The 144179-nt window shown below is 37.0% G+C and overlaps 1 pseudogene; it reads left to right on the top strand.

The window, feature by feature from the left end:
• The first annotated feature begins 5003 nt into the window (after positions 1–5003).
• LOC149173425 (serine/threonine-protein phosphatase 5 pseudogene) lies at positions 5004–6607 on the top strand (annotated as a pseudogene).
• The last annotated feature ends 137572 nt before the right edge of the window (positions 6608–144179 follow it).

Genomic DNA, 144179 nt, shown 5'->3' with positions numbered 1-144179 from the left:
CAGATGATCATCCTACTCAAAGGATGATAATTTCAGCAGAGAATTATCAGTCTATCATCAGACGGTCGTCTGTTATATGTACCAAAATGAATTTATAAAGCTGAGCATGGGAATGCCCGCCTCAGCTAGATCATGAAAGCAGAATGAAAAATAATGTATTGTATTGTATTTTATTGCAGGGCACCTCTCAGCCGATTGAATGAACTTCGGATCCTCCTAATAAAGCATTTCACCCGATAAACGACCTCATACTTTAGGGGGCAACTGTTATAGACATTTTTGTGCCTAACAGCATGGAGCATGAAATGTCAATAATCTGAGGGATCCAAAGTCCCTAAACATGTTGTTCTTACCCTTAGAGGAACAAGGTCTGCAAACCACAGCACTGAAAATCAGTTCTCCACCTGAAAACACTCAAAAACAGGCTATTTCTGGATCATGTGAGCTGCTCCACTGAGCATCTGCGCTGAATGTCAACTGCTCCTCCTTGTACCTGCGCTGAAGGTCAAAACTGATGAAGGCTACCTGCGCTGGGCGAGATTGGCCAAGTGGCACAGTCATTCTGCAAGGTGTCAACTGCCCAGGAAGCTTCCAAACTGACACTTGGGTCAAGGAATTCGCCTAGTGATGAGTAAGAGGGTCTTGATCTCCAAGTGGAAGAAAGATTCTCCAAGTGGACTCAAGAACTGAAGATTAACTAAAGTGGGAGAGGACACAAGTCAGCTTCAGGCCAGTCTCAAGATGACTCATCCTTTCTCCAAAAACCTATATATAGATCTCTCTCATGAGGTCTAAGGAGGCTCGAATTTTGTGCAAGTAAGGAAGTGTTGTTGGTTTGTGTATAGAGCGATTGGGTGTTTTTCTTGAAGGAGGTGAAGAGGAGATTTCTTTCAGCTGGGAGGTGTTGCTGGATTGGGTCCATTGTGGTTGTAACTCTCTCAGAACTTTACTTCTATTATCAATAAAGTATTTGAGGTTCTTCTATATGCATGTGTCTTTATGATGAATAGATGCTTGTATATTTGATTTATGCTAATCCTATAATCGATTATGGATGTATGCTTCTTGTAGTTTTCTTTTCTTGTGCTTTTACAGGATCTGTGTGTAGCTGGGCCGGTGAAAGGATAAGGAGCTAGGAGCAAGCGGCAAGGAGTGAAGACTGGATCGACTATTAGCGCAAGATAACGGTTAGTAGATCATCCTTTTCTTCCCTCTCTCATCTCGTAAAGAAGAAACTTTGAATAGCTTTGCATTCAGTTGTTGCTGGAGTACTATCACCTTCAGAGTGGGATAGAGGCATTCTGCATTAGATACTTTTCCCCCCAACAGAGTTTTAAATTGCAGCGTTGGAAAATTTGTGAAGCTGGTCATTCAAAATTGTGTATGGAGCGACATCAGTCAGGGAATTGAGGTAAGAAACCATAAGAATGAGATAAGTACAAACACAGGGGAAATGCTGAGTTGCAGTGTTAGCATGAACCTGTTTGAGAATTGAGCGCACGACTAAATGAGAAGCATTGGGGGTTGTAAATTATGAAAGCCTGGAAATTAAACAATGAAACTGATGGTTGGTTAAAGTCTTTATGAGACTTTTCATAAGGGCTTCTTAATGCTATTTGAGACCTTTGAAAAGGAGATTTTTGGGTTGTGGTTTTTGAACCATATGTTTGACAAGCTTTCGCATATGTTGAACCGTTGTGATAGTTGTGAAATTGCCAAATTGAAATCTTATTTTTTTCAGAGATTTGGAGAAACGTTTTTATATGCATGAGAAGAGTAAAGATTCTGGGTTTTGCAGGGGTTTCTCTGCATTAAGTGGTATTAGAGCTGGAATAGCTCTGTGTGGAGATTTAAGTTTTTAGTTAAATTAATTGCATGTGTTGAGATCAGATTTTGGAACTGATGAAGATTGCAGCGCAGATATGCAAGTGCAGTTGAGGAAGTGAAGCAAGATCAACAGGATCTTGAAGGTGAGTTGTCAGATGATATTTGACTCTGGTTTGAAAGTTGTTTGCAGAGTTCAGGTTGCAAGCAGATTGAAGAAAGTCTCAGCGGGAAGAAGCAGATCACAGCTGTAGAGCAGTGATAGAGGAGTCCAACAAAGGATTCTAAGTGAATGTGGCAGAACCTGAAGATTCAACAGAGGTTGAATGAAAAGGACAAGTGTGTTCTTGAAAGTTGCAGATGAGAGAAGCCTGAAGGAGCAGTGGAGAAATGCTCAAAAGGTTCCAGTAGAGGACCAGGTGATTACCAAAAGACTAGATCCGGAGGGAAGGATTGGTGAGGTAAGTGGCAGCAGGAGAGCTTGCTGTTGTAGAGGCTTGGTGCAACTCATGGGTGAGAAACTCATGGCGAAGAAGATGACTACTGAAAGTCATAAAGGAGGGAGCAGAGGTTCAGAAAGAGGCCACAGTAGAAAGAGGGAGAAAGAAGATGCCAAGGTAAGTGGCATAAGACAACAGTTGACTGATGAAGAGTATGAGAAAGAGAAAGCTGAGATAGCAGTGCATCTTGAGTTATTGATGGAGTTGTTACAGGAGAATATGAAAGACCAGAGAAATGGTTGGACCATGAGAAAGAGGATGAAGTGGCAGAAGCTACACTCAAAGAGAGGAACGCTGATAAACATACAGTTGGTAGAAGATCTAAGGAAGCTTGAGCAAATGTTGAGTTGTGGAGAACTCAGAGAGGCTGAGTTAAAAATGGATGTTTCCATTTGTGGCCCAGAACAGGGTGAAAGTATGGGTGAAGAGACCAAAGAGGAGGATCTCATGAACTATTGGGATAGTTCAAAAGCATCTGAAGATGTGTTGGCGAGAGAAGCAGATGAGGCTATGCAATCTTGCAAATTTTCTCATAGTTTATGTATGTTTGCAGGATGTGCAAAATATGGTGAGCAGTCTGATGGAACTGTCACAAAGGAAAATGAAACGTTTGAGGTAAAGCCTGGTAGGGAATTCCTTTCAGAAAAGGAAGGTAATGATTTATCACAACAGGAAGAAATCACAAATGAATTCTTGTTTGGAATAAGACATAAATTCGAAGCTATTATGGAACAGGAGAAATGTGGAAATGCCGAAGAAAAATTCCAAGGAGGTACACAAATGTATTTGTTTAATGAAATTACTGACGAAAGTTTTCGATGTAATGATGTTGAAACCATGATAACTCAGAAATATTGCCAGAGTGAAGGTAGTGATGAAGTGTTAAAAAGATTTCAGAGGGAAATTGAGTTTTTGGAACAGTGGCTAAAGGAACCTGATGGAGGAGGAAAACCTGTAGAATCTGATCTAGGAGAAATTACAGTTACTATGCATGATAGAGATGAAATATTTTTAACATTTATGGAGTTGAATGAATGTCATAAATTTTCAAATAATGATGTAACTGTAGGTTCAGAAAACGAAATTAACAGATATGATGTTGAAATCAGAGGAATCGAGCAGAAGTTATTTGGCAGTGAGATGGAAGATCAGAATCCGCAAGGAAGTTGTGTCTGTAGGGACATTAAAGAAACTGTGAATCAGCAAGATGAAGACGAAAGCAACCAACAATTCGAAGCAAGATCTATTGAAGTCCAGAAAGTAAATGATGGGAGATTGATGCCTGAAGCATCAAAAGAGACCGAAAGGTCCTATTTCTTTAAAACTAACAATTTATTGGTGAATGCAGGTATTGTTGTCGGTGCTGAGAAACATTTGACTCAGTTGAGCAGTCAAATGAAGGAAGAAGAAAAGGTCGAAGAGCCACCACAGTCTACTAAAAGTGAAGATGATGGAGGGGCCAAGACTGAAAAAAAAGGGTCAAGAGGCCACACAAAGGTGGGATTGAAGATTGGCAAAGGAGACAACTTTGTTGAGGAATCCGGCGTGGTAGTTTTGGAAGAAAACCCCTATTGCGCTGATAGCAAGCGTGGCACCAGTAAAGATAAGAAGAAGAGATTGAGAAGCGAATCCTATAGGCTGCATGGGCCCATAACCCACAGGCCTGAAGATAGTTTTATTGGGGAAACCGGATTTTGGGTTTGCCCCAGAATTCGTTTTCAAGAAGAAAATTCTATGGAGTTGGTTACTGAAAATGATGGGCTCCACATGTCAGGTAGTTCTATGTTTGAAACAAGTATGCCATTAAGCATTCCAATTGATGCCAGTGGTAATCATGGTGCTTCTGTAGTCTGCAAGAAGAAAAATAACAGAAATGTAAAAAGCAAACATAAGACTGATAAGCAGGGTATAAATGTCAGTTTTGTAGGGTCAATAGAACATGATATCAGTATGTCTACATAGACAAATAACATTGGTGGGGATTCAAAACATGGAGTAGAAAATGTAATTGGTAATTCCATCAAAGAAGTAAATAATGATGTTGATATGCAGAATGAAAAATCTAAATTTACTTCTGTAGGATTTGGTGGGAATGATGTTAATGTAGTCCATGATACTTCAGGAGGCCAAGGAAGCATTATTAGAATGGATGATGCAGAGGAAAAACTTGAAAACTATTTGGAGTTAAATCAACACACTGAAGTGTTGATAAAAGAAAAAAGTCCAGAACAACAAGTTGAAACTCTGTTGAAAAGAGACACACAGTATAGATGTGCGAGACAAAGGAAGAAGCAGCTGGACAACAACAACCAGCTAGAGCAGGAAGGGAGAATTAATGAAGACGACCAGCAAGAAGATCAACTGGAAATAGAGACTGAGAACATAAAGAAATTGAAGTTGCAATAGACCAGAAGGAAAAGGTTGGCAACATCAGGAGAGGTGAACAATCAAATATTAAAATATTTTCAGCAAGTTAAAAGAATTTTTCCAAATGGTCCTGATACCACCCAAAAGCTTGAAGAGACCGAAACAACAATAAAAAACATTAGATTTATTGAGGCCATCTTAGTGAATGATCTGGTGAATCATTCAGTTGTTGAACCCATTGATTTTCATTCAATAAAGGTGGAGCGACAGCATGGAGTAGAAGGAGAAAATGTAACATTGGAATTTATAAAGATGGATGACTTCAAGAATCAGGAAAGTATACGCAGAAGGTGTGCATTTCAAATAGTATTGCAAGTAAAGGATTTGCTGGAGGCGATTTCTCCGAATGGAAAGCAATTCACTATTTGTGATGACATCCATGGTCAGTATTATGACCTTTTTAACATCTTTGAGGTTAGTAGGCTTCCTTCAGAGGACAAACCTTATCTTTTTAATGATGATTTTGTTGACCGAGGCTTATTTTTAGTTGAAGTCGTACTTGTGCCATTTGTATTCAAGTATATGTGTCCAAGAGGAAATCATGGAAGCAGGAGTAAGAACCAGATTTATAGTTTTGAGGGCGAAGTCAAGTCCAAGTACAACGGAAGTATGGTTGAGCTTTTCGCTGAAGCGATTTGCTGCATGCCTTTGGCTCATATCCTCCATGACAAGATTTTTGTTGTCCATCAAAGTCCTTTTAGCGTTGATGGTATAAGACTGGAAGATATCAAAGAAATTGTTCGATTCCGCGAGCCCCCTGAAGAGGGTTTGATGTGTGGAATACTTTGTAGCGATCCACAACTCCATAAAGGGCATGGACTCAGCAAACAAGAGGTTGGTTTGTATTTTGGAGAAGATATGACCAAAAGATTTCTGCAAGAAAACAATCTTGCATAGGTGGTCAGGACTCATGAAGTTAAAGAGGAAGATGAAATTGAACACAACGGCAAAATTATTACGGTGTTTTTAGCTCCAAACTATTGTGACCAGGGAAGGAAGATGAAGCAAGAAGCAGCTGACATGTAGCCTAAACGGAGGAGCAGAGCATATAGATAACTCCAGGACAAAGTCTGGGATCCAGGAGGAATTTTTATCTTTCTTCTTTCCTTTTTGAAAGCACATGATCAGGAGATCATGAATGTTTTCAACCGTGTGAGTCTGATGTAGGAGCATCTAGACCGGGCCAGCAATGTGACGGGGTGGTCACATGTTGTGGCTAAATGCAAGACTTGAGGAAGGCTTAGTTGTTAAATTTGTGTTAATTTCAATAAGGGTAGGTAGTTAAAAGTGGTCTAGTTTAGTTAAATAATGATAAAGATGAGTTATAACTGAATAACTAATTCTTCATGTGTGGGAAGTAGTTAGGTATGATTGATGTATAACTTATTTTTGGAAAAAAAGGAAGAGGTAGAATAGGATAGAGATAGGATAGGTGAGGCTTTGACAGCCAAAAAGTTTGTAAGCGTCTAGGCATTTGTAAAGGGCCATCGATTTGAAAATCTGGCCATGAACCAAGAGAGTTTTATAATTGATTACATTTGACTATATTGATGAAGAATTTTGGTTTTAGAATTCCTGTGTGAATTTTATATTGTGTGTTTGAAAAATTAGTCTTGAGCTTGATTGAATCGATGCCATTAAAAAAATCAATAAGAGATTTCTTCATTTCAAACCTTCCCATCTTATCATTGATATAGTTTTTATATCACATATACTGAATCTTGTTGCAGTCCATTGGCATTGTTGGATGGGATGGGTTGGCTAGCCTACCAATTGGATACTCTGTAAGAGCGAAACTAATGGTTAAAGCCTATGTCCGTAATTCAGGGGATGCTAACTTGGTTTTGCTGAACTAGCGGTTTGCAAGCTTCGATTTGAGCCAATTTGACTTGAAAATTTGAGTTGGGTTCCCAAATTTTTATGATTATTTCAAACCCATATGAAGGATATGTTCTAATCCTGTGAAAGGCGAATTGGGTATTGGGTTTTTCCACATAATTCAGGGCTTCAGCCCTTATTAGGCTGAAAGAAGCCTAGTAGTGTTGTGTTGTTATAGCGCTTGTTGCAGCCTATGACCTTGGGCCTGTACTTGTATAATTTTTAGAGTTCCTGTGTAGTTTTCTTTCAATTTTCAACATGCAAAATGGAGGAGGATATTACGAAACAAAGAAGAATGATGACATATGTGAGGATGTCTGTGGACAGAGTTAAAGGTTAATGTGTTAAGGACGCAGAGGGAGCGGTGTTGCATCAAACGCAGAGCAGGAGTGTTAAATTGCAGTGTTGGAAAATTTGTGAACCTGGTCATTCACAACTGTGTATGGAGCGACATCAGTCAAGGAATTGAGGTAAGAAACATAAGAATGAGATAAGTACAAACACAGGGGAAATGCTGAGTTGCAGCGTTAGCATGAACCTATTTGAGAATTGAGCGCACGACTAAATGAGAAGCATTGGGGGTTTTAAATTATGAAAGCCTGGAAATTAAACAATGAAACTGATGGTTGGTTAAAGTCTTTATGAGACTTTTCATAAGGGGTTTTTAATGCTATTTGAAACCTTTGAAAAGGAGATTGTTGGGTTGTGGTTTTTGAACCATATGTTTGACAAGCTTCCGCATATGTTGAACCGTTGTGATAGTTGTGAAATTGCCAGATTGAAATCTTAATTTTTTTTTTAGAGATTTGGAGAAATGTTTTTATATGCATGAGAAGAGTAAATATTCTGGGTTTTGTAGTGGTTTCTCTGCATTACTTTTCATCATGCTGGGGGCATGTAAACCAATTCAAGCATAATTTTTCATTTTAAGCTTGTGTAAAAATGAAACTGAATCCAAGCATAGTTTTTCGTTACAAGCTTGTGTAAACATGAAATTGAATCCAAGCATAGTTCCCTATGCTTCAAGCTTATGTAAAAATGAACCCATTTCCATTTTAACCTTTGTGATTGCCATTTTATCAGCCTCTTTCGTCATATGAGCTTTGGTTGTTTCATTCCATCACCACCATCTCTTTGGCCGATCATACACTTTCACTTGGTTGTTTTACCCTTTTTTGAGGAACAGTTGCAATGAGTGGTCTTATTAGCCAGCCTCTTCACATAAATGAACATGTTTTGAGAAAGTTCCAACATCACCGGAACCAGTTGCTACCCTAGACACCAATCGTTCCTCAAAATGGAGTCCTCTTTAAGCTCTTTTCAAACTCTCTAAACATGAAGAGATCATCGAGTGCTTGTCCATTCTAGCTCGTTAAAGGATTGGAAACAACATCCCTCTTGTATCATTTTATCCTTTTTCGGAACTGAGGGATTACTTTACGAAAAAGAACTTATGGACTTTTCTTTTCGTCACTTTTCAAACTCTCTAAACATGAAAAGGATCGAGTTATTCTTGTCGTTAAACTCATTAAAATAATAACGACAAACTTTTCCATCTAGACGAGACCTAGTTTCACTATCACTAGACTTGTTAAAACATCAAATAGTGACGGGTTTGCCCGAAGGGCGAATTATAGAACAAGCATATGTTATCCTCCTCAAGCTTGACAAGAATAAAGAGGTACTGGTCAGCAATGACTGGGGAAAAAGGGGAAAAATCTTGAAGAATTTATGGTAGCAAGTCGCTCTTGAACATGACACTTTCACTTCATCTCCATGATTGAGTTGGGTTGGGTTATCCCGTTCACTAGTCATCATACCATTGGTACTTCATACCATCCATCTTTTGGGGTTAACGCTACCAAATCATCTTAGTGTCACCGACATGTTCAAGAGAATTCATCTAGTTGAGAAACCATCCAGTTAAGAAGTCATCTAGTTAATGTCTTATACACTGCAATATCTCCAACTTTCACTTTTCATGATCGCCATTCCTGGACCTTGTGTCGTTAGTTCATTTTGACCTCTAGAAATCATTTTCTTCGTTTCGTGTCGTAGATGTGGGATACATCAAGGCCCTCCTACGACGAGTCACTTCTTGTTGACATCAGCTCATTATCCAAGAAGTTGACTTAGAAACACCCTTCCAGTGCTTTGAAGTTTGTTTACATCAATGGCAAGTTTCTCTCTTCTGGCGACAGGTTGACATCAATGGCCTTCTACTAAAATATTTTGTGTGGTGTTTGACATCGGATCATGTATTCACACCATGTGAAATGTACTATAGTACCTTGAGAATCATTATCATTATCAATGATCCCTCTCGCGTCCGTTAACAATTCACATTATTGGTTGGTAATCAGGCGATGTCTTTCCATGTTCGACCTCAGAACATATCTTCACATGGTTTGACTTGTACATCCAGCGAAGATTGAACGAGTTTGAAGACTCCAGATCTAGTTTCATCCATCCGAGCTGCGACATATTCATGGATACAAAAACATCAAATGTACAAAGGCTCTACACAGATGGTCATCCTAATCATGGATTATGACTCTATATCTGTAGAATCACAAGTCTGTATCTGCAGACGACTATCTGATCTATGTACATGAAATGAAAATTTATAAAGCTAAGCATGGGAATGCCTCCCTCAGCTAATTCATGAAAAATTATATTATCATGATGTATTGTATTGTAATTTATGCAGGTCACCTTCCAGTTTGAAACTTCTGATCCTCATGATAAAGCATTTCACCCGACATGAACATTTACGACCTCATGCTTTAGGGGGCAACTGTTATAGACATATTTGGGCACATCAACCCCAAACTCGTATGTCGATGATATTAGGGTTCATCAACTCCTACAAGAGTTGTTTTATACCTTAAAGAAGATTAGTCATTTGAATGCCTCATTCCCCAAAAATTCCATTTCAGAAATCATCCGGAAAGTGCCTAAACTGAACCATATATGAAAGCCTTGTGTTAGGGTGAGATGAATCTCACCTGCTACACTGTTTAAGTGAGATACATCGCAGTTTGGCCCTTTAGTAAGTGCAATGGGCGAGGTTGGACAAAATTCTGGGACAATTTGTTAGTTGGTTGCTCATGGAATCTTCTAGAAACTTCTCTTGTGCCACTTGCCTCTCTGAATTCGCCCAAGGATGAAAAATGGAACTAGGAAGCCATCTCCAATTCCCCTCTCTTGTGGAACTAATTTCAACAAATGGAATGGAATTCATCATCCCCATTGATGACTTACCCTCTTGCAATCATCTATAAAAGGATCTCCCATCTAAGAGATCAGAAGGCTGAATTATTCTAAGTTGTAAGGAAGTGCTGCTAGTTTCAGTATTGAGGTGAGAGCATTGTGATATTGTTGGTGTGTTCTTGTTGATTCATGAGGTGAAGAAGGCTTGAAGCTAGGAGGATGGTGCTGGATCAGACTTCTTATGGGTTGTAATTCTCCTTGATATCAATAAAGTTCTTCAAGTTTTTCCCCAATTGATTGTGTTCACTATAAATACATTCATTTGTTTATCATATTTCTGATTCTATGATGTTTGTGCTGTGATGGATCATTATGCTTTGACAGATCTTTGTTTCTGTAGCTGTGTAGGTACTCTCCAAGCGTGTTAAGTAAGGGGAGGAGTTATGAGTTTGGCCAAAGTAGAGGGAGATCAAGCGAGGATTCAAGCGAAATTTACAGGTTGGTATTTCATAATCTCTTTCTTATCTGTCACTCAAAGGAAAGATATTGAATTGCTTTAACCTGTTATTTCTAGGTTAGCTACCAAACCTAGAGGGTTATTCGTTCGAAAAGACATTAATTTTCCTAGAAACACCTAGTATTCTAGTCCCGCCTTTTTTCTGTAAGAGATTTGATCATATTAAAATCCCTCCCAAAATCTAGGGCATAACATGATGTCTCTCTCTCAACTCCTCCACTGAGATGAGAAGCCTGAGTTTGTCTTCAAGTTTTTGAGGACCATAGACATTTGTGATCATATATATTTCCTTATCGCCCAAAGGTTCGATCACCATTGAAAGGTAGTTCTTGGATGCTTCAGCATCTAGGATTCCAAGTTTTTCGGGATTCCAGAGTGTGAGCATCCCTCCTGCCGTGTTGTCTTCTTTAACTTCTAGATACTCATACTTAATGAGCCATTTGCTATGTATCTCTCTGATTTTATCTATTGAACATTTTGTTTCCTGGATAAACATGATATCTAGTTTTTCTTCTTTTATTCTATTGATAATATTTCTTTGTTTCCTTTTACTTCCTAGACCCCTAATGTTCTAGGTCGTGAGCTTCATTATGAAATATTTGTAAATGAGTAACTAGTAAGATCTTTAATCTTACCTGAGTTAATCATGAATTTCCCACACTCTGTCAGCAACTCATTCTGTCTTTTCCTTCCTCTTTTCCTACCTAGGTTCTTAGAAGAGTGTCCTGATGTTGACTCCATCGTTTTAACCCCTCTATTTTCCTGGATGTCATGGTTTCTTTTAACTCTAGAACCCTTTGCTTGAGATCTACAAAGGAAGAGCTATTGTACTCTATCAAACTCCTCTTGTGGTAGAGAATCAACCTCTTTGGTGGTTCCTTGCTCCAAGAAATTTTCTCGATCAAGATTCTCCTTGTTAAGAATCTCCTGTAGTTTGTGGTCCTTTGTTCCAACTTCACTTGGGGTCATCTCATGGTTCTTGCCAAGTTCTATGATGCTTGGCAGATCTTCCTTTAGTTTGTTATTCTCAAGTACATCCTCCATGCTAGCATCTTTTTCCTTCTCTGTAGGATTATCCTCCGATTCTTGGTTCATCACATGTTCCCACCTTCTTCTAAAATCTTGAACCTGTTATGACTTGGGTGTTTATCCGCTTTAGTTTTCCTTTGGTAATTTTTTCCTCCTTTCCCTTTGCCTCCCATCTTGGTAAAGCTTTCAAGGTCTTTGCCTGTGTTGGTTTTCATATTGTCCTTTAGTTTGTTTAAAGAGCAATCTCTGATGAGGTGCCCATGCTCATGACATTTACGGCATCTGAATGTGACATGTTCATAGTCCACCGCCTACACCCATTCTTCATCATATACTTCTAGAATGATTTCATCCAGAAGCGCTCCTGATAGGTCCATTTCTACACATATGCGAGCAAAGGATGTGTATTTTCCTCGCAAAGTTGCCTATGATATTTTTAAAAAATGACCTAATTTATTGCCTATGGCTTTCAAGGATTCAGGCAGCCAGTAATCTAAAGGTAGGGAGTAGATTCGTATCCATATCAGTACTAATGTGAATGTTTCTCGTTACGAGACGAAATTCATCACCCATGGTTGCATGTAGAGGCCAGTCACAACATAAACGTATGGTCCTCCTTCGAACACTCTGTCTTTGTCCTCTAGGTTTGTGAACACCATTGTGAAGAAACCCTTGGACCCAAGGTGGAGGGTTATTTCCCCCTTAGGTTTCTATTGGTTTCTTATCCAAACCTGCAAAGCCTTCTCCATTGGCCATATCCCCATAAATTTACATATGACTACGTATGTTGCCATGTGATCTCTGTGCTCCTGTAGCGCTGGATTATTTAGAACAACCCGGGGTTTAATGGCTGACCTGGGTTTGCAGAGTCGTGTTACATTCTGTACTCATCTCTCTGACTGCTGCCACCTGTTCTCTTATCTCTTCTAACTTCCTCATGATTCTCTTCCTGCTCATGAGAAGTGATGTTTTCTGGCTTTTCTATGCTGATCCTCTCTGTTTCTGCCTCCATTGGTTTTTTGAAGCGATTTGAACCCACTTCCTTGCTTCTGTTTGCCACTACATGACTCCACTCCCTCCTCCTTGCCCTTCCATGGCTACTAACAATAGTCCCCTATTGGCTCAAACCCTCGTTCTATGCTTTCCCCTTGTTGAAACGATCTAGTCTCCTAAAAAATTCATTTTTCTAAAATTTAATTCTTTTCATTTACAAGATAATTATAAATAAATAAATAAATATTAAATATTTTTAAATAATATATATTAAAGTCATCGTAAAAATAAAATTGATTTAAAAAGAAAAATAGGTTAATATAATAATAAAGGATAAAAAATGATTTATAAGAAAAAAAAGAGGAATCCACACAAAAGCAATATTAACAAGTAACGTGTAAATCTATAAATTAAATAATTTAATAAACTAATTTTAAAAAATTAATCCAACGTCGAGTATTCCAAACCACACAACCCTTCGCCGTGATCAAATAACAGAACGGATGCGCATATATATTCCATTTTTGTAGAGGGACGTTTGTTAGAAAAATTTAGGAAATTTAATTTTTTGTGGAGGGGCAGAAAGCTATGATTGTCGCGAAGTTATTTTCGTGCAGCTAGCTTCATGCACCTTAGAGCTGATTTGGTGGAGTTATCCAATTTTGATTTCAGTTATTTCAAAGACTTAATGAATAATATTCACTCACCACAAAAATAATTAAAGTAGTTTTGGAGCAACACACTAAAGCTTAGTATTGAGTTTTTAAACATGAAAATACATTTACATGACACTGCTATTCATTCACTAAGTAGAACAAAGGTTTTACAGTGATTTACACTTATGCAAAATAACATGTTTTCACGCGCCCACCAAAATTTGCTCCATGATTTTCTCCCCAGCCACTTGCACTCTCTTTTTCTCTAACTCTCTTACTCTCTAACCTATTACAAAATTACTTTTACATTCATATTTAACTCAACATACGATTTTACATTTAATTCATGATAGAGCAAAGTAATTAATATGATGTTGTTCTTGAGTGTAATTAGAGTTTTGTGGAGTGTGGACAATAGTTGCTGAATGAATGCTTGCCCATATCTATTTACCAAAATACATTAGATGCTTTAAATTCTTTGGTGCATTTTAGAATGATTCACGTTTGGCTTCAATCCTTCCATCTTCAAATAGAGACCCAACCTACAAAAATACGTCTGACAAGTATGGCTGTTGTCAGGCTATTTATTGCGGTGGTTGGGATTTGTTGACACCTAATCATCAGGATTGGGTGAATATAATGTAAATAAATAATAAGTAATATGAATAGTCATCGGGAGATGAAGTGAACAGTTTCTCCTTCATGTATATAATAAAGACCAACCTAAAGGAATATGATATACGAATCAATTTGTTTTGAGGAGTCACTGCCTGGCCTAACATGGTATCAGAGCCGACGTCATTTTTGGCTTTCCTCTACTTTGTAACTCCCTATTTTGCCTATGTTCTACCTTGCATACAAAACTTTTCTCCTCTGCTCTCCATTTAAAAGTATTGCTCCATATAAAAGCGCTACTCCATACAATACTCTACCCATTCAAAAGCGTTGTCCATATAATACGCTGGCCATTTAAAAGCGCAGCTCCATATAATACACTGCCCATATAAACGTTGTGGTGTCAGTTGCTTGACATTTTCTCTCAAGCCTACCTGTATGCTTGTCTGCTACGCTGCTCGATACCTGCACCATTGACTGCTACGCTGCTTGATACCTGCCTTCAACAACAACCTCCTGTAAATCCCCATGAACACTGTTGCTACTCTCCAAAACAAACCTAAACCCTCTCAGAACCTCTGGTAACAGCGCAGCGGAAATGTGGTGATATCCTCTGGCCTTCGTGGCATCGACAACAGGATACTTTGATTGATTGAGTCGTTCTGTCTCGTTGGAGAGATCCTTTGTAAATACGCTGTGTTTGGCTCCCAATATGCTGCTACATTTGGCATCCATATCATATCACCCCTCCTACGCGTTTTAGAAATCAGAGCGTCGCAGTAGGAAGGACTGTTCCTTAGTGAAGGACTGGTATTTTCCTACTATTGTCCACATTTTGAGTTGGCTCCTGTAAAATCTGGAAATTGTGTGTTATTTCTTTGAAAATCGATTGCTGTTCTAAGTAATGCATTGAAGCAGTGTTAAATAGTCTTGAAGAATGCATTGAACTCCTGGTGCATTGGGTTGGTTGAATGATGGACCGTGTATGCCTCTTGTGAAGTTGTTGCAGCAACTTTAAGAAATTGCATCAGAATAAAATGATAAAGAACGGATGTAAATTATGAAGCGTTGGCATATATATTAAGGAGGGATCGCACCACTATAGTTGTAGGTACATGAAATACAAAGTTTCGAATTTTCCTTAAGAAACGTAAAGAGGGGAAATAATCCCAGCTTGTTGAGAATCATAAAGAAAAGTGTGGAGACTTAGAAATTTTGAAATTGTTCAAATATTGTTGTTGTTTGGTATGTTCTTTTTAATAGTGGAAATCCATTAATAGCACATACGTTGAAGAAAAAAAGGCAGATTTTCACTGCATACGCTGCAAAAGAAATGGATCACATGATGCCTCTACATGTAAGTTACCATGGGACAAAATTAAGCAGAAAAGAAACCAACAAAAAGGTAAAACTGATGATACAAACAAAGGTAAAGCACCTGAATCCGCTCACTATGTTGTGGCACAATGTAATATTGGAGTAATGAAGATTTATTTAATGCTTCACTTGTTTCTTGGAAAAATGATTGGTTCCTTGATTCAGGAGCAACCTGCCACATGACTCATAGAATATATTTTTTTGAAGAATTTACTGAAAATGTTGATGGAGCAGTATACTTTGCAGACCAATCAAAAATCAAGCCACCAGGGCTTGATACAATTAGGCTTAAACTACCTAGTCTTCCAGACTTTCTTCTGCATCATGTTCTATATCTCCCACAGCTCAAGAGAAACTTGTTGTCCTTGGTCCACATCCGCTAGCAACGTCACTCCATTCATATGTTTGATGTCAAGCTTGAGGTAAGAAAAGCATCTGACCACTCACTTGTCATGAGGGAATAGAAGAAGAAAGGCTTCTTAAGATGCAAGGAACCTCTGCTCGTGCACAACATTTCTCATACAATTATCATTGTGAAGAAGGTACACTTCCATCAATCTTATTATGGCATGCTAGATTTGGACATTTCAACTATGATAGCCTCCGCTTGTTGAAGAAAAATGATGTTGCTAGTTTTCCTACAATTCCTAGAAACTTAAGCAATGTGATGTTTGCATTCTAGGAAAGCATAGCAAATAGTCTTTTCATGATTCACATTCAAGAGCACATAGAAAACTTGAACTCATTCATTCAGATTTATGTGGTCCAATGCCCGTTCCTTCTACAAATGGAATCAAATATATAATGACATTTATTGATGACTACACTAGAATGTGTTGGGTTTCTTTATTGAAGAACAAATCTGATGCTTTTCAAACATTCAAGAACTTTCATAAATGGATTGAAAATGATGCACAATCTCATATTGGGTCTATTCGCACTGATAATGGAAAAGAATTGGGAGACTCAACTTTGATTCAGTCCCAACTCAATCAGCGGAGCAGTCTGGACCATCTAAGAAAGGTCCCCCAAAGCGGCTGACAAAGACACTTAAAAGTGTTCATCCTGATGAGGTTGGAAAGACAGGAACTAGAAATTCAAACCAACAAAATGGAGGTGATGTAGATGACTCTAATTCACTTGTTGATATGGATGTTTCTTATGATTGTGAATTGAACTTGTCTACAGATTTTGAACCAACTTCCTTCAAAGAAGTTGCTTCTCACGATGAATGGAAAGAAGCAATGCAAAATGAGTATGATGTCCTCATAAAGAATGGCACTTGGAAGTTGGTTGATCCTCCATTAGGAACCAAACTAATTGGATGCAGGTGGGTCTACAAGAACAAGTATAAAGCCGATGGCTCACTTGACAAGCACAAAGCTAAGCTTGTGGAAAAAGGTTTTGCATAGAAGGAAGGGGTCGATCCCCCACAGAAAAATGGGCTACCATCCAGACACTCTTTTCCCTAGCACCTTAGAACGGTTGGAAAGTCCATCAAATGGATGTAAAAACTGCCTTCTTGAATGGAGATCTAAAAGAGAATGTTTTTATGTCCCAGCCTGAAGGATTTGCTGTGAAAGGACATGAACATAAAGTATGCAAACTTGTGAAGTCCTTGTATGGCCTCAAACAAGCACCACGAACCTAGTATGAAAAACTAACTAAGCATCTTCTGAAACTCAATTTCAAACATTATGATCTTGATGATGCAACTTTATTTGTCAAGAAAGTTGGCAAAACAGTTGTATATCTTGTGGTATATGTAGATGATATTTTGATGACAGAGAACAATGAAAGCTACATTTCATCCATAAAGAAGGAATTGGGGAAAAATTTTGAAATGACCGATTTGGGCTATGTTCATTACTATCTTGGTATTGAAGTAACCCAACATCCGAAGTCCATATTTCTTTCTCAAAAGAAATACATTGGAGATTTGTTGAACAGGTTTGGTATGACAGAATGCAATCCTCTTACTACTCCAATGGGACAAAACTTAAAGCTCACATCTATTGAAGGAAAAGAATTTGAGAATGCAACAAAGTATAGACAGCTTGTAGGAAGTCTCAACTACCTAACTACTACCAGACCAGACATTTCATTTGCTATTGGAATCCTCTCCAGGTTTATGCAAAAGCCATGTGAGGGACATTGGTCTGCTGCAAAAAGAGTTCTAAAGTACTTGAAGGGAACTCAAGACTTTGGAATCAAGTATACACAGGTGGACGACTTCAGCTTGATTGGATACTCTGATTCAGACTTTGATGGAGACAAAGAAACTGGGGTATCTACTTCAGGATATGTTGAGTCTTGGATCAGGAGCTGTCTCCTAGAGATCACACAAACAATCAATTCCAGCAGATTCCATAACAGAAGCAGAATACGTGGCAGCAGCTGAAGCAACAAAAGAAATTGTGTGGCTCAGGAAAATTCTTAAATATTTGTAGGTAAAACAAGTACAATCAACTCCACTCATGATTGACAATACCTCTGCAATAAATTTGGCTAAGAACCCAAAGTTCCATGATGGAACGAAGTACAACAATACCAAATATCATCTAATTCAACATCATGTTGAGGCCAAAATAATCCATCTTTGTCATTGTTCCACTAATGAGCAAATTGCCGACATCTTCACCAAAGCACTTGGAAGAGAAAAGCTTGAACAATTCAGAATGATGCTTGGGCTCACCAACATTCCTTCAGATTAAGGGGTGGAATGTTGACACCTAATCATCAGGATTGGGTGAATATAATGTAAATAAATAATAAGTAATATGAATAGTCAGAGATGAAGTGAATAGTCTCTCCCTCATGTATATAATAAATACCAACCTAAAGGAATATGATATACGAATCAATTTGTTTTGAGGAGTTACTGTCTGGCTTGACAGGATTATTATTTCTAACAACATTATCAACTATGAGTTTGTTGATGTTCTAGTCTGATTACCGCTTGACCAAGATCCCACTCAGTCTTTGTAATAAAAAAACTTTAGAGAACATCTGGGAAACCAAATGTCACTCACGCAACCCATTTACTAAACAATGGTTCAATGTGAAAAGTGCCATTCTCCAAACAGATTTGAGGCAAGAAATGGAAGACTACATTAAACTTCAAAAAATTTCTCCTTTGTAGAGATGTAGAGGAAGTAATCAAAGGTATACAAAGTTTTTGGAAGAGTGAGTTATAAGAAATTTTTGGATATATTGGATAAATCTCTTCCAAGTAAAGTGACCACCCAAACTGCGTGCTTAACGATATGGAAAAATATAAACCTACTGCGCTTGTATTGCCAGATTCATCGTAAGGACATAGAAATATTTTGATTCTTGCATGTCTTTATATATTTAAATGGATTAATTATTCAAAGGACGATGCTTCTTAGGAGCACTACAATATATAGGAAAAGACATTAAATAAATTGCATGGGATGTGTGTAAGGAAATAAGCAGGGCGATTGACATTATAGGGATGAGACCGGAGGATATCGATCATGTAGAAAGGAAATCAAAGCAAATTTTCCTGCTGGGAGGTGATAACAAAATGATGGAACAATCTTATATCTATAACGAAGGTTATGCGAAAATAGAACCCCTTATGTTGTGAATGTTTTGTAAAATTTTTTTACAGATGAATTCTCAAGCTGAACAAATCCTTAGACCAAACACATACAAAATTATTGTAGCACATACGAGTCCTTCAATTGCTTCAAAGACATTGTCTCGAACAAATTCCAATGATATCTATAGTAAAAACTTATATCACGAGATTTCTATTCTGCACAGATCCTGGACCATGACGTCATTTTACATTATCCACATCTCTTAGAAACACTGGTAATTGCTATAATTATCTGCTTTACTAGAGAAATAAATAGTTTGGAAGAGATGGCAGGTCTTAGTGAGGGGCAACTCTTGGAACCGAAAGAGAGGCGTGACATAATTCTGAAGCCCTTGAAAAGGGCCTTTCTCTTGGAACCGAAAGAGAGGCGTGACATAATTCTGAAGCCCTTGAAAAGGGCCTTTCTCTTGTAAAATATAAAATGCGAAGAAAAGACCCATCAACTACAGTTATTATTGCGCAAGGAAGTTTTTATACGCTAAAAGAGATCGTTTACATGTTTGAACATTTTAGTTGAGAAGGTGAAGAGAAGAGGGTGGATGAAAACAACACTCCACTGTTTATTTTTTTTTGAAGAAAGGATGCAAAATATTTGAGTGCACTCATTCTAGAATTGCGCAACTTGGATTGAATATTAGAACAAAAATATCAACCAAAGTGGAAGGACCTCCTCTTGAAACTGAATTCTCCTTTAAATTTGTAAAATTTAGAACTATTGTTTAGGTTTGAACGTGAAAGGTGGTGGGGAAATAGGTGAAGAGATTCTAGTGACTCCATTCATGTATCTGACACGAATTGTGTTGATAATGCATAATAATATCTTACACAAATTATATAAACCCTTAAAAATAGTAATTATTTTAGGTAGCAGCTCACCTCCAAACCATGGTCCCTTGCAACTAAAAGGAGAACTAATCAACTTTAGTTATTAAAATTTAAAAATTAATAACCCTAATAACTCGAGTCTGGAAGCACTAATGAACAAATAAACCAATCCCTACAAATGGAAGCACTAATGAACAAATAAACCAATCACTACAAAAGAAAACCCTTTCTGTAAAACCGAGAGGGGAATAAACCTCCACTTTAACCCATCAAGAAATCGTTCAATAAGAAGCAGTGATAAGACATCAATAGATCCTTTAGCAAGAAGCAGTCATTTGATTACTTTTTAAATGTTCCCATTACATGCCGTAGCTAATAGTTTTCTCTTAATTATTAATACCAGTGTTGCGGGGGAGCGCCCCCCCCCCCCCCTCGCTCCCGCTCTCGATCCGCGCTCCGGGCGGGAGCGACTCGGGAGCGGGTCGGGAGCGCGCTCCCGAAATTTCTCCCGAAAAGGGAGCGATTTCGGGAGCGCGCTCCCTAAAAAAAAATTCACTCCCTGCCTTTTCGGGAGCGTTTTCGCGAGCGTTTTGCCTTTTTTGCATTTTCTTTTTGTAGTAATGTTCGAAATGCAATTTGTTTTGAAAGAAACAAATAGTTTTTGAGTGGGGCAACTTAATGATCAAGTCTAGGCCCTAGTATTGATATGCTATTCATGGTAATGTTAAATTCTTAAAGTAAAAGTGACATTTTCTTTAATTTTCATTTTCATCCTTTTACTTAAATTTTTAACATTACCATGAAATGAATCAGGATGTTTGAGAGTGGTTTCGTCCTCATTGGATTTCATATGAAGAAAGTAGAATTTTAGATTTCATTCAAAATCCAGCAGACTTATCAGTTTTTCAGGATTTCACGATTGGGGGATTGCAATGTTTCCATTGAATTTTGTCATGTATTAGGGTATGGAACTCATATTTAATCAAGAGTACCAATCCCTCTATGTACCTTGATGTTAGTGACATTGGTTGTCGAACTCCTCTATCATGACCCTTCTAAAAATGTACGCATCACTCAAACAAAATCTTGACTTGACATGCTATGCTTTTTCTATCTTATGTTAATGCTTAGAGGGTGATATTAATGACAAAGATCCCTATACAGATACAAAGGTAATGACAAATATACCTCTGGATATTAATGCTTGGAGGGTGATATTAATGACAAAGATCCTGATTTTGCAACAAGACTAAAAAATTAGACATTTCTCGTGGTGGCAAGAGGCCCAAGCATAAGAAATAGATAATAGATTTACTTCTCTTTTCTAGTTTCTAGTAGCTTTTATAACTATTGACTCTTTCATATTTATTATGATATTTTTTTAAACAATATATGACAATTTAAGTTTGAAGTTGGCAATTATAACTCATTAGTAATGAATTATGAATATGATGCTTCATGAAAGTTGAAAGTTGTTTCATTTCATTTCATGTTAGATATTATTTGTTGTAATGGTTACACTTAGCTTACAAGTACAACTTTGGTGATCAATGACGATAAATGTTATATATTGAATTTTGAAAGCTTGAAACTTTAAGATTGATGAATCATGAGACTCAATATGTTGTATGTTACTATGTTACTAACTTGCGGACGTGGTTGATGAAGATTATAACTTCTAGATGATTGTTGTTATATGGTTCAATATATGCTTTTTTATGTTTTTTATATCTAATTCATCATTCTACATGTTTTTTTTTACATATATGTATCAAAAATTAAAATATATATATATATTTTATTTTTTTTTTTTTAAATCGCTCCGGGATTCGCTCCCAAACCGGGAGCTTCTGAAAATGGTCGCTCCCGCTCCCGTTTTCGCTCCCGCTCCCCGCTCCCGCTCCCAAGTAACATTGATTAATACTACAGCCTAAAAATCTTCAACCCTCTAATATCTAATGGTGCAAACTGGTAGTTGGGGGAGTTTTTCTCAAAGGGGAACACCCCAATTTTAGTAAAAGAAAAATCTTGATGTTGCGGCCATTGAGTAAACTTTTATAATTGGGATCTCTATCTTTCCTTTATCATGTGAATATTTAAATGAAGAATTGAAAATTTTAGATATCTGAATGATGGGAAATTGGAAGTGCAAATGTTAACTTATGTTATTATTAAATTAATCTCTAGACTTGAATTAAAAAAAATTTCTTATGTTAATTTACAAACACAACTCTACTTTCAAAAATATAAGGACAAATCATCAACAATTTATTCCTTCCCTCATGTTTATGGAACTACTTCGGCAAGTAGGAGTTACATTGTCACTTAGAAAGGATCGATAATATGATCCATATACATTTTATAAATCTATAAAGTTCAAAAAAATCCTAGCACTTCTAGGTGTTGAGTAAGTCGCCAATGTATAAGAAATATTTTTAAAACACTTTTCGTACCACATGAAACCATGCTTCTTGGAACTATACAACTATCATGTCATTATTATACACATTTGACATTAAAACAATTTTAAAAAATACATATTAATTAAAATTAATGATTTTGAATTAAAATTTTAGAAACTATGATAACACCATATCATATAAAGTGTGTTATCTTATTATATGTGTCCATGAATAATGATGCTCACAAGATGTTCATAGAATTTTCATGTGGATGATAGGGCCTTAGTGTATGAACATCTCTTTTGATAGCCCCTCATGAAGGTCCAACCCTACAACTATTATGCTACATTTCATAAACCCCTTCTCCTCATAGCTCATATTCACTTCCATAAAGGAGCCAATGGAATTATGAATTTATTGAAGTATGTTTGTTGGTTGCAACAATGACCTAGCAACTTAACCCAATCTGACATGAGATAAGATTTCTCTAACTTCACATCATAGACGAGAGTCCATTTGTAAAGGATTAGAAGAGTTTTCCTATATTTAGTTTTGCATTAGTAGCTTCTCCATATGCATTTAAGATCGAAGAACAAAGGTCATCCACCCTTAGGCTAATATATGAAAATGTGGGCAATAGTCGATGCATGGCAACCAATTTAGTGTCAATGACTCCTTTGTGGTTTTTGCACTCATTTTTCGGTTCCCTCCACACCAAACTTCCTTTTTATTCATGCGCATGCATGTTTCTTAAACACATCTTGCAACCCCAACAAGCTTCATAAAAAAGATCATTGACCTAACCAAGAGATTTTTCCCTTCCCTAATTTCTAGATGTGCATTTGAGAATTTGTGCTCAATTGTATTAAAAAAAACTTATCATGACTAGGATATTGATGTGAGCCACCATTATTGAGGCCATGTCATTGATCATTCCTTACCATTCAATTTGGACTATGATTATGGAATAGAGGATATCAATTGCCTCACTTGATAGATAGGTCCATTAGGAAAGATTTGGGCCTCTATTATTGGGTCCTTAAATAATCAAGAGAATCATCACTGCCACAAAACTTCATGTCTCAAATGAGGTGTAAACCTACCAAATGAGATCATGGGGGGATGAATTCAAGCTTTTTGTAAAACTATCTAACCCGAATTGAATTCCTAAGAGTATGTGCTAGGAATCAGTGTTTTGTATCTTGTACTAGAACTTCAATGTTTACAGCCTTAAAATTCCTAAATAAAGGTCAATGCTCTATATGAATCAGTGCCCGTATACAAAAGCATGTGATCTTTGCTACCAAAAAATAACTTGGGAATATGTTAGGCATTATGCATTTTATGTCTGATAGTACTTTTGGTTCCTAGCTTTTTGTGTACTTAAATATTCTTTTGGTTGCTTCTTGGTGAAAAACAATCCATTGACTTAAGTTTGAACTACAAAGGTTTCACTTAGACATTGCTTGTGCTGCTAGTTGTAGTAGTCAAAATTATAGTCAAAATTAAATAAGAAGTGTTAGATAGTGAAATTTGTTCCACCACTTATTATTCTTTAGAGAAATATAAAGGAGCCTTAATTATTAAAGTTTACTATGCCAAATTAGTTACATCTAGATAATTTTGATAACTCAGTTCTAAATATTTCAAGAAAATCATGAAATTACATATACAAATATTTGTTTTATGAATTAATGCAACATCAATTTTCAAGTTAAGGATTTTCTAGATTAATCATTACATTGATTTCTAGAAACACACTCTTTATTCGATGCCCCCTAGAAAGTAGGAAAGTAGAATGAATTTGATTGTCTGAGTGATTAAAATATATAGATCAATTTGTCCAACCAATAGGAATATGAGGAGCTATCATTCAGCCTCTATTGAAAGTTTCTAAATCATTACCTCGTTTTCATCATTACATGAATTTACATCCTCGAAGATGAAATACTTAGTGTAATTGTAATTATAATACTAGATTTTCTAAAAGAATGAGATTCAACAATTAAAGAATTGAAGTTTCTTTCATAATTCGGTAAAAACTAAAGAACATATATAATACTACTAATAAAGTTATTGCATGAGATTTCCACAAAACTGCATAGATAGATTAATAATCCACAATGTCTCATTATTCTTCTTAATTTTATTTATAATTTTCTAAACTAACCAATGATAATTTTATATGAAATTGGGAAATAATAAGCATCTATATACTTTCATAGAACCACAACATATTTGAAAAATTAAAATATTTCATTTTCTCATGAGAGATCAAAATAGTTGAGAAAAAGTGGCTTTACATTGGTTGAAAGTATAATAGAACATAATTTACTGGATAAAAAGGATAACAATAAAATTATTTAATAAAAAACAAAACAAAGTTCTACAAAATTATTATCAAATTTAATAAATAAATAAATAATTTACTATATAATTAGGTTAATGGTAAATTTTCTATCAAAGAAGCTTTAGAGAATCCAATATTGAGTACTAATCGGGAAAATCAATGTACCAACTAATAAATATAGGACAGAATCAACAAAAGCCCCCTCACATGAAATTGAAATGACTATAAAACTGAGTTGCTGATTCTCTTCAACTATTTTCCAATCCACGAGGTACAACACAAATGTTATCAAGGTAAAAAATTATGAATGTACAATTATTTGAGAAAACTGAATTAATTAATTGGCTATCCCACTAAATTCAATAGTGATTTAGTGGACACAAGGATCATCTTGCCATGAGTTAGTCGATTGACTTTTCTTAGAAGCTTTGCCATTAAAGTCGTTTTAGCATACTTTGGATGGCCCAAATGATTCAGAAACAAAACTCAGTTAGTCAGTTATTCTTCACCAATATTATCTCACAGGCAAATATAAAATTAGGGCATAGTGAAATGAAATCTTGAAGATCCTTTGTTATGGACCTAGTCAGTATATCAGGGAATATTATGAATGAATGGTAGCAGGTAAGTTGCCAACCCACTCCGAGGGCTTATAACATTGGCTTCAACATGGAGTTGCCGGTGTCAACTCTGAATCCTTCATAGTTTGAGGGAATTTGGCCACTATGGCTATGCAACAAAGATCGTCAATGGCGGAAGAATTTACAGAAGAACAATTGTCACTACCAGGGTGCAAGAGTCAAAGCCTGAAGTTTTTGTTGTCGATGGTAAGTACTTTGTTAGATTGATGTGCTATGTTCATTTAGTAAATAAATAACTCTTGCATGTTATAAAAGAACCACATTTAGTGAATCAACTAAAACTCATACTTTATTTTTGTAGACAAACAAGCACATTCTACAGAAGTAGTAGCTCAGACATTAAAACCTTGAAATAAAAAGCAACAGGTTCATATTTTGTTTAATATTTACTTGCATCTCAGTTCTATGGTTACAAATCTTAATCAAAATCTATCTAGTGTGACTAAAGCTATCCATCTAGCAAGGAAACCTTAAACCAACAAATAAAACTTCAAGTCAAGCCCAACTAACTGCCTGCCTACTAGCTTAACTGCATTTTATTTACTGAACACAATCAGAAGATGTTGATATTTTTTCAAGAAACACATTACATTCAAGCGGCACCACCAAGAAAATGGAGTTCAACAAAAAAAAAAAGACACGCATTGGATTCCAGCAACTCCTACAAGTAAATGAATTTCAACATAAAAATAAACACATCGCATTCAAGAGGCTCAACAGGTAGGCAGATATTCGTAAAAGTTTTGCATGACGTTGGGGTAACAACGTAGCTGCAAGATTATCACAGATAATACATTATAGATTCCACACACAACTTGTTCCTTTACATCGTTCGGATCTACAACACCTTTTTTTAGCATTTCTTCGACTAAACTGAAAGGGTATAGAGAAAAAACTGAAAAACTATGAGTCATTTTATTCCTTTATGTCGTTTGGATCTACAACACCTTTCTTAACATTTTTATGACTAAACTAAAAGTGCACAGAAAAAAACTGAAACACTACGGGTCGTCTTATTCCTTTACATCATTCGGATCTACAGCACCTTTCTTAGCATTTTTCCAAATAAACTGAAAGGGTACAGAAAAAAAAATTGAAACACTATGGGTCATCTTGTAAGCCTAGTTTCAAACAGAAGTATTTACATGGAGCAATGAGCGTAATAACAAACTGAAAATGAGAACCGGGAATCACTGCAGAGCGTATTAAACGGAAGTGTACCAAACTGCCCATTAAAACATTAAAACGGTGGAAGCTTCATTTAAAACTCAACTACGAGTTAAAAGAACTCACCATATCATTCTATACGAGTTAAAACAACTCACCGTAGCATTCTACACTCACCAGCCAACAAATTTCCCGCATCTTGATTCTTTCTCCAACTTTTCAATGAAACGACATTTTATAGAATCTTTCACCATTTGCGGTTAAAATGGGTTTCCGTTTGAGTGAAATTCTATTTTTTTGGTTTATTAACAGTTAACTGATTATTAAACTAACTATTAACTGATTATTAATCATATGACTGATTTTTGTTCCATGGTCTAACATTAAATCTGAAGGTAGAGAGTGGTGCAAAGTGGCACATAGGCGAGTTTTTCTCAAAAAGAACACCTTACAACGTAATTACAATTAATTAGCAATATTTTAGAAAGACATAACATAAAAGTGGAAGTAATTATATGAAAATAAACTATGAAGGGCCAACCATATTAAAGATTTGCTATGAATAAGTAGACCATAAAAAATAATGGGGTTTCATCACAAGTTACAAAGATATGGAGTTTAAATTTTACAATCAAATTTCAACTTATATTTCATGGAATAAAGATACTCTCAAGAAATGAGAGTTATTATGTATTTTTAGCAAATATAAGAAGTCACTTGTATAAGTCGATAGTAGGTAAACTGAATACTATATATATATAATCATTTGGCCGTGTTATAACTATAGTTAATATTAGGGGTTATTCTCTAGTACCGATTTGTAATGGCTGTAGTGTTGGGCCCTCATTTTGAGGATAACATGTTAGTACAAGTGCCACTGTTGAGTATTTTATTTTTGGTTTAAAGACACAATGGCATATCATTAAGAGAATTATTCCATGCTAACAAAAGATGCGATGTCAAATGAATCCTATTTTGAGGATTTTGACATTGGATTGTGGGCAAGTAGAAAGAAACATCATTAGAGGAAAAGGTGATAGGCATTAAGAAGCATCATTACTCAAACTAGGGAGAGTAAATAGTGGAAAGTTAAACGCGACATTTGCATATCATATAGGAGAGGGCCAAAAAGTGTAAATTATATTATTGGAAAGTTAATAGCCAGAAAAATTAGGAATAAAGTCTATTGTTGGAATGTTAATAGTGGAAAAATTTTATTCTATGAACCACTTATAGGCCCCCCTCATCTCCTAAAGGTGGGACTCCAAACTAACTATATTAACATTTTTATGTTGAACTTAGGAATTTATTATTATTATTCTTTTTGGATAATCTTCAATAGCATCGAAAATGGATTAGTAATATCCACATCTTCTTACGTGGAAAAGAGTTTTGCAAAATTTCTAATCTTATTAAACACCTCATACATGGTTTATGTAGTACTTGAATATTAAGGTATTAGGTATCCTAATTGAGGAACTAATTCAATTTAGTGATGTGGGTGATAATGTGTTTAAAAAAAATTTGATTTGGCATATTCACAAGAAATCTTTAAGGAAAGTGGAGATAAAATGGGTTACATATATGGTAGGTTATGAATTTGAAGTTATCTACAAAAAAATAAAACAAAATGTGGTGGTGCATGGACTTTCAAGGAAAGAACAAGACAAAAAGGAATTACCTTGTGTTATTTCGATTCCACAATCTAATTGGATGGAAGAATCAAGGATAAAATGGAAGCAATGTTATAATGTATACAAAATCATTAACAATTCTAAGTGCATTAGATGGTTTTTTATGGAAGAATGATTCACTATGGTTTTAGGATCACTTATATTTATATATTAATTCCCAGCTCAAATAAAAGTTGCTTTTGTAATTACATAATTAAATTAAGGGAGGACACTTAGGTTTCCTAAAAACTTACGATGGGATTAATAAGGATATTTTTTCTTAGGAATGTTTTAAAATAGATGTTCAAACGTTTGTGGATATACTTTTGGTTTTATAATAGAATAAGGAAGAAATGATCCAGACATGGGGTCTCCTACAACCATTAAGCATACCAAGTCATTATTGGGAAGAGGCCTTAATGGATTTTGTAATAAGTCTACCAAAGTTTGAAGGAAAGAATGTCATATTGGTAGTGTTTTGGATTGGCTCACAATTCATGCCCATTTTTCATCTTTTTCTCATCCTTTAAAGAAAGAATAATATCTACAATATTCACTGAAACAATTCAAAAGTTATGTGGAATCCCCAAGATTATTGGAAGGGATAGAGATCCCAAATTTCACTAGTAATTTTTGGACATAATTATTTTATTGTTTGGGTACTCAATTGGCTCATAGCTCCAATAGTTTTCCTTCTTTGGAGTTTTGCAAATTGGTCTCTACACATTTCAGTTCAATTCATTTCTTTAAAGCATATTAAGTAGAATCTTGCTTATTGTGCATATAACATTGTCACCTCTTAAGTTTGTATGAACTCCAGATTAATAAATTAAAGCTAGTAGCCCTGGTAGTTGCAACATTCTTGTTGTAATACAAGTACTCATCACTTTTTGGCACCCTTTTTGGGGAAGTGTCGAAGTAGGTATTGTATCCTTCTTTAAGTTTATTTATTTTGCATTCCATTTGCTCAAAAAATGACAAAAAGTGAGTTTTTGCAACATATATTTCCGTTTATAAAAAAATTCAACAAAGAGAAAAAAAATTCATTTCATGCCTTGTAGAGCTAGGGACAACTCACATAATTTTTTTCTACAACCCCCACTTATACAAGTAGTCAACCTTCATGTTTTGGTGATTGCAGACCTCCTCCTCTGGCCACAGAGGATTTGGAGAACCTTTTGGGTGAGAAACCAAATATTTTTGAGGAGCCTATAAGGGAAAAAGAACCTGCATCACCCATTGAAGGAATGGCTGGAAATAGGAAACCTAAATTATTTCCTATCAAGGAGATAAATGGAGAAGCTAGAATGAAGAACATTAGCCCTACTTCCCTTCCACATTTTCATGGCTTTGCTTTTGAAAGCCCTGATAACTTACGTTTTAATTTGTTGAAGTATGCAGGACATATGATTACAACTTTGATGAGAAGAAGCTTAATTTGTTTCCTTCCACCCTCAAGGATGCAACCATGCATTAGTTCATGAGTTTGGAAGGAGGCACCATCATTACTTGGGATCCAATGCAACTAACATTCAACAAAAAATACAAAGCTTATTATAGAGAAAGGGACACAAACAAAGAAATATTCAAAATGACTCAAGGGCTAGATGTGTCCCTTGAGGACATTGAGGAAAGATTTCATCTCAGCTATAGGAAATTTAATTGCACCCTTGACCCAGAATAAATGAAGTTGGTGTTACTATGAGGCTCAGGGAAGAGTTGATGGAGATCCTCAACATGTTGTGTAAAGGAGATATTTACCAGCTCAATTATGAGGAAATTAAGACAATGTTCAAGAACCACTCTAGGGATGCAAGGAAAAGAAGTAGATATACACAAGGTTTGTTATGCTCTTCACCTTCTACCTCAACCATAAAAAATGAAGTAGGAATTATGTTAGATGATTTTAAAAGTGAAATGTTACACACCTTTTTCTTGCAGATGGTCACAATGCATATCAAGAAGAAACAAGAAGAGGAAGAAAGGGAATTAGCCATATTTCTATATGCACCAAGAGACACCTTAGAAAGGAGTGTCAATTGAATGTGATAGAAATATACTTTGTGTGTGAGTAAATTCATGTAGCTAACAAGTATCCATCTCTTCCAGGTCTGAAAGCAGTGTATCAAGGAGCAGAGGGAGGCATGGAGAAAATTTACTTTGTTAGCCAAATGAGGCCATAAGGCCCTAGGCCATATCAACAAGGAATGCAAGGTATACAATATCCTCCTTCTTCCAATGTAAGTTGTAATACACCTTTTCAATATTGGTATCCTCCAAACAACTCACCATGGTCCTATCCTCCTAAACCTGTCATTCCACCTTTCCAGCCATATCAACCTCAACCTCCTCAATGGGGTAATACCTCACAAGTATGGAGGCCTCAGGTAGTCCAACCACCTGCCTTAAAGCCTCCCCTCCTCAATCACAGCTGCCCCAAAACAATCCACCTAAAAAACCCCAAATTCCCACTTGACCTAATCCAAACCCAAACAATAAGCATGCCCAAAAAGTCTATAGTGGAGAAACTTCCTATTTTACCTATGTTGTAGAAATCAAGGAAATCAACATTAGGATCGGGAAGGTACTTCCTAATGTTCAACCACCTTCTCTAGTAGAAGATATTGAATAAGAGAAGGAAGAAAATACTCCTCAAGCTATCCCACATCCATATCTTGAAAGGTTGGTTTATCCCAAGTCACACACCCTAGAAGAGGTTGAACTTATAAGAGAACTGAAAAACCTATGTGTCAAAATCCCTCTCCTATAGGCCATCAAATATGTTCCCATATATAATAAATTCATGAGGGAAGAATGTTTTGAGATGCCAAGAAATAAAAGGAGAGGTGCCCCCACTATCAATGTTGTTGGAAAATTGGCCGATCTAATAATTGGGAAAGTCATCTCCCCAAAGAATTTGGATCTTGGCAGCTGGTAGTAGATGCACACATTAACAACATTGTAGTCCCCAACACACTCATTGATATAGGAGTTGCAATCAATGTCATGACCAGGGAAACCATGCTTAAGCTCAACATCTAGGGATCCCTAAGGAAAACCACAATTGTGTTGCAACTTGAAGACAGATCCACAATGGCATTTGAGGGTGTCATTAAGGATGTTATAGTTTCCATTGATTCTTGAGGATGTTATAGTGGGTGTTATTTTTGGTTTAATAATAGCTAAGGAAATTGGCAAAGGAATTGGAAAAGGTAAACATGCAATAATTGAGATTTAATTATGAGAAATAAATGAAAATAAGAGAAAAGGAAGGTGAAGAGACACAAATTTGTATGAAGGAAAATGAAAAAAAAAGGATACACCAATGATGAAAAGGTGTAGAAAATTTTGTAGATTCATAAGCTCATGCAATGTAATAAAGCACATGACAAGAATCTACTTCTTCTTTCAAGCAGCAGAAGCCAATATATTGATGAAAACAATATGAACAAGAAGAAGATAAATCAATGGAACATAACACAAGATGCATTTGGGGAGATCCACTTCTCAAAACCCCACTATTTGTATTGCATATATAAGAAATATGAGTGAAGATACAGAGCTTTTTCTCACTAGAACAATTCCGCACAAGTATGCTCCACTCTCTCAGCTCGCAAGCTAGCTCAAGCTAAATCATCAGCTTATTCAATATCTATCCAAGCCCTTAATCTCTTGCCTAATTCCTAGGATGAATAACCCATATTTAAAGGGAATTCATGCTTCCAAAATTGTGCAATCCAAACATAGGATCGATCTTTGATGCATGCATGGTATTTACACTCTAGTAAATAATACCATTGATAGTACACTGTCCCTGCACTCTAGTCTCAACTGGGTCTTTCTTTGAAATGAAATGCATGAGTTTCTCAAGAGGGAATCTTCAGTTAACTGGAGTAGCACTTGTGGATGCATTAGTGCACCAACTGACTGTTAGTCCTCTATTAGTTCCAAAAACAATTTAGAACTAATTTAACTCAACTTAACTCAGTAAACTAAGTGATCTAATTTCCAACTCAATTTAAACTCATATTGTACCCCTAAAACTTAGGGAGAACATATACATGACTACAAAAAGATTTCCAACTCTAAATTCCTAAGTTAATTAAGTTAATTAAACTTAATTAACTATTTACAAGTTGCTATGAGAATAGAATTCGATTTTAATTCTTAGTTTAATTCAAGGAAAAATTAAACTGAAATTTCTTGTTGCCATTTCTCAACACCCCTCTCAACATGAAAGGGATTATCAGCTACCCCAATCCTGTCTCTCTGAAACTAAAACTTATATCTTGACAATGCCTTTCTCAAAATGTCAGCATCTTTCTCCTTCATCAGAATGTACTCTAACAACATAATCTGCCTCAATACACAATCTCTTTGATGATGATATCAGATATCAATATGCTTGGACCGATCATGAAAAACTATATTTTCAGAGAGTTTGATACAACTTTGATTATCGAAATAAATCACAGTTGGATCCATCTAATGACCAAACAAACCAAACAGGATGTTCCTCATCTAGATGGTGTTGGGAATAATACTGAGAGGGGAGGTGAATCAATATTGAAAAATAAATACCTTTTTTCATTTCCATAATTAGATTTATATAGGCTACTTTAGTGAATGGAACTCGCGTGTGCACACAACTATTCTTAAGGAAACCAGCATATATCCAGTGAACTTATGATTCAGTTAATTGATCATATGTTGATATTTAATCAATGCATCAGTACTTTATTAAACATTACACAGTAACCATGTGCAGTAATAAAAGAATAAACTATCACACATAAGAAACACACATGAACACCAAGATTTAAGGTGGAAACCCAATGCGGGAGAAAAACCACCTGCTGCTATTTTCTCTGTCTTCTTTAATATAAAGAATCATCTATTTATAGTGTTGTACTAGTGCAAACTTATACTAGTACGCAGACACCCACTTGCAGAAGGCTACAACCTTCTCTTTTTCTCCAACTTCTACTGGAAGGTAGCTACAATCCCCTAGCTCTTGTACTAGGTGATATGTTTACTAGTACATAGGAACCGACCTACAAAAGGCTTCAACCTTCACTCATTCTCCAGCTGCTACTGGAAGGGAGCTCTAACCCCCTAATCTAATCACCAGCCACTACTGGTAGGAAGCTTCGACTTCCTCACTGAAAGATCCAACCCTCAGTATCCTCCAGGGACCATGTTTCATAAATTTTCATACTGAATACTCCTGGTACACAACACTACAATATGAAGGCCACATTTCATCAAATTTTCACATTGGACCCATTAGTAACATTGAAGCTCAAAATCAATCACCATTGCAATACAACCATAAAATACATTTGCATACTGAAACTCAATCATCAATCTCTGACATAACTGAAACCTAATCATCAATTTCTAAATAAACCATAACTGAATCAATCAATCACTTAAACCTTTGACATACTGAATCAATCACTAAACCTATGAAACAACTAAATCAACCATTCTTTGAAACTTAATCAAATTCAACCAATCAACTGGAACAAACAGATCACTAAAACCAGTACATAGATCTCAACCTAGAACACTGCATCAACAACTAGAACCAATTGTAACCTCAAAAGTCATGTGTCAGAATGCATACACTCCTTCAATGAAGCCAACCTGTGTGTATATGCTACTTCCTTTAGCCCAACCTGTGTATACCTTTAAAGATACTGAATCATAAAACCTATGAACCACAAATTGTACCAATCAGTGACATTCTGAAGATCTACTATCATATTACAGATTTCTAAACAAATAGCAATAAGGACCACCCTTCTTTCTCAATCAATCAATCAACCAGAGTCAATCTCCTTATACAATCAATTTTACTTTCAGATCTAGTGAAGACATCATTGACAAACAACAGTAAATCATCAATACTGATCTGATAGATCAGTCATCCCTGAACATCAAGCTTTTCTTTTGCATATGCTACTTAGAAGAGCCAAAACAATGTGTATACGCACCTTCACCAAAGCGAACGAGCGTATAGATCTGAAAATACTTATAACTTCGATGCAATTTTATACTTCAGACATACCCAGATCATCACATATAAAGGATAAAACGTGTGTTAGCAATCAAATATAGCTTATCCATTATCAAATCACATAATGATAGAGCCTATCCATTAACAAATCACATAATGATAAGTCATTATGATCTTGATCTATCATTAGATATCATCCATCATCAAACACTCAGGTGCATACTTAGTTCAGATCAAGCAAAGCATCAGAAACCCATAACATGCATATTTTATTTTGATCTAACACTTCATAAGATATTCATTACTTGTGCCCTTAGCCTTTTCATCTTCTCCTTCTTATATACTTATATCCTTTGTCAATACCTCGAACCAAAACCTTAGACCAAAACCTCGGACAAAAACCTCAGACCAATACCTCAGACCAAAAGCTCGGACCAATTCCTCAGACCAATACCTCAGACCAAAACCTTCATTTTCCATCCCATACACATTTTTCCTTCTATTAAAGTGCGTGCATACGTATATGCTTCTTCTGTGCTGTGAACCCGCATGTATACACTACTTGGACAAGGTGAACCAACGTATACTTCTTAAACCATTCTCTTTCTTCAATTTCTTGATTCTAATCTGTAGTCCTTTGTTCCTTCATCCTATTCTTTTATGCCATTACTTTGTTCCATCTGAATAGAGTTGTTATAATGTGATTTTCCATATCACTTTTGAAATGATTCCTTTGAGTTGACCTGCATTTTTTCACATCTATAAACACAACTGCCATGCATTCTGTCACATCTGATATCTTTCCTATAGATTCATCTAGTTACGTAGATTCATCTAGTTACCATATACAAGTGAGTTGTTCTGCTACAAGTGGGTTTCCATCAAGTACAACACATGCATCATAATGCCAAGAATCTGCCCCTTTGGACTTGATGACAACCATATTGATGTTGATTACTTCAAGCTGTAGAACCTGTTAGATGTATCAAGAAACACCAAGATAATCTACCCCTTTGACATCAAGGGCAAAGGGAGGACCAAGATATTCTCTCCTTTTGAGATCAAGGGAAAAGGGTTGACCAAAATGAATACTTCCATATCTGAACAAATGAATATGAACATTGATCATGCTCCCCCTAGGCACAAGCTGAATTCTCTGATTAAACTCCCCCTTTGTACACGCCGAGATGCACCAAACTGTCCATGCTCCCCCTGAGAATATGTAGAGTCTGCAAAAATATTTTCCAAAAGAATAACATGACTTTATAACTCAACTATGTGAGTATGACCTTATTATCACCAACGACTCATGCATACATCAATCTTCCAACCAAGTGGGGATATACCAAATTTGACTCATCTACCCAAGCAAGTGGGGATATACTAATTGTTTATACATGATTGAAATATAGCAATTATTACATCATCCTTCCCATGCATAGTGGGGGTACAAATTACATCATATGACCAAAAACGGACTTATTAAAGGACTATGACAAATAGAGACATATTATTACATCATGGGCCTTTATATGACCTTTACATCAAATGATATACATGACATTTATAACAAAGACCAAATATCTAAACAAGACTATGATAGTCATCAACAACTATCGTACACCATATATGATCTGCACCATAAGCTTCTATCAACAACATCCAGACCAGCAACCTGCATATGTCCATCATTAGTTCCCAAGATATGACAATGTAAATATCACACGGGGGGTTCACTAAAAAAGCAATATGATATCACATGCATTCGTATTGGGGTATAAAAAATAATAAAAACACAAAACAATATATTGACTATATAATAGGTGTTAAGAGATTTTTTATATGGTATATAATAATATATATATTATAGGGTATTTTTTATATAAAAAATTAACCAAGCAGAGGCAAAAAAAGAGGCGGGAATATTATGGTCGTGTGAGTGACAATGCACCATCTCTTTGCAAGCCAAGCACGAAGTATATTGGCCATGGGAGTAATCGACAACGAAACCTGTTCTGTTAGGCTAGATGTTTGTTCATAACCTTATTCGGAGGCCAAAAACAGGCTAGGAGTATGATGGCCCCTGTGAGTAATCCACAATGCAACCTCAGTTTTGGTGGGCAAGACCTCTGTTTGTAGGCCAAGCAAGATGTATCATGGCAGTGGGAGTAATGAACGACACAACTTGTTCTATTGGGTTAGATGTTTGTTCGCAACCTTTATTCAGAGGCCAAAAACAGGCGGGGAGTATGATGGTCACTAGGAGTAATCCACAGTGCAACCTCAGTTCTGCTTGGTGAGACCTTTTTTGGCAACAACAATCTCCTCTAGTTGGGCCTTCTCCATTGCCAGTTTAGGGTAGCTCCTCGCTAAGGGAGTGCGTTGATGCGATAATAGGGAAAGGGTCAAGGGTAAAAGCGTAAGTTCTCTTTTCTTGGGGTAATGGGACAGAGCATAAAGCATCCAGGGAAGGTTCCAAAAAAGTGGTCACATGTTTGGTCATGCATGAATGGATTCACCTCTAGCCTCAAGGCACATCAGAACCACATGAGTCTGCTGGGTAGAGCATGGTCCGCCTGATTCCATATTATTAAGGTGGGGGGAGTTGCAGGTTGATATTATTCTTCCTTCAGGCGAAGATTTTCATGGCCCATGGGATTAATTAAAAGCACAACCTATGTTCTGTTGGTAGAGAGTGAATTGAACCTTCGTTTTGTCAGGAAGCCAGAGGAAACCTTCATCTATTTGTATGGATGATGATTCTTGGCATGGAAGGAGATTGTCAGGGTTGTTTCTATTACTGAAGGAGATGAGACAGATTGTATTAGTGGGTTTGAGATGGAATGCTGAGAATGGAATGTGAAGGTTTTGTGGACAATTATTTTCTTGGACAAGAATTTCTACTGAATCTCTAGGCCAGTTACCACAATATGGGAGTTAATATGTGAGCATGTAATTTGAGTTTTGGTTCAGGGTGAATTTCACAAATTGCTACCATCATTAGGGAGAAGTTTGAAATCCATAGACTGTGATCATAGTCTTTCTCATCCATCTGGCATTATGTTTTATCTGAAGTGTTTGGAGCTACTAAAGCAGTCGAGCTGGGACTGACATATAATAGAGAATATTTTTTTTACCGGCGTCGAATGTGGACAAGCATTCCAGGTATTTTTAATTGTTTTCATTTTGTGGGCTAAAAAACAATTATTCTTTTGCTTTAGATAATGGATAGGATTTTGTTGTTTTGTGCTTTAGATAAAGATTAGGTTTTGTTGTTTTCCGCTGAACAAGGATTTGTTGATGAAAATTCTTGCATATGGTGGAGAAAGTTTTTTTATTCCTTTCCTTCATGAATGACTAGTCAAATTTTATGAATCCATCGATTGGTGTTTGACAAGAAGCAATATGGGACCTTTCATTCCCTTCCTTGGGATCACCTTCTAAAGATAGAATCCCATTTGGCATCAAGAGCTCGATTAGAGTTTGAACTACTAGATATCCATGAATCCTCTCTTTCGAGATGAACTACCACCTATGAAAGGGTTAAGCACCTCTTTCATAAGATCCAAAACTTCACCATTGTGCTAGCTCTAGCCATGGAAAATCCAGATCCACTAAGTTTCTAGTGTTAAGCATAACGCTATTTGCTATTCGAATAGATACTCATTTAATACCAGGAATTCTCACCCTAAATTAGGGGTATTCTCTGCTTCATATGAAGAAAATGATCAAATTATCACGTAAGTCACATTTGTAGAGTATGCTTAATCACCTTTAGAGAGAGTTTCTTGCCTCCCAATAGGCATGGTGACAGAAAATGGATCTCGTGATCAGGCAATCCATAGGCTCACATAAGATCTACATGGACCAGTGTAACGAACCTTTCAATTTCTCCAAACATGCAAAAGAGAATGAGTGCAAAGGAGGAAAAGCCAAGGAAAAAGACATACACTAGATGTCAGATTTTATGTACATGAAAGATGGACTCTAAATGAGTCTTGATAACAAGTTTAAGCTAACAATAACATTGTTGGGAAAAATGTTTCAATATTTTTACTTTTATTCATTTGTAATTGTCAACTAATGGAATCAACTCTAGTACCCAAGTAGCAAATTAAATGATATGGAAACATCATATGCTCCATACCATAATCTCTTGTATGAACTTAGAAGTCCTTGAAAATTCTTTAAAAAGGTAAAAACCTCAATATGCTTTTCTTGAAGGCTGAAAATGACAACATTTGTCCAATATTTGCTTCAACACAGCTCGAGAACACAATCCCACTTTTGTTTTCCATTTGATGAAAATCCTCTGATATATCAAAGCTCAATATTAGGGTAGTCATCTCGGCCATGGACTCCTTATGTGCACTCATTGGTAGCTCTCCATATGAAACTGAAACAACAAAAAACATTTTTTCCAAGGATAGAATTGATAAATCCACTGAGTTTGAATTTGAAACAACACATCGCATTTTTTCCAAGAGTGGAACTGATAAATCCATTAAGTATGAAACTGAAATGACACATTGCATTTTTTCAAGAGGGTGGAACTAATAAAGAGAGCTTGAATTTCATTCTTGATTTAATTTTTATAACAACTCTGTAAATATTTTCTCGGAGATCAAGTTGTTGAGAAAGAATCAGATAGATATGCCCTTTTTCTTCCATTACAACTTAATTGCAATCATTTTCTTGCAAGAATATAGGAGAATTACTTTTATTTCAAAGGATATCTTAAGCTTCCACAAAGCCAATAAAAATCCCATCCTGCAAGACTCACAAACATGGAATGTGTGAAAGAGTTATAAATAACATCTTCATTCAAATGACTGAATTGGGAAAAAAAGAATAGCCTAAAGATATCAAGCTAGAGACAAAAAGAATGATGAGATCAACATTTCATAAGTAGAAAAACTTTATACATTCATCATTTATTTAGAATTATAGGACACAATTTGTCTTTTACATTGATGGAGCTAGATCCAGCTTGCATTGGTTAACTAAAATGGCCTAAGTTGTATTGAAATATGGGCACTATATTCATCAAACGTTCAAAAGGATTAAGGAAGATTCATGTGGATGAACAACTTTGCCACATTTAGACACAAAAATTAGTAGTGGGAAGCTTCAATCCTAAATTGCAACTGCAAAATAACATCTTAAAATAAATAGACTGCTTGGTTGTTAGATATATACAAAGAGGTATACAAGCAGTGTTCAAGGTGACATTACTTGGTTTCCCTACATGGGCATATGATCAAAATTCTATAGTGCTGGAATATTTACTTTCTCAAGAAAATAAGATCCATTTACATCAACAAGTCCAGTTGATTGATGAGTCTCACAGTCAAAATATGAATATTCAATTATCTGCTAGCCACTGGGCAGAAGTATGCCATTTTTTCCAAGAGGGTGGAACTGATAAAGAGAGCTTGAATTTCATTCTTGATTGAATGTTTATAACAACTCTGTAAATATTATCTGGGAGATCAAGCTGTTGAGAAATAATCAGATACATATTCCCTTTTTCTTCCATTACAAATTAATTGCAATCATTTTCTTGCAAGAAGCTAGGAGAATTACTTTTATTTCAAAGGAGATCTCATGCTTCCACAAAGCTAATAAAAAGCCCATCCTGCAAGACTCACAAACATGGAATGTGTGAAAGAACTACAAATAAAATCTTCATTCAAATGACTGAATTGGGAAAAAAAGAACAACCTGAATATATCAAGCTAGAGACAAAAAGAACGATGAGATCAACACTGCCTAAGTAGTAAAACTTTATACATTCATTTATTTAGAATTAGAGCATAGAATTTGTCTTTTACATTGATGGAGCTAGATCCAACTTGCATTGGTTAACTAAAATGGCCTAAGTTGTATTGAAATATGGGCATTATATTCATCAAATGTTCAAAACTTTTCCACCCTTGGACACAAAAATCAGCAGTGGGAAGCTTCAATCCTAAATTACAACTGCAAAATAACATCCTAAAAGAAATAGACTGCTTGCTTGTTAGATATATACAAAGAGGTATACAAGCAGTGTTCAAGGTGACATTACTTAGTTTCCTTACATGGGCATATGATCAAAATTCCATATTGCTAGAATATTTACTTTCTCAAGAAAATAATTTCCAATTGATATCAACACATCCAATTGATTGATGAGTTTCACATTCAAAATCTGAAGATTGAATTATCTGCTAACCACTGGGAAAAAGTATGCCATGAATGTTTAAGATATACCTATGCTTAGGCCTCAATATAGAGTTGAAAGTGTTTCTGACCTGCTACAATCGAGGTTGCAATCAAGGCAATATTCTCTTGTATTCGTTATATAACAGTCGTTTTGGAAGTAATTGAGTGTTGTTGTTATTTTGGCTTTTGCAAAATTGTGTGTGATACCTATAGGTGGAAATCTTGTAGAAATCTGCAAACTTATCCTATACAAGAACTCTTAAATAATATGGATAGTCTGATGTCACTTGGATTACCCCCCTGCACCTAAAACCTACTTGATGTGTTGCATCTTCCTCAAAGTTATCAGCTTCCTAGAATCTCCTTTTTAGGAATGATTCCATAATTAGATTTAATATTGAGAATATTCACCTTAACAATATCAAATTTCCTTGCATGAAGATAGGGGTGTTGTCATTTCTCAGCTAGATGACTCATCATATAGAATTACTCTCTAATAAGTTCCTTAATACCATTAATCATCTCAAAATGATGCATTTTCTCACATAAAAAAATATGTGCCGATGTGCCTTGGCCAGTTATCTATAAGGGAAAATAAAATAGGAATTCATTACTTTTAATATCATCCCTACAATCCCTACAAGGAGACAAGTCTCTGAGAATAATTTAAAGACAACCTTCAACAAGGTTTATGGACCCTACAGACTTAGAAAAAATGCGGTTGATGTGGGTAATTCCTTGGACATTTTGAACAAAAGAAGATGCCATGAGATATTACACAACTCCTATTGAGAAAATAAATGAGGTAGTACAGTTGTTACTCAAATATAGGTCCCTCCCACAAATCAAGAGCACAAGCTCATACTATTGGGATCATAGGACATTTTGGAGGTGAATGTTCAAAGGTAGCGAAATTCAACTCCATCTTAATGGGAACAATATATCCTCACCCACTACATAATCAATCCAACTGTAGCTCAACTTCATTATAACTAATTGAAAAGTAATTTCTAAAATAAAACAGCTTGGATTACAAATATGATATATTGATTTTCATGTAGCCTTCTATTTCTGTTGCCTCATTAGTTGCAATAGTAGTTCCATTTTTGGTACAAAAAAATGCATCAAAAGAGAAAGTGTTACCCCATAACTATCAAAGTTTTCAAAGAGAGACTCACAAAAACCATCGATGCCTCTCACACTAGAAAGACAATGAAATCCATAAATTGACTTAACATAGATTAATTAAAAATAAAAATCCTTAGCTTTTTCTTGTGGAACTTGTGGGTCCTGTTCATCATCACTCACATCACAGAGATCTGTGACAACTCCTCTTATCTAGGTGGATTCCTTGGTGTCCATCCTCACTAACATGGCCCTAAAGAACTTGGTAATCTCATTAGAAACACCTCTTCATTATCCTCAACCCTAGACTTGGTATTCCTTTGTACAATACAATACAATATAAATATGAAATTGTACACTGTAATTCGTAAAAATCATGTGTATGTGTTATACACCACACAAGTTCTCGTCAACATGATATCTTAAACAAAAAAAGGTTAGAGTTTAATCTGGGCTTTTAAAAACTAGGTCTTAATCAATATATAACATGAAAATACCCTGCAATGAGGAAAATTATTGAATAGTTGAAGCACAGAATATAGTTTCCGAAACCAATACATGGAAAGCAACATATTTGGAAAATTTTGCTTGAAACCCTTACTGGAGGGTTTATATGCTTCCTGAGTAAAATAGAGCATATAGATAGATGTATTAAAATTAGGGTGACATCACCACTTTTGTTTTTTAATTGTTTCTCTGCTCACTAAAATATTCCAAGTCTGAATCACAGAGATGATATGATAGTTAAAGCTAAATTTATTTTCTCCATGAAAAAATAATCCAATTTTGGACATGACGCAGAGAAAAATCCAATGAAAGAAGGATATAAAGGAAACATAATGCACTCCCTGTTTCTTGTTAATATTTTTTATTGGAACAGAACATGATTTTTCATAACTGGAATGACTAAATTCATTGTTGAGATTATCTATTGTTGAGTTCTTAAAAATCCTTCTATATTAATATATAACATCCACATCATATATTTATTTAAACTATTTTCAGGTATTTTGGGCCAACTAGCAAGGCCTTTACAACCTATTTCAATCACTTTTCAATCTTTTTGCCATGAATTTGATTTTTCCAGTTGTAGCAAGACCTCATGAAAAATGATGCATTTCACGATGCATTTTGCAGGCTTCCATTGACAAGGATGGGCTGATATGTTGCTTATCATTCCTAACCATTAATTGCGTTAAAATTTAACTGATCTAGTGCTAGCCACAACCTAGGAGTTGTGCTAAACTTTCACTGATCTACTGGTAGATCACAACCCTCTTGAAAATTCTGCAGGTCTACAGCTAGACCATGTCCCATTAGAAAACATGGGAACTTAGTATGCAGGCCACTGAGTAGCTCAAGTTTGGTATAAGTAAAGAAAATTTCTCTAATGTACTTCTAGACCACAGTCTAACTGACAATTCTTCTAGTCTACAGCTAGACCACATCCCTTTGGAAAACAGGGAAATGCAGCATGCAGGCCACTAAGCAGGTTAAGCGTGGTATAAGAAACACAATTTTTTATTAACCTACTGTTGGACTATTAGCCTAAGTAATAATTCTATTGGTTTACGGATGGACCACAACCCATCGGAAAACTGGGGCAACTTAGTGTGCAGGGCACTAACCAGCTCAAGCCTGGCATAAGATATCTTTTTGGTTATTTTTAATAAATTGATGAGAACATGCACAAGTCTAACTTAACAATGTCAATTGGATTGTCCTGATTATTTCAGTGAAGAACAAAGGCCATGCACTCTTCCAATTTTTGGTATATAAGTTGAGATTTATAGGGTCATTCCAATGTGAAGTATGTATATATCCTATCTTTTATACTAATCATGGATTTTTGCAATCTCAATTGATGAAGTACAGTGAAAAAACACATCGATGAAAAAACACATGGTGCTTGACCAAGTTTTAGTTCTACTAAACTTCCACTGATCTACTGCTAGAGCACATCCTGACTGACAATTCCGTTGGATCCAAAAATAGGAACAGTCAGTGTGCAGGCCACTGAGAAACCCAATTTTGGTATAAGATATATTTTTTAACTATTTATTACTGTAAAAATAGACTGCACCTTCTTAATGAATTGATGACCAGGTCTGGGGCTCAAGGGACGACGGTCGCAGCGGAACAGTGAAGAGCGATCAGTGTCCAACGCAAACAGGAGCAGTCCGAGGGCTTTATGAAGGGCGATAGAGGAGGGGGCTTCACTCTCTCCTATAAGGAGGCCGTGGCTAGCAAAGGTAAGAAGCCTCTAGAAAATGATAGGGAAATAGGGGGGGAAGGTAAAAGAAGCACAAAAGAGGGAACATAAAAACCCATAGAACAGGGTGAACATAGCACAAAAGACATAGAGTTAGAAGATAAAAAACAGGAAACTAAAGACAAGAAAAGTAAGGGACCCTGCAAACCAAAAATAGACACAACTCCCAGGGTTATTTTAAATAATCCAGAGCTATAGACGCACAGGGAGCACATGGGGACATATGCCATCATTTGTAAGTTCATTGGACTATGGCTCACTAAAAACGCTTTACATTCGTGGATTAAATACCACTATAAACCTAAAGGGAGCATAGATCTTCATCTTGGGTCGAAGGGTTTCTTTACGGTGGTGTTCACTAACATTGAAGACAAGGAAAAAATATTTGAAGGAGGGCCTTACTTCTATGCTGTTGCGGGGCTCTACATGAGACCATGGATGATGAACTTTGTTCCAGAGAAGGAAACTTTTACAGTGCCATCTGGGTAAGGCTCTATTCTCTGCCTCTTGATTATTGGAAAAATGAATCGTTAGCAGCCATAGGCAATAAATTAGGTCGCTATGTTAAAGCCTCTGAAGCCACTAGAAGGGAAAAATATACTTCCTTTGCTAGAATATGTGTAGACATGGATCTATCAGGAGCTCTACCGGAGGAGATAATCTTGGAAGTTTTTGATGAAGAATGGGTGCAAACAGTAGATTATGAGCACATTCCATTCAGATGTCGCAAATGCCATGAACATGGACATCTTTTCAGAGACTGTCCGCTCAACAGAGAAATAAACAAAAGAGGAATCAACACAATGAAAGAATCAGATAGCTTCCAGAAAGTGGTTAACCGAGGCAAAGGAAGTAAAAGAGGACCGAAAAATCAGCAGAGCGAAGGACAACAGTTCAGGCAGAATAGTTTTCAGGTGCTCCAGGAAGAGGAAAAGATAACTATAGAAGATCAAATAATGGAAGGGAGTTCTGTAGAAAAGGAGAAGGAAAGAAACCTGGAACAAACACAAAATAATGAGTACCAAAAAGAAGCCACTATGAGCGATGCTGAACAAGAAATGGATCAGGAAATGACCCAGAATGATACGGACCCAGAGGACCATGAACTACTAGAAATTCTTGATAAAGAAAACCTAGACCTAGAAGGATTCTTGAGGCAGGGTACTACAGGGGGAGTAGATTCACTACCTCAAGAAGAACTCAGCAGAATACAACAACTGTTTCTATGGAAAACGCAAGCTGGGAAGATAGAGAGAGGGAACAACATAGATAAGCAGGACAACCGAGGGGTGAAAATGATGAAAGCTGCACCGGGACTGGCTACAAGAAACCCAGGCAAGAAAAGAGGGAGGAAAGGGCAGAATGAACTCTTTATGGAGTGTGGAAAGTTGATGATTGATTCAGGTAAGATGAAAGAACTAGCCAGTTACTCCTTTACAAATCTTTTATAATGAAGTTGACATCTTGGAATATTAGAGGTCTAGGGAGTAAGAGAAAGTAGAGAATGCTTAGAAACAAAATGAAACAAGAAATTCCAGATATAATGTTCATCCAAGAAACGAAATGTTCCATTCAAAAGGTAAGACAAATCCACAGTAAATGGCTCGGCAGCTATGAATTCCTAGAAGTAAAAGAAGAAAGTACAGCAGGGGGCATACTCACTCTATGGAATCCCCACAAAATTGGCATTCTGGAAGCCGAGGCTTCTAGAAATTACTTATTGGTTTTTATTCAACCAGTAGGAGAAAGGGACACCTTTCTGGTCACAAATGTTTATGGTCCTTAGAGAATAGATGATAAACTTAAGTTTCTGGATACCCTGGTGGATCTCAGGAATAGACATGCAGACATACCTTGGATCATGGGAGGGGATTTCAACATGATTAAATCCCTTTCAGAGAAAAAAGGAGGAACAAGATCTCTAAGTAAAGACTCCATGGCTTTCCAAACCTTTTCTGATAACATAAATCTGGTTGATACTAATTGGAATACTGGCCTCTTTACTTGGAATAACAGGAGGGGAGGAGAGGCCCTTGTTGCCTCAAAGCTAGACAGATTCTTCATCTCTGAGAATATTATGCTGGAAGGTAAAGAGGTAACGACGTGAGTTCTTCCCTTTGGAGGCTCAGACCATTGGCATATTCAATTGGAAATCAAGGGTATAGGCACTCCTAGAAACAAACCTTTCAGATTTGAAAATATCTGGCTGTCACACCCGGACTTCATAAGAAACATTGAGAAATGGTGGACAGAGGACTTGCAGATTCAGGGGACCAATATGTATCTTCTTCACAAAAGACTAAAACACATCAAATTCCGGCTTAAGGAATGGAACAAGAAGGATTTTGGTAATATTTTTGAAGAAAAGAGAGTAGTTGTAAAGAAAATGTTGGTTCTCAACCAACCTCTAATCAAGGAAGGCTTTGATAAAGATGCTAGTAAGCAAGCAAATAAACGTTATCAAGAATGGGAGAATCTATGTAAACAAGAGGAAATATTTTGGAGACAAAAGTTCAGAGTTCAATGGCTAAAAGAAGGAGAGCGCAACACTAATTTTTTCCATAGAACCACCATGGCTAAGTTTTTCCATAGAACCACCATGGCCAATAAAACTCACAACAACATCTCTTCGATCAAGAATGAAGCAGGAGATTTGCAGATCTCCCATAAAGCTATTGAAGCGGTGTTAGTCCACCACTTTCAAGGTATAACACAGGAGAGCAATTTAGATAGAGAGCAATCCATCAGGGAAATAACTACTATTGTACTGAAACTGGTATCCAGAGAGGACAACTTCAACCTTAATAGACTAGCAATGGAAGGGCAGCTAAGTGATGTCCTCAAAGACATGCAGAATAGCAAAGCACCAGGCCCAGATGGTTTCAATGTGGACTTTTTCAAAGCTTGCTAGAATATTGTTAAGCAGGACATTTTGAAGGTTGTGGAGGATTCCAGGTCAAATAAAACCATTCTGAAAGCCCTCAATACATCCTTCATCGCCCTGATCCCCAAACAAGAAATTTCTCAGACACCGGATAAATACAGACCCATAGCCCTATGCAACGTAATCTATAAGATTATATCAAATGTTGTGGCTAACAGACTCAAGCCTTTGCTTCCGGTCTTGGTATTAGGAGAGCAATCAGGTTATGTGGAAGGCAGAAAAATTCTGGATAACATCATTCAAGTGCAAGAAGTGGTGCACTCTTTAACTAGCAAGAAGTAGGTGGGTATGATCATGCAATTAGATATTGCCAAAGCTTATGACAAGGTAAATTGGGTCTACCTTAAGAAAATTCTGATTTCTTTTGGATTTGATCACAGCTGGGTAAGATGGGTAATGGCACTAGTAACCTCCTCCAGTTTTTCTATATTGGTCAATGGCTCTCCCTCAGAGATTTTCAGTCCCTCAAGAAGCCTCAAATAGGGTGACCTGCTCTCCCCTTTTCTTTTTATCATCATGATGTAAGGACTAGTGAGAGCTATAAAGCAGGCAAAATCATTAGGAAAGATCAAAGGTCTATAGCTTACTGACAATGGGAAGGCCCTGACTCACCAACAATTTGTAGATGATACCATGCTATAGGGACTCCCCATAGTGCAAGAAGCTTCAAAATACAAAAAAATTCTGAATCTTTTTGCCTCGGCTTCAGGTATGGAATTTAATCTCTCCAAATCTAAAATCTTCTTCTTCAATACCAATATTGCTGTTTAGAAAAACATCTCTAGAATTCTTGGCTTTCAAAGGGATTTCCTTCAAAATATTTAGGAGTCCCTCTAACTGCAAAACCAATGCTCAAAAGTATATGGGAACCTTTGATCAACAAGTTGTAGGACAAAGTCAGTAAATGGACCATCAGATCTTTAAACCTTGCTGGCAGGTTAGTTCTTACAAAAGCAGTGCTTCAAGCAATCCCTATTTTCATGTTATCAGCCCTCCCAGCTCCAAAAGGGGTCCTTCAGCAATTTAGAAATATTCAAAGAAACTTCCTTTGGGGCAAGGAGGAGACTAAGAGGAAATGGGCCTTGGTGTCTTGGGATAAAATTTGTAAGCCCAAGAACCATGGAGGACTTGGATTGGATGATCAGGAGATTCTCAGTAAGGCTCTAGGGGCCAAACTTTGGTGGTGCTGGGTCCAGCATCTAGAGACTCAATGGGAAAATATCTGGAAAGAAAAATATGCCAGTTCCTGGCAGAACAATGATCTTATAAGAATGTCAGGAAATATAAAGGGTTCTTATATTTGGAACAAAGCCTGGGAGAATAGAAGACTAGTACAAGAGAATAGCTTCTGGGAAATCAGAGAAGGAAATATTGCTCTTTTCTAGGAAGACAAGTGGCAGCAAGAATCAATTCTGGTAAAAGAAGACTTCCTCGATCTTAAACAAGAATCAGATTCCCAAGGTTTAATAAAGGTTAAGGATTTCTGGATACATTCTCATCCTACAGATAAGTGGAGAATCTGGAGAAACATAGAGTGCAGAAATAACAATCTCTTGAAAACTAAAGCAGAGGAGCTCAGGAAAACAGTAGAGAAAAGAAATATCTTAGTGGCAGAGGGACAAGACCAACTAAGATGGGGAAATAACAAAGAGGGCACCTTTATTCTTAATGAAGCAAAAAGCATTCTCCTTGAGCTGGATCCTCGGGTTCCGGACAAAATCTGGCAAAATCTTTGGAGGCATCAAGGGTGGATGAAAATCAAACTCTTCATGTGGGTTGTGTATCACAAAAAATTCTTGACTTGGGATAACATAAGGAAGAGAGGTGTATAGGGGCCTTCAAGATGCCTGCTCTGTGAAGCACGAGAAGAAACCTTGGAACATTTACTCAATAACCACATTTTCACATCCTGGTTTTGGGACTTATTTGCTACAATTTTTCAACAATCTGATAGAGACATAGGTAGCATCATTAGTACCCTCATCAACTGGAGGAAAAAAGAGAATTGAGTACTAGTTATGGTAGTATTATATTTGAAAAATTCATTTTCAACTTTCCCAAGAATAGTTTGGCCAATGGACATGGATAAAGTCCCAATCTAGTTGCAACTTATACACAATTTTCTTGACATGTAATTAATAAATCACCATACATTGATGTACCTATCCAATCCTCATATTTGTTTATTGTGAAAAATTGCAATATACATAACCAAAATAATCTGAGTCGGGAAAATCAAGATCTTGGTTTACAAGGCATTAATGAACAACTCAAAATATGAGTTTTGTATGATGGGTTTCTGGTAGTTTAACTCTGGTCTTTTCATCAATAACATTACAACAAGTGAAACATGCATATCAACAAACCAATAAATACAACATCTCAAAATATGATCCGCGTGGTTATCACTCTTGGTATTCTAATTTTGGGGGTCATCTTGGCTTCTATACATTGTACATGGGTGTCCAAGTGTTATTCAATTCTGCTTCTTCCACCATCTCAACCTTAAGCAATGTGAAAAAAATTAAATAGCAGTGAATCAACTTGGGTACTAAATGTTTGAATAAACTCCTCTCAATTACCCTTATAATCTGAAATATGAAAATCTAATCCCTTTACAGACTACATGCATGTAAATCCCAAAGTGTTTTGTAGTGGTTTTTGTGGAGTCCAATGAACAAGGAGTTTTCGGCATTTTGTATTCACTAAAATGTATTCAATTTGGTAGTATGATTGTCTTATTATGTTCTGTACATTCCTAATTTCAACTTTTCACATACGCTATTTGTCATGTCTCCTGTCATGAGCTTCATTATCATGATTATTTACTGCTATGTACTATTTATGAGTTTCTTAGTTGTCTACACTGACACAAGGCCAAAATATACTTCTATAAATTGAAATTTTTAATCCAAGAGTTGATATATAACTCTTCAAAAATTTGAGAAAAAAACACAAAGAACATCTACTTAAAATTGATGCAAGTAAATCCATGCAACAAACTTAAAGGTTAATACTTCCAAACCTGTGTTCTAGGATATGTGTAGGTGAGGGCCATATCCTGTATGTTTCCATACTGAAACGTGTGGTATGGTCCAGAAAAACATTTCAGGCAATATACACGTCTCCCACCTATGGGAAACACATTTCATAAAGCATGAAACACATTTCCAGGCCATACCACCATCAATACAGTGGATTTCCAAAATGGTTTAGTTGATTCTTTTACTTGGTTTTTGACTGGGTTTGACCAAAAATGCTGGCAATTGATGGTAAAGTTGAATTCTTGAAGTAAACTTTACATTTCCTTCATCTTCCTTTAAAATCCATTTACTTAAACGAAAGAGAAAGATGGAATTTCCTTTATCTTTCCTTTTCTATCTTTCTACCTAAATTTAAGTAAAAGAGTAGAAAAGGAATAAAGGAAATGTCAACTTTTACGTTAAGACATTAACATGGTGTTTGAAAGGGGTTCCAACCTCATCAGCCTCCATAAGAATTAATTGTTTCAGGTTTTTTGAAAGTGTTTCCAACCTCATCAGCCTCCATATGGAGAAAGTATAATTTCATATCCCATTCAAAATTTAGCGGACTTGACAATTTTCACGATTTTAAGATTGGTAGGTGTTAGTGTCAGCCTTTGTAGCCTTCCTCCAGTGATCAAATATGCTCTTACAAAGTGATTTTAAGGTGTCAAGGTCAAATTTTGTCATTTCAAAGAGTCTTCAAGCAAAATTTGGTCACTAGGCATTAGGTCTAGGGTTTGTTTTCACTCTTTTCAAATTTGTCCAAATGGCAGTCCATGTCATCATTCAGCTGAATGTACCATCATTCAGAGGGTTGTCATCATCATGTCAAGTTCCATTGGGTCATTTTACAGCTTATCCATGCTTCAGTTATGCCTTGGTAAGGTCCATTTCCCTCTCCTAGGGTTTTGGAGGTAATTTCTCTTGGATGGTCAAATCATTGGAAAAATTTGTATCCTGATGTTCATACACCTTCCCCTATCATTAATGTACCTTATCAAACACTTCCCATTACTGAGATTCCCCAAATTCCTCATTTTTCCACAAACCCTAGTTTCTTGCCACAACTTGGCAATTTTCTAGGCTAGGCCTGTGTTTTGCCCATTTGGACCCCTTCCCCTCACTCGATCTCTGAGATTCCACTTTCCCCTGTTTCCTAACATCCCTCCCTACTTCCCAAAATTTCCCCAAGAATTTAGAAGCCCCTTATCCCCTTCATTTCGCTTCATTTCGACAAAATCCCTTGTTTCACACATCGAGATAAGTTTCACTCAAAAGATGTTTCTAAGAAATCAAAGATGAATTTGGGAAAATTGAGAGCGATTTTTGTCCACAACATGCCAAGGAAGAAAAACCTCCTTCACTTTTTACACAGGTATAATGGTTTTTGAGAAATGTCAAAAATACAATCGCCTCGGGAGAATTGATGCACCTATGAAGTGACCTTGGGAAAATAATTTTTTCTCCTAGCTTGGTTGGTCAAATAACTTTCTTGATGAGTCAAAAGATAACTAAGAAAAAATATCTTTCCAATGAGCTATCATGAGCTCAATTTGGAGTTGAGGAAGGTATTCAAAAGTTGACTGCAACAGCACTCTGCCTTGAGGCAGCCTCATTTGCCACATTTTGACCAGTCTTGGGAGATTTGATTTTTGACAAGGAAAATGAACTCCAAATTGAAAAATTCCAATTGGGTTGTAAATTAGATTCAAAGACCTTTCCAACGCGCTATACTACGGCCAATTTGGACACCGGGAAGGCCTCCAAAAGCCTCCTGCAAAATGCGCTACGCATAAAAAGTGTGCGCTATGCATAGAGAGGTGCGCTGCGCATTGGGCCTCACTGGCCAATGTAAATTAACAAGGGCGCTGCGCATAGAGGGGTGCGCTGTGCATTGGGTTTGTGCATTGCACATTGGGTTACAGCAACAAGAAAACTCTGTCCATGCAACCAGATCATACCAAATCCACTCCAAAACTTGCAAGTAGGTATTTCCTTGCTGCTCAGTCAATGTTATAATGTTTGAAGTGTGTTTCAAGATGGGAAATTTGTTGTATTGGCTCTTGAAAACTGAAACCCTATGTTCATGTCAAAATCACTCCTTAAGGGTTTTTAAAGGACATGCGGGTGGTTTTGTGAAGATTTTCCATCCTCTATTGATGAACAACAATCCCATACTCATTTGTAAACTCTAGTCAACGTTACAAAGGGTACACATTATATTTTTGTCCATTTGTCAAACAGTGACTGTTTTATGTCAATTCATTGAAACGGAGCATTACCATTATGGCTTGGTTTTCATGATGCTTTGGTAAACATATTTGGGTTTTGAGTATGCATTGAAGTTTTGATTTCAACACACACTTATGGAGCTGCGACAAATCCGTGAAGACCGACAAGCTGCCCGAAGACATATACATGAGATGACACCCATTGAGCAGGAGATAGAAGCTGACCGGGAGACTTGGCTTGAGAGGGTCAACATCCACTTAGAGAAGTTTTTGGCAAAGGCCAATAGAGACAAAGACATGCTCCGTCACATGAAACATCATTATTGGGCTCGCATGCATGTCGGCAAAGCAAAAATGAAGATTTTGAAAAAGAGGTTGAGTCAAGCACTAAAACGGCGAAAGAGGCCGGATCCACTTCAAGTTTTGGCTGAGGCTTTACTGGCTGAGCATAACACATGATGGAGGGTCTTCACTCTGAATTTGAGCGAATTCGGAGAAAATTTTGTCATTTTGAAAATTTTGGTCCCAAAAACAGGTTTTTTGGCTATACGCGCAGCGCGCATGCGCGCTCGCTTTTGATTGGGACACTTGCTGGAGGAAAACTTTGTATTTTTGGGTTTTTCATGGTAAGTTACACATTCTCAGCTATTTCCGAAGCATTTCATCAAGTTCTGGATGGTCAAAAGGCCCAAAAACACCATGAAAACCACCTTGCTGCCACCTTTTGCCACAGCAGGAAGTACCTCTGGGAGAATGCAATTTTGAGGGGGAAAATGAGCTCCAAATTGAAAAATTCCACTTGGGTTGGAAATTAGACTCAAATAAATTTCCAACGAGCTATCGTGAGCTCAATTTGGATGCCGGGAAGTGCCTCAAAATTAGCCTGAAAAGTGCGTTGCGCATAGAGATCAGGGCGCTGCGCATAGAGATTTTTGATCCAGTTTTCATCCTCCAGCTCAGGAATTCGACCAGTTATGACCAGTTTCACCTCTTGATGTAATTTTTGGTTTGTCTTGATGTAATTTAATGTACATGATGTAAATTTGGTACTTATTTACCTATTCTAGATGATTCATTCACAAAATAGCAAAAATTTAATGAATGAATCAGTTTCCTAGCATATAGGGGTTAGTTGTTTGACTACCTAGTTTTCAGTTCCTTGTTTAGAATTGGTTGAAACAGCTCCTAGAAGGAGGAGCTCGACCCCTAGAGGCAAGGGAATGGGTTGGCTTGCCTATATTATGTATTTTCTAAGTCATTTTCAGGGTTGGACTCTTGGGAAGATTTTGGCACACTATTGTACATATTTTTCATATTTTGGCTAAGGAAAGATCAGAGATTTTGCAGCACCTGTTGGGATTCTTGTGGCTTTCAGCTCTTGATGGTGTTTTTTCTCAGTTATTGTAATTTTATTCATGTTTACATGTATGCCATTCCTTCTTATGCTTCTGAAACTAAATGAATGAGTAAATGAGGTTGAATTCATTGTTCACAGTGCTCTTCCTTTAAAATTTGTTTAGTTTTACATGTTTTCGTCAGTTTGGAGAGGATCCATGTTGTCCTTTGCCCTCTTCAGCTCCTTGTCATTCTGATCCGTCCATACACATGATCAAAGGCATCAAGACTATTTCCTACCTCGCCCCAACTTGATTTCTGCAAAGATCTGACCTCAATCCCCGCACCCAAAATTGGTTTTCCCATTTCTCCAACAAAAAACTAAAAAATCTAAAACAAAATTTCTTATCTCTTTACTAATGTGAGTCATCTCAGCCTTTTTGAAGATCTTTTGCCGAGATAGACCCAGAGAGAGCCCTCTCCTGTCCTCGTAGGGCTAGCTACGAGGCTGAGCGTGGTTTGATGTGGCCTCGAGTTTTGCCTTCCTCAGCCTGAGGCAGATTTGAGCGCTAACAATAGGAATTTAACATTTTCATTGCATTCTATCATGTATGAGGGTATCAAATTTGGCATTTAATCAAGATCACAATGCTTGTTATGTAGCCTAACCTTCACGAAAATGTACCCTTCAATCAAGACAAAATCACTGATTAGGCAAGGTGAGATTTTTCTACCATATTTGACCGATGTTCTTGTAGAATCAAGGAAGAGGAAAAATATAGAAAAGGAGGTAGAGGGTGATACTCATGATGAAACATTGCTCAACATTTAAATGTTCTTTCTCATTTTTTAATGATGCTTTCTCTCAAATTTTCAATATATATTATTTTTGTGATATCATGTTTCCCTATCTCCTAAGTTATATATTCTTATTTTGTAATGTCATGTTTCCCTATTTCCAAATGTTTGAGCGGTCACATTTCCATTTCAGGCACTCATACCCATTTCCCCATACCACAATTTAGTTCCAAACCAAACCCATAAAGCTAAATGCAAGACACAGAAAAGATATTATTACTTTGCATAAATGAAACATCAAACATGGATGAATTTTCACAAATTCTAGGCATACCCTTTACGGAGATTGCAGCTGTTATCATCTATGTATATCATTTTCAAATTGTGACATTCACCAATTCTGCCTATGCCAGAATATAAACTTGACAGTTCTCTTCATATTCAAAAGAAGTCTCTAGCCAATGTTGAGGAAAAAAACATATCATGGGAGAGACCAAGGGCCTGAAGACAGAGTAAAATGATCTAGTGTAAGAATACTGAACACTTTGACTTATTTTCAGTTAGGCACTTGCATACTACCATGTCCTATTGCAGTCTTATAAATTCATGACCACTTAATTCCAGTTTACCTGAGAATACACTTCAGTTCCTATTAATACATTTGATGCTCGTAAATGAAAACAATAACAATAATATAAAATAAAGGTTCCAACTTCGTAGTAGTTATAAACCAAATAACCTATATAACACAATGATGCATTCACATGCATCTAACATGCCTTCAATGTGCATTCTAACACTAACACTGGGGAGTAATCTCATAGCTTACCTTAGCCACAAATGAACCTTGAAAATGATTTTTTTTTATAGGATATAGAAAGGATATGGAGGGTAAAGAGATCCAAAGAATCCATATAAGAAAATATATGCACTAAATCCACCCTAGAAGTGAACTCACCCATATGAATACACATCGCTAGGTTTCTTCCCGGCAACTGCCATTGCAAATAAGGAAAAAGACAGAACACCACAACCAAAAGTTAAATGAAATACATCTTTGCAAATAAGGAAAAAGATAGAACACCACAACCAAGAGTTAAATGAAATGCATATGATACCAAACCTGCACAAATCAATACGAATAATTTTAGCTACCTCATAAAACTGGGGGGTTTGGAAAATTTTAACTTGCTTCCTATTTCTTGCTTCATATCATTCAGGTGACAAATGTCCAAGATGAAAATTCAAATAATAAAAAGAAAGAATTCAACCATGCAGTTAGATGCAGAAATCCATTGTCAAATAACCTAGAAATTGGAATCAGGAATCAAGATCCTTTGCATGTTTTCTCTATCAAAATAGACATCTTTTTTAAATTGGAATCAAAACAAACCTTCCACAAATTGAATTGATTTATTTATCCTTTTGTCCATCTAGATTCTAACTTAGCATTGGTATATGTTTATGACACTATTATTGCTTATAACTTAGTGTGTTGCATTGGATATAGAAGTAGGATTTTAAATGGTATTTTGTATTCTGAATAAGTTCTTGTGTTTATTGGCTTGAAACAGGTTTTAGGATATTTATGAGTAGTTAGATATGGAGGTGTTTGTTAAACACACATATGGCAGAGAAAAAATAGGAAAGATAAGTATGAGAGTGTATTTCTTATTCACAATGATACATATTTATAATACATAGGAGTGACCCTTGGTTTCATATTCCAAGTGGTCCTTTGGACTCCTTTTGGCTATTCAACTTCCACACCAACCCTTGGAGGATTAGGTGTCCAACATTCCCCCTCTTAATCCAAAGGGTTATGTATGAGTCCAAGAAGAGAGTTGTAATACAACATGTGCAAAAATGCATGGCAACATTAGGCTGAATGTGCTCTCTGAAATGTTGGTACAAAGGGAGGTGGTTTAAGGATGACCACCAACACTAGAATGCTTAGTGTAGTTCCCAGAACTCTTCCAAGTCTGACATGAAGCTCAGGTCTTCTGCTAGAGGAAGTGCTCCTGATGTTTTGAAGAGAGAAACCTTAAACCATGAAAGGGAGGTCTCACCCCACATAAAAGGGAGAACCTCAACCTAAAAAGGGAGGTCTCAAATTGTGATGGTTTAAGGATGACCACAAATTTGGAATGCTCAATAAAATTCCTGGAACTCTTCCAAAAATGGCAAGAATCTAAATTCTTCTGCTAGAGGAATTGTCCCCAATTATTTGAAGAGGTATCACCGATTGAAGGCATGCTTAGGGGCATCTTTGTCTCTGGCTACAACTCTGAATCTGGTGTGGCAGGTTGTGGCTCAGGCTCGATTGATGTGGCTTTGAAGCTTGTAGATGACCATCATTTCCCCCCTTGTCAGATACAAGGTGAGAAGATAAAGAAATCTCAACTGGAAGACTTTTCAATATTCGAGAACAAATCCTGTGTTATGAGAGAAATATCTTCTCGACTGTAGAAGCCCATTGCCAAGAAGCGATCCATCCAAGATGAATCTTTGTTCTTGCAGGATTTTTGTTTCGAAAGCATCTGTTTGAAGAATGGCTGGTTTTATGACAGTGCTTACATGGATGAAGATCAAAACAATGATATTTCATATCGTTAACTTGGTCACAGTGTTGGCATTTCATAATCTGTTGTTGTTGCTGTTGTTGTGGAGGAGGGGCAGAATATGGAACAGCTGAAGGTGAACTGTCATGAAGTAATCCAACACTCTGAAACTGGATGGGCTTTGAGTAATCTGGAACATGAAAGGACACGTTCTTGTCATATCCAAGACTAGTTTTGTGCTTGTTGTGGACAAGCTCTTCCCAAGGTCTGATGATGGGCTTGGGAAGTGAAAACTGAACTTCTGCATCTGCATGTAACTTTACTGCTTTATTATGCACTAGATCTGAATCAATTTCAACAATATTGACTTGCTACTTATAAGAGTTAGTTTCATTGTTCTGAACAGAAATAGGTTCAAAATGATGACTCCATTGTTGTAATTCTGCTTGCTGTAGCTGAGATTCAAGCTGCAAAAAGTCAGTTTTCTCTTGTGCATTTTGTAGGTAGACCTGAATGAATGTGAGAGAAACTTTACTTATTTGGAATGTGTTATCAGAAGTAGATTGTATCAGAGTTTTCAAGAACTCTAATACTTCACCAATTTGAGTCATTTTCTCCAATGTCAAACTCAACAAATGAAAGTGTGAACTTGTGCAGAAAATGTGCCAGCAATAAAATAATTAATGAAATAAGTGAGTAACAAATTCGAGATATTTCTTTGAAATATCTACCATTATCTTGCTTGGATAATAGATAGAAGTCATGTTTAGAAACAATATTGAATATATCAATGTTCCTCCCTTGTTCAAAGTGAAATTTTCAAAGGTTGTTGCCCATAATTTAGAAAATATAGAGAAACTTATAATTTCAAAAAGGCTTCCATGGTATTTTCTCTTGAAAGATAATCACTCATCTAGTCTCTGCGCAAACACTATCACTTTCTTGCCAGGAAATTTCATCTGTTGAAGCGTATGGTAACTACTCTAGTGGTAGTCATTCAAGTGGTTTGTATAGGAATACTGGATACAAGGTTATTGTGCATGAACTACCTAGCTCTGCATCATGGCAAGATTTGAAGGATCACATGCGTCGTGTTGTTGATGTATGCTTTCCTCAAGTTTACTGCAAAGGAAATGACATGTGCGAGTTGTAGACTACACAAGCTATGAGGATATGAAAAATTCTATAAGAAAGATTGATGATTCAGAGTTCCACTATCCATTTTCTCGATCGTGGGCATAATTATTTTCGAAGTTACTCAAGAAGTTAAAGCCATAGAAGTGCTAGAAGTTAAAGCCAGAGAAGTGCTAGAACTTACAGTTCTCGTCAGAGTCATAGTCCAAGCCGGTCTAGAAGCTCGTCTATATATTCAAGATCAATATCACGATCAAGATCACACTCAAAAATTGCATACTCTCCCAATGGTAAATATTACTCCCTTTCGAGCTCATGTTCCTTTTCCAGGTCTAGATCGAGTGCATATTCTTACAAGAAATCAATTTCTTGAAGTAGGAGCCATAGTTTGACCATACCCCATAATACTGAAAAGCAAAGCATTAGTGCATCTCCATGTCGGTCTCGATCTCCATTATTTTGAAGGACATTCGGCACATTGGTCTTGAAATCAATGGCAGTCATCGAATCTGTCCTTTAAGCAAAAGTGTCGTTTTGTGCTTCTTGCTAAATTTTTCCCCCGCATTTGCAAAGATTTAAGCTTGAAAATAATTTCCTTGCTATGCATAAACATTCATTGAATCCAAAACCCTATTCATGGTTGCTGGAGTAGTTGTACGAGCCTTTGAAAACTAGCTGAGTTCCAACTGCAAATTGAACGTGGCGAATTACATATGCAGACTTCCAACGAGAAGAATTATGTATCCATGCTTCCAATGCAACGAAATGCACTTACAGTTGTCAACAGAATGATAATATACCACTTTTTCAAACACTTTCCACATAGTTTTAAGCCACACAAAGAAAATTTAGCTTGTTTTGGTCGTTCAATAAAGTTTAACGCAACAACAGTCAATAAAATTTAACACAACAACAACCATGTCATAGCATTAATACAGGTTTTGAACTAGCAATACTCACAACATCAATGCTAATCCATATCCATCATAAATTCAACGTAGAGAGATGAATACATATATCTAATGCACCTAGAGATATTTGCTGCCAATGCAGATGTAATTCGAACCATTCAATGTAAAGCTTTGAAACAACATCCAATACTTCTCTTCAAAAACTTAACACTCCATTTCTCATCAATGACACTCCCTTTCTCACCAAGAGCTCCATTCCAACACAATCAAATATCACGACCAACGATTAATATATTCCAGTGACATGACTAGAGATTTAATGTTTTTCTTCAATGACTTTCACAGGAACTACTTCAATTCATTTCTCAGGACTTCAAATAAAATCACAGAAAATGCACCAGGAGTATGGAATTGGAATTAATGCACAACTAAAATGCAGAGGTAATTTTTGAACGAGGAATGGAGAAAGAGTGCACAACTTCCGTTGGTTTGCAGGACAAGTCTGAGTGGGAGCATGAAACTGACAGAGAGTGTTAGAGCATTGCATTGGTAGAGAGGGACAGGCCTGGCAATATTCCTCTTTGCAGTCGCAGGGGTAGGTTTGCTCACAATAGAGGAATGGCAGAGTTGATAGAGGTAACAACCTCTATTTTAAAAAATTCCCAGAAAGGCATAATCAGGAGGAGAGCATCAGTTTACAAAGGCCACAAAAATAAGTGGCTCACACTTGAGCAGTGCAGGAGATCACCTACTCGGATACCATGTTAAACACACATATAGCAAAGACAAAATAGGAAACATAAGCATGAGAGTGTATTTCTTATTCACAATGATACATAGTTATAATATAGGAGTGACCCTTGGTTTCATATTCCAAGTGGTCCCTTGGACTCCTTTTGGCTATTCAGCTTCCACACTAACCCTTGTAGGATTAGGTTTCCAACAGTGTTATTGGTCCACAACAACATTTTTTGCTAGATATGCAGTCATGCAGGTGGAAGCTTGTAAGTATTAACAAACTTCTAATTAATTCAAAACTGCAAAGCTTAGTATCAAAATCCAAAGTTAGTTTGTATGTATATACTATATTTGTGTATGACATGTGTAGTCACGCATGTTGAAGGCTGTAAACATTGACAAACATTTGATTAATTCATGACTGCAAAGCATACTTCAAAATCTAGAGTTAGTTTCTATGTATATAGTGATTCTAATGTCATTTGTTTTTATACTTGGTTCCTTTAGGGTGAATTGATGAGGCACCAAAATTCTGGTACCAATAGAAATGCCAGGGAAAATATGTTGCCTACAGCTTGTGACTATGTTTTGGCATCAAGTGATCTTTCTTTTGAATCAACAATGGATGCTCTATATACAGGGACAAACACCTATGAGCACAAGAAAGGAAATTCTCCTGGATTGAAAAACTGTTCAGCAAATCATGTTGTCATAAGACAAGTTTTTTAGGCATAAATGAATCAACTGTAAGTAAAAATAAATTGGGATTTTTTTCAATGTTTTTCCATAGCCAAGCTTCAATGATCCTTTTTTCCAACACATTGAGATGGCCTTAATGTTTTAGGAAGTTTTCTACCATAATTCCAAAACTCATGGACTGATGATAGGGTTGTTTTCAGATGCTTTAATTCTTTTTTGGACAAATATTTCTTATTTTGTTGCAATGATATGATACTCTGCCACATAATTTCTTGTAAAATGACCAATGAATGGGCATCCCCTCACAAATTGAAGGTTTTGACAAGCCCCGGTGTACATGTGCTTTCAACTTTGTAACCCACCCTACTTGGACCCTACTGCCTGGATTTTTCATATGAGCCAGCGGTTTTCTGTCCTCAGATGTTTATTTGCCTTTAAGGAGCTACATTACTTTGTTTGGGCCCAGTAGATCCCATGATATCTTTCCTCCTATTAGGAAATTTTTGGTCCATCTGTGGTTATTTAACACTTTTTCCGGTGTGGGTGGTGAAGTGGTTTGGGCTTTCCTACTCCTTCTACAACTTCCCATTGAGTGTCTTCTGACTGCAACTTCTCTTGAGGATCAACTAGAGATATTCCTTTTGGGAAACTCAATTTTCAAGCCTGTTCTTTCCTCCACATCTTATTGAAGTTGCTTTTATTGAGAGTAACCAGGTTTACTAGCATTCTCCCAACATATATTTGAGTTCGTATGAGATTAGTAGGAAACTTCACATTTAAAGTCTTGTTATCAAGACTACTTCCCCGCTACTACCCTTCTCTAATTTAATTTATGAAGGGGCCTTTAGCATTTTTATCTTGTATCTCCTTATGGATCATCTCATATTCTCCATCACCCTTGGATTTCTCCTCTTTTATTTCCGCTCCTAGGTATTTGGCTTCAGATCTGTAGCTCTCTTTCTTCTTCACTGCACACACTTCCAAGCATTCTATCATCTGCACAAAGGCTTGGCTATAGCCTTCAAATTTTTTATTTGGGAACATTATTTTTTGTATAGTCACCTTAGGACTTTTGATTCTTGTCCCAAAATTCTTCTTTTTGATATGTTATGGTCCCACAGCTAGCCAAGGGCATGCTTTGATACCACTGTAATGTACCAAAATTAATTTGTGCCAATTAATTTAAAAAATTCATTCATTTCTCTTTGACAACTTTCTTGGAACATTTGGCATGCAAATTTGTCAGAAAATTTAGGAGAATACTACAACAAACAATTCCGAACTTCATCACATATTTCTCTAAACAGTTTAGAAAAATGTCAGCGATAAATGTGAGGGGCCAATTGAATTTTATTTGAAATGGATCCTCAGTTTTTTACAATCAGATTAGGAGAAGAACTTGAACTCGCTTTACTGATGCAGGTGAGAAATTATTACAGTGTGTTGATAATACAAGCCTAGGAATTTTGTTTCCTCCTGGAATAATCTGCTATAGCCCTTAGGTTGATTGATATCCCACTAAATGAGGATATTCAACCCACTGCTATATTGAATTTGGTCTTGACAGAGGAAATGATTTCATATAAAAGAGCTTGGCCTTTGAAAGAGTGCACTTGACCACTCTGAAACTGATATGAGGATGTTTGAAATCGGCTCAGAATAATTTTGATTTCCCTCCTGGAATGTTAGCTTCAAACTTGGAACTTTCTTCTAGGAAATAGTTGTGTCTTCTAGAGGATATATTGGCTATCTTTTCTAGGTGAACTCATCCCCCTTTATTCAGCCTAAATGGTGACAACTAATGATATGAAATCAACCTTCCTTCCTTAATATTCAGAGGTCTAGAATACCCTTGTTGATCCACTGTTGATCCATGGTTGATCCAATTTTCAAGCAGAACGAATAACAAGGGAAAATTTAAACTCAGCCTCAAAAGTTTACACAATTCCTTTATACCAATCAAGCCTGGAATAATTCGACCTTCACAATAGATAGATCAGCTACAAAACACAACCATTTTGAGTGACTAACTTGGTCCCCTCAAGATATTAAATTTGGCCTTCTAATGGATCACTGATTCTTTAGGGGATACACCTCTTTTATCAAATTATCTTATAGAATCGTAAATGGAATGGCACAAGAACCCAACTCGGTCATTGCAACAAAGAAATAATTCAGCACTCTATAATTCTGTGGGGATAATACAATTTGATCTCCCTTCTTGCTAAATTATTATGAAGATGATGTTGCTTATTCCCCTTTTAATATTGCTTCAATTTAAGGAATTTGGACAGGTTGACACCTCAAGATAATAGGGAAGGGAATAATAGTATTTGAATAATTTTCACCACTTAATAAAGTGATATAGGTAGCAACTCGACCCACAATGCTTAACACAACAAGATTTTTTCCTTCTGAAAGGATATTGATCATTGAAGTATTCAACCTCCTTAAAGAAATCACCTCTTGCAAAATTAAACAACAAACCCTCCAATGTCCCTCCTACAAATATGACAAGAAAATATGGGAAATGTATGGATATCCAATAGGGTGGAAAAGTGTCCACTGAAATTGGATTAGCTAGCTAGGGTGGCAATGGAATTCCACTGAAATTACACTAAAAGTCCATTGAAAGTGGATGAGCTAGCTAGGGTGGCAATGAGAATGAAGAATTAGGACTTCCCTCGATGTATATTTCAACATAGGAACTTGCTTGAGCTCGAACCAAATTACAAAATATCACCAAGAATAGAATATGAAGAATGGACTCCTCTTCTCCTTTTATTAGACTCTGTTGTCTTTCTATAACTTCTTTTTATTATTTCATTTTTCATTTTTATTAATATTTATTTTACTTTATTATTTTTATTATTAATAATAATATTAAAATGGGGCAATTTTCCCATGGTCTTTTTGATAATTTTATCCTCTCTAACCTATAGGAGACAATTAGGGGAGAGGAAATAAGAACTCCAAACTCAAAAAATGGGGGACATTACATGATGTGGTAGGAGTTTTCTAGTGAATTTTACATGGTGATGTTGTATTAATTGTGTCACTAGGAACAAGTGTTTTACATCATCCTCTTGTGTTGGAAGTGTGGTGGGGACATACTTGATGATCAGATGAGTTAGAATTTTCTATTATCTATTTCTCTTAATATCATGTTGATGTGTGGTTGGATTATGCATGTTGTGGTAGTGCAATTTACCTTAGTGAGATTTTCTTGGGTGATATGAGTTTATGTTGTAACATTTTCTTGGTACATAGCTAGAAGTGTGTTTGATGATGTAGTACCCTTGTTGATGTACTTTTTTATATGTTTGAAGTAAATGGTGGGGAGGGAGGGTACTACATACTTCTTTGGTGATCAACCCTTTTCCTAAGATTTGATGAGGTATCATGATATAATAGTCCATTAGTGGTGCGCCCTATTTTCAAACTTAGGTGGAACTTTTATTTTGATGTTACAATGGTGGGGCTTTGTTCGGAGAACAAATTATTTTCATGGTACAAAAACCATTGGATTGCACCCCCTTATTGGCACACATTTTCATGTTGATTTAATCAATTGGTGATTATTCAAGGGTTGGGCTATAGTTTTGTTAGAACATTAACCTTTGTGGAAACATGTTGAGGTTGAATTAACCATTTAATGGTTAACTGAATCTATTTCATCTATATTAAGTTGCTTGAATTCCATACTTGGTAATTATCATACTTTAAGGGGTTTATTTGGAGGAGACTTAGGTTTTTACATGGAACACTCCTTTCTTGGTGGTCTGAAATGGAAAACAATAAATGGAGACTTAGCTTTTTATGTGAAGTCATTGATGGGATTTATTTGTAGTGAGCAGAGACATTAAGATTAAGACCAATTGGTTGGTTGAGTTTGTTGGTTGTATAGTTTTCTTCCTTCGACCTGGTGGCTTCATAACTTAGTGTGAGGGTGGCATATATCCTAAATACCTATGGATTGGTGGAAATGACTCACACAAAGTCAATTTTTTGACTTTCCCTTGGTGGGAAGACACATCTTTATCTTTGTTATTTTATGATTTTCTTCTTTATTTTGTGTCATGGTTATGAATTTGTGCATGTGAATGTGCCTAACTTTGGTTACAAGCATGTTTTCCTTAAACCTCAATAATCCTAAATGAAGTTTCCTTGCATTCTTGCACATGCATTTGAATATTATTTTGGGTCATTAATTTTTTCCCAAAGAAAACAACCTAATTATCCTAAGAGGTCACAGGTTCAAAACCAGAGGGGGTAGACTATGTATGATTTCATTGACTTAGTGGTCAAATCACTGTGTGGAGGTGGGGCCCTTGTCCCACAAGTAAGGGGTTCTCATAAACCAATGTGGGGTCTGGCTTGGTTGTGACCTTTAGAATTGTATTTCAAAGGTATGAGAGTGCAAGGAAGCCTTGTCTTTAGTGAGGTGCATGATAAGGTAATGCTTGCCTTCAACATGTAGAAAATATTGTAGACGTTTGGAGGTTTATTTTGGAATACACCATTGTTTTGAGCTAGCTAAATGGAGCAAATCACCTCTACAACCAAAATTTTGTCTTATGATCTAGTTGTAGTCCATTCATTTAATTCCTCTATGTTATATCCAATCCACTATTGCATTTTACATAGTCTATGAGTGATAGTCCATATCTCATTGGTGAGATGACAATGAATCAAAAGGTGATTTCATGCTTTCTTGCTCTTCCCTTAAGAGTGCACGTGTTGGCACTTTTCCATCCTCTTCTTATATGCATGTCTAGGTTGGGATTGCACCCTTGATTTGAGAATTGGGGCACCAACCTTGGTTGTAGATAGTTGTCTTGCATCTAAAGGGTCTAAACTTGTGCTTCAAAACCTTATTTGGTGCAAACCTATTAATAAAGATTCATCAATTGATTTTTCATCATCATGTAGATCAATTTATATGTTATTTTATATACATGCACATAATCAATATTCCTAAAACATGGTTGATATTTGTGTTCCTTAGACCATTAAATGCCACAAATCATAGTGAGATGTGCTTGAGTGTGGGTTAAGTAATTGCATTGTGGGAGAACTAATATGCATTTACAATGTCTATCAAAAGAATAAAGGTGCAACTAATATGCATTTGCAATGTATATCAAAAGGAGAAATTTGCATTGTAGAATTCATGTGGGGTCATAAGAGAGGCATCATGTCACTATACTAGGGATATAAAAATAAAAGGGTATAAAAAATGTGAATAAAAAAATGGATACATACAATATTTAGTGAAATAGGGGTTTTATACATTGGGAAGGTGTATTGGATTTATATTGGTAGGGGTTAAATAATGTGATTTTTAGAGGTATTTTCCAATATGTAGTCAAATTAAGGGTATTGTTTAGTATGCCACAAACGCACGTGCTATGTTAGAGGTTCAATTAGTGAAGCCCCCATGAAATATCACAGAACTTTGATAAAGTATGACATATCAACTCATCCTCTTGATCTCATCAAGATCAACTTGCTCCATTTCCTTAGTAGAAAGAGCCTTATCATGACCTTCCATGAATCAACTAATCATATGTTATATCCACAAAATCATTCATGTCATATCATATGTATGTGAAAACACCATAGTCATCATTTATGATCATAACATCATCATGAAGAACTGCATGATCTTTCCATAAGAAAACTCAATATATCAACCATGTATCATCACTAGGGAACATCCCACATCTGATAAGCATTAACCATGATAATCAACATATGTGAGTATCAAACCTATCATCCTAAAGTAAGAAGGAATCATCATTATGTGACTAAGTGATCCATGTCTTCAAATAGTTACGTCTTCATGAGACCCACAATAACACCATTCTCTTGGCCAACCAACAATATTTATCAATATGCAACTTAAGTAATCATCCATGTATCCAACATAATGTGTATCCATCAAAGAGATAACAATATGTATCTAGCAAACCATGAGCTTGTAGTTTTGAACCCCGTACAGAAATTACCTGCATACGAATTCTAAAACACATAAATAAATAATGCTAGAGCATAACACATAAAACACATATACATATAGATTTTCCCTTGGATCTCGAAACCGAGACTAACAACTTGATTTTTCATTATGTTCCTTTCAATGTTACAATACATATTTATACATGCTGAAGCATCCAATACCATGGACCAAAAACCATTGTGTCCAAAACCATGGACTGAAAACCATTGTGTCCAAAACCATGTGCGAAAAATCATGCACAAAACCATAGGTAGGTCCACCCAACCTAATATAGGGTCCAAAAACAAAATTTTCACCTGCACCCCTCAAACGCCATGTGACCCCCCCCCGCTACGCAATCGGTGCAATGAAGGGGGGGCTCCGCCCCGCTTTTAACCCCCTGGTTAACTACGTGGGCTAGTCGTGGAAAGAATATAACACAACCCAAATTTCTCCCACTTGTTGTTTTCTTTCCACAGGGGGCCACAAGAGAGCTTAGTCATTTTTCCAGCCCTGCAATGCCCATTGTTTCTCTACACCAAGAGAACGTCTCAGAGTTCACAGATTTTTTCAATGCATCTGTAGTATTCTTTGAAGTGTCCACCTTTACCCGCAACACCTGTTTGTCTTCTATCATATCCCTCACAACGTGATATTGAACATCAATGTGCTTTGTCTTTGAATGGTAAGTATGTTTCTTTTCCAAGAAAATTGCACTTGGCTGTCACAGTCTGTCCTTATAGCTCCCTGTACTAACCCCATACTTGAACACAATCTTCGCAACCAAACTGCTTCCTTGCTTGCTTGAGTGGTTGCCATGTATTCTGCCTTTGTAGTTGATAATGCCACAACAGATTGTTTCTTACTCATCCAACTAATTGCACCTCCAAACAGGTTAAACACATACCCACTTGTAGATCTTTTCTAATCCAAATCTCCACCCCAGTCTGCATCAACAAAGCCATGAATATCAAACACTCTGTCCAATCCTGGTCTTCCTTGGTAGCACAAACCATAATCACTAGCGCCACATAAATACCTGAAAAGCCAATTCACTATTGTCCAGTGCTCCTTCCCTGGTTTTGACATAAACCTACTCAATACTCCCACTGCATGTGCAATGTCTGGTCTAGTACAGACCATTGCATACATCAGGCTACCGACTGCACTTGCATATGGAACATGGTACATGTCCCCTTCCTCTTCTTGTGTCTTGGGACACTGTTCAGCAGATAACTTCACACCTACAGGAATAGGAACCTTCATTGGTTTACTATCCTACATATTAAACCTCTGCAGTATTGTCTCAACATACTTCCTTTAGTTTAACCAGAGCTTCCTCTTTGCCTGATCTCTTTTAATTTCCATGCCCAAAATATAGTTTGCAGCACCAATATCTTTCATGTCGAATTTGGAGGACAATTGTGTCTTCAAATCCTAGATAATTTCTTTGTCATTTCCAATCAGAAACATATCATCCACATACAACACCAAATAAATAACATGGTCACCAATTAATTTAAAATACACATAGTGATCTGCTTTGCTTCCAGTGAAGCCAAGTCCCCATATAAATGTATCAAATTTTTGATACCACATCGTTGGTGATTGTTTTAACTCATACATAGACTTCTTTAACTTGCATACCAGTTCTTTCTTACCCTTCACCGCAAAGCCTTCAGGTTGCTTCATGTAGACCTCCTCTTCTAGATCACCATGAAGAAATGTTGTCTTCATATCCATCTGTTCTACCTCAAAATCAAAAGCAACAACAACAGATAAAAGTAATCTAATGGAAGCTACCTTGGCAACATGAGAAAAAATATCATCAAAATCAATTCCCAGCACCTGGGAATAACCTTTTGCTACTAATCGAGCTTTGTATTTCTCCACCTTTCCTTCCGCATTTGTCTTCTTCTTGAACACCCATTTGCTGCCAATGGGTTTCCTTCCAGTCGGAAACTCCACCAAATCCCAAGCCTCATTTTTGTGCAAAGATGCAATTTCATCAACCATGGCCTCTTTCCAGAGTTTTCCATCTTTTGAATCCACTGCTTCCTTCACAGTTCTGGGATCATCATCAATAATAGATAAATAAAAATTTGAACAAAAAGCAGATGGACTATACCTTTCTGGTTGCCTTCTTTCTCGAACTGATCTTCTCACACCTAGATTTTGTGGCTCTTCATCTTCTAATTCCTCCTCTACTGTAGAGTCTGATTCTTCCTCCTTTACCTCGAACTCTATCTTCTTAGGTTCATTTGGTTGGACTTCATGTTTAATAACATCTTGCACCTCTCTAAACACCACATCTCGGCTGTACATGACCTTCCTTTCTACTGGGTTCCAAAGCTTATAACCCTTTAAACCATCCTTATACCCAATAAAGATGCACTTTTCAGATTTTCTATCCGACTTGGTTTGTTTCTCCTTTGGAACATGTACATATGCATCAGATCCAAATACCCTCAGATGTGAAAGAGAGGGTTTCTTACCAGTCCATACCTCTTGTGGAGTCTTATCATCCAACACTGATGAAGGTGATCTATTGACCAGGTAACATGTTGTCTCCATCGCCTCTGCCCAGAATTCCTATCCTAACCCGACACCACTGAGCATTCTTCTTGCCCTTTCCATCAATGTCTTGCTCATTCTTTCTGCAACTCCATTTTTCTGAGGTGTATATGGAGTATACTTCTGCCGTGCTATACCACACTTCTTACATAATTCTTCAAATTCCTTACTGTAAAACTCTCCACCGTTATCTATCCTCAACACCTTTATCTTCTTCTCTGTTTGGTTTTCCACCAGAGGCTTAAATTCTATAAACCTGTCAAAGAATTCAGATTTCTTCTTAAGGAAAAATATCCATGTATTCCTTGAGAAGTCATCTATAAATGATACATAGTACACAACTTACCCAGTGATGGAACCTTCACAGGTCCAAACACATCACTGTGCATAAGCTCTAATATATGTTTCGCCCTCTTACCACTAGAGGGGAAACTCACCCAGTTCTGCTTCCCATATACACAATTTTCACATAAATCAAAATCCAGAGAGCTATTACTCATAGCTTCTACCATACCTTTACCATGAAGTATTCGAAGGCCCTTCTCTCCAATATGTCCAAGCCTTTGATGCAACATCATGGTCTTCTCTTCAGAGACCACTATATTTTCTGCTCCACTTTGAGGAACCACAGAACTGTTGCACCCATCAACAACAGTGCTACTTTGCATCTTGTACAGAGTTCCAATCCGAACTCCCCACATAAATACTAGTGAATCTTGAATCATCTTGCAGGTATCCTTCTCAAACACTGTTTTTACACCTGCATCATCCATCTTGCTTACAGAAATCAGATTTCTGGCCAATGCAGGAATATCTAGAACAGTTGGAAGTGTTCTAACCCTTCCACCTTGCAACTTCAACTTTACTTTTCTGTGACCAACAATTCTAGCCTTCCTATCATCCCCTAAGAATACATCACCACCTTCGTATTTCTCATACTCACAAAACCACTCTCTATGGGGAATGAAGTGAAAGGATGCACCTGAGTCAATCAACCATGCCTCATGATCTACATGTGTACTTGAAGAAGCTAAGTACACATCCCCACCTTCATTTGAGGTGGTTTTCATCTCTGTAGAAGGAGCATCATCAGATCCCTTTCCTTTGTCAAGAGCTTTATATTTACAGTCCCTTTTGTAGTGCCCTTCCTTTCCACATTTCCAGCACACCACCTTTACAGGTTTTCCTGGAGATTTAGATCTCCCACTTGATGACTTATTTTTGTTTCTGTTCTGGAACTGTCCTCGTACAGACAAGCGATCACCATTTTGACTCTCCATATTTTTCTGTCTCATCTCCTCTGTCAGCAAGGATGAGACTATTTCATCAAATTGAAAGGCAGTTGCATTGCTACCTATTGTAATAACCAAATTATTCCACGAATTTGGTAAAGAACACAACAAACTAATGCATTTATCTTCATATGAAATTTTGATATCAACAGACGATAGCTGACTTACCACAGTATTAAACGCATTCAGATGCTCTGTCGCCGAGTCTCCATCTTTCATCCTCGGGTTATACAACTTTTTCTGTAGGAACAGTTTATTCACTAGAGACTTAGATTGGTACAAAGTCCATAACTTGTCCCACAAAGCCTTCACTATAGCTTCCCCTGATACATTCAGCAATACTGAATCTGAGACACAAAATCGTATTGTGGTCTTTTCCTTCTGATCCAATTTCTTCCATTCTTCATTAGACACTCCCGTTGGTTTAGTACTCGGATCTACCGTGATCCACTGATCTTTATCCACCAATAGATCCTCCATCTTGAGTTTCCACAACTCAAAACTCTGACCATTAAATTTCTTTATCTCTATCTTTCCACCGCTTGCCATCTTCTTTCACCACTAGAATCAATCTCGTAGATCTCCCACTAAACAGGGTCTACCATAGGCTCAAGCGAAACCCCTCAGCAACAAAGACGTCCCCTTGAAGCCAAAACAAATCTGATACCAAATGTAGGTTTTAACCCCGTATAGAAATTACCTACATACGAATTCTAAAACAAAGAAAATAAATAATGAGAGAGCATAACACATAAAACACATATACACATAGATTTTCCCATGGATCCCAAAACCAGGACTACCAGCTTGATTTTTCATTATGTTCCTTTCAATGTTACAATACATATTTATACATGCCGAAGCATCCAATACCATGGAATGAAAACCATCGCGTCCAAAACCATGGACCGAAACCATCGCGTCCAAAACCATGGACCAAAAACTATCGTGTCCAAAACCATGTGCGAAAAATCATACACAAAACCATAGGTAGGTTGGCCCAACCTAATATAGGGTCCAAAAAAAAAATTTTCCTGGATGCTGCCCTAGACCCCATAGAGTGGGGTTACCTGCACCGCTCAAACTCCCTGTGACCCTCCTCGCTACGCAATTGGCACAACGAAGGGGGGGCTTCGCCCCCTTTCTAACCCCCCGGTTAACTACGTGGCCTAGTCGTGGAAAGAATATAACACAACCCATCAGAGCTCATAGTCATTTGTCAAACTTTCTAGATACTATCAAGAGCAACAATCCTCAACCAATATATCATGTGAGAGCTAAGAACTATGGGAATCCTACACCATAATTGCACCATATGAACTTTATGCATCTTTTAAGGCATGATGACAACACCATAAAAGAAATGAGTGACTCTTATCATCATTAAGTTGTGTACTCAAGCTTTGTTCTTCTCCTTGTCCTTATGAAGATCACTATGTAAGAAACATACCATATTTACTATATGCATCATCAAAATAGTCATCCACAATCATCCATAAATATGCTCTGAATAACAATTATGTAACCCCAAGTATCATCTGAGACTTTATCATAGGAAACTCATAACCACATCATAGCATGATGTATCATTTAAATACTTCAACAACATAAGCATCCTCACCATTGTATGTACCAAATACTTCTAAACATAATGACAACAATGCATTATTAGAAGCATAACATATTCTCCCCCTGAGCCTGTGCCAATTGTTCACTGTCAGATTTGATCATTTTCATATATCAGTAAGAATCATCAAGGCATCATCATCAATCAAATATACATCAAGTCATCAACAACTTATGAGGGTCAAAAACACTACTAGGTAACATTCACTACCTGTAGTCATCAATCATCTAGACAGAAAAGATAATTGATAATTGTCTGAACCATATCATACCCCTTTTCTGAGTTTGTCCCACTGCTTCTTCATCAAACCAGCATATACGTGACTGAGAAGCTTCGAACTTGCGTATATACACGACTTGTCTTCATGATAACTGCGTATGAAAATTAGAATATTGAAATTTCATATTTTTAGTTCCCGTGAGCCTGTTATGTCTGTATACTATACTTCCTTCTTCTTCCATACCTTGGAATTTGATGATGATTTCTCCTTTTGATGTATTGGTCGAAATTTTCTCCTGCATTCTTTTTCTATATGCCAAAACTTGTTACAAGCATAACATCTTATATGTTTCATATTCCCTTTATAGCAGTTAATGGCTTTGTGACCAAACATATTGCAAGAAAAACAATGTCCCTTAAAGCACCTAGAAGTTGATGATCTTTTTGTGCGACGGTTATTAGCTTGAACCATTCTAATTCTGCATCTGGCTACAACATGTCCAAAATTATGACATATAGAACATTCAACATTATTCATCAGAGGAAAGAATTGATTAACACTTCCATAGTTAGGAGTAAACGATTTTCTTTGAAGACTCTCTTTCCTTGGTTGTTGATGGTGTTGACCTCTTATCTCGGTGTTGAGCATTTCAAATTTTGCACTAGAGTTCCTTACTTCAGTTTGTGAGCTAGATTCTCCTTTAATAGCTTCATGAAAATCAAGACCAGATTTGATGGCAGGAGACCTTTGACTACTAAGAATATCATCCAAAATCTTAGTACTATCTTGAAATCATAAAATTTTATCCTTTTCTTCTAATTTACCTTTTAGTATATTGACCTCAACCTAATATTGCTCTTCCTTTTCAAGATACTTCTTCTTCATGATTTCTTCATTTTTTCTTCCTTCTTTCACTTGTTTTCTTAATTCGAGAACTCCATTTTCTTGTTCTTCAAATGCTTAGAGTAGTTATTCATTCTTCTTATTTGAATTTTTGAGATATTCTTTTGGGGAAACGACCACAACTTCAAGACCTTCACAGTAGCTGGTTCTTTTTATAAGCTCCGTGGTTGCTGTGTCCTTTTCATTCACTTCATTTCTCAATGATGTCACTTCATTTTGCAACCTTTGACTTTGATCTTCCTTTTCCTCATACTGTTTTCTTACTTGGTTTCCTTCCTCTAACTAAGATTTTAACCTTGTAATCTCTTCTTTGTACGTACACTTCCTTTTGTCCAAGAGATCTTGTTGATCTCTAATTATGTCTATGAGCTTTTTAAATTATGCCTCTATTTGATTTCTTTCTCTTTCACCCATAAGAGCAAATTCAATTGTTGCGCTGTCACAATCATTAGCTTCAAATGAACAAAGAAATGTATCATCAGAGGACAACAAATTCATACCTGATAATTCTTTTTCTTGTTCATCTTCAATCTGAGGTGATTCTAATTTTGAAGAGTTGCTTCCACATAATGGCCAACTGTCTCTCCCACTGTCACAGTTCCTTTGAGATGTCTTCTTCTTTTGAGGTGCTTTCTTCTTTAGCTTCTTTACCATTGTTTCTACGGATCTCCTTCAAGCGATCAAGCTTTTGCCAAAGGACCTGCTCTGATACAAATTGTTGGGAATAATACTGAGAGGGGGTGAATCAGTATTTACAAATCAATACCTTTTTCATTTCCATAATCATATTTATATACGCTACTTCAGTGAAGGGAACTCTTGTGTGCACGCAACTGTTCTTAAGGCAACTATCGTATATCCAGTGAACTTAAGATTCACGTTAATTCATCATACATTGATATTTAATCCATGCATCAGTACTTTATTAAAAATTAAATAGTAACCATGTGTAGTAATAACAAAATAAACCATCACACATATGAAACACACATGAACACCAAGATTTAAGGTGGAAACCAATGCGGGAGAAAAACCACCTGCTGTTGTTGTCTTTGTCTTATTTTAATATAAATAATCATATGTTTACAATCTTGCACTAGTACAGACTTATACCAATATGCAGGTACCAACCTGCAGAAGTCTACAACCTTCTCTCATTCTCTAACTTCTAGTGGAAGGGAGCTACAACCCCCTAGCTCTTGTACCAGCTGATATGTTTACTAGTATGTAGGCGTTGGCCTACAGAAGGCTTCAACCTTCACTTGTTCTCCAGTTGCTACTGGAAGGGAGCTCCAACCTCCTAATCCAATTACCAATCACGAATGGTAAGAAGCTTTGACTTCCTCGCTGAAATCTCCAACCCTTAGTCTCCTCCAAGGACCACGTTTCATAAATTTTCATACTGGATACTCCTAGTGCACAACACTACAATATGAAGGCCATGTTTCATCAAATTTTCACACTAGACCCATTAGTAACATTGAAACTCAAAATAAATCACCGTTGCAATACAACCATCAAATACATTTGCATACTGAAACTCAATCATCAATCTCTGACATAACTGAAACCCAATCATCAATCTCTAAATCAACCATAACTAAATCAATCAATCACTAAAACCTCTGACATACCGAATCAATCACTGAACCTTTGAAACAACTGAATCAAGCATTCATTCAAACTTAATCAAATTAAACCAATCAACTGGAACAGACAGATCACTATAACCAGTACACAGATCTGAACCTAGAACACCGCATCAACAACCAGAACCAAATGTAACCTCAAAAGTCATGTGTCAGAATGTATACACTCCTTCAATGAAGTCAACCTGCATGTACACATTACTTCCTTTATCCCAACCTGCATATACCTTTAAATATACTGAATCATAAAACCTCTGAACCACAAATTGTACCAATCAATGACATTATTAAGATTTTCTTTCATATTACAGAGTTATAAACAGACAACGACAATGATCACCCTTCTTTCTCAATCAATCAATCAACTAGACTCAATCTCCTTATACATTCAATTTTACTTTCAGATCTAATGAAGACATCATTGACAACCATCAGTAAATCAACAATATTGATATGATAGATCAGTCATCCCTGAACATTGAGATTTTCTTTTGCATACACTACTTGGAAGAACCAAACCAACATGTATATGCACCTTCACCAAAGCGAACGAGCATATAGATCTTCAAATACTTACTTATAACTTCACTGCAATTCCAGACTTCAGACATACCCAGATCATCACATATAAAGGACAAAACGTGCGTTAGCAACCAAATCTAGCCTATCCATTATCAAATCACATAATGATAAGTCATTATGATCCTGATACATCATTAGATCTCATCCATCATCAAACATTCAGGTGCATACTTAGTTCAGATCAAGCAAAGCATCAGAAAACCATAACATGCATATTTTCTTTTGATCTAGCACTTCATAAGAAATTCATTACTTGTGCCCTTAGCCTTTTGATCTTATCCTTCTTATATACTTAGATCTTTTGTGAATACCTCGGACCAATACCTTGGGCCAAAACCTCGAACCAATACCTCGGACCAAAACCTCGGACCAATACCTCGGACCAAAACCTCGGACCGATACCTCGGACCAAAACCTCGGACCAAAACCTCAGGCCAATACCTCAGACCAAAACCTTTATTTTCCATCCCATACGCACTTTTCCTTCTGTGAAAGTGCATGCATATATATACACTTCTTCTATTCCATGAGGCCATGTGTATATGCTACTTGGACAAGGTTAACCATCGTATACTTCTAAACCATTCTCTTTCTTCAATTTCTTGATTATGATCTGTAGTACTTTGTTCATTCATCCTATTCTCTTGTACCACTACTTTGTTCCCTCTGAATAGACCTGTTATAATGTGATTTTCCATATTAATTTTGAAATGATTCCTTTGAATTGTCTTGCATTTTGTCACATATGTAAACACAACTGCCATGCATTTTGTCACATATGATATCTCTCCTGTAGATTCATCTAGTTACGTAGATTCATTTAGTTACCATATACAAGTGATTTTTTCTACTTCAAGTGGGCTTCCATCAAGTAAAACACATGCATCATAATGCCAACAGATGACCTCACATGTTGCCTGACTCGCAACCATGTACTCTGCCTCTGCTGAACTGAGTAGAACTGATCTCTATTTCCTATTGTACTAAGAAACTGTTGTTGACCCAATACTGAAGATCCCTCCTAATTTTCTTTTTCGGTCAGATGGACTCCCTACCTAATCTACATCAGTGAAGCCTTGAAGCTTCACTCTCTCTATCCATTTATACCATAATCCATACTGAGAATTTCCCCTGAGGTATCTCAATGCATGCTTTGTCGCCTTCCAATATAGCTTGGTAGGCCTAACCATCGCTTGACTAAGATGGTTAACTACATAACACAAATCTGGTATTGTGTTCACTAAGTACATGAGTGAACCCACAAGCTACCTTTAAACAATAACTTCCACTACTTCCCATGAAGCAGCATCGTCGTTCCTCTAGGTACCTGCTAGAGGAGTCTCCATGGGTTTGCTGATCTTAATGTGCAATATCCTTAGTATCTCATTGCCATACTTTCCCTAAGACACAAACAACTCCCCATTTCCTCGCCATACCTCCATGCTAAGAAAGTAATGCATGAGCCCCATGTCCTTCATCTCAAACTCTCTTGCAATAATTGATCAACTGATCATCACCTGTCAGTATGAGATCATCAACATAAATTACAATGATCAACAACTTACCTTCCACCACTATGTGGTATAGGCTCACATCTGCTTCTCTTTGTGAAGTCTGACCTAGTGAAGTAGCTATCTATCCTAGTGTACCAAGCATGGGGTGCTTGCTTCAGCCAATACAATTCTCTCTTGAGCTGGCACACATGCGACTCACGATCAAAGGTATCAAAACCTTTAGGCTTCTCTATGTACACATATTCCTCAATCATGCCATTAAGGAAGGGTGTCTTTACATCCATTTGATTTATATTCCAACCCATATTTGCTGATAGTTCCAATATAGATATGATCGATGAGTACCTTGCAACAGGAGCAAAGGTCTCATCATAGTCAAGCTCCTCTACCTGTGAAAAGCCACGAGCCATAAATATAGCATTATGCTTCTCCACACTACCATCTATAGCTTTTTTTACCTTGTAAACCCAATGGGAGCCCAAAAAACTTATCCTTGTTGGAAATAATACTAAGAGGGGGGGGGGGGGGTGAATTAGTATTAGCACATCATATACTTTTTCATTTTTATACTCAGATTCATATACGCTACTTCAGTTAAGGATATCCGTGTATATACTGAGCTGTGTTAAATGAAACTAGCGTACATCCAGTAAACTTATGATTCAGTTAGTTCATCTTCAGTGAATGCATCAGAACATTATTAACCATATGAACAGTAAACAGGTGCAGTAAAACAGAACAGATCATCACACACAAGAAGCACACATGAACACCATGATATAAGGTGGAAACCACCTATTGCAATTTGTCTCTATCTTCCTTTAATAAGAAACTTCTTTTTATAATAGTACTGGTGCAGTATTATACCAGTACGTAGGCTTCTACCTGCAGAAGGCTACAACCTTCTTAGCTCTTGTACTAGCCAATCCATTTACTAGTACGTACGCGTCGGCCTACTGAAGGCTCCAACCTTCACTCATTTTCCAGCTGCTACTGGAAGGGAGCTCCAACCCCCTGGCTCTTGTACTAGCTGATATGTCTACCAGTACGTAGGCGCTGGCCTACGATTTTATTTCTTCCTCCAGGGACCACGTTTCATAAATTTTCATACTGGATACTCCTGAAGCACAACATCATAATCTGAATCACCAATCTTTGAATCACCCAATACTGAAACACTGAAACCCTGTCAACAACATAGTCACCAGAACACAGAACAGACAACATAACTCTACAACAATAACCAGATCATATCTCATAATGTATACGCTACTACGATGAACCAAACTGGTGTACATACGTGCTTTTACCAAAGCCAACCCGCGTACAGATCTGCAAATATTTACTCATAACTTTGCAACTGTTCCTGACATCAGTCATACCCAGATCATAACTTCATACAATAAAACATGCGTCAATAGATCTAGTCTATCCATAATCAAACCATATAATGATAAACATTCCAAGCCTTAAGATCTCGATCCATCGTTCATCCTCCTCCACATGAGTGCATCCTTGGTTCAGATCAATCAAGGCATCACCAACCCATAACCAGCATCTGGATCTCACTCTTCATCACATCTTCATCTCTTGCAGACATGCTCCTCTTGGCCTAATGATCTTCTCCTTATATAGGTTTAGGCTTATCTCAATACCATGGTCCAAAACCATGTAGAACCAATACCTTGGACCCAATATCAGGGGTCGACACTTCGGACCAAATACCATGGACCAATACCAAAATACCATGGACCAAATACCACGAACCAAAACCATGGTTTTCGACATGTACGCGCCTTTCCTTCTATGAACCTACGTGTGTACGTGTATGCACCTTTTGCTCCGCTAACCCGCGTGTATACGCACTTTCATCACGGTCAACCTGTGTATACCTCTCTCTTGACCTGCTGCATTATGATCTGAGTTGTCATCAAGGACAACACTTGTATCATACCTCTGAGTGAGTTGCCACCAAGGACAACACTTGAATCATAATGCCAACAATCTCCCCCTTTGGACTTGATGGCAACAACCATACCAAGTCACTCTCCCTCTTTGACATCAAGTGCAAAGGGCAGACCAAGATATTCTCTTCTTTGATCTCCATCTGCTGTCCATACTCCCCCTGAGTACCTGCTGAAATCTCTGATTGAGCTCCCCCTTTGTACATGCCAAGATGTTCCAATCCATCCATGCTCCCCCTGAGCACATGCAAGGTCTGCAAAAGCATAACATGACTCTATACATACATCAGTCTCCCAATCAAGTGGGAATACACCATTTTGACTCATCCACCCAACCAAGTGGGGATATACATGACTCAAATTACATCATTCATCCCATGCATAGTGGGGTAACACAATACATCATATGACTCACAAAGCCCAAGGACCTAAACACACCTGTGATAGTTATCGGCAACTATCATACACCATATGATCTGTACTATGAGCATCCATCATTAGCATCCAGACCTGTAACCTACAATACCATTCTTTTGACCAACCAACAATAAGTAGCAAGATGTATTATTTAGCTACATAAGCATCATCACCAAAGAATTCTCATCAAAATGCCAACAATGCATTTATTTAAGTATATGCTCCTCCTGAGCCTGTGTCATGCCATCATCAAACACTGACTAAACCATATCAGACTTCTGTACTGTTTCTTTTCTTCAGAACATCATATACGCAACTGTGTAGCATCTAACTCGCGTATATACGTGACTTGTCTTCATGAAATAGGCGTATGAGATTTAGAACACAGAGGTTCCACATTTTCAGCTTCTTCTGAGTCTGTCATGTCTGTGTACTCTGCTATGCCACCTTTTTCTGGTTGTACTTCCTTTTTCCTTCATATCTTCAACTGTGATGAAGTTTTCTCCTTTTGTTATGGTGTCCAAAATATTCTTCTGCATTCCTTTGCTATGTATCCAAGCTTGTTACATGCATAACATCTTACATGTTTCATATTCCTTCTGTAGCAATCAACAACTTTGTGACCAAACATATTGCAAGAAAAACAATATCCCTTGAAGTACCTGGAACGTGATGATCTTTCTGTGTGATGGTCTTGAACCATTCTATTTCTGCATCTAGCTGCAACATGTCCATGATTATGACATACATAACATTCAACATTATTCATCGGAGGAAATAATCATCTATTACTTCCACAGTTAGGAGCAAAATATTTTCTTTGAGGAATTTCTTTCCTTGGTTGCTGATGGGATTGTCCTCTCATCTCCTTGTTGAGCATTTCAGATTTTGCATTAGAGTTCCTTGTCTTACTTTGTGAACTAGATTCACCTTCAATAGATTCATGAAAACCAAGACCAATTTTGATAGCAGGAGACCTTTGACTACTAAGAATATCATCCAAGATCTTAGTACTATCTTGAAATCGTAATAGCTTATCTTTTTCTTCTAATTTACCTTTCAAGATATTTACCTCAACCTGATGTTGTTCTTCCTTTTCCAGACATTGCTTCTTCAAAGTTTCCTCAGACTTTCTTCCTTCTTCCATTTGTTGCCTTAGTTTGAGAATCTCCTTTTCTTGTTCTTCATTCAGCTCCTGCAACATTTGACGAACTCTGAAGGCACATTCCATCTGAGCTTTTAAGCTGATAATTTCTTCTTTGAGGGCACTCTCCCTTTTGCTAGGTAGATCTTGTTGATCTATGATTCTATCTGATGCTTCATTTGCTTTTCCATCTTCAATCTGAGGTGACTCAGGATCTGAATACTTGCTTCCACTCAACGATAGACTGTCATTGTTCCTTTGAGCCGTCTTCTTCTTTTGTCGCTCTTTCTTTCCCATTGTTCTACGGATCTCCTTCAAGCGATCAAGCTTTTAACAAAGGACCTGCTCTGATTCCAATTGTTGGAAATAATACTGAGAGGGGGGGGGGGGTGTGTTACACTAAAAAATGTCACCTTGACTACTTACAGTTAGTATGGCTCAAATCAACAGTCATGCTACCCTCTTAGGCAAGTCTTATGCCTCTGTTATCCATCTCAAACTCAAAGAAGAGAGAAAGTCTTGTAAAAACTATGTTTATCTCTGGGGTCACAGGTTCTCTCTAGCCTTACCTGCGGGGACGCTGGCCATGTTCACAAAATCTGCGTCCATGGACGCTCTGTATGTTAAGGGACAGGTGCGTCCCTCTGTAAAAGGCAAAATGCGCGAGTTTTATCTTGAAAAAGTTACTTGTGGTTACTTCTAGAACATTCTAGAGGTCGGTTTGATGAAATGGATGCGCCTCCAGTTGGTTCATGTATCTCTATTAAGGGGGAACTTATCCCATCAATAAGGGAGCTATCCCACCCATAGAGGGGGATGATCCCATTGATAGTGGACCTGAATAACCTCTTTACAGCACTATAAATAAAGGCATTGAGCCAGAAGGAGAGGAGGTTGGAGCTATACATTTTCTTTGGGTAAATGCTGCAGGATTTAGGTCTTCCATTAGAGCCTTTGTGAGGAGAGATTGTCTTCACTTGATTCTACTTGGGAGAGGGTGAGCTTTGTCAAAGTAGAGGAAAACCCTTGATGGACCCTGGGAGGAACTTGCACAACACCAAGGCCAGGTTGTAAGAGTTTCTTTGTTTCGTTATTAATACAAACTGGTTTATTTTTCTCAATAGCTTGTGTTAATGAGTTATTTCATGTGTTCCTTGGTCTGCATGTTGAATATATGTTTTATTATATGAAATGCAAGTGCTTGGTAATTGTTTGATTGTTTGTGGTTGCAGGAATTGACTTGAAGGAGGAGCTCATCCGGATCGTCAAGAACGGACTTCAACAACAGCGTTTTGGAATAAGGTAAGCCTAAACACTTGTAGTTTTCATGTTGTAAAAGGTGTATTTAGAGAAAGATCACTCCATTTTTTCTTGTTTGTCATTAGAATGTCTTAGACTTCTAGGAAGGTCAGTCGTGTCCGCACCCTTGACAGATTCCGTGTGACAAACTCTTATGTCGGCTATTGGAGCTGTCGATGTTCAGGACCCGAACCTAATGATCTTTGATCTAGAAAATAGTACACCATGTCTCCCCCATCAAATGGCTTTCCAAATTCCAGTGATAGTCAAAAACAGGCCTATTCATCGGACTGTGATTGATGAGGGAGCTTCTACGTGTATTATGTCGATTCAATGTTGGAGATCGCTTGGTTCTCCTTCGTTGAACCAATCCCCCACCATCCTTAAGGCCTTTGATGGCCGTGGGTTCTGTCCGTTTGGTATTCTACAAGAATTGCCTATAGGGGTCGAAGGTAAAACTGTTAGTCTGGATGTGGAAGTGGTTGATGCCCCTCTAGACTACAACCTTCTTTTGGGTCGAAGTTGGTCATATGCTATGACAGCGATCGTGTCATCGGTCTTCAGAGTCATTAAGTTTCCACATAACGGTAAGATCGTGACTATTGATCAGCTGACATACTTTTCATCCGACCCAACCTCTTTAGAAACTATCCAGCATGTTGGCAAAACGACAATCCCTTATAGGGACATTGGTGTAGGTTTAGTTAAAGATTCCGGTTTACTGGGAACTTTTCCTCTCCCTCCACTCAATGCAGACCCTTCGTTTGCAACAATTCATATGATCACGTCAGAAAACATTATTTATGATGATCCTTGGTATGTTCCCTCTGACTCTGAGCTAGACTCACTCGGTGATGTTATGCCGTTGAGTCTGTATGAGATTGCTTATGAAGCTCTTATGTCTTTTACCGACTTTCATTCAACCGACCAAATGAATGTGGTCAGTGAAGAATCACTTTTCACCTCACCCTTAGAACGGATAACGTTTCCCGAAGAAGTGTCATCTGACGAACAACTTCGCGAAATCCTAAGTGTAGACGATCTACCATGGGAAGATCTCCATCACAGATCTTCGTTTTTACCTAAGGGTGATGCATTTGAAAACGATTTTTCATCTATCTTTACCGCTGAATATGTCAAAGACGCTCAGGATCCAACGAAACATTCTGATTCAGAGCTGAATTTAGGGAATATTTCTCGTACTATTCCCATTGATATTTCAGTGAAGCCCGGAATCGAGGAGAACATTCATATAGGTGCCGCATGTACTGAAGAAGAAATCCAAACTTACAAGGCCCTATTCCAAGAATTCCGCGACGTGTTTGCCTGGTCTTACGAGGAAATGCCGGGAATTGATCCTGCCATTGTTGTTCATGAAATCAAAACCTACCCGGATGCTAAACCCATTCGGCAACGGTTGCGTCAGATTCACCCTCGAAAAGCGGCTGCGATTAAAGCAGAAGTCGAAAAGCTGTTGAAAGCAGGTTTCATTTATCCGATCCCGTTAACGGATTGGGTATCGAATATTGTTCCCGTCAATAAAAAACAAGGAACAATAAGAATCTGTATCGACTATAGGGATATCAATCGAGCTTGTCCAAAAGACAACTATCCTACGCCTTATATCGATCAAATAATTGATGATTGTGCCGGAAGTGAGATGTTTTCCTTCATGGATGGTTTCTCAGGCTATAATCAAATCAATATTCTACCTGCCGATCAACCAAAAACGGCATTCATTTGTCCATGGGGGACATTTGCTTATTGCAAATTACCTTTTGGGCTTAAGAACGCCGGCGCTACTTTTCAACGGGCAATGTCTTATGCATTTCATGACATCAAGCACATTGTGCAACCCTATCTCGATGATTTGCCTGCTCATTCTTTACAACGAGCTGATCACCTTGTCCACCTACGAGCAATCTTTATGAGGTGTAGGCATTATCGAATTCGGTTGAATCCCCACAAGTGTGTTTTCTGTATAGAAACAGGTCGATTGCTGGGATTTGTTGTTTCAAAAGCCGGCATTCGCGTCGATCCCTCGAAAGTCGAGGCTATCATCAAATTGCCTCCTCCTTCGAGTTTGCGCCAACTCCAAAGTTTGCAAGGGAAAGCGAACTTTTTACGCCGATTCATCCCAAACTACGCCGAGGTCACTAAAGGTTTTACACGGTTGTTGAAACAGAACGCACAATTCTTTTGGGACGAGATTGCCCAACAATCTTTTGATGCACTAAAACACGCGTTGACCCATGCACCGTTATTGCATCCTCCCAACTACAACCAGGACTACTTCTTATACCTCGCAGCTTCGCATTCCACCATTGGAATGGTGTTAGTTCAAGAAGATGAATTCAAAGCAGAGCATGTGATATATTATCTTAGTAGAACCTTAAATCCCACTGAGTTAAAATATTCGCATGTGGAGAAATTGGCCCTGGCAGCCGTTCAAGCTGTCCAGCGTTTTCGTCACTACATTCTTCTCCGCAAGACTACAGTTATTTCGGATTGCAACCCTATGATTTATATTTTGACAAAACAACTGCTAGGGGGCAAGTACTCTAAATGGATTGTTATCCTGCAAGAGTTCGACTTGGAGTTCGAGAAGTCCAAGTCTAAGAAATCTTTAGTTTTTGCGGAATTGATGTGTGATTTCCCGAGTGCTGACACAGAGACTGTGGCAGAGGAGTCCATTGCGGACGAATCTTTGTTTCTTATTAGCACTTTAGATCCGTGGTATGGGGATATAATCATCTATCTCCAAACCCAAACCTTTCGGCCTGAAGCTTCCAAGGAAGACCGTCGAAAAATTCGGTTTCGATCCCAGCAATACAGAATTATTGGAGATACACTTTATCGCCGGGGGGCAGACTTAGTTTTTCGACGTTGTTTAACTCACGAAGAGGCTGAGAGAGTTTTGAATGATTGTCACTCTGGAGCATGTGGCGGTCATATGTCTGGGTATGCCACAGCTCAGAAGGTGTTGCGCGCTGGCTATTTCTGGCCGTCTATGTTTAAAGATTGTATCCTTGCTGTCAGAACATGCCACAACTGTCAAGTGTTTGATCGAAAGATGCGCGCTCCACCTGCTCCTCTCCACCCTATAATTGCCGCTGGTCCATTCGCCAAATGGGGCATTGACTTTATTACTTGTAACCCTCACTCGGCCGGGGGGCATGCGTATATCATCCTCGCGGTTGATTATTTTACAAAATGGGCCGAGGCGATGCCTACATTCGACGCAAGCGGCAAGACAGCTGCAGTTTTCGTATTCAATCATATCATAACTAGGTTTGGTGTCCCACAAGCAATCATTACTGACCATGGGAGCCATTTTCGAAACGTCATGATGACTGAGCTTACAAGCCAGCTTGGTTTGCGCCACGATAGCTCTACTCCTTATTATCCGCAAGCCAACGGTTTGGTTGAGTCAATCAACAAAGTTCTAGTCATCATGATTCGACGGATCATTGGTATCCATCGAACGAATTGGCATAACATGTTATTTTCGGCGCTATGGGCATATCGAACTTCAGTGAAAAATTCAACAGGTTTCACCCCTTTCCAGCTAGTTTATGGCTTAGAAGCTGTGTTACCTATTGAATGCGAAATCCCATCACTTCAAATGGCTGTCGAATTACTTCCAGCTACTTCCGAAGAGGAGAAACGGTTATTATACTTGGCTAAATTAGATGAGACTCGACGTGACGCTACTTTAGCTATCGAGACTCACGCGAAACGAATGAAAGCTCAGTACGATAAAAATGTAACCCCTCGAAGTTTTTCGGAAGGAGACCTAGTACTATTATATGATCAAGCTAACGATAAGCTAGGTGCCGGAAAATTCGTTCCCATGTGGCATGGGCCCTACATTGTAAAGCGAAAGCTAGCAAAAGGGGCTTATGAGTTAGTTGATTTTGATGGGGACTCTTTGGGTAAACCCAGAAATGGACTTTACCTAAAGAGGTATTATGCTTAAAATGATGGGTATGGAGAAATTTTTAGATAGGTTAGATTTCCTTTCTAGCTAGCAAGTGTGTTAGTTTAGTCAGTGTGCTTAGCTTAGCAAGTGTGGTTTTTCGTCATTATTCTGGCTTATCTTGGTTTTACTCTTGATATTGTAGATGTCGACGCCTCTCCAAACATACATTGGATTTGCTGATGGTGCTTGTCGTAGTACACGGAATATCTCTTCCGCAGCTTGGGTTATCTATTCGCCCTCTGACGAGTTAGTTTCTATGCATGGGGTAAGCCTCGGTCAAACAACGAATAACATTGCAGAATACAGTGCAGTGGTTGAATTATTATCCGAATCTATTTCATTTGGAATTCGACGTTTGATAGTGAGGTTAGATTCTGAACTTGTTGTATTACAGCTTAATAGAGTTTATGCCATTAGAAATCCTGTGTTATTAAGGTTGTTTTTGAGAGTGCGTCTCTTGGAACGTGAATTTGATTACATTGAATATCAACATATTCCAAGGTCTTTGAATACATTAGCAGATGCAATTGCTTCTCGAATGTTGGACAGACATTTACGATAATCATGCAAGTAAATTTAAAAACATTTCATCACATATGTTAAACAAGATAAGCCGGTAATAGTGATATATATAGATAGAAGTGTGTCAAAAAATATATACATCGTCTTCGATCATAGGTTTAAAACACCTTATGATCGGCAAAATGATAGTACAAAAAGTCAAAAATGTCACATGTGACTACAAAAGTGACTAGTCAATCACTGGTGGTGCTCTCTGTACGACACCACTGCGCGGGCTACCTTACGCAAAAATCTCCTAAACGGTCCAGGGACCGCGACTACGAAGCGCTGAAGCCTGATAGGAATGTCGTCCATAGTAGTCTCAGGTATATCTGCCGTGAGACGCTCTAGATCATGCTCCAACTCAGCTAGTACTTCTGCTGTCGCGTCCTGTGGGGCCGGTACCGGTGCAGCTGGATGTAGTCTATCATAAGGCCGGAGGTTGGCTGGACGCTGTGGACCAACATCTGCATTTTGAAAAAGTTTACTATTAGTTTTGAGACGATATATATAAAAAATACAAAAAATACATAACTAGAAAACTTGTGAAAATAAAAAGTACCTCTGTCATCCCATTGTTCTCCCTGTGGAAGAACCATGTCCGGATCACCTCTGAAATCCATTCCGGCATACGGAAAGTCCTGTATCACAAAAAGCTGGCCCTCTAACCAGTCAAAATAACTATCTGAGAATCGAACTACTGTCGCGCCCTCGTCAGGATGCCGGGCCATCACCGCAACCCATCGTATCAGCTTTGGCTGCTGAGGACCCAAGATATCAACAGTGAGTTGCTGAGGGATCAGCATTGGAATTCTCTCCAAGGCAAAGCTCACGACTATAGGCCCATATCCAAAAGTCTTTAGTCGTCCGTTCTTTGCCTTGGTCAGTTGGCTCTTCATATGAGCCGACACAGCTTCACACCAGTTGAAAATGGTGCCTTGGTAACAGTCAATTGCCATCCGCATTTGGGATCCGGAAGCAATGTGTAAAGCGGCCGCGCCGCAAATTCTGGTAACCGTGAACGCTATGACTTTGAGTTCCGGTAGAGTGATGTGTTTTATCTCTATGCCTTTTGAATGGTGAGCCCCAGGTGTGCACCAATTCTCGCGGAGACTATCAAGGGATTGGCCACCCGGCCTAGTCCCCGCAAGACTGAGTTGCTCACCTCTGTTTGGCAAGCCAGTGAGAAAGTATACATCCGAGGGCTCTATCTCGAGCTGGTGCCCTCCTATGTAAAAGCATTGTTCTTGTACGTTCCATCGCTCAACCAGCCATTCCAAGAATCTTACCTGGCCCCTCATGCCCGGTATGGTCCAATATTTGTATAATCCGCATGCTCTTAGGGCATCCAGGGAAGGTTGATGATTTATTGCAGCTTCATCTTCCTCTACATGCTCTCTTTCTCTCCAGTCTAACATGATTAATGCCCTGCATATCAAAAATAGCAATTAGAAATTAATTTGGGAATTTTTGGTGGTTTTTTGAGAGAGTTGGGGTTTTGAAATGCGCGTTTCTCGGAGGACGCACCCCGGCTTTGTAGCACAGGGCGCCCGGACGCAGCTGGCCTGAAGGCGGGCTGCGTCTTCCGACCATTTTCCCGTATGAGAAAAAGTCGGGGGACGCAGGTCACCCGAAGGGCACCTGCGTCCGCCGAGAGGCGCATTCCAAAACCAAAACCCCCCAAAAAATGAAACTAAAACCTAAAAATTGATTCTAAACGGATAGAAATGCAGAGTAGGATGTGTAAAATACCTGGATGAGACGGCGTTCGATTCCAACGGTCAGATTTTCCGCAGCGACCACGGGAAGTTTCTTGTCAAAAGCTCCTTTTTCAACCTCAACAGTGAAACGGTAAAAATGACATGGTAAAAGGTCTTTTTATAGGTTTTTTGGATGAATTAGTTCATTTTTTACCATGAAAAGATGTTTTTGAATGTATTTTTGCCTATTTTAAACAGGTATGAGTAATGTGTTGCTTTTGTGCAGGACAAAGGGATTTCGAGGGAAATTGTAATTTTTCACAAACAAAATATCAGAGTCATCTTTTAAGCCCTTTTCTGACTCCTAAAACATGAAAAGATCGCCGAGTGTTTCTTTTTCACTCGTTAAAACGGAATTAAAAGACGGTCCCCTTTTAGCTCTTTTCTGACCGCAAAATCAGGAAAAGATTGCCGGGTTTTTGTCGTTTCGAACTCGATAAGGAAATAAAACGACGTGTCCTTGATCGCTTTTTACTTTTCAGGTTAACGACACTATTATGAAAGTACTCCTTGGTCGCAAGATCAAGCGGTTCCCCCAGGTATTATTTTATACTTTTTCGGGCTTGAGGGACACAAATATACGAAAAAGTTCAACGTGGAGTCTCCTTTAGTTTTTTCAGACTCTCTAAAATTGAAAAACGCCGAGTTTCTCCTATACTGGGCTCGTTAAACTTTTACAGTAGAGGACCTGTTCAATTACAAACAGGAACGAACCACTCCTTCCTAGGGTTCGAATTTAAACTAGGTTGGACTCGTCCGAAGGATGAGCTTATAATCAAGCATATGTTATCCTCCTCAAGCTTGTTAAAAATAAAGAGGTACTTGCCAGAAATGGTGGGGGAAAAGAGAGAAGAATGAACCTGTTTGTCACCTTTTGTCTCAGAAGAAACTTTATTACCACTCTTGAACACGACACTTTTCATTCACCTGGGTTGGGAAATCTTTTACCTCACAGTTGACCAAATCACTTTGAAAGTCTTTAACCGGGTTCCAGGGGTTAACTTTGAGTTATTCGTCACCAAGCCATCTGTTGTGTCGTTATGTGTTCAAGAGGTCTGCAAGCAAAAACTTTCATCTGCAAAATACTTGTCATCCATTTGACCATCCCTGAGTCAGTCCTTACAGCAACATTTCTTCAACTTGAACAATGATTTCGTGTTGCGGGCTTGCCTGCAACGGGTCGCTTTCTATCGACATCGACACATTATCTAGAAAGATGACTTAGGAATCGACAGTACCTTGAAGTCTGCATGCATCAATGGCAGGTTTCTCGCCTTTGACGTCAGTTTACATCATTGACTTTCGATCAGAGGATTCCGTGAAGTGTTCGACATCAAAACATCTATTCACATTTCACGGGTTGTGCTTGGTACTTTGAGAACCATTGACATTACTGGTGGTTTCTCTCACGCTTGTTAACAGTTTACATCATTGACTGGTAATCAAGTGGTTTCTAACATGTTCGACATCGAATCATTTAATCACATGCTAGAATCGTACCAATTCGGGAAGTAGAAGTGAAGACCCTGGATCTAGTTTCTACCATCCAGGCTGCGAGGAGTTTTGTATTCATTATCTATGTAGACTAATCATAAACAGATGGCTGCGTCCATACTGTGTCTACAAAAGTCTATAAAAATGATGTACTGCAAGATCATTCCTGTATCAGAATAGTTAGTCCATTAGTTAAAGTTTTGAATCTGAGTATGGGAATGCCTACCTCAGTGATGATATAATCTTATCCATGTATTTTGTGTTGAAAATTGCAGGTTCCAACCAGGCCATCCACAAGGCAATCCTTGAAATGATAAAGCGCTTCACCCTTCCTAGAATTACAAAACCCTACTCTATTCCAGGCTTCGCACTTTAGGGGGCAATCTGTTACACTAAAAAATGTCACCTTGACTACTTACAGTTAGTATGGCTCAAATCAACAGTCATGCTACCCTCTTAGGCAAGTCTTATGCCTCTGTTATCCATCTCAAACTCAAAGAAGAGAGAAAGTCTTGTAAAACTATGTTTATCTCTGGGGTCGCAGGTTCTCTCTAGCCTTACCTGCGGGGACGCTGACCATGTTCACAAAATCTGCGTCCATGGACGCTCTGTATGTTAAGGGACAGGTGCGTCCCTCTGTAAAAGGCAAAATGCGCGAGTTTTATCTTGAAAAAGTTACTTGTGGTTACTTCTAGAACATTCTAGAGGTCGGTTTGATGAAATGGATGCGCCTCCAGTTGGTTCATGTATCTCTATTAAGGGGGAACTTATCCCATCAATAAGGGAGCTATCCCACCCATAGAGGGGGATGATCCCATTGATAGTGGACCTGAATAACCTCTTTACAGCACTATAAATAAAGGCATTGAGCCAGAAGGAGAGGAGGTTGGAGCTATACATTTTCTTTGGGTAAATGCTGCAGGATTTAGGTCTTCCATTAGAGCCTTTGTGAGGAGAGATTGTCTTCACTTGATTCTACTTGGGAGAGGGTGAGCTTTGTCAAAGTAGAGGAAAACCCTTGATGGACCCTGGGAGGAACTTGCACAACACCAAGGCCAGGTTGTAAGAGTTTCTTTGTTTCGTTATTAATACAAACTGGTTTATTTTTCTCAATAGCTTGTGTTAATGAGTTATTTCATGTGTTCCTTGGTCTGCATGTTGAATATATGTTTTATTATATGAAATGCAAGTGCTTGGTAATTGTTTGATTGTTTGTGGTTGCAGGAATTGACTTGAAGGAGGAGCTCATCCGGATCGTCAAGAACGGACTTCAACAACAGCGTTTTGGAATAAGGTAAGCCTAAACACTTGTAGTTTTCATGTTGTAAAAGGTGTATTTAGAGAAAGATCACTCCATTTTGTCTTGTTTGTCATTAGAATGTCTTAGACTTCTAGGAAGGTCAGTCGTGTCCGCACCCTTGACAGATTCGATAACAGAGGCATAAGACTTGCCTAAGAGGGTAGCATGACTGTTGATTTGAGCCATACTAACTGTAAGTAGTCAAGGTGACATTTTTTAGTGTAACAGATTGCCCCCTAAAGTGCGAAGCCTGGAATAGAGTAGGGTTTTATAATTCTAGGAAGGGTGAAGCGCTTTATCATTTCAAGGATTGCCTTGTGGATGGCCTGGTTGGAACCTGCAATTTTCAACACAAAATACATGGATAAGATTATATCATCACTGAGGTAGGCATTCCCATACTCAGATTCAAAACTTTAACTAATGGACTAACTATTCTGATACAGGAATGATCTTGCAGTACATCATTTTTATAGACTTTTGTAGACACAGTATGGATACAACCATCTGTTTATGATTAGTCTACATAGATAATGAATACAAAACTCCTTGCAGCCTGGATGGTAGAAACTAGATCCAGAGTCTTCACTTCTACTTCCCGAATTGGTACGATTCTAAGCATGTGATTAAATGATTCGATGTCGAACATGTTAGAAACCACTTGATTACCAGTCAATGATGTGAATTGTTAACAAGCGTGAGAGAAACCGCCAGTAATGTCAATGGTTATCAAAGTACCAAGCACAACCCGTGAAATGTGAATAGATGTTTTGATGTCGAACACTTCACGGAATCCTCTGATCGAAAGTCAATGATGTAAATTGACGTCAAAGGCGAGAAACCTGCCATTGATGCATGCAGACTTCAAGGTACTGTCGATTCCTAAGTCATCTTTCTAGATAATGTGTCGATGTCGATAGAAAGCGACCCGTTGCAGGCAAGCCCGCAACACGAAATCATTGTTCAAGTTGAAGAAATGTTGCTGTAAGGACTGACTCAGGGATGGTCAAATGGATGACAAGTATTTTGCAGATGAAAGTTTTTGCTTGCAGACCTCTTGAACACATAACGACACAACAGATGGCTTGGTGACGTATAACTCAAAGTTAACCCCTGGAACCCGGTTAAATACTTTCAAAGTGATTTGGTTAACTGTGAGGTAAAAGATTTCCCAACCCAGGTGAATGAAAAGTGTCGTGTTCAAGAGTGGTAATAAAGTTTCTTCTGAGACAAATGGTGACAAACAGGTTCATTATTCTCTCTTTTCCCCCACCATTTCTGGCAAGTACCTCTTTATTTTTAACAAGCTTGAGGAGGATAACATATGCTTGATTATAAGCTCATCCTTCGGACGAGTCCAACCTAGTTTAAATTCGAACCCTAGGAAGGAGTGGTTCGTTCCTGTTTGTAATTGAGCAGGTCCTCTACTGTAAAAGTTTAACGAGCCCAGTATAGGAGAAACTCGGCGTTTTTCAATTTTAGAGAGTCTGAAAAAACTAAAGGAGACTCCACGTTGAACTTTTTCGTATATTTGTGTCCCTCAAGCCCGAAAAAGTTCCCGAGTGCTGACACAGAGACTGTGGCAGAGGAGACCATTGCGGACGAATCTTTGTTTCTTATTAGCACTTTAGATCCGTGGTATGGGGATATAATCATCTATCTCCAAACCCAAACCTTTCGGCCTGAAGCTTCCAAGGAAGACCGTCGAAAAATTTGGTTCCGATCCCAGCAATACAGAATTATTGGAGATACACTTTATCGCCGGGGGGCAGACTTAGTTTTTCGATGTTGTTTAACTCACGAAGAGGCTGAGAGAGTTTTGAATGATTGTCACTCTGGAGCATGTGGCGGTCATATGTCTGGGTATGCCACAACTCAGAAGGTGTTGCGCGCTGGCTATTTCTGGCCGTCTATGTTTAAAGATTGTATCCTTGCTGTCAGAACATGCCACAACTGTCAAGTGTTTGATCGAAAGATGCGCGCTCCACCTGCTCCTCTCCACCCTATAATTGCCGCTGGTCCATTCGCCAAATGGGGCATTGACTTTGTTACTTGTAACCCTCACTCGGCCGGGGGGCATGCGTATATCATCCTCACGGTTGATTATTTTACAAAATGGGCCGAGGCGATGCCTACATTCGACGCAAGCGACAAGACAGCTGCAGTTTTCGTATTCAATCATATCATAACTAGGTTTGGTGTCCCACAAGCAATCATTACTGACCATGGGAGCCATTTTCGAAACGTCATGATGACTGAGCTTACAAGCCAGCTTGGTTTGCGCCACGATAGCTCTACTCCTTATTATCCGCAGGCCAACGGTTTGGTTGAGTCAATCAACAAAGTTCTAGTCATCATGATTCGACGGATCATTGGTATCCATCGAACGAATTGGCATAACATGTTATTTTCGGCGCTATGGGCATATCGAACTTCAGTGAAAAATTCAACAGGTTTCACCCCTTTCCAACTAGTTTATGGCTTAGAAGCTGTGTTACCTATTGAATGCGAAATCCCATCACTTCAAATGGCTGTCGAATTACTTCCAGCTACTTCCGAAGAGGAGAAACGGTTATTATACTTGGCTAAATTAGATGAGACTCGACGTGACGCTACTTTAGCTATCGAGACTCACGCGAAACGAATGAAAGCTCAGTACGATAAAAATGTAACCCCTCGAAGTTTTTCGGAAGGAGACCTAGTACTATTATATGATCAAGCTAACGATAAGCTAGGTGCCGGAAAATTCGTTCCCATGTGGCATGGGCCCTATATTGTAAAGCGAAAGTTAGCAAAAGGGGCTTATGAGTTAGTTGATTTTGATGGGGACTCTTTGGGTAAACCCAGAAATGGACTTTACCTAAAGAGGTATTATGCTTAAAATGATGGGTATGGAGAAATTTTTAGATAGGTTAGATTTCCTTTCTAGCTAGCAAGTGTGTTAGTTTAGTCAATGTGCTTAGCTTAGCAAGTGTGGTTTTTCGTCATTATTCTGGCTTATCTTGGTTTTACTCTTGATATTGTAGATGTCGACGCCTCTCCAAACATACATTGGATTTGCTGATGGTGCTTGTCGTAGTACACGGAATATCTCTTCCGCAGCTTGGGTTATCTATTCGCCCTCTGACGAGTTAGTTTCTATGCATGGGGTAAGCCTCGGTCAAACAACGAATAACATTGCAGAATACAGCGCAGTGGTTGAATTATTATCCGAATCTATTTCATTTGGAATTCGACGTTTGATAGTGAGGTTAGATTCTGAACTTGTTGTATTACAGCTTAATAGAGTTTATGCCATTAGAAATCCTGTGTTATTAAGGTTGTTTTGTTTTTGAGAGTGCGTCTCTTGGAACGTGAATTTGATTACATTAAATATCAACATATTCCAAGGTCTTTGAATACATTAGCAGATGCAATTGCTTCTCGAATGTTGGACAGACATTTACGATAATCATGCAAGTAAATTTAAAAACATTTCATCACATATTTTAAACAAGATAAGCCGGTAATAGTGATATATATAGATAGAAGTGTGTCAAAAAATATATACATCGTCTTCGATCATAGGTTTAAAACACCTTATGATCGGCAAAATGATAGTACAAAAAGTCAAAAATGTCACATGTGACTACAAAAGTGACTAGTCAATCACTGGTGGTGCTCTCTGTACGACACCACTGCGCGGGCTACCTTACGCAAAAATCTCCTAAACGGTCCAGGGACCGCGACTACGAAGCGCTGAAGCCTGATAGGAATGTCGTCCATAGTAGTCTCAGGTATATCTGCCGTGAGACGCTCTAGATCATGCTCCAACTCAGCTAGTACTTCTGCTGTCGCGTCCTGTGGGGCCGGTACCGGTGCAGCTGGATGTAGTCTATCATAAGGCCGGAGGTTGGCTGGACGCTGTGGACCAACATCTGCATTTTGAAAAAGTTTACTATTAGTTTTGAGACGATATATATAAAAAATACAAAAAATACATAACTAGAAAACTTGTGAAAATAAAAAGTACCTCTGTCATCCCATTGTTCTCCCTGTGGAAGAACCATGTCCGGATCACCTCTGAAATCCATTCCGGCATACGGAAAGTCCTGTATCACAAAAAGCTGGCCCTCTAACCAGTCAAAATAACTATCTGAGAATCGAACTACTGTCGCGCCCTCGTCAGGATGCCGGGCCATCACCGCAACCCATCGTATCAGCTTTGGCTGCTGAGGACCCAAGATATCAACAGTGAGTTGCTGAGGGATCAGCATTGGAATTCTCTCCAAGGCAAAGCTCACGACTATAGGCCCATATCCAAAAGTCTTTAGTCGTCCGTTCTTTGCCTTGGTCAGTTGGCTCTTCATATGAGCCGACACAGCTTCACACCAGTTGAAAATGGTGCCTTGGTAACAGTCAATTGCCATCCGCATTTGGGATCCGGAAGCAATGTGTAAAGCGGCCGCGCCGCAAATTCTGGTAACCGTGAACGCTATGACTTTGATTTCCGGTAGAGTGATGTGTTTTATCTCTATGCCTTTTGAATGGTGAGCCCCAGGTGTGCACCGATTCTCGCGGAGACTATCAAGGGATTGGCCACCCGGCCTAGTCCCCGCAAGACTGAGTTGCTCACCTCTGTTTGGCAAGCCAGTGAGAAAGTATACATCCGAGGGCTCTATCTCGAGCTGGTGCCCTCCTATGTAAAAGCATTGTTCTTGTACGTTCCATCGCTCAACCAGCCATTCCAAGAATCTTACCTGGCCCCCCATGCCCGGTATGGTCCAATATTTGTATAATCCGCATGCTCTTAGGGCATCCAGGGAAGGTTGATGATTTATTGTAGCTTCATCTTCCTCTACATGCTCTCTTTCTCTCCAGTCTAACATGATTAATGCCCTGCATATCAAAAATAGCAATTAGAAATTAATTTGGGAATTTTTGGTGGTTTTTTGAGAGAGTTGGGGTTTTGAAATGCGCGTTTCTCGGAGGACGCACCCCGGCTTTGTAGCACAGGGCGCCCGGACGCAGCTGGCCTGAAGGCGGGCTGCATCTTCCGACCATTTTCCCGTATGAGAAAAAGTCGGGGGACGCAGGTCACCCGAAGGGCACCTGCGTCCGCCGAGAGGCGCATTCCAAAACCAAAACCCTCCCAAAAAATGAAACTAAAACCTAAAAATTGATTCTAAACGGATAGAAATGCAGAGTAGGATGTGTAAAATACCTGGATGAGACGGCGTTCGATTCCAACGGTCGGATTTTCCGCAGCGACCACGGGAAGTTTCTTGTCAAAAGCTCCTTTTTCAACCTCAACAGTGAAACGGTAAAAATGACATGGTAAAAGGTCTTTTTATAGGTTTTTTGGATGAATTAGTTCATTTTTTACCATGAAAAGATGTTTTTGAATGTATTTTTGCCTATTTTAAACAGGTATGAGTAATGTGTTACTTTTGTGCAGGACAAAGGGATTTCAAGAGAAATTGTAATTTTTCACAAACAAAATATCAGAGTCATCTTTTAAGCCCTTTTCTGACTCCTAAAACATGGAAAGATCGCCGAGTGTTTCTTTTTCACTCGTTAAAACGGAATTAAAAGACGGTCCCCTTTTAGCTCTTTTCTGACCGCAAAATCAGGAAAAGATTGCCGGGTTTTTGTCGTTTCGAACTCGATAAGGAAATAAAACGACGTGTCCTTGATCGCTTTTTACTTTTCAGGTTAACGACACTATTATGAAAGTACTCCTTGGTCGCAAGATCAAGTGGTTCCCCCAGGTATTATTTTATACTTTTTCGGGCTTGAGGGACACAAATATACGAAAAAGTTCAACGTGGAGTCTCCTTTATTTTTTTCAGACTCTCTAAAATTGAAAAACGCCGAGTTTCTCCTATACTGGGCTCGTTAAACTTTTACAGTAGAGGACCTGTTCAATTACAAACAGGAACGAACCACTCCTTCCTAGGGTTTGAATTTAAACTAGGTTGGACTCGTCCGAAGGATGAGCTTATAATCAAGCATATGTTATCCTCCTCAAGCTTGTTAAAAATAAAGAGGTACTTGCCAGAAATGGTGGGGGAAAAGAGAGAAGAATGAACCTGTTTGTCACCATTTGTCTCAGAAGAAACTTTATTACCACTCTTGAACACGACACTTTTCATTCACCTGGGTTGGGAAATCTTTTACCTCACAGTTGACCAAATCACTTTGAAAGTCTTTAACCGGGTTCCAGGGGTTAACTTTGAGTTATACGTCACCAAGCCATCTGTTGTGTCGTTATGTGTTCAAGAGGTCTGCAAGCAAAAACTTTCATCTGCAAAATACTTGTCGTCCATTTGACCATCCCTGAGTCAGTCCTTACAGCAACATTTCTTCAACTTGAACAATGATTTCGTGTTGTGGGCTTGCCTGCAACGGGTCGCTTTCTATCGACATCGACACATTATCTAGAAAGATGACTTAGGAATCGACAGTACCTTGAAGTCTGCATGCATCAATGGCAGGTTTCTCGCCTTTGACGTCAGTTTACATCATTGACTTTCGATCAGAGGATTCCGTGAAGTGTTCGACATCAAAACATCTATTCACATTTCACGGGTTGTGCTTGGTACTTTGAGAACCATTGACATTACTGGTGGTTTCTCTCACGCTTGTTAACAGTTCACATCATTGACTGGTAATCAAGTGGTTTCTAACATGTTCGACATCGAATCATTTAATCACATGCTTAGAATCGTACCAATTCGGGAAGTAGAAGTGAAGACCCTGGATCTAGTTTCTACCATCCAGGCTGCAAGGAGTTTTGTATTCATTATCTATGTAGACTAATCATAAACAGATGGTTGTATCCATACTGTGTCTACAAAAGTCTATAAAAATGATGTACTGCAAGATCATTCCTGTATCAGAATAGTTAGTCCATTAGTTAAAGTTTTGAATCTGAGTATGGGAATGCCTACCTCAGTGATGATATAATCTTATCCATGTATTTTGTGTTGAAAATTGCAGGTTCCAACCAGGCCATCCACAAGGCAATCCTTGAAATGATAAAGCGCTTCACCCTTCCTAGAATTATAAAACCCTACTCTATTCCAGTTCGCACTTTAGGGGGCAATCTGTTACACTAAAAAATGTCACCTTGACTACTTACAGTTAGTATGGCTCAAATCAACAGTCATGCTACCCTCTTAGGCAAGTCTTATGCCTCTGTTATCCATCTCAAACTCAAAGAAGAGAGAAAGTATTGTAAAAACTATGTTTATCTCTGGGGTCGCAGGTTCTCTCTAGCCTTACCTGCGGGGACGCTGACCATGTTCACAAAATCTGCGTCCATGGACGCTCTGTATGTTAAGGGACAGGTGCGTCCCTCTGTAAAAGGCAAAATGCGCGAGTTTTATCTTGAAAAAGTTACTTGTGGTTACTTCTAGAACATTCTAGAGGTCGGTTTGATGAAATGGATGCGCCTCCAGTTGGTTCATGTATCTCTATTAAGGGGGAACTTATCCCATCAATAAGGGAGCTATCCCACCCATAGAGGGGGATGATCCCATTGATAGTGGACCTGAATAACCTCTTTACACACTATAAATAAAGGCATTGAGCCAGAAGGAGAGGAGGTTGGAGCTATACATTTTCTTTGGGTAAATGCTGCAGGATTTAGGTCTTCCATTAGAGCCTTTGTGAGGAGAGATTGTCTTCACTTGATTCTACTTGGGAGAGGGTGAGCTTTGTCAAAGTAGAGGAAAACCCTTGATGGACCCTGGGAGGAACTTGCACAACACCAAGGCCAGGTTGTAAGAGTTTCTTTGTTTCGTTATTAATACAAACTGGTTTATTTTTCTCAATAGCTTGTGTTAATGAGTTATTTCATGTGTTCCTTGGTCTGCATGTTGAATATATGTTTTATTATATGAAATGCAAGTGCTTGGTAATTGTTTGATTGTTTGTGGTTGCAGGAATTGACTTGAAGGAGGAGCTCATCCGGATCGTCAAGAACGGACTTCAACAACAGCGTTTTGGAATAAGGTAAGCCTAAACACTTGTAGTTTTCATGTTGTAAAAGGTGTATTTAGAGAAAGATCACTCCATTTTGTCTTGTTTGTCATTAGAATGTCTTAGACTTCTAGGAAGGTCAGTCGTGTCCGCACCCTTGACAGATTCCGTGTGACAGGGTGAATATGTATTAGCACATCATATACTTTTTCATTTTTATACTCAGATTCATATACACTACTTCAGTTAAGGATATCCACGTATATACGCAACTGTGTTAAATGAAACTAGCGTACATCCAGTAAACTTATGATTCAGTTAGTTCATCTTCAGTGAATGCATCAGAACATTATTAACCATATGAATAGTAAATAGGTGCAGTAAAACATAACATATCATCACACACAAGAAGCACATATGAACACCATGATATAAGGTGGAAACCCAATGTGGGTGAAAACCACCTGCTGCAATTTGTCTCTATCTTCCTTTAATAAGAAACTTCTTTTTAAAATAGTACTGGGGCAGTCTTATACCAGTAAGAAAAATGGGGTAGTTGAAAGAAGAAACTGAATTGTTCAAGAAATGGCAAGAATAATGTTACTAGCAATTGACTTGCAACCAAAATGTTGGAGAGAAGTAGTCGGGACAACAGTTTATACTGTTGGAAATAATACTGAGAGGGGGGGTGAATCAGTATTATCTAATTCTTTTAATAAATCTTCCTTATTTGATCTTTGAATTATTTTTGCATGTCAGTACCATAAAATAATGAGCATGAACAAAGAAAACAGATAGTCACACCAAAGAACACAAGATGTAAGGTGGAAACCCAATGTGGGTGAAAACCACCTGCTGCAATATGTCTCTATCTTCTTTCAAATTAGAAACTCATTTTACAATGATTTTGTACTGGGGCAGTCCTTTACCAGTACGCAGGCTGCAACCTGCAGAGAGCTACAACTCTCTCTCATTTTCCAGTCTCTCCTGGAAGGGAGCTACAACCCCCTACTTCTTTTCTTACAAGGACCACTTTTCATAAATTTTCAAACTGGATCCATAAGAATCAAATGATCATCAAGTATAAGAGAATCACCCAGTCAACTGTAGTAACCAGATCAACAATAATAGGACCAAACCCAGAACACAGCAATGATAAACAAAGATTTTAAGAGAAGTAAGCACCCTGCTCAACTGCTCGCCTGCTTACGTAAGCACCCTGCTCAACTGCTTGCCTGCTTACAGTAAGCACCCTGCTCAACTGCTTGCCTACTTACAGTACGCACCCTACTCAACTGCTCGCCTGCTTACGTACGCACCCTGCTCAACTGCTCGCCTGCGTACCTCACTCTAAGTCCATTGAACTGCCTGCGGACCTCCGCACCTGCAACCCTTCTGTGCCTGCGTATGTACGCACCTGCAACTCTTATGTGCCTGCGTACCGGCGCACCTGAAACCCTTCTGTGCCTGCGTATGTACGCACCTGCAACTCTTCTGTGCCTGCGTACCGGCGCACCTGAAACCCTTCTGTGCCTGCGTACCGGCGAACCTGAAACCCTTCTGTGCCTGCGTACCGGCGCACCTGAAACCCTTCTGTGCCTGCGAACCGGCGCACCTGAAACCCTTCTGTGCCTGCGTACCGGCGCACCTGAAACCCTTCTGTGCCTGCGTACCGGCGCACCTGAAACCCTTCTGTGCCTGCATACCGGCGCACCTGAAACGCTTCGTTCCTGCATATGTACGCACTTTTCTCTCACTATACCTATGTACCTTCAGGCATAGATGATTTCAAGACTTCAGAAATAACCCAGACAATCAGATCTACAGATCTGAATATGCACCGAAGAGATCTCAGTCCATCAGTAGATTCGCCTTATTTAGATCTAGACCAGATCTTACCCTCATAAGATATTCAACCCAAAACTTGCTCAAGCCAAATGATCTCCTTTGCTTTATATAGGAAAGCTCTTCCTTAAATCATGGATCAATACCACGGGCTGACACCATAATAACATAATACCGTCGGCTAAATACCAAGAGTAAAACATAAGAAAACCCCACATGTGAATTTCTTTGCCTTGAAATGTGTGCACTGGGGGTACGCACCTCCTGAACGGGATAACTGCGGGTATGTACGCATTTTATGTAAGGTGTACATGCGTGTACGCACCTTATGTAAGTTGTACCTACGTACCCCTTATTTTCTTCAATATTTGATAGCTGATCATCAATCTCTGCTGCTGACTTGAAGTATTGTGATCTATCACCTGAATGGGTTGCCATCAAGGACAACACTTTAGCCATAATGCCAACAATCTCCCCCTTTGGACTTGATGGCAACCTCAAAACTTCAGCTTCATTCTCCCCCTTTGACATCAAGGGCAAAGGGTTATGCTCCCCCTAAGAACATGCTCCCCCTGAATATGAACCAGATCGGCAATGAAGAACCATAATCCACCATGAAAGAGATAGAGACATATTGCAACTACTTCCAAGATCTCCTTCTGCACATCCTCCATAATGCCAACAATGCATTATATGCTCCCCCTGAACCTGTACCATCAATGAGAAGAGGTTCAACAATAAGATGATGCATCAACAACCCCCAGCTTTTGCCTGAGGTATTCAAAAGTGTCCCTAGGCAATGGTTTGGTGAGTATATCAGCAACTTGTTCCTTAGAAGGAACATACTCCAACTTGACCTTCTGTTCAAGCACTTGTTCCCGGAGAAAATGATACTTGATTGGTATGTGCTTGGTTTTTGAATGCATAACAGGATTCTTTGAGATGCTGATTGCACTTGTGTTATCACATAAGATGGGGATAGGTGGTGTACAAGTGATTTGAAAATCCTGCAAAGTCTGCACCATCCAAAGGAGTTGGGTGCAACAAGATGCAGCAGCAACATATTCCACTTCAGCTGTAGACAAGGCAATCGAACTCTGTTTCTTGCTGAACCAAGATACCAATCTGGAACCCATAAAGAACACACCACCACTTGTGCTTTTCCTGTCATCCATGCTTCCGGCCCAATCTGCATCTGTATAAGCATGAAGTGTAAGATCTGTATCTCTAGGATACCATAAGCCATAATTTTGAGTCCCTTGAATATATTTGAAAATTCTCTTCACTGCTTGAAGATGAGTCTCCTTCAGATTTGCCTGAAATCTTCCAACTATTCCAACTGCATGCATGATGTCCGGTCGGGTACCTGTCAAATAAAGTAAACTTCCAATCATATATCTGTAGGTTGGTTGATGTACTACTGCAGATTCATCATTTGCACTGAGGCTACATCTTGTGACCATGGGTGTACATACTGGTTTTGCATCTTCCATGCCATATTTCTTCAAAATCTGTTCGAGATACTTGGTTTGAGATAAAAAGATTCCTCCTTCCTTTTGTTGGATTTGCAAACCAAGGAAATATGTCAGTTCTCCTAGCAAGGACATTTCAAATTCTTTCTGCATGACCAAGGCAAAGCTTTGACTCATAGCTTCTTCATTGCTGCCAAAAATAATGTCATCTACATACACAAAAAGTATTAGCAATTTGTCATTTTCAACTTTTATATAAAGATTGCTATCTGCTGATCCTTTTGTAAAACCTTGTTGATGAAGATATTTGTCCAAGCGGTAGTACCAAGCCCTTGGAGCTTGTTTGAGACCGTAGAGGGCCTTTTTTAATCTGCATACAAGATTTGGATCATTTCCAAGTATGAACCCATCTGGCTGTTCAATGTATACTTCTTCTTCCAAGTCTCCATTCAGAAAGGCTGATTTCACGTCCATTTGAAATACTTTGAAGTTTTGAAAACTTGAGAGAGCAAGAAACATTCGGATGGCCTCAAGTCTTGCAACAGGAGCAAAGGTTTCTTCAAAGTCTATTCCTTCTTGCTGCGCATACCCTTTACAAACAAGTCTGGCTTTTTTTCTAATTACTTCTCCATTTTCATTCAATTTATTTTTGAAGACCCATTTTGTTCCGATAACATTCTTATCCTTTGGTCTAGGAACCAGCTCCCAAGTATTTTTCTTTTCAATCTGCTCAAGTTCTTCATCCATTGCTTTCACCCAACATTCATCTTTGCACGCCTCTTTCACATTTTGTGGTTCAGTAGAGGAGAGTAATGCCAAATAGCTTGAAGCTTCTGCAACTTTTCTTCTTGTTTGTACACCTGCTTCTTTCTGCCCCATAATCTGAGATTCTGGATGATTCTTCTGGACATATCTGGATGGAGTCTTTTCTTCTATTCTTGTTTGCTCCTCTGGTTCTTCTTGAGGTTCTTCTTGAGGTTCTTCTTCTTCATCATTCTGTCGTTCGGGGTAGCCTTCATCTTCTTCGATGTCTTCATGATGTACTTGCCTAGGAATGTATCCCTTCTCATCAACCACTACATCAATGCTGTCAACAATTCTGCCAAGTCTTTTATTGTAGCATTTGTATGCTTTGCTATGATCCAGATTTAAACAGGAACGCAACAAATTACAGAGATAACCATATACACAAAGATGCAGCGGAAATAATACTTCATTTCATTAATGGAAAATACTGAAATATGCTTACAAACAGAAATGGCAATAAACTAGCTAGGGCAATGGTAGCTTATCTATGAGAAGAGATGTGATGGCTACATGCCTCTGAACTGTCTTACAATGAGGCTCGAAGGCCTATTTATTGTTGAGAAACAATGAAAAACCCTTAACATTCCAAAACCTAACCCTAGAAGATGAAACGCCGAATTGTGGGCCCCGTTTTGGGTAAATTGGTACATCAATTTCCCGAGGTCGTAACTTTGGCATACGATCTCCGTTTGACGCGCATGATAGCTCGTTAGAAATATCTATCCGAGTACTACCACTTTGGGGCCCAGATTCCCAAAAAAATGTCGTTTAGGGCCTCAAAACGGCTCCGGAAGTTCAGGACCCGAAAAACTGCTAAAAAATAGTAAACTGTGCTACAATTAAGGAAACTGAAAATGCTGAGAAAGACAATGGTGGGGGTCCAGGTGGACTTGGCAGGTGGCCACCAATATCCACCTGGATCATTCCTCCCCCCTTAGGAAGCAATGGTCCCCATTGCGTTGAGCTCCTCCATGAGATGAGGAAACTTCTGCTGAACTTGTTCCCTGGTGAGCCACTTGCCCTGCTGAAGGAGTTGGCCTGCTTTGACAACTCGATACAGTGGGATGTTCTGTTGGCGAGTGTTCTTGATCTGTGTGTCCATGATCCGATCAGTTGCAGCTTGTTCCATGCAATCTGGATTTAATTCTGTGGGTTTGAGCTATTCTGCAATGTCGGATGTGTCTAGCAATGGTGGAAAGTATGGCCGAAGGCGGTCCACATTAAATACTGGGTGCAGGCTAAGGAATGGGGGAATGCTGAGCTCAAATGCATTGTCTCCCATAGCCTTAGTAATGGTGTAAGGACCATATCGGAGTGGTCTCAATTTCCGATAGGCTCCAGTAAGGCGTTCCTTTTGCAAATGCAACCAGACTTTGTCGCCCACCTGAAACTTGTGTGGCACCCGATGTTGATCATGTCGCTGCTTGTACTTGGCATTTGATTTCTCAAGAATGTCATGGACCTGCTGGCGAATATGTTGGATGCGCTCAATGAAGCTGGTGGCCTTATCTGTTTCGGACTGGACATGAGCTGAATTCATGTGAGTAGCTGCAAGTGGCATGGCCACATCAATGGGGCATAGTGGCTGGAATCCCAAACCCACCTGAAAAGGGCTATGGCCAGTGGAGCTGTGAAGAGCTCGGTTGTAGCTGTGCTGCACGTAGGGGAGGCTCTCGTCCCATGTGCGTGGATGCTTTGAGTTATACATGTGCAGAATGTGCACAATCATCCTATTGACAACCTCTGTCTGGCCATCAGTTTGAGGATGGAAGGCTGTGGACTTCGTGAGTTTGTTGTCCAGCATTGACCAGAGACTGGACCAAAAGGTGCTGAGAAACCGACTGTCCCGATCTGAGATGATAGACTGTGGGATCCCAAAGTGCACCCATACTCGTTCAAAGAAGAGTTTAGCAGTGGCTTCTGCTGTGATATTCTTCTTGCAGGCCATCATAATGGCCATCTTTGAGAACCTGTCGACGACCACAAAAACACAGTCATTTCCATGCTTAGTGGAAGGAAGGCCTGACATGTAATCCATGGAGATGGATTCCCAAGGTCGACTCGGGGTAGGCAACGGGGTATAGAGGCCTTGCTTCTTAATGGTCGGTTTGGCAATGGCACAGGCAGTACATGATCGGATGTACTTCCCAACATCATGTCGAAGATTCGGCCAATAGAAATAGTTTTGCAGTACTGCCACTGTTTTCTCGACCCCAAAATGCCCAGCAACCCGACTGTAGTGTGCTTCCCAAATCATCTTGGCACGCTCGCTTGAAGGAACACAGAGGTGACCGAGGTGGCATAATAGGGCATCCTGGAGGTGAAAATCTGCAACCTGCCGACCCTCCAAGAGTGTCTGGTATGTGTGGCGGAATTCTGGGTCGCTTTTGTAGAGAAGTGGCCAATCAGAAGTCTCGTGCCCGCAAGAGTTGAGCACGGTGGTTAGCGCCATGATCGGTGGTCGACTGAGGCAATCTGCAACATTATTGGTGCTGCCCTTTTTATACTTGATATTCAAGTGAAACTGTTGCAGGTATGTAGACCACTTCTGATGGCGATCATTCTGCAATTTCCCTTGGGTCTGTATGAACTGCAGAGGTCGGTGGTCTGTGTGGATGACCGTTTCCTTCCCCAAAATGTAATGCTTCCATTGTCGGCAGGCCTGTACAATGGAATACATCTCTTTATCATAAGTGGGGTACTTCCGAACTGTGTCTGAAAGTGTTTCACTGTGATATGCCACTGGATGTCCATGTTGAGTAAGGACTACCCCAATAGCATAGTCAGAGGCATCTGTCTCGACCTCAAATGGTTGTTGTAAATCTGGTAACGCGAGCACTGGTGCCGTGCAGAGGCGATCCTTCAACTCCCTGAATGCCTTCTGTTGAGATTCAGACCAAAAGAATTTTGCTTTCGCCCCGCCCTTGGTGACGCCACCCAATGGTGTATGGTTGTGGATGTGCTGTGGTCGGTAAGCCCAACCTCTTCACGACCTCTACCGAAATGAGGTTCTTTTGACTCCCGCTATCAACAATGAACTGTATCGGGGAGCCCTTTACCCACATCTGGGAGTGGAAGAGACGCTCCTCCTCCTCTGGATCTTCGGGTTCATTTTTCTGGATCTTTGCGGTAGCAACAGTGGCGCTGGGATCCGCATCAATGATCTGCTTCCCTTTTTCATACCCCTTATCGGGTTCTGACTCAGAGTCGGAACATGCATCTGATTCTGAAACCTTTAGCTCAGCCACCAGTGACTGCTTGGCCCGACACTCACTTGTGTTGTGAGTGGAGCTCTTATGGAACTCGCACCATTTTCCAGTGTCCTTTCTCGGCTTCGCGGCGTTGCTCTTTGCTTGCAGCTTCGGCTGGTTGTCTTGGGCTGTCCCGCCTTGGCTTTGTCCTTTGTTCTGTGGTTTAGGGGCACCTTTCCCCTGCTTTGGATTCGCAGATCCAAAGTCTCGCTTCTTTTGTTTAAACTTCTGCTCGACCTTGACGGCATACCGGTATGCTGCGCCGAGCGAGGAGATGTTTAGGAACTGTATTTCTTCCTGGATGTACTTGTGCAGGCAGCCACGGTATTTGAGTATCAAATGTTGCTCCGAATCCTTGATACCCAACTTTGTGTGAAAGGTATGGAAAAGATTGGTGAACTCCGGCACGTCTTGGTCCCTTCCCTGCCGCAGCGTGGTCCACTTTATGTATTCATCCTCATAGCTTCCGACAGGGTAGTACTTCTCCTTGATGGCATCCCGGAACGAATCCCAGGTGGGTGCGGCTGAAAATAGTGAGCCAGTACTTTCATCCTTCTGCTCGCAGTAGGTTTCCCACCAGTCCTTGATGTGGGGGGCTGCTTTGAGAAGAGCAAAAACAATATTTTCCCGACTCGAAAATTCATGAACAGAAAAATAACCCTCTAGCAGATTTAACCATTTATCTACGGCATCGGCGTCTATCTGACCCTCGAATATGGGGATTTCAAAATTAACTTGTACCTTAAAGGGTGTGGCGTTTCCAGAGGAGCTGCTGGAAGCCGATGCGCCGCTTCTGGGTAGCCGCTGAAGGATCTGCGCAAAGCTGTCCATCATCGCGTTCCGTTGTCGCTCGAGCGCTTCTTCGAGCAAGATTTTGATGGGATCTCCTGCCCCCTCGTCTTTCTTCTCGTCCGCCATGGGAGGCCGTCGGGATTTGCGAGGCTGGTCTTGCAAAGGTTCAACCAGTTCGAGCCCTAACTCCTTATATCCCGACCTTGTTGGGGACATGCAAAGAAAAACAGAGAAAAAGCAGACCGCTCTGATACCACTGATCCGGATTTAAACAGGAACACAAAAAATTACAGAGATAACCATATACACAAAGATGCAGCGGAAATAATACTTCATTTCATTAATGGAAAATACTGAAATATGCTTACAAACAGAAATGGCAATAAACTAGCTAGGGCGATGGTAGCTTATCTCTGAGAAGAGATGTGATGGCTACATGCCTCTGAACTGTCTTACAATGAGGCTCGAAGGCCTATTTATTGTTGAGAAACAATGAAAAACCCTTAACATTCCAAAACCTAACCCTAGAAGATGAAACGCCAAATTGTGGGCCCCGTTTTGGGTAAATTGGTACATCAATTTCCCGGGGTCGTAACTTTGGCATACGATCTCCGTTTGACGCGCATGATAGCTCGTTAGAAAGATCTATCCGAGTACTACCACTTTGGGAGGCAACATGGGTCCATGGACCCATGTTGCCCCAGATTCCCAAAAAAACGTCGTTTAGGGCCTCAAAACGGCTCCGGAAGTTCAGGACCCGAAAAACTGCTAAAAATAGTAAACTGTGCTACAATTAAGGAAACTGAAAATGCTGAGAAAGACAATGGTGGGGGTCCAGGTGGACTTGGCAGGTGGCCACCAATATCCACCTGGATCATGCTATGTGGAGAGTAACCAAGAAGAATGCCTTCATCTGCTCTAGGTTCAAGTTTGCCAAGCTGCTCATCAGTATTCTTGATATAGCATTTGCTCCCAAAGATTTTGAAGTGCTTTACCGAAGGAGTCCTACCACTCCAGAGCTCATGAGGAGTTTGAGTACTGTTCACCCGGACATTTGTTTTGTTGAGAATAACAACCGCAACATGTGCAGCTTCACCCCAGAAAGTTGCGGGAGTTCCTGACTCATCAAGCATAGCACGAGCCATTTGTTGGACTGTTCTGTTCATTCTTTCCACAACTCCATTTTGCTGAGGAGTTCTTGCTGTAGAGAATTCTCTTCTTATCCCATGTTCTTCACAGAAATCGAAAAATTCATTTGAAGTAAATTCCCCACCTCTGTCAGATCTGAGGCACTTAATTTTGTGACCTGATTCATTTTCAACCAAGGCTTTGAAGGATTTGAATTTTTCGAATGCTTCATCTTTGTGCTTCATCAGTCCTAACCAGACAAACCTGGAGAAATCGTCAATGAATAATATCAAGTATTGTTCTCCTCGAGGTGTTCTTTTCCTGAAGGGACCGCATGTATCTGTATGTACTAGCTCAAGAGGCATGCTAGCTGATCCTTCTTTCTCTGGAAAGTTAGTTCTGGTTTGTTTTCCAAACTAACATGATTTTCATATGGTGTTGTCAGGAATTTTGATATCTGGAAGATCGCGAACTGCCTGATATTTGCATGCTTTCCTTATTTGTGAAAAGCTTAGATGCCCCAACCTCCGATGCCATAACCAGTGCTCATCATCCTTGCTCAAATAGCATTGTTGTTGTCCTTCTTCAAATATGTACAGATTATTTGGAGTTCTTTTGCCTTTGATCACTGTTTTACCTGTATCAAGATCACGAACAAGACATCCATTTGATCTGAATATGACCTCGGTTCTTTGATCACACATTTGGCTGACACTTAGAAGATTATGCTTCAATCCATCAACATACAAAACATTTCCAGCCTTGACCTTTTCTTTTAACTGAGCAATGCCTTTTCCTTTTATAGTTGCAGGAGTATCATTTCCAAAAGAGACTTTCTTTCCCTTTTCTAGATCAGAATATGACTCAAGTTTTTCTTTATCACCTGTCATATGCTTCGAACATCCACTGTCAATGTACCATATATTTTCCTATCCTTCTGCATAAAATGCTATCCCACATCTTTCTGTTTGTGGTTCCTTTATTCTCCATGTTTTGGTGCTTGAGGCTTGTTCCTTTTTCTGATGAAACCTGCTCCTGCATTCAGAGTCTTCATGACCAAAGTTATTGCAAATAGAACATTCAACTTCATTTTCAAGAACCGAAAAGTTGTTATAGGTCCTTTTTGTAATCCCGGTCATACTTCTTTGTTTTTGAGCTTCCCTAGTCATGATCGTTTTATATGCAACACATTGAGCTGCTTTGTGACCAAAGTTATGGCAAGAAAAGCATTGTCCATTGAAGAAACTTCTGCGGTTATCGAATCTACCAGCCAATTGATTGTAATTTCTATTGTCATCTATTCTTGAACCAAATTGAGAAGATTTTACCTGTGGCTGGTTGTAGCTTTTGTTCACCCTTAAGATGGATTACCCCTGATAGTTTCTGTTTGCAATTCGTCCCTGCTTTACCTGATGGTCTTCATTGTGCTTTTGCTCATTTCTTCTTGCTGCATCAAGATAACTTTTTGAAGTGGATGCTTGAGAAGTTTCTCCATTATAGCCCAGACCTGTCTTGTTTAGTGGAGACCGCTGCACATTGATAATCTCATCCAAAGTTTCAGATCCTTTGACAAACTTAAGATTAATAGCTTTTGTTTTCTCAATCTCTTTTCTAAGACCAACAATTTCACCTTCTAGTTTTTCAAGATGTTTTTCCTTTTCATCAATTTGAAATTGTAGAGTATCAATGATCACATTCTTTTCTTCTATACATCTCTTGAGTCTAGTAATTTCATCATAAAGGTTATCCACATCTATAGCATCCATATAATCATCATCTTCAAATGCCATTAACAACTTATATTCATTACCTCGTTCATCTTCATCACTGTTTGATAGACCATCACTATCTTCATGAGTGTAGTAGCTTTTCTTATTTGCACTTTGTTTCTTGTTCCATCTAGCAGGTTCCTTTCCTTTATCCTTATAAGGACATTTTGCAGCATAATGACCTACTCTTCCACAAGCAAAGCATTTAAAAGGTAACTTACCTCTGAACCTTCCAGAACCCCTTTGAAGATTTCTGACAAAATTTGATTCTTCTTCCTCTTCTTCTGGGACGTGGCTTGCTTCATAATAATCTTCTTTGCCTGATGCCTTGAAAGCAGCTTCTCTTCTGTCTGATGGACCTCCCTTTCTCATTTCATAAGCAGTTAGAATTCCATGTAGCTGAGACATAGTAAGAATTCGTAGATTTTCCTTTTCTTCTATTGCAGATACTTTAGATTCAAACATGGGGGACAATGATCTTAGAACCTTTTCAACCACTATAGCCTCTTTTATTTCTTCACCCAAATTTTTCATACAATTAACAATCTCATCTACCCGAAGAAAATAGTTAGCCACACTTTCATCATTATACATCTTGAGAGTCTCATACTGAATCCTGAGAGTTTGAAGTTTAGCACGCTTTACCTGTTCATCTCCTTCATAGCTCGTGACAATTTTGTCCCATATCTCTTTTGCGGATTTGTAGTGCATTACCTTCATGAATTCTGTTTGGGATATACATCCTAATAGGGTACTGACTGCTTTGGCATTTGTTTCATACTTCTTTTTCTCAGCTGCATCTGTAGGCGTAGCTGAAGGAAAAGCGTAGCCTGTCTCTACGATGTCCCAAACTTCTGTACCAAGAGATTGAAGATAGGCAGTAACTCTTACCTTCCAATAATTGAAGTTCGTCCCATCAAAAACCGGTGGCCTGATTGATGCTTCTCTCTCATAGTTGCTCATGATGAACGATCTACCTTCAAGCGATCAAGCTTCTCTGAAGGACCCGCTCTGATACCAATTGTTGGAAATAATATTGAGAGGGGGGGTGAATCAGTATTATCTAATTCTTTTAATAAATCTTCCTTATTTGATCTTTGAATTATTTTTGCATGTCAGTACCATAAAATAATGAGCATGAACAAAGAAAACAGATAGTCACACCAAAGAACACAAGATGTAAGGTGGAAACCCAATGTGGGTGAAAACCACCTGCTGCAATATGTCTCTATCTTCTTTCAAATTAGAAACTCCTTTTACAATGATTTTGTACTGGGGCAGTCCTTTACCAGTACGCAGGCTGCAACCTGCAGAGAGCTACAACTCTCTCTCATTTTCCAGTCTCTCCTGGAAGGGAGCTACAACCCCCTACTTCTTTTCTTACAAGGACCACTTTTCATAAATTTTCAAACTGGATCCATAAGCATCAAATGATCATCAAGTATAAGAGAATCACCCAGTCAACTGTAGTAACCAGATCAACAATAATAGGACCAAACCCAGAACACAACAATGATAAACAAAGATTTTAAGAGAAGTAAGCACCCTGCTCAACTGCTCACCTGCTTACGTAAGCACCCTGCTCAACTGCTTGCCTGCTTACAGTAAGCACCCTGCTCAACTGCTTGCCTACTTACAGTACACACCCTGCTCAACTGCTCGCCTGCTTACGTACGCACCCTGCTCAACTGCTCGCCTGCGTACCTCGCTCTAAGTCCATTGAACTACCTACGGACCTCCGCACCAGCAACCCTTCTGTGCCTGCGTATGTACGCACCTGCAACCCTTCTGTGCCTGCGTACCGGCGCACCTGAAACCCTTCTGTTCCTGCGTATGTACGCACCTGCAACTCTTCTGTGCCTGCGTACCGGCGCACCTGAAACCCTTCTGTGCCTGCGTACCGGCGCACCTGAAACCATTCTGTGCCTGCGTACCGACACACCTGAAACGCTTCGTTCCTGCGTATGTACGCACTTTTCTCTCACTGTACCTGCGTACCTTCAGGCATAGATGATTTCAAGACTTCAGAAATAACCCGGACAGTCAGATCTACAGATCTGAATATGCACCGAAGAGATCTCAGTCCATCAGTAGATTCGCCTTATTTAGATCTAGACCAGATCTTACCCTCATAAGATATTCAACCCAAAACTTGCTCAAGCCAAATGATCTCCTTTGCTTTATATAGGAAATCTCTTCCTTAAATCATGGATCAATACCACGGGCTGACACCATAATAACACAATACCTTCGGCTAAATACCAAGAGTAAAACATAAGAAAACCCCACATGTGAATTTCTTTGCCTTGAAATGTGTGCACTGGGGGTACGCACCTCCTGAACGGGATAACTGCGGGTATGTATGCATTTTATGTAAGGTGTACCTGCGTGTACGCACCTTATGTAAGGTGTACCTGCGTACCCCTTATTTTCTTCAATATTTGATAGCTGATCATCAATCTCTGCTGCTGACTTGAAGTACTGTGATCTATCACCTGAATGGGTTGCCATCAAGGACAACACTTTAGCCATAATGCCAACAATCTCCCCCTTTGGACTTGATGGCAACCTCAAAACTTCAGCTTCATTCTCCCCCTTTGACATCAAGGGCAAAGGGTTATGCTCCCCCTAAGAACATGCTCCCCCTGAATATGAACCAAATCGGCAACGAAGAACCATAATCCACCATGAAAGAGATAGAGACATATTGCAACTACTTCCAAGATCTCCTTCTGCACATCCTCCATAATGCCAACAATGCATTATATGCTCCCCCTGAACCTGTACCATCAATGAGAAGAGGTTCAGCAATAAGATGATGCATCAACAACCCCCAGCTTTTGCCTGAGGTATTCAAAAGTGTCCCTAGGCAATGGTTTGGTGAGTATATCAGCAACTTGTTCCTTAGAAGGAACATACTCCAACTTGACCTTCTGTTCAAGCACTTGTTTCCGGAGAAAATGATACTTGATTGGTATGTGCTTGGTTTTTGAATGCATAACAGGATTCTTTGAGATGCTGATTGCACTTGTGTTATCACATAAGATGGGGATAGGTGGTGTACAAGTGATTTGAAAATCCTGCAAAGTCTGCATCATCCAAAGGAGTTGGGTGCAACAAGATGCAGCAGCAACATATTCCGCTTCAGCTGTAGACAAGGCAATCGAACTCTGTTTCTTGCTGAACCAAGATACCAGTCTGGAACCCATAAAGAACGCACCACCACTTGTGCTTTTCCTGTCATCCACGCTTCCGGCCCAATCTGCATCTGTATAAGCATGAAGTGTAAGATCTGTATCTCTAGGATACCATAAGCCATAATTTTGAGTCCCTTGAAGATATTTGAAAATTCTCTTCACTGCTTGAAGATGAGTCTCCTTCGGATTTGCCTGAAATCTTCCAACTATTCCAACTGCATGCATGATGTCTAGTCGGGTACCTGTCAAATAAAGTAAACTTCCAATCATAGATCTGTAGGTTGGTTGATGTACTGCTGCAGATTCATCATTTGCACTGAGGCTACATCCTATGACCATGGGTGTACATACTGGTTTTGCATCTTCCATGCCATATTTCTTCAAAATCTGTTTGAGATACTTGGTTTGAGATAAAAAGATTCCTCCTTCCTTTTGTTGGATTTGCAAACCAAGGAAATATGTCAGTTCTCCTAGCAAGGACATTTCAAATTCTTTCTGCATGACCAAGGCAAAGCTTTGACTCATAGCTTCTTCATTGCTGCCAAAAATAATGTCATCTACATACACAACAAGTATTAGCAATTTGTCATTTTCAACTTTTATATAAAGATTGCTATCTGCTGATCCTTTTGAAAAACCTTGTTGATGAAGATATTTGTCCAAGTGGTAGTACCAAGCCCTTGGAGCTTGTTTGAGACCATAGAGGGCCTTTTTTAATCTGCATACAAGATTTGGATCATTTCCAAGTATGAACCCATCTGGCTGTTCAATGTATACTTCTTCTTCCAAGTCTCCATTCAGAAAGGCTGATTTCACGTCCATTTGAAATACTTTGAAGTTTTGAAAACTTGAGAGAGCAAGAAACATTCGGATGGCCTCAAGTCTTGCAACAGGAGCAAAGGTTTCTTCAAAGTCTATTCCTTCTTGCTGCGCATACCCTTTACAAACAAGTCTGGCTTTGTTTCTAATTACTTCTCCATTTTCATTCAATTTATTTTTGAAGACCCATTTTGTTCCGATAACATTCTTATCCTTTGGTCTAGGAACCAGCTCCCAAGTGTTGTTCTTTTCGATCTGCTCAAGTTTTTCATCCATTGCTTTCACCCAACATTCATCTTTGCACGCCTCTTTCACATTTTGTGGTTCAGTAGAGGAGAGTAATGCCAAATAGCTTGAAGCTTCTGCAACTTTTCTTCTTGTTTGTACACCTGCTTCTTTCTGCCCCATAATTTGAGATTCTGGATGATTCTTCTGAACATATCTGGATGGAGTCTTTTCTTCTATTCTTGTTTGCTCCTCTGGTTCTTCTTGAGGTTCTTCTTCTTCATCATTCTGTCGTTCGGGGTAGCCTTCATCTTCTTCGATGTCTTCATGATGTACTTGCCTAGGAATGTATCCCTTCTCATCAACCACTACATCAATGCTGTCAACAATTCTGCCAAGTCTTTTATTGTAGCATTTGTATGCTTTGCTATGTGGAGAGTAACCAAGAAGAATGCCTTCATCTGCTCTAGGTTCAAGTTTGCCAAGCTGCTCATCAGTATTCTTGATATAACATTTGCTCCCAAAGATTTTGAAGTGCTTTACTGAAGGAGTCCTACCACTCCAGAGCTCATGAGGAGTTTGAGTACTGTTCACCCGGACATTTGTTTTGTTGAGAATAACAACCGCAACATGTGCAGCTTCACCCCAGAAAGTTGCGGGAGTTCCTGACTCATCAAGCATAGCACGAGCCATTGTTGGACTGTTCTGTTCATTCTTTCCACAACTCCATTTTGCTGAAGAGTTCTTGCTGTAGAGAATTCTCTTCTTATCCCATGTTCTTCACAAAAATCGAAAAATTCATTTGAAGTAAATTGCCCACCTCTGTCAGATCTGAGGCACTTAATTTTGTGACCTGATTCATTTTCAACCAAGGCTTTGAAGGATTTGAATTTTTCGAATGCTTCATCAGTCCTAACCAGAAAAACCTGGAGAAATCGTCAATGAATAATATCAAGTATTCTTCTCCTCGAGGTGTTCTTTTCCTGAAGGGACCGCATGTATCTGTATGTACTAGCTCAAGAGGCATGCTAGCTGATCCTTCTTTCTCTGGAAAGTTAGTTCTGGTTGGTTTTCCAAACTGACATGATTTGCATATGGTGTTGTCAGGAATTTTGATATCCTCAACATTTTGGACCCCCCCTTCACTAATACCACAATCTGGCTCTGCACCCCCCCGAAAGCAGTATCCACTCCTTGCCACAAACCGCCTTCTTGGTTACATCACCCCCCACTTCCACTCAACTGCCACTTCACTACTGCCACATATCCTACACCTATTACTCTTGCGCCAATGTCCACCCGCCATGTCCCTCCTCATATTCCACTCCTATTCTTCCACCTAATCATATTTCTGCCAACCATGTGCCTCCACATTATCCCCCACCTCCATGTCACCTCCCGCCTCCATGTCATATGCCCGTTTCATGGTTAGTTAAATTATGTTTTTTTCCCCTATACAACACAGTAATTTAAATCATGGTTTACAAACAACTAAGAATTAATTTTGAAAATAGGAAAGAGGCTTTTGTCTCTAACATCCTCATTCATAAAAATCTCTCTCAGTTTTGTAACAAATTTTATGGTTTGGGAGATTCACATGAATCTTTGCAGGTACATTTTCCCAAATTTTCTTGTTTTTTGTCAGTGTTTTCAAATACGGTTTCCGATAAGGTGGAAATGAATTTTCAAAAACGGAAAGAGGTTTTTGTTGAAAACACAATAGTTTACAAAATCCTCTCTCATTTTTATAACAACTATTATGGTTTGGGATATACAAAGGTATTACAGGACCCTATTGTTCATAATTTCAGGAGGAAAAAACTCAAAGACAATTAGTGACTTGGATACCACCTCATTAAATAAGAGTTGCTATCAAATTCGAATTGCTCTTCTTTGTCACCAGAAATCCACAAAGATAGTGCCAAGTAGATTCATTAGTTTTGAATGTCCTATATTTTAGTTCTATTTGTGTAAAACGTTTTGAGATATTTGTAAACAGATCTTGATATTTTTTCAAGATATTTTAGTTTAGAATGTGTATAAATACTTCATAGTTTGAAGTAATAGATGTTGATTGTTGAATATAATTTCCTTTGCAAATTGTAGTTTTTCTATTTGCTGAAAGCATCAATAATACAAGGACATTCTCTACACGATTCATGTGGTGTACGAATTGGTGATGTTTTTTTCCTCGTTTTGTGTTTAACCAATGTATTATTTCTCTGTCATTTCTGAAAAGATTTAATTACACAACAGAAATTATGATGAATAGGATATGTTATACATAACACCCTATTCTGGTTGTTAGTAATTTATATGTTTTCTGCTGAAGTCAAATTAAGGAATTCTTCATTTCCCCTTAGTTTCTACTAAACCTTATATTTCTTCTATTCCAAAATCCATTTAAAATTCTGAAAGATCCAACTAGTGCAACCTAGCTTTCCCTGTGAAACTCCTTCAAAATTTGATGCAGATCCAATTAATCTTTAGACTCCATAACCCAATGGAATTATAGCAATTTAATAACCAAACAATCCAATAAAAAACAATCAGTACAGTCATAACTAGCCTAAAATTCACTTCAAACATAGCTAAATTTTACAGAGAGATCCTTCTCTGAGGTTGGCAGGGCTAGATCCCATCTTCCAAAGTGGTTTTGAATCTGTCCTATGTGTTTACTCCCTCATCCTCAAAAATACAGAACGACCACATAGTGGCAACCATACTGGGGAATCTTAACAGTTCAGGTTCCTAAGAAAAGCATATCAAGTTCCAGATCTGATTACTTATGGTGGGAAATGATTAGACACAAGAAGGTTGTATCATTCACCTGGAGACTCCATGTTTCAAGAATCCAGAGCTCAAAGTTTGCATGGCGACTCCCTTATCAAAGAATATAGAATTGTAAAGAACTTATGGTGATTCCATTCCATTGTTGAGTGTTTTCAAAATGAGTTCAAGAATACAACGTAGGTATGATCCTATGGACATATCAATAATTCTAGGTTTTCCAAATCCCATGCCCAGCATTGGTTGGGTAACTTATTTTCCATTTTTTAAAGATAAGAAAAGAGACGATGTTGTTGTACATTTATTGAGGTTTCATATGCACATCCGTAAGCTTAAAGTCAAATTTCATGAAGATTGTCTTATGAAAAATTTTATGGCAACTTTGGAAGAAAAGGCTAGATCTTGGTATGAAAATTTGCCTGCTGCTAGTATATATTCGTTAAAGCATTTTCATACTGTTTTTTGTGAGAAATATAGAGAGGATTATCCATATTTGTTGCTGATTCAAAACTACTGTGATCATTTTGAAAGTTTTATTCAATATTTGGAAGATTAGTATGAAGATGATTAGTTCGCAAACGATGAAATACTAGAGGCTTTAGATGGAAATCATTTTCAACATTATGAACAAAAAGTAGAAGTCTTGCTTGAATTGTCTTCCCCCTGGGAAGAAACATAGGATGTATGTTGTCTATATGTTCATGAATATTCCCCACAAGAACTAATTCTTGCAGCACCACAAAAAACTGATCAACCAGAGGTTAAGGAAGAAATTTAGCACCCTGAACCCGATCAAGAAGAGGACATAGGTAAAAATCGGTAGGATATTTTAGATACCATTGATGAACACATCAAAATTGTGGTTGTCTCAATTGCAGAAGATAAAATTGAAGAAAAATTCCTTTTGCTAATCAACAAGTAAAGGTAATTGAGCATATTGTTGAACATTCATTTGTTGATTTACAACAGTCTTGTGATCCGAAAGAAGAACCAGCAGAGCGTAATTCTCTTGATCTACAAGAATAATTTCAACAAGTAGTGTTTTCTTTAGTGATTAAAGACCAATCATATTCGCATGATGAAGATTTTGTCTCCAATTCTCTTTCATGTTATCTCTTGTCTCAAGTTATATCCCTTGAAGAAGATAATAAAATTTCTCAATCATTAGTTTCTTCCTTGGATGTTAATGAAGAAAGGAAAAATATTGATGCAAGTCATATTCCTTCACTTGAAATTAATGAGCGTTTGCAACTACCTTGTAATATTTTGTGTGACCAAGCGAATGATAAGGATTTTCATGTTGCATATGATATTGTTGTCATATTTGAGGAGATTCAAGAGCATTCAGAACACTTGACTACATTGGATAATAATAAGGAAAAACAATTTTCTCCCATTCCTTTTGAAGAGAATCAGTTTCAACACAGAAGCAAAACAATAGTTGAATGAGGTTTGTTTTCCTGTTTTAAACCATCCCAATGATATTATGTTGCATGTTTTCCATGGTCCTTTTGTCAGTTTATTATAGTCATTGGTGAAGGGAGAATTTTCCATATTCATCAATGTAGATATTGGATCTAGTGGAAAAGTTGAGTTTCCATTTTCCGAATTTATTTTTCCGCCTAAGGAAGTTGAATGCAAACTTCAATTAAGTATCCATTTGCTTGAATGGTTGCACTGGATGTTTGTTTTCACTTGATATGGTAGTCATTTTATCATATTAGAGTAGGTAGTAGAGTGCAAATAAGCTCAGTGCCTTGAAAATTTTTGTCTTTCAAAGTATTCTTTCCAGTTTTAGATTCAGATTGTAGTACAACTTTTAGTTCAGTGTATATTTCATATTTCAATGTATAGAATGTTTTTTATTTCAATTTGAAGATTTTCAGTCACAAAGGTTTTTATGACAGAACATGTTACAAATTCGGGATCATCCCAATGGGTCAGACTACTAGTCTATGATTTTCTTGGCACCTCCAAGGAGAATACCATTCCCAGCTGGAGCTACTGTTAGGGTCCTATAGTTTATAGGATCTCAAGGTGATTGAGTATTTTATCTCTGAAATTTCAAATTGTAAATAATATTTCATACCACAAATGATTTCCGAAGAGTAGATATAAGAATGAAAATATAAAAAGGGTTTTCACATTCAAATGCACCCTAATTATGTTAAGGTGTATTATTTTAAGAGGAAAAGAGAAATGTAATATGTGTTATATCATGTGTATGGTGGCCTTATCCTAAGTTTTGATTTTATTCATAAACTGCTCCACCCAAAAGTTAGATGGGGACTAGTAGCGCTAATCCCTGGGCACATTACCGTAGTGTATCTCAAACTCCGCCCACATCGGATGGCCCTCGAAGCTTTTCGAATTCCCCCCCCCGCTATGATTCTATATAACGCGGAGGGTGGGGGTTCGAAAAGGTGGTTTCCCACTACTATGTGTTCGCTCGTCAACATTTCGGAACCCCCTTCAATAATACCACAATCCACCTCTACCCCCCTCCGAAAGCGATATCCGCTCCTTGCCGCAAACCGACTTCCTGGTTACATCACCCCCCACTTCCACTCAACCACCACTTCGCTACTGCCATGAATCCTCTACCTATTACTCCCGTGCTGACGTCCACCCACCATGTCCCTCCTCATCTTCCACTCTTATTCTACCACCCAATCATATTTCCGCCAACCATGTGCCTCCACATTATCCCCCACCTCCATGTCCCCTCTCGCCTCCACGTCATATGTATGTTTCATGGTCAGTTAAATTATGTTTTTTTCCCTATACAGAACAATAATTTCAAAAATGGCTTAAAAACAATTGAGAATTAATTTTCAAAATTGTAATTTTTTTTCTTTTTCTTACTAACATCCTCATTCATAAAAACCTCTCTCAATTTTGTAACAACTTTATCTTTTAGGTTTCTGCGATCTTCATAATTGTGTATAATATCCTCCGGATTCATCACATTAGGTTTGTTTAGATCGACGTTTCGAACCAGCAACGGTGGTTCATCTTCAGGATATGAAAGATTAGTGCAAAAACTGGTCGTATTATTCCTTTTAATAAATAGATATAGGAGATGCATTGCCGACAGATATTAGAGATGTTTAATTTATTAATTTATTTATTGAATTTATATTCTACTATTTTAAATTATATTTTTGTTTTAATAGTTTTACTTTATATTTTGTTGTTTTAATTATAATTTATTATTGAATTTTAATTATAAATCTGATTTGTTATTGAATTGTAATTATAAATATGAATATTATTAATTAATTAATTAATTATTGATTTATTAATAAATTAATGATAATTATGAATGTAATTATTGTTAATTTATTAATTTATTATTGGATTATAATTTATTATTGATTTATTAATAAATTAATAATAATTATGATGTAATTATTGTTATTTTAATTATACTTTATTATTAAATTGTAATTATAAATATGATTAATGTTAATTTATTAATCTATATTTTATATTTGTTTTATTTTAATTATGTTTTATTTTATATTTTGTTATTTTAATTAGTTTTCATTTGTAACAACCGTTATGGTTTGGGAGATTCAGATGGATCTTTGTAGGTATATTTTCCCGAATTTTCCTGTTTTCAGTCAATGTTTTCAAATGCAGTTTCCGATGAAGTGGAAATGTGTTTTTAAAAAATGAAAGAGGTTTTAAACATCAAAATTTACAAAAGCCTCTCTCATTGTTCTAACATATATTATAGTTTCAAATATACAAAGGTATTATAGGACCCTAGTTTCTTAAAGTTCAGGAGGAAAAAGCTCAGAGACAGTTAGTGACTTGAATGCCACCTCATCAAATAAGAGTTGCGATGAAATTCGAATTGCTCTTCTTTGTCACCAGTAATCCACAAATATAGTGCCAAGTAGATTCATTATTTTTGAATGTCCTATATTTTAGTTCTATTTGTGTAAGATAGTTTGAGACATTTGTAAACAAATCTTGATATTTTCAAGATATTTTAGTTTAGAATTTGTATAAATACTTCATAGTTTGAAGTAATAGATGTTGATTGTTGAATATAATTTCCCCTACAAATTGTAATTTTACTAGTTGCTGGAAGCAGCAATAATACAAGGACATTCTTCACAGGATTCATGTGGTGTACGAATTGGTGATGCTTTTTTCCTGTTTATGTGTTTAACCATTGTCTTCTTTCTCTGTCATTTCTGAAAAGATTAATCACATAACATCAACTGTGATGAATAGGATATGTTATACAGGACACTCTATTATGATTGTTAGTAATTTATTTGTTTTCTGCTGAAGTCAAATTAAGGAATTCTTCATTGCTCCTTAGTTTCTACTGAACCTTATATTTCTTATATTTCATAATCCATTTAAAATTCTGAAAGATCCAACTAGTGCAACCTAGCTTCCCTTGTGAAACTCCTTCAAAATTTGATGCAGATCTAGTTAATCTTTAGACTCCATAACCCAATGAAATTATAGCAATTTAATAAACCAAGAAATCCAATAAAAAAAATCAGTACAGTTATAACTAGCTTAAAATTCACATCAAACATAGCTAAATTTTACAGATATCTTTCTTTGAGGCTGGCAGGGTTAGATCCTAGCTTCCAAATTGGTTTTGAAGTTGTCCTATGTGTTTACTCCCTCAACCTCAATACAGAACGAAAACATAGTAGTGACCATACTGGGGAATCTGAACATTTCAGGTTCCTAAGAAAACCATATCAAGTCCCAGATCTGATTACTGATGGTGGACAGTGATTAGACACAAGAAGGTTGTATCATTCACCTAGTGACTCCATGTTTCAAGAATCCAGAGCTCAAAGTTTGCATGGCAACTCCCTTATCAAAGAATCCAGAATTGTAAAGCACTTATGGTGATTCCATTCCATTGTTGATTGCTTTCAAAATGAGTTCAAGAATACAATGCAGGTATGCTCCTATGGACAAATCAAGAATTCTAAGTTTTCCAAATCCCATGCCCAGCATTGATTGGTTAACTTATCTTCCATTGTCTAAACATAAAAAAGGAGATGATGCTACTGTACATTTATTGAGGTTTCATATGCACATCTGTAAGCTTAAAGTCAAATTTCATGAAGATTTTCTTATGAAAATTTTTATGGAAACTTTGCAAGAAGAGGCTAGATCTCAGTATGAAAATTTTCCTGCTGCTAGTATATGTCCGTTAAAGAATTTCCATACTGTTTTTTGTAAGAAATATAGAGAGGATTATCCATCTTTGTTGCTGATTCAAAACTACTGTGATCATTTTGAAAGTTGTATTCAATATCTAGAAGATTACTATGATGATGATCAGTTCACAAACAATGAAATACTATAGGCTTTAGATGGAAATCATTTTCAACATTATGAACAAAAAGTAGAATTCTTTCTTGAATTGTCTCCCCCCTGGGAAGAAACAGAGGATGTATGTTGTCTATATGTTCATGAGGATTCCCCACGGGAAATAATTCTTGCAGCACCACAACAAACTGATCAGCCAGAGGTTAAGTAAGAAATTCAGCAGCCTAAACCCGATCAAGAAGAGGACAAAAGTAAAAATTGGTAGGATATTTTAGATACCATTGATGAACACATAAAAAATGTGGTTGTCTCAATTGCAGAATATCAAATTGAAGAACAAATTCCTTTTGCTAATCAGCAAGTAAAGGTAATTGAGAATATTGTTGAACATTAATTTGTTGATTTACAACAGTCTTGTGATCCAAAAGAAGAACCAATAGAGCATAATTCTCTTGATCCATAAGAACAGTTTCAACAAGCAATGTTTTCTTCAGTGAATTAAGACCAATCGAATTTGCATGATGAAGATATTGTCTCCAATTCTCTTTCATGTTATGTCTTGTCTCAAGTTATAGCCCTTGAAGAAGATAATAAAAGTTCTCAATCATTAGTTCCTTCCTTGGATGTTAATGAAGAAAAGAAAAATATTGATGCAAGTCATATTCCTTCACTTGAAATTAATGAGTGTTTGCAACTACCTTGTAAGCTTTTGCGTGACCAAGCGAATGATAAGGATTTGCGTGTTGCATAAGATATTGTTGTCATATTTGAGGAGATTCAAGATCATTCAGAACACTTGATTATAGTGGATAATAACAAGGAAAGGCAATTTTCTCCCATTCTTTTTGAAGAGAATGAGTTTCGACACATAAGCAAAACAACGGTTTGGAATGAGGTTTGTTTTCCTATTTTAAATTATCCTGAAGATCTTATGTTGCATGTTTTCCATGATCCTTTGGTAATTTTATTGCAGTCATTGGTGAAGGGAGAATTTTCCAGATTCATCAATGCAACTATTGGATCCAGTGGAAAAGTTGAGTTGCCATTTTCTGAATTTATTTTTCCACCTAAAGAAGTGGAATGCAAACTTCAGTTAAGTATCCATTTGCTTGAATGGTTGCACTAGATGTTTGTTATCACTTGATATAGCCATCATTTTATCAAATTAGAGTAGGTAGCAGAGTGAAAATAAGCTCAGTGCCTTGAGAATTTTTGTTTTTCAAAGCATTCTTTCCAGTTTCAGTTTCAGATTGTAGAACAAATTTTAGTTCAATGTATATTTCATATTTCAGTATGCAAAATGGTTTTGATTTCAATTTGAAGATTTTCAGTCACAGAGTTTTTTATGATAGAACAAGTTGCAGATTCGGGATCAGCCCAATGGGTCAAGCTACTAGTATACGATGTTCTTGGCAACTCTAAGGAGAGTGCCATTCCTAGCTGGAGTCACTGTTAGGGTCCTATAATTTATAGGATCTCAAGGTGATTGAGTATTTTATCTCATAAATTTCAAATTGTAATTAATATTTCATACTGCAAATGATTTCCAAAGAGTAGATAGAAAAATGAAAATAAAATAAGGGTTTTCACATTCAATGCACCCTAATATTATTTAAATTATGATATTAACAAATATTATAAAGTAACGACTATATTAAACGACTAGTTTTTTGAAAAGTAATGTTTAAATTAAGTTATTAAAATAAAATATTATTAAAAATTCTATTAAGAATAAAAAAATTAAAGTCAATAATATTTAAATTATGATATTAATTTACTAGAAACAATTATTATTAAGTAATGACTATCTTAAATGACTAATTTTTGAAAAATAATGTTTAAATTAATTTATTAAAATCAAATATTATTAAAAGATTCTATTAATGGGAAATAATTGAAAAATATAACTAACAAAAAAAAAGAGTCAAACTCCAAACAAGGAGGGAAGTAAAAAATTATAAAAAGGAGTCAAGACTCTAATCAAGACAAGATCATATAATAAATAAAACCAAGATCATATAATAAATAAAACCAGTTAATGGAAATAAAATAAAATAAAATAAAATAAAATAAAAATAATTAATGGAAAATAAATAAAACAAAACAAAAATATACACAAGTAAATAAATAAATAAAAATAAATAAACACACACACACACATATGTATAGATATAATTAAATTCAACAATAAAATACAAGGTTGAGACCCATTAAACAAATAACAAAAATACTAAAAGGAGTTAAAAATGAATAGGATGATAAAATACTTAAGAAAACACAAAGGATCAAGAATATAAACTCTAATGAAGAATAAACCAACAAAAAATATTATAAAAAGGACATTAATACCTACACAGATAAATGAACAAACAAAATAAACCCAAAAAAATTAAAAAACTAGGAGGATAGGACAAGGACCCAACTTCTACTAATAATCCAACCATTGTCTCTATTCAAATTATTGGGCTTTTTTTCGATTTCTAGGGCCTCCCTCAATTTACGATGATGGAAATTACTGACCCTAGCAACAACTTGAGCCTCCTCAATGTAGATGTGATGCTTAGATTTATCTACATACTCTGCCAAAGCAGAGGAGCGAGTCTTGCCATGCTTGATGTCAGCGGCATGCTCACGAATCCTTTGATTAATCAAGAAACCAGTCTCACCAATGTAGGGAGTCCCACAAGAGCATGGGATAACGTAAACACCCTTCATATTCTTGGGGTCCATTGGGTCTTTTATAGATCTAAGGGAGCTCTAGATGGTATTTAAAGGCCTAAAGGTTGAAGCCACCTTATGCTTCCTTAGGATCTTTGCAATCTTGTGAGTGGTCCCTTGAATAAAAGGAAGATGAACACTAGAAAATAAATCATTGGTATCTTTCTTAGCCCTAAGACCTTTTTCAACTCTGGGGAAAGCCTTAGTACATTGGTGTCTACTATACCCATTATTAAAGAAAACAATTAGGAGATGTGATTTCTCTTCATTAAGATGGTAGCTAATCTATTCATGGAGGATTTTGAATCAAAGGCCTTAGCTTCTTCTCGTCTTCTTCCTAAGATTTGGAAGAGGTTTGTGGATGACACTTGTGTCATCTGGTCCCATGGTAAGGAAGAGTTGGAACTGTTTTTCCTGCATCTTAACAATCAATCTAGCTCCATAAAGTTCACCATGGAATTTGAAAGTAACGGTAGTCTTCCCTTCCTTGACATCCTCCTCTTAGGGAATGATGATGGATCTTTTTCTCATCAAGTATTTTTTAAGAAAACTCATACGAAATGATATCTTCATGCTAGTTCTCATCATTTCCAATCTCAAAAACTTGGTGTTCTCAACACCTTAGCGACTAGAGCTGTAAGAGTTTCTGATGACAACCATCTCAATGAAGAGAAAGCACATCTCCTAAGTGTTTTCTTTAATAATGGGTATAGTAGACACCAATGTACTAAGGATTTCCTTAGATTTGAAAAATTTCCTAGGGCTAAGAAAGATATCAATGATCGATTTTCTAGTTTTCATCTTCCATTTATCCAAGGGACCACTCATAAGAATGCGAAGATCCTAAGGAAGCATAACGTGGCTTCAACCTTTAAGCCTTTAAATACCATCTGGAGCTTCCTTAGATCTGTAAAAGACCTAGTGGACCCCAAGAATATGAAGGTTGGTTACATTATCCCATGCTCTCGTGGGACTCCCTACATTGGTGAGATTGGTCGCTCGATTAATCAAAGGATTCATGAGCATGTCATTGACATCAAGCATGGTAGGACTCACGCCTCTGCTTCGGCAGAGTATGCAGATAAATCTAATCATCACATCTACATTGAGGGGGCCCAATCCATTGCTAGGGTCAGTAATTTCCATCATTGTAAATTGAGGGAAGCCCTAGAAATCGAAAGAAAAACCCAATAATTTGAATATGGACGATGGTTGGATTATTAGTAGAAGTTGGGTCCCTCTCCTATCCTCCTAGTTTTTAAGTTTTTTTTGGGTTTTTTTTGTTTGTTTATTTATCTGTGTAGGTATTAATGTCCTTTTTATAGTATTTTTTGTTGGTTTATTCTTCATTAGAGTTTATATTCTTGATCCTTCGTGTTTTCTTAAGTATTTTATCATCCTATTCGTTCTTAACTCCTTTTAGTATTTTTATTATTTGTTTAATGGGTCTGAACCTTGTATTTTATTGTTGAATTTAATTATATCTATACATATATATGTGTGTGTGTGCTTATTTTTATTTACTTGTGTATATTTTTGTTTTATTTTATTTATTTTCCATTAATTATTTTTATTTTATTTCCATTAATTATTTTTATTGATTATATGATCTTGTCTCCATTAGAGTCTTGACTCCTTTTTATAATTTTTGACTTCCCTCCTTGTTTGGAGTTTGACTTTTTTTTTGTTAGTTATATTTTTCGATTATTTCCCATTAATAGAATATTTTAATGATATTTGATTTTAATGAATTAATTTAAACATTATTTTTCAAAAATTAGTCGTTTAATATAGTCATTACTTAATAATATTTGTTTTTAATAAATTAATATCATAATTTAAATATTATTGACTTTAATTTTTTGATTCTTAATAGAATTTTTAATAATATTTGACTTTAATAAATTAATTTAAACATTATTTTTCAAGAAACTAGTCGTTTAATATAGTCGTTACCTTATAATAGTTGTTAATATCATAATTTAAATATTATTTTTCAAAAATAGCCGTTACTTGAAATTACCGTCTCTACATTGCTCTCTATTTAAGTCATTGCCATGGTCCGCCTCTACATCTGGTCCTGATGATGAACCACAATGGTTGGTTAGAAATGCGTCGGCCAAAAAATTACGTTATGTGATTTCTACCGAAAGACATTTCGTAATTAATAATGAATTAATTGATAAGGAATAATGAATTAATAATTTATTCAATTAATTAGTTAATTAATTAATTGCAAATAATACTTGGCATGTTGTCCTCATTGAGTTCAATTAATAGTTAAATATAATTAATAAGTAATAATTAATTAATGATTAGTAAATTAATAATTAATAATAAATCATAAATCATAATTTGTAATTTATATTTAAAAATTCATTAATAATAATAATTAATTATAAGTAATAACTAAAAGTTAATGATTAATTAATAAATAGTTGAAAATTAATTATTATTAATTCTTATTAATAATATTTAATTGTTAATAATAATAATAAATTGTTTATGTATTCAAGCTTGTGTGATCTATAATGAATTAAGCAAAGTCTTTTAGTAGAAATCACATAAGAGAAATTTTTGGCCAATGCGTTCCAAACCAACAAGTGTGGTTCATCATTAGGACCAGATGAAGAGGCACACCATGACAAAGGCTTAAATAGAGACCAATGTAGAGACCAATTTTTTTTTCAAGTAACAACTATATTTGAACAATAATATTTAAATAATGATATTAAATTATTAATATATTAAAAAAAATATTATTAAGTAACGACTATATTAAACATCTAGTTTTTGAAAAATAATATTTAAATTATGATATTATTTTATTAATTTATTAAAAACAAATATTAATAAGTAATGGCTATATTAAACGTCTAGTTTTTGAAAAATTATATTTAAATTATGATATTAGTTAATTAATTATTAAAAACAAATATTAATAAGTAATGGCTATATTAAACGACTAGTTTTTGAAAAATAATATTTAAATTAATTTATTAAAATTAACTATTAAAAAAAGAAGTCAAACTCCAAACAAAGAGGGAAGTCAAAAATTATAAAATGGAATCAAAACCCTAATCGAGACAAAATCATTTAATAAATAGAAATAATTAATGGAAATGAAATAAACTAAATTAAAAATATACACAAGTCAAAAGAAATATATCTATATATATATATATATATATATATTTTCAAAGAAAAATAATCAATAAATAAAACATGGTCAACAATAAAATATGAGGATGAGGCCCATTAAAAATACTAAAAGGAGATAAGAATGAGTAGGATGATAAAATACTTAAGAAAACACGAAGGGCCGAAAAAATAAACTCTAATGAAGAATATATCAACAACATATACTATAAAAAGGACACCAATACCTACATAGATAAACAAATAAACAAAGTAAATCCCAAAAAGACTTTGCCTAGTAATAATTGTTAATAATAATTAATAATTAATTTTTATTATTTGTTATTAAAATATTAATTAATTAATTAAACAATAATTCAGTAATTAATACAACCCTAAGGGATAGCTCAGTTGGTCAAGTTTCTATTGCTAAGTACCTCACTTATCAAGAGGTCACGACATCAAATCTCCTCAACTCCCTTAGGGTTTAGCCTTGCTAGTTTGGACGACGGGTAGATCCCTTCGGGCTGATCTATCTGGATTTTCCCATGGATGTAGCAGTCACTCAGTGTCTCTGAACCACCCTTAAAATAAAAATCAACAATTAATACTTAATTATTAAAAATAATCCATAATTCATAATTCATAATTATTGATTGGTAAAGTATGGTCAATCATGGTTAACCATGGTTAATAATAATGATCAAATTGTGACAAATATTGTCTCTTGGTCCAACTTCACATTATGATAACAATGGTCATCCATTGTCAACCATGGTCTTATGCCGCATTGTGACAAATATTGTCTCAATAGGAAAATCAACCATGGTCAACCATGTCCACTATTGTATTGTGACAAATATTGCCTCAATATGAAAATCAACCATGGTCAACCATCGTCCAACATCGCATAATCACAAAGATTATTTCAATATGAAAATCAACCATGGTCAATAATCATGGTCAATAATCGTTGACCATGGTCAATAATCACAGGTATAATATTTTTCATAGGGGTTATAATATTAATATTAGGGTTTAATATAAATCCCTTGGGTTTACAATCATGGCCAACCATGGTCAATGATGGTCCAATGTCACATTGTGCCAAAGATGGTCTCAATATGAAAATCAACCATGGTCCAATGTTGCATTGTGACAAAGATTGTCTCAGTATGAAAATCAACGATGGTAAAGCATGGTCAACCATGTTTATTTTAGGGTTTATAATATTTATCTTAGGGTTTTTATACCTTGGGTTTATAATATTTATCCCTTGGGTTTAATATTATTCACTTGGGTTTATAATCCCTTGAGCTTTCAGTATTAATACATTGGGTTTATAACATCAATGTCTTGGGTTTATTGATCTAAGGATTCATATTCCTAGAGTTTAATATTATTCATAAGGTTTATAATATTAATCTTTGGGTTTATAATCATGGTGAACCATGGTCTAATGTCACATTGTGACAAATATTTTCTCAATATGAAAATCAACCATGGTCAACCATGTTCCAACATCGCATTGTGAGAACCATGGTCATCCATGGTCCAACGTCGCATTATGACAAAGATTGTCTCAATATGAAAATAAACCATGGTTACCCATTGTCCAAAATCAGATTGTGACAAATGTTGTCTCAGTATGAAAATCAATCATGGTCAACCATAGTCCTACGTCGCATTGTGACAAAGATTTTGTCAATATGAAAATCAATCATGGTCAACTATTTTATTTTAGGGTTTATAATATTTACCTTAGGGTTTATATACCTTGGGTTTATAATATTTATCCCTTGTGTTCATATTATTTTCTTAGGTTTATAATCTCTTGGGTTTATCAATCTAAGGGTTCATATTCCAAGGGATTTAATCTTTGGGTTTAATATAAATCCCTTAGGTTAATAATCATAGGTTTAATATAAATCCCTTGGGTTTATAATATAAGTTACTTGAATTTGTAATATTTATGTTAGGGTTTATAATATTTATCACTTGGCTTTAATATTATTCCCTTGGGTTTATAATATCAATCCCTTGGATTTATTAATCTAAGGGTTCATATTCATAGGATATAATATTATTCTTAGGGTTTTTAATATTAATCTTTGGGTTTATAATTGTGTTCAACCATGGTCCAACATCACACTATGACAAACATTTTCTCAATATGAAAACCAACCAATGTCGCATTGTGAAAATGATTGTCTCAATATGAAAATAAATCATGGTCAACCATGTTCGAACGTTGTATTGTGACAAATATTGAAGAAAACTCAACGCACTAAAATAAAATACTCAATAAAATAAACACTCAAAAATATAGAAACCAAACATGGTGGAAAAGGCAGAGAGCCATCATGTGGTCTCCCATACTCATGTATTTCTCTCTTTTATTCTCATTAATTAAAATAATGCTTATGATACATATAAATACATGAGCAAGCTGTCTCAAGATAGTGCATCTATCTTTGACCAACCTGGTTGAGACAATTTCTCAACTACAAACTAACTTAGGAGAACTAGTTGGAGAGAATATCTCCTCCTAACTAAACTCCTTAGTTTGAGAAACTAAATCTCATGATTTTATTTAATTAATTATTTTATTTGGATTTATAATTGTTTTTAAGAGAGTGAGGCTAACATTCCCCCCCTCAATGATAAATCCAAAAAGAACAAGGAACCATCTTCCAAGCTCTCAAGATGCTCCTCAAAAATAATTTGCTTGAAAAAACTACCAAATCTGGATGCTGAAGGAACTGCAATATGAAGAGACTATGAGTTAGTTTCATGACTGATTCATCTCTGAATGATGCTTGACAACTCCATCATGTGCCAAGTCACAAAAGGATCCAACTGTCCTTTGCTTGAAAACAGCATCCAGTGTCCACTGACATAATTTGATGAACGACCACTGGCGTATTTGCTAATGATGATCACCCACTAGTTGAAGATGTTGAAAAACAACTCAATGTTTCTTTTGCTATGATGAAAGTTTCTCACTACTACTTTTTCTGTTGATCACCTACTGGTGAATGTGCTCATGCTCACTGCTGATGAAAAATTCCCACTGGCTGATGAAGATGCCCACTAGCTGATGAAGATGCCCACTAGATGCTTCGCTGATGTTGTCGAGACTTTCAGTCTGACAACCACTTGTCAATTTCATTGACATTTTCCCTGCTTTGTAGCTGAAAGGAGAGGCACCTTCTTCAAATTATTTCTGAATTCTGAACTCCCCCCCTTCAAGTGTAGGAGAGTTTCACTATTGTACTCCCCCGTTCAACTGCATGAGAGTACCATCGTCATTTGATTATTGGCTGCAATATGTGTGAGTGAATCCGATTGTAAAACTTATACAATCTTCTGGCTATGGATGACCATTCTTAGGGATCAATCCATGAATATTTTATCTTCAATATGGTTGATTGTCATTGGTTGCAACATTTCTCTGATGTATGATTGGACTTGCCATAATGGCTACAAGGATGGAGATAAAAACACTGATCTTCTAGATGATCGGTTCCTTGACAATGAGAACATTTCGGTTTGTCTGCAACTTGATTTTGCATGCATTTCTATTTGTCTGCACTTTCAGTTTGTGTGCATTGATGTCTGTCTACAACTTGTGGAGAATTTGCTGAGGTGATATGTTCAAGTAATCTAGCACTGACGAACTGAATGGGCTTTGAATAATCAGGGATATGTAAGTTGTCGTCATCTTCGACATATCCTAAGCCGCATTGATTTCAATTACTTTGAATTTATTCCCATGGCTTGATGATGGGTTTGGAAGAAAGTTGAACTAGAACAACTTCAACACTTGAAGTTGGTTGGATGAATGAAGATGAATGATCAACTATCTATGAATTGGTTAAAGACTTGGTAGCAACACGCTTCTCTTGCAACTCATTTCTCTGCAGTTACGACTCCAGTTGAAGGAACTCAATTCTTTCATGTGCATGTTGAAGATGCACTTGAATGTCAGCAAGAATGGTTTTGCTGATGTGCACCATGTCATCGGTTGATGATAACATTAAATTGTGAAGAAATTGGGACAGTTGAATGTGTGCCTCCATGATGTCTTTCTTACTTTGAAGTCAGGCTCGCTTGGTGTAGAAGTTGTGCTTGAAATTGCGCACTTGAGTTGATCACTGAAATGATAGGGTCGCTTGCTTTCACACTTGCTTGCCTTGATTGTTTGAATGATGATTGCTTAAAACACTGGCTTTATTTGATTCTCACTTGAACATGCTTGATTGATTACTGACACTTGTGATTTCTTGAATGTACTCACTAAATGTGATGATTTGTAAAAAAAAGGAGAGGGTGTCAAACACTGTCGAAAATGCACCCAAGATACAAATGACAAGTTCAATCTTGATGACTCAGTTGAAGACTTACTGGACTTAATGTATTCACCTGGTTGAATTAATTCCCTATCAACTCAAAGCTCTGGTGTCAGTTTCAACCGAGAATGCACCCTTACAATTAAACTCAATTTGTCTTTGATTAAAATCCAGCTTACAAATTATGATTTGCAAATTTTTGTATTGAGCTTATTAAAAAATGGTGCAAGTGCAATTGCCAAAAAATTGTTGTTGAATTGCTCCAATTGTTGTTGATGTAGATGACAACTTCATTAAGTTGATTGGATGTTGATGTAGAATCGTCTTTGATCACTTGATTATGTAGTGTCCTTAACTTGATTGCTTGATGATCCCCTTATTCAATTTCGGGCGGATATAGGACACGATCACCATAAAAAGATATGTTTTTATTAATTACTGGAGTACATCATTCTTCAACTTCTCAAGCAATGAGAATGTCACACTTGCAAACTTTGTCTTCAAAAAAATGTTTGCATTGGCTCAATCACTCTCAAAGTAAAATAGTACTTTAGATTACAATAATGGCTTTGCTCCAAATTTACAAAATATGCACCTTATGACTCCACAAAATCACTTATGACTCACTTACACAAAAAATTACAAATGCTCCTTATCTCTCCAAAAATTATCACTTATTTAAAAGAAACCTTATTTTTCCACTACAAAACACCCCTCTATTTTTAAATGCCACTTTAGAAAAAACATACATAATTACCCCCAGACACTTACATTCTCACTGCTTCGACTCTAGTGAGAATGAATTTGACTTCCAGTTTAAAAACGATATTCCTGTACATTGCCAAGCATTTAGTTTCCAAGAAATTTGAACACACAACCTTAAGTGCTCCAAGAAATTAATTATTCCAAAAATCTAGAATACACGAATTGCATTCAGGTGTATCTTTCGGGGAATTGAAATTAAGACCTCTGGTTGCAACCCGGCCAACAGAAAGATTTTTTGTCTAATTTGTTTTAGATACCACCAGCTCCCAGAATGTTATAATTTTACAAAGCTCGGACGAAATTGTAGTGGACCGTAGCAATGGAGGATTATTTAAGAGGCAATTCTCATGTTTAAAGATCACGTGAATTGGTAGATTACGGCAAAGGGCATTTGGACTCTGAATATTTCAGAAGTACAGAAAGATTTTTTTTGAAGGAGTTGAAATAATTTTCTTTAGAACACTCTTGTGCTTAAAGACAATGACAATGAGTAGAATGTGTCTCACCTGATGACAGAGAAGTTACTGCTTTTAACTCCTCCACTTGAGTCACAGTGCAGAGTCTCCATGGGTTATTGTAGCCATCTGTACTTTTATCATTTACTGTCTCTACTGCAGCTTTGTCTAGAAAGGGGAATCCATCTGTATGCTCAAGCTTTCGACTCCCTTCAATGACAGACTCCTTATCTGGAAATTCATAAAGACCAGACTTATCACATGGAACAGGGATGGTCTATTTTCGAAAGATGCAACTAACACCTGGGCTATCCGGGTCAAGGGACTGCCCCCTGGCTTTGTTAGTATAGACAGGTACCTGAAAGGAAGCTACACACAACTATTCCCATGGCTACAGTAGGAATTACAAAACCCCACTCATAACCAACATTCTCTTGGACCCAAACAAGAATACTACTAGCAATAAGAGCACGAACGTTAATTGAAAAATAAAACCAATTTAAAAATAAACTTTGCTTCTTCTTTTTTTTACGACATCTATTTCATCAAATTGATCTACTCCAAATGATGATACGCATGGCTTGATGACTAGATCAACACTCATCCAATAAAAAAATTTGAACTCTTCAGTGAATCTTGATGATGAATATTTTCAACTCCATTCGATAGCCTTCAAGATGTCGGTCAATCCAAATCACACAGCTACTAATGCAATTGTCGAATGATGGCGGGTCTTGATTAGTCCTCAAGCAATAAGAAAATAAATGGATCTGAACCTTGTTGGCTCTGATACCACATGAAAATTAATCACATAGCCATATAACCATATGCACATCAAATTAACTCAGAACAATAAACTGGTGGAAAAGGCAAAGAGCCATCATGTGGTCTCTCATACTCATGTAATTCTCTCTTTTATTCTCATTAATTAAAATAATGTTTGTGATACATATAAATACATAAGCAAGCTATCTCAAGATAGTGTGTCTATCTTGGACCAACTTGGTTGAGACAATTTCTCAACTACACACTAAGGAGAACTAGTTGGAGAGAATCTCTCCTCCTAACTAAACTCCTTAGTTTGAGAAACTAACTCTCATGATTTAATTTAATTAATTATTTTATTTGGATTTATAATTGTTTTTAAGAGAGTGAGGCTAACAAATATTGTCTCAATATGGAAATCAACCCTGATCAACCATGGTTGCATTGTGACAAAGATTGTCTCTTGGCCCAACACAACATTGTGACAACCAAGTCATCCATGGTCAACCATGGTCCAACGTCGCATTGTGACAAAGATTGTCTCAATATGAAAATTAATCATGGCCAACCATTTTCCTACATCGCATTGTGACACATGCTGTCTCAATATGAAAAATAATCATGCTTAACCATAGTCCATTGTCGCATTGTGACAAAGATTCTGTCAATATGAAAATCAATTGTGGTCAACCATGTTTATTTTAGGGTTTATATACCTTGGGTTTATAATATTTATCCTTTGGGTTTATAATCCGTTGGGTTTTAGTTTTAATCCCTTGGGTTTATAATATTTATCCTTTGGGTTTATAATCCGTTGGGTTTTTAGTTTTAATCCCTTGGGTTTATAATATTTATCATTTGGGTTTATAATCCGTTGGGTTTTTAGTTTTAATCCCTCAGGTTTATAATATTTAGCTTAGGGTTTATATACCTTGAGTTTATAATATTAATCCCTTAGGTTTAATATTATTTCCTTGGGTTTATAATACCTTGGGGATTTAGAATTGATCCCTTGGATTTATAGTATCAATCCCTTGGGTTTATCAATCTAAGGGTTCATATTCTTAGGATATAATATTATTCATAAGGATTATAATATTAATCCTAGGGTTTAATATAAATCCCTTGGGTTTATAATCACAGGGTTTAATATAAATCTCTTGGGTTTATAATATAAATCCCTTGGGTTTATAATATAAATCCCTTGAGTTTATAATATTTATGTTATGGTTTATATACCTTGGGTTTATAGTATTTATCCCTTAGATTTACTATTATTCCCTTCGGTTTATAATCCCTTGGGGTTTTAGTTTTAATCCCTTGGGTTTATTGTTCCCTTGGATATATAATATTTATTTTATGGTTTATATAACTTGGGTTTATAACATTAATCCCTTGGGTTTAATATTATTCCCTTGGGTTTATCAATCTAAGGGTTGATATCCCTTCGGTTTATCAATCCCTTTGTCCAACGTCACATTGTGACATCCATGGTCAACCATTGTCCATTGTCGCATTGTGACAAAGATGGTCTTAATATGAAATTCAACCATGAGCAACAGTTTGCCAACATCACATTGTCCAACAATAGGTTTATAATACTTGAGGTTTTAAAATTAATCCCTTTGATTTATATTAATAAAACAATATTAATAATTAATCCCTTTAATTTATATTAATAAAACAATATTAATAATAATATTGAGTTAATTATTATTATTATTTATTAATTAACTATAAATGTATTAATTATTAATAATGAATGAATAAATTAACTATTTAATGAATTAAAAATAATAATAATAGAACTATATATTAAATAATAATAATAAGTATTTAATGATTATTATTAGTAGTTATTAACTAATTTTAAATGAATTATATATGAATGAATGAATTTAGATTATTATCAATATTTTTAATAATATTATTAAATTTAATTAACAATGGATGTGATTATTCCGAAAGACATTTATCTACAATATGGATCACAAAAGTCTCAAATCTAACAAAAATAGTAATATTAATTAATAATAATAATCATAATCATATGACCTTCCTGTATCAATTATATTTATTAATATATACTTTTTGGAAGCTTTTATGGTAGGTTTTTCTGGTTTAATTTCTCTAAAATCCCATAGGAATTTATTGAGATCACAAGCTTGATGGGTAATCTTGTGCAATCGAAGTGCCCTAGGGGTTTTCTAGAGTGCTGAATCCATATATATAATGAAAAACTAGTTTAAATATCACAAATCAAGATTTCATCTCAATTTTTTCCACATATTCTGACACCAAAAAATCGAAAAAATCACACTAAAAACAACTCCATAAAATTATATTAATTTTATTTCTTAATTAATCAAAATATGAACACTATCAAATTATCAAATTCTAGTTTAAACTTTAATTCTTATTCTTATACGTTGCACTTTGCTTGCTCTTAATAATTGTATCACCTTTATAATGCGATATGGTTGTATTTTTATGACTGATGTCATCTTGCCTACTGTTAATCATTTTAATCCCTTGATAATGTGATGTGGTTGTATTTCTACGAGATGTGGCAACAATGACCCCAAAACAAATATATATTTACATAGAAATGGAAAGCTGATATGTATGGAGACATTTTAGTTGCTAGCATGGATTTGCACTAAGGTAATTGACTTTTTCCATTAACAAGCGTTAATTGTGGCAACACAATTAGTATAGTAAGCTCAAAAAATCGTATTAGAAACCTAGTTTGTAAAAAAATAGTATCTACATTGCGTGAGAATATAGGTTGATGAAGCAATTATAAATTCATTTACATATTAAATGTGAATATATACACAACCATTTTAAGAAAAAGGAGTTCATTTAGTAAATTTAAAAAATAAAATAACATTAACATTTAAAAAAAAATCAAGTTTTCAATGTTATTAGACAAGAAAATATATATATTTCATGAGATAAGAATATATATAATATATAGTTTAGTTATTAAGTTAATAGGTTTGTGTATTTAAAAATAATATTTTTAGAATTTTAATTTAATAATATTATTTTAATTTAATAAATAAATGATAAAGATTTAACCAAATAAAATATCATGGAATCTGGGGATTTTTGTAAGTCTAAGTAAAAACTGTCAAAATTCATAATTTTAGGTGTCATAGAATTTTTTTTCATGGTGTGAATCCATTTTCACCATCAAAAACATGATTCAAACACTTCATCTACAAGATTTTTTGAAATTTTTTTCCTGGTTCCGACCACTTTTGACTATCTTTTGACTATCTGAGCAATTCTTACGCCTCCCTAAAAAACTCCATAAAATTATATTAAATAACTTATATAAAAAATATTTTAACTAGATTAATTTTATTTTTATTTTTGAGATATGTAATATTGATAAATCTTAATATTGTAAAAAAAAAATTGTAATAAAATAAAGATAAATCTTTATTATAATATAATTATCTCTTTATAACTTTTTTAATTTTAAAAATATAGAATAAATTATCAAATACATATTTTAATAGTTGCCATTTGGTTTATGTATAAAGAAGACGGCTGCACTGTATTTACTATTGTTATCCCATTGGTGGTGACAAGTTCAACGATTTCGTCGTGTCTGCAACCAACATGCATACGATCGAGGTTTTTGGGCATCTGCTTTTAATCAGCATGCATACGCTTGAGTTCTTGCTCATCTATATATTTTGATGTGACAGGCGTTATTATTTTTTGATAGCAGTGTGAGAGCATAGGGTTGAAATGTGTAGTTACAGTGAATTACAGATAAGGAGAATATTTTTATTGTTTTTAAATAAAGGTTTTGAATTTTTATTGTTTTTAAATAAAGGTTTTGAATTGGATGTTTAATTAAGGTTTAAATGTGACATTTGTTCTTCACCGATTAACTCTTCAACATTTAATCATGGTGAAATCCATCCATAACTATACATAATCATTGAACCTAACGGCTTATGGGTGTTTATCAGCAATAAAATTTAGTAGTTGAGCTATCATTAATAGATATGTATATACATTATGTATATGTGATAATGTAGGTATGTTATATAAATGGTAGATTTTGGAAATATTTTAATTATCCAAATTTAAAAATTTAACTACAGTTGCTTGTAATTCTTGTTGTTTATTATATCATATTATCACTTTTGAATAGCGATTGAAACCTAGGCGGGGAGGTTATTATTAAACGCTCCCAACTATCGGGAAAAATCCATTGACAAAGGGTTTCATGGATATGCTGTCTTAATTATTATTCTTTTAAAACCTTGAGCTTATGTCTATTGCTGATTCTCCTAATACTACAATGGATTCTTTTAAAACCTTAAGCTTATCTCTATTGCTGATTCTCCTAATATTACAATCAAATGAACCAGTCTGATTGCATATTTAATTGCATATTCGATGAATCAGCAATAGATATAAAAATATACCCCTTTTATAGAAGGGAGAGTATCATCGTTTGAACGAGAATAGGAAGACTGCAGGTCTCCAACGGCTCAAATCGTTGGTTTTGGAGATAGTTAAATAGGCGTGCCATATTGGGTATGTGCAGGTTGCAGGTTCACGATTATACGCACAATCCCTATATTGCTTTCTTTGGTATTTTATGCAATCTGTATGTCCGTAGTCTGAATCCTGTCTCTATGTTCTATGGATTGTCTAAATATTTAGTGTCTCGTCTCTTAATCTTCGTGCATAATCATGATTAACAGTTGCACGTTTCAAGTGATTGCATTATTCGATGGGATTCTCTTTCTCGTAATCATGTATAATCATCTTCTGTTAATGAATTATTTCAGGATAATACCTGCTGCACTTTGTAGGAAAAGCCGCCATTTATTATGTAGTCTGCAGGCCACGCACAATTATCAACCATTATAATATGCCTTCAATTAGCAACACATATATCGAGTGGATACAGCATTTGCTTTAATTGTTATAATCAATGCCTGACGTATAATTGAATATTCATTGCACTATACAAATAGTTGTAGCTAATAAGATGAACCTACTTAAATTTATATACCATTTCCAATGGATTAACACACATAATTTTTGGTAAGAGTAGTTTTTGGAAAGGTTTTTTAATTTAATTTAGGATTAATTGAAATCATAGTTTGATAGTGAATTTTTCATAATTAAAGTGTTTTTTGAATTTCCTATGGTGTTGAATTTATAAATGTAATTAAAAATTATTTTAAAATAATTTGAATTTTCGATGGTGTTGAATTTATAAATGCAATCAAAAACCATTTTAAAATATTATAAATCAAAATTTAGCCACAATTTTTCTACTCAAAAAACCATTTCTATTTTATTGCTTTGTGATATGCAACCGAGCTAATTTTACATAATCAAAATAACCCAACTACCTATGCCAGGTTCATCTAATCCTGGTCACATTATTTTGCTAATAAAAGAATTCATAATTGGATCGACTTTCTTCTTAAACCACATAACTGCGAGCTAGTTAGTTCCTTTAAGGATTATTATCACGAACATAATTTTATATCACACAACTCTATTTTGGTAAAAGGGAATTGATAATTAGGTTGGTTGGATTATTAAACCCATAACTGTTAAATAGTTTAAGGATTATTATCACTAACTCTTTATAACACCATTTTCTCATGATTTTTAAATTTTTAAAATTAAGTATTATTCAATGTATAAAATGAAAATTTATTGTTTAGTAAATAGTGAAAAATATTTTTTTATTAAAAAAAATGAAATAATGATTTATGAAACATATATGATAAAAAATAAAGCAAGTTCTATTTTATATTTGTTTAAGAATTTTGAAACAAAATTTTGTTCCAAAAATAAGAAAGAATGATATGGTTTCTTTGACTTATTAGAAATCATACTCTAAGAAGTATAGTGAATATAATTTATAGTTTTAGTACAAAGTGAAATCCACAATGCAAATTGTAATTTTACATTAAGATTGATCATGGATATATATATATATGTGTGTGTGTGTGTGTGTGTGTGTGGAGGGAAAGACTCTTGGGCTTCATCCCCTAGTGTATCTTCATATTCCTATTCCCCTTATTTATTATTTACACTATTTTACATATATTCAGCCAATCCCAATGATTAGGTGTCAATACAAAGCAAGTGGCTTTATTTTGGAAGATATAAAATATTATGTTAGATGACTTGCAAAAGGGAAAGCTAAGGATATCAAAGGTTCTCAAGTATAAACCTTAGTAATTGCAATGCCTATCATGATCCTTCATATTCATGAGATCTTAAATTTGGTAGTGAAGTAAGTTTTCTCCAAAACATGCACTCAAAGCCTCTTTTTTTAAGTTTTTAAAAGTAGGGATGAAAACAACCCATCAAATTATAGGATCATTATGAATAGTTGCATTTTGGCTATGTCATTATGGAATTATTTCAGAAAAGAAAATTAGCACATCATTAAAAAGTCATGGAAAAAAAGGGGTTAAAGGATAAGTTGGTTCAAGAGGCTAACATTCAATCATAAACCACCTAGTTATACTTATGATCGTCACCAAATGATGTTGTAATTTTAAAAACAATCATCTATGCCACTTCATTGAATTTGTGAAATCTTATGACTTGGTGCCTAGATATAATCTTTGGAATATATTACAAGAGATTAGGGTTTCTTTTGAGTTGGGAGCCCTTGATATATGGTTGTATAAGAATATTATTGCTAACTTTCATCACAATTGGGTTTTACTAGAATAATTCAATTTCATTATAGTATTTAAACAAGGTTTTCCGTCTTCCATTATTTGGCATTTACATTGACTAGTTAGAACCATGCTTGGAAGAATTAGGTTGCTTCAACACTATGTTAGCTAGGGTAATCCACCATATGAATTAACCATGAAAAAAAATAAGGTTGATCATGTGAGCACTCTTTTGTGAGTGGGATACATAGGGTGACTGTAGAATTTTGTTTTGTTAATAAAAACCCCTTCTATGACAAAAACAATGAGATACTAGTGAAAGAAAATTTGAATTGGGATATTGCGCTTTTAGTCGACCATTGGATCCATTTCGTTGTGCATATAAATGGTGTTTAAAAGTCCTATTTATTTGAATATGTGATGCATGTTAAGCATAAAATTATACCGAGAGGGGGGTGAATTAGTATAACGCAATATTTACATATTCAAACATTCATGAACAATAATAAAAGACCACATATAAGACCTAATAGTTGCAGAACTTGGAACAAAAGATTTACATGGAAACCCTTTTTAGAGAAAACCCAAAAAAATATTTTTATAATCCTTTATAGGAAAAGACCTATAGTTACAAATATTTGTAGGAAAAAACTTAGTAAAGACACCAATATAGTACCAATCTAATAAAGACACCAATCCCCACTGCTACAAATATTTGTAGGAACCAACGTACTAAAGATAACAATCTGCACCGTTGAAAATAACTGTAAGTATCAACTTACTAGAGGCACCAATCCCCACTGATGCATGTATTTGTAGGCAACAACCTCCTCCAATGAGGCTACTTGCTACTTTTTTCTTCATCATGTCTACTTGTTTCTTCTGCCTTTACTAGCTCTACTTGCTAGTTTTTCCTTCACCAAGTTTTCTTCTCCGAAAACTTTTTTGTATCTCTTTTCTCTTCCCAAGAATGAACTTGTATGAAATGCCACATATCCAAATTTGCAAATTTGATTCTAAATATCTTACCTAACAAAAATTTGCATATATCCTTATTTCTATGAAAATTCATAGCCTAAAATGTCCCAAACAAGAAGTTACAACCAAAATTCCAATTCAATTTGTTTGAAATTGATTTTAGGATCATTCAGAAACCCTAACATCCATAAGGCATACCAGCCAAAGTATAGTGAACCAATGTATGAAATGTTTAACTAAGGTACTGTTATATGTCACCATAGGTCATTGGAAATTTCATAGTCTAAAACATCTCAAAAAATGGGTCAGGCTACTAGTCTATGATTTTCTTGGCACCTCCAAGGAGAATGCCATTCCCAGCTGGAGCTACTGTTAGGGTCCTATAGTTTATAGGATCTCGAGGTGATTGAGTATTTTATCTTTGAAATTAAAAATTGTAAATAATATTTCATACCACAAATGATTTCCAAAGAGTAGATATAAAAATGAAAATAAAATAAGGGTTTTCACATTCAAATGCACCCTAATTAGGTTAAGGTGTATTAGTTTAGGAGGAAAAAAGAAATGTAATATGTGTTAGATCATGTGTATGGTGGCCTTATCCTAAGTTTTGATTTTATTGATAAAGTGCTACACCCAAAAGTTAGATGGGGACTAGTAGTGCTAATCCCTGGGCACATTACTGCAGTGGATCTCAAACTCCACCCACATCCGACGGCCCTCGAAGCTTTTCGGATCCCCTCCCGCTATGATTCTATATAACGCGGAGGGTGGGGGTTCGAAAAGGTGGTTTCCCGCTGCTATGTGTCCGGTCCTCAACATTTCAGACCCCCCTTCAATAATACCACAATCCACCTCTACCTCCCTCCGAAAGCGGTATCCGCTCCTTGCCGCAAACCGACTTCCCGATTACGTCACCCCCCACTTCCACTCAACCGCCACTTCGCTACTACCATGAATCCTCCGCCTATTGGTCCCATGCAGAAATCAACCCGCCATGTCCCTCCTCATCCTCCACTCTTATTCTACCACCTAATCATATTTCTGCCAACCATGTGCCTCCACATTATCCCCCACCTCCATGTCCCCTCTCGCCTCTACGTCATATGTCTGTTTCATGGTCAGTTAAATTATGTTTTTTTTCCTTATACAAAACAATAACTTCAAAAATGGCTTAAAAAAAATTGAGAATTAATTTTCAAAATCGTAATTTTTTTTCTTTCTTGCTAACATCCTCATTCACAAAAACCTCTCTCAATTTTGTAACAACTTTATCTTTTAGGTCTCTGCGATCTTCATAATTGTGTATAATATCTTCCGGATTCATTGCATTAGGTTTGTTTAGATCGACGTTTCGAACCAGCAACGGTGGTTCATCTTCACGATATGAAAGATTAGTGGAAAAACTGGTCTTATTATTCCTTTTAATAAATAGATATAGGAGATGCATTGCCGATAGATATTAGAGATTTTTAATTTATTAATTTATTTATTGAATTTATATTCTATTATTTTAATTTATATTTTTGTTTTAATAGTTTTACTTTATATTTTGTTGTTTTAATTATAATTTATTATTGAATTTTAATTATAAATCTGATTTGTTATTGAATTGTAATTATAAATATGAATATTATTAATTAATTAATTAATTATTGATTTATTAATAAATTAATAATAATTATGAATGTAATTATTGTTAATTTATTAATTTATTATTGGATTATAATTTATTATTGATTTATTAATAAATTACTAATAATTATGATGTAATTATTGTTATTTTAATTATAATTTATTATTAAATTGTAATTATAAATATGATTAATGTTAATTTATTAATTTATATTTTATATTTGTTTTATTTTAATTATGTTTTATTTTATATTTTGTTATTTTAATTAAGTTTCATTTTACTTTGTTTTATTTTAATTATGTTTTATTTTAATTGTTTTATTTTATATTTTGTTATTTTAATTAAGTTTCATTTGTAACAACTGTTATGGTTTGGGAGATTCAGATGGATCTTTGCTGGTATATTTTCTCGAATTTTCTTGTTTTCAGTTAGTTTTTTCAAATGCGGTTTCTGATGAAGTAGAAATGAATTTTAAAAAAATGAAAGAGGTTTTAAACATCAAAATTTACAAAAACCTCTCTCATTGTTCTAACATATATTATGGTTTGGGATATGCAAAGGTATTATAGGACCCTAGTTTTCTAAATTTCAGGAGGAAAAAGCTCAAAGACAGTTAGTGACTTGGATGCCACCTCATCAAATAAGAGTTGCGATGAAATTCGAATTTCTCTTCTTTGTCACCAGTAATAAACAAAGATAGTGCCAAGTAGATTCCTTATTTTTGAATGTCCTATATTTTAGTTCTATTTGTGTAAGACAATTTGAGATATTTGTAAACAAATCTTGATAATTTTTCAAGATATTTTAGTTTAGACTTTGTATAAATACTTCAGAGTTTGAAGTAATAGATGTTGATTGTTGAATATAATTTCCCCTGTGAATTTTAATTTTACTAGTTGCTGGAAGCATCAATAATACATGGACATTCTTCACAGGATTCATGTGGTGTACGGATTGGTGATTCTTTTTTCCTATTTATGTGTTTAACCATTGTCTTCTTTCTCTGTCAGTTCTGAAAAGATTAATTACATAACATAAACTGTGATGAATAGGATATGTTATACAGAACACTCTATTATGATTGCTAGTAATTTATTTGTTTTCTGCTGAAGTCAAATTAAGGAATTCTTCATTGCTCCTTATTTTCTACTGAACCTCATATTTCTTATGTTTCATAATCCATTTAAAATTCTGAAAGATCCAACTACTGCAATCTAGCTTGCCCTGTGAAACGCCTTCAAAATTTGATGCAGATCTAGTTAATATTTAGACTCCATAGCCCAATGAAATTATAGCAATTTAA

This window comes from Pinus tabuliformis, chromosome 4_2 (genome assembly GCF_031772625.1).
Source record: "Pinus tabuliformis cultivar Carrire ecotype Pingquan chromosome 4_2, CPIR1, whole genome shotgun sequence".
NCBI classification, from domain to species: domain Eukaryota; kingdom Viridiplantae; phylum Streptophyta; class Pinopsida; order Pinales; family Pinaceae; genus Pinus; species Pinus tabuliformis.
This window is presented reverse-complemented; position numbering and strand designations above follow the sequence as displayed.